Source organism: Perca fluviatilis, chromosome 5 (assembly GCF_010015445.1).
Source record: "Perca fluviatilis chromosome 5, GENO_Pfluv_1.0, whole genome shotgun sequence".
Classification (NCBI taxonomy): domain Eukaryota; kingdom Metazoa; phylum Chordata; class Actinopteri; order Perciformes; family Percidae; genus Perca; species Perca fluviatilis.
In genome coordinates this window covers 31,109,373-31,253,551 of record NC_053116.1, presented here as the reverse complement: position 1 = coordinate 31,253,551, position 144,179 = coordinate 31,109,373, and the positions used below count along the sequence as shown (strand labels likewise).

The following is a 144,179-nucleotide window of genomic DNA, read 5'->3' as shown; positions in this document are numbered from 1 at the left end:
CTCATTTCAGCTCTTCAGGAAGCTTTTAATGTGAAGTGGCTGGGCAGGAAAAAGGATACACACCCAGCACCGACACTTCCAGCAAGACAGAATGCAGCTCACCGCACAAAACTACGCAGTCATTTATCAGCCCTATCATAACCCGCCACCTGTGTATAGCAAGTGTTGGCAAAAATAGCTTTGTGTGCTATAGTGTCCCTAACACTGAAAAGAAGAAAAAAAGAAAAAGAAATGGAAGAACATATATTAACTTTTTAAGCAATATTTGTGTTCCCTCATTGTGGAAAACACTAGCAGAAAACAGTACTACACAGGGACCTTTACTAAGTAAAAGTAATAATATAACAATATAAAAATGCTCCATTCACAAGTACAAGTCCTTCATTAAACATCCCACTTAAAAATCCCATATTATGCTCATATTTGTATTTTTGGGTTTCTATTAGAACAGGTTTACATACTCTAATGTTAAAAAAAGACATTATTTTTCTGTCTGAATATACCTCCTGAAAAAGCCTAGTTAGCTCTGATTGGTCAGCGTTTCCAGGTCTTTCGCAGCTGCGCTCTCTGTGTCTCAGCACCGTCGTTGCAGCCGGGGAATGACTGTTACCGCACTGCAGCTGCACTTTCTACCTAGATATAGTATAGTTGTGACATCACAACCGTACAGAAGTCCTCATGGATCGTTTAAAGTCACAGTTTCTGAATAAAAACTCTGTGTATTTCTCTGTGGATTGAGCATTTTGATACGTTCACAGTATTAATATAGCACCCTGACCTGCTTTATAGTAAAAAAAAAGACATGGGATCTTTAAGTACAGAAGTATTTTCAGCAAAATGTACCTAAAGTATCGAAAGTGAAATTACTGGCTCAGCAGAAATACGTCCCCTGTGTCATTTATTATTATTATTATTATTATTATTATTATTATTATTATTATATCTGACATTATTAGATATGTACTGCAGTGATACCTTTTCTTTAATCGTTTTTGTGAAATATTGGCCATTTGACCTCTTTGTGCCTCAAATACAACTAAGCCATGTGAGGAGTTTAGAGGGTTGTATATGCTAACAAATGATGGATTTATGAAACATGTGACAAGAGGCCCAAAGCAGACAAAACTATTTTGTAAAGTGTCTCAAGCCAAACAGATTGGGAACCCCTGGTTTGATGTATGAAAATGAAATCAAATTGCTGCTAATATAAATCTTTTTCCTCTGTAGCAGCCATAGTTTCCAGTTTGTATTTGTGTATCTGAAATATGTAGACAAATGGAAAAGAAAAGTTTCTGGGAGAGGCTGTACACTGCAACCAAATGAGACAACAGACTGCTGCGTCATCATTCGACAACCCTGATCAATGTCAAGCTGTTGCAAAACACCAAACCCCCTTTTGTCTTCCTTTCTCGTGTCATTTCTTGCTGCCCCGCGTGCTTTCTGTCTAACTCGTTCTGCCCAGTGCACACAGCTAAAGCAATTCTTGCTGCAGCGAAAAACAAAAAACAAAACATGACATCGATCATTTCATCACTATTCAAATAGTTTGTAATAATTTTATTTGACACAGTTTTTCCTCATTTGGGTCTGCCTTCTTTCCCTGCTTGCTGTTTTCATTCCACCCCTCCCTCTCCCTCTGGTCCCTCATGACCTCTGCCCTAGTGGGATTCGTCACTAGTGGCGAAGAGGAAGCCCAAATCCCAGCTCTGTCTGTGTTTGGAAACAGTGAAGATCACCTCCCACAGCAAACAGATAGGAGGTATTTGACTTCTGAAAACAGGTCATTCTCTTAAAAAAAAAAAGTCAAAAAAATCCCTTATCACTGGATTGATTCCATGTTTCATATTGGGTGTAATATAATGCTCCCTCAGCATTGCATCAGAACCCAAAATGGATCCTCACATGACAGCAGTGCCAGTGTTAGTTAGAAGCCCAGGTCCAAAGACGACACACTTTCTCTTGAGGATCCCCAGCCAGAACAAGCTTAACAACTGCTGCTATAATACAAACTTCATGTTTAAAAGATGAGGACTGCCTTTTTATAACACAAAGCATGCAGAGCTGCCCAGCAGGGTAAGGATTTTGTTTTCAGAGTGCATTTCTTGGCCCCTATTTTAGAATTTTTTTTTTTTTTTCGCTTGGCATTTTTGTTCTTTTTTGATTCAATTTCAGTGAACTATGAAATCATACACTTTGACTCAATACTGGCAATTTCCTACCACTAAGATTTCTGTTTTTATGTAGTTCGCCACACAGCCCACACTTGTTCCACACGGCTGGAAACTGTCAGCATGTATCAAAGAAGAGAACGGAGCCATTCTCGCTTTAACCAGTCCATCCTCAACCTACCATTGTTGGCTTTTGTGTTTGTTTGTTGGCATAGTGGTTTAGGTTGGTCGGTATTTCCTTCCACTGCAGGGTGTGTGGTGTCAACATTTTCTTTATTCGTCTTTATTCTGTGTACTTCTTGTTTTCTCGTCTATTTTCTTGCCTGGAATGCACTGAAAAGCACCAGCACCAGTCACTTTCACGTATCAATCACAGTTGTCACATTTAGGCATTTATCTCCCTTCATGTTAAATTTCCATTTAATTGTTTTGGCCATTTAGCGTTATTCCGAGGACTTTTTTTTTTTTTTTGTCAGACAACCCCAAAACACACACACATTATACCACAGATCCTATTACTTGCTAAGATCTAGTCCTCTTCAGAGCTATTTCTTGATGACTTTATTGATTAGAATTGTTAAATGCCTCCCAGTTTTAGATGACGACAGCCCACTTTTCAGAGTGTGCACACCTTAGTGCAGCCATATGGATGTCTCAATGCTTTTCTGTGTTTGCAATGCATAACTCCAGCATGAGCATTAGTCCTAATCATGAGCAGATGCATGTGACACAGATCACGGCATCCTGAAGCCCTTGCTAAGCTCTAGGGGAGAGCACAGAGCATGTGACTGCAGGATCATAAGGAGAAGAAAGCAAAGGTGATGAGATGGATTGTCACTGAATGTGTACGTATGATATATTAGGAATATGTATTGCTTGCTATAGCATCAGTTAATATTGAGAGGATTAATTTGGCTGTATTGCATAGACAACCTAGCTTTTGGTTCTATGCAATTAAGGTTGAGTTGAATTGAGCCAATCTGAATTTATCTGAACTGAATTGAGTTAAACTGGAATTAATTGAGTTTAGATTAGATCATATTAGATACACTTTTATTGAGTTTATTCAGTGCTACAGCAGCAAAATGTCAGACACACAGCACACACACAGAATATACAAGAAATAATAAATAATAAATAGGATAGAATACAAGATTAAATATTCAAAAAATAAAGATAAAAGTACAATGTAGAATGTACAAATGTGTATACAAGTTAGGAATAAAATGTACAACTACTTAAATAGTATTTATAAAGACATAAGTAAAACCTATGTTTTTGAAAGTTAGTGCAGAATGGTGATGTATATGAGTCTTATCTAACACTGAGTTTGATTGCCCGTGGTAGGAATGATTTCTTGTAGCGGCCTATGCGACATCGAAGCGAGTTCAAATGCAGTGAACCGAGCTGAGATTTCACTTATATTAAATATGACTAAATATGTAACATAATAATAATATTAAACAAATAAACAAACTGTATCCGTCAAGTTGTGCACGCAAGTGACTTTAAAATGCTTTAAGGCAGTTTTGGTCAGTAAGTAGAGTCAGTAATAAAGGTACTTACGTAATCTGGAATTTTTATTCTTATAGCTGAAATGACGAAGAATAGAAAGAAGAAACATTTTGATAACAAGTATTGATTGTTAGTGTTTTTTATTATTATTATTATTTATTATTATTATTAATGCTGGGTTATTTGCCAAAACTGAAATATTAATATTTGGACCCAGTATTAGACACATCAAGCTCAAATTTTAACTTTAACCATAGGCATAATTTACAGAGGGGATGGGGGGGTTACAACCCCCCCTATAATAAAAACTGGCCAGTGCAACCCCCCACATTTTTTAATAACTTCCTTTTACATGAATAAAGACATAAATTGATCCAGAAAAGGCACAAATTGTTGCAGAAAAATAGTTTGACGCTTAAAATTTCAATTTTGCTCAAAAGTGGAGATGTCAACCCCACCCAATGTTTAACCCAAAGTAAAACTCTTGCCTTTAACCTGTCACACATGTATTGCTAGTTGTACAAAACGATATACAGTATATATATATATACATACAAAATTTAAAACTTCAGAGGATACACTTATCATTAAAAATCTGAACAAATAGTGACGTATGAGTCAAAAAAAGAGCTAGATGGGATGATAGGCTGCAACCATACCATTGAGTTTGGGTAAATAACACAACAATCATTTGACAATCATTTCACTAGCACTGGGTCAGACGAACCTCTTTTCTCAGTTGGTTCTCTATCCATGGTAATTAACCCATGGCTGGTGCTGTGCTGTCATTTTTAGCGCGGAATTGTTTAAGTAATTTGTGAAGCAAAAATACCAAACATCTTTTCTAATGTGAGGATTAGCTGCTCTTGTCTGTTTTGCATTATTGTAAATGTATTATCTTTGCGTTTTGGACTGTTGGGCGGACAAAAATTTCAAAAAGTTACCTTGGTCTCTGGGGAAATTATAATTGGTATTTTTCAATATTTTCTGTTGTTTTATTTATGTACACAATTATTCAGATAATCATGAAGAAATAATCCATAGATGAAACGAAATAATCGCTAGATGCAGCTATACTAATAGTACCTTATGACTTGTTTTGGACTTTTGACCTCTTTTGACGTGCAAACAGATGGCAACTACATGTCTATAAGTACACTGGGATGGGTGGATGCATGAGTGCATGTTTGCACAGTTTGCATGTGTTTGGTTATGTATGTCTTAAGGGTGTCTGTGTGTTGCTGCACATTACAGGTTATTTCCTTTCTCCTTTTGCTCCTACAACTGTAAATTACAAACTGTCATATATGTGTTGTTCTCCTTCCACAACAACAGGTGCACATCTATATAAGCTCAACTGCTTTCGACATTATCCTGTATAATTTCCCCAGAGGGGGAAGAGAGCGAGAGGATTAAGAGAGGTAGTGACTTGAAAAAAGTGTGGTTTATTTCTCCAGCTGTATAGCCAAATGACAAAAAAACTATGTTCCCTGAAGTCATGTGAGCATTTATGTTTGCATCCATATGTTGACAGTTTGCAAGAATTTCTGTATTTTTGCTGTGTGTGTGGTGTGTGAGTTTAGATCTCATTTTCAAAGAAAAAGAGAAGAAAAACATATTCTGGCAACCCTGACCGTAATGCCTCAGAGCCAGAGTTATACATAGAAAATTACACACTGGTGTGCCAACCCCTCCTGACTCAAGCCTGCAACACCGGGATACAAAGAGACACACACAAACATAGAAATAGTCTATACAGATGCATATATTAGATAAAATCAAATGGTACACACACACACAAACACACACACACACACACATCCTGGCTTCATATTTACACCGCAGATGAAGCACTGCTGCTGCTGCTACATAACCATCCAACTGTTATGCAATGCAAGCCGACTCACTTTTAATTTTTTAAACGTTGAGTTTTAAAAAGCTGCGGAGTAAAAGAGGAAAAGCAGTATTGTTGGAGCTCCAGGGGCAAAGCAATAAGCTCCCTGACATGCCCAAGTTACATCTTTCATGCGAGAGGGGAAAAGGGAGTTGTATGTTTGTGTGTGTGTGAGTGTGTGTGTGTAGGCCTGAGTGCATGAGTGACAGATGAAGCTCGGCCAGTCTGTGTATAAATGTTTAGGGTGATCTCTAAATCGTCAAGTTTAGGAAAAAGCAATGAAAATTGAGAAGAAATAAAACTATAAGCGTGTAAATGTTTGATGTCGATTCATTTAGCTTACATTTGAAATGTCTGGTCGGGCATTTTGATTCGGAAGAGAGAATAGAAACAGGGCCTGTGAGGGCTCCACAGCGCTCTAAGATCCCTGACCTGCCTTGGGTAAATGTTTGACATAGAGTCTCCCTGCTTGTTGTATTTGTTGCACGCTAGTGTGCAGAGGAGGCCTAAGAGGGAGGAGGAGACACTGTTGTCACCAAAAAATCAGACACTGGGATAAGCACGCACAGAATTAACCTAAACTGAACTTTCCCATGTAAGTAGCCGCTTTCAGACCGGAGGGATTTTTGCAGTTCCTAGAACATAACGTTCATAGAACCCTTTTTTTTTTCTCCTGTTCCAACTGGACCAATTTGGGGATTATTAAGTTCCTCTGGCCACAGTTCCTGTAACTCTTTCAGCTCTTACTTCAGGGCAGGGTCTTTTCCCTTTTCCCCTTTCCGCATAGTGGTGGTTAGATGGCTGTGATTATAATAACAAAAGGTCAGTTCCTATGGCCACTTGGCCAGTGTGAATGCAAATGTCAAAACCGGTTTTGGGGGAGAGTAGTTAGTAGAACTGTTTAGAAGTGGACTGTTCCTATAACTACGTTCCTGTAACTACTTCGGTCGGAAAGAGGCTATTATTTCATCTATAGCTGCTCTCACTGTGCATGCACTCCTATTTACTGGGGTTATATGTAGTTATGCGGTTTCTTATTTACTCAATCACTCCTGTATGTACTTACCCGCCGCCTCACTACACACTTACTCTTTTATGTATTTATTTAAAGCCACAGACATTAAACACAGACACATACAGTAAATATATGCATACAGTAATTAATCATAATTCTGAGGAAAAAAACATTTTCTGTTTTGCGGAAGTTGTGGAATCTCAGGTCGTCTACATAAAACAGTGTTTTCTCTTTTCCTTATTCTTTGCTTTTTTATGGGTGATAAAAAAAACAGCTCACATGAAACAATCCTTCGATTGCACTGAATACAACACATAGACATTCAACCTGTGACTAAGGGCCACTATACACTGTAAAAAGTGCTTAGTTGCATCAACTAAAGAGTATCGAGTGAAATAGTTGCATGAATTATTTTCAGTTTTAGCAACTCTTTCTGGATTCTGCTGCCAACTTAACAATAATAGTTGACGGTACAAAAATAATTTGTAATATCAACTGGCATCTTGCAATTATAGGAGTCAGAACAATGCAATGTTTCAAGTCCCTTGGACAAAAATATTGTTTTTGTTGACACAACATGAAATAACAGGTATTGCTGACAAAAAAATGAAACACCTTTTTTTACAGTGTACTTGTGTGTACACTACAGTATACACGTGTGTTTCATTTGGCAGCCACCAATGGTGATTTTAATTATAAATGGTGAAACAAGACTGAGGATCTAGTCAGAAATTAAGTTACTAATCTAATATCCCTTCCTTTGAATGGTTGCAGGGGGTCACCCACGCTGTCTTAAGAAGCTGCCAACCTCAAAGGAACCTCATTAGTCTGGAGTTCAGTGGAAAGTTAATGTCTCATGATGCCGCTCCAAAAGCTTTTCCACCCTGGCAGGAAACACTGACTTCTTGTAATTTGGAGGCATAAAAATAGAAAATCTTTAATCTTGGTTAAAATTCTGACATTACTCAGGGGCTTTCAGTCACCACAGACCTCTTACAAATAAAGAGCATGAAGTCCAGTGTGTGGTCACACAACTCTTAAAGTGCTAAAATGAGACCATTAACACTGTTCCTCTGTTAGAACACCACTTAACCTACCCTTACCTGGAATGGATTACAGGCCAAGACTTTCTAAGCCAATCGGACAAGAGGAATCCCAGGAAGAACTGTTCATCCAGGGTAGAAACCCTGAGAAACTGTTTTGAGATGCTGTGATGCAAATTGCCACGACTTGAACTAATAAATTAGAAATCATTTAAACTTTGGGAAAGAGTAAGACAAAATATTATTTTCTCAAAGGTAATGATGTAACTTACTGTATACTATTCAACTGCAAAGTCAGGAATAAACTTTCACACTTTGGGAAATAACTTTCTTAGCGGAAGAAATAGCATAATTAGCTTTTCTGTTGGCCAAAAATAATTATGTTCTGGTGAAACTGTGTTACTGTAATGACCACAGGTCAAAGGACTACTTTGCCTTTTGGGAAACATGCTTTTTTGCTTTCTTGGATGAGAATATCGATACCACACTAATGTCGCTACGCTAAATATGAAGCTAGCAGCCAAGCATATGGACTTGTCGAGAGAAAAGTTGGCCTTGCTCTGTCCAAAAGTAAAACAAAAACAAAAAAAACGACTAGTAGCATTTCTTAAACTCACTAATATGCAGTACACACACATTAAATCTCATGTGTTTAGTAAAAAACTGAAATGTGTTTTGCATGTGATAGCACGAAAAGCACAAGTGTAATTGAAGCTATAGTGCGTAGTTGCTGTCGCCCCCATGAGGAATTCTAAGTAATGACAACAACACTGTCGGCGCGTCCACATGATACAAGCCTTCCGCTCTTGCTCCTCGTCCACACAGTTGCTAGTAGCCAAGGAGGACACGGAGAATTAAAAAAACATGATGGACTCTTCAGAAGAGGTAATTATCTTCACTCAAGCTTCTGTGCGGGAATGTCACCGGACGCCACAATCTCCTGAACATGGCCATACTGAGAAATACAGAGAGAGTTGTGTGGAGCTGATAGTCTTAATTAGCTTTGTAGCAACTCATTTTGGCAATGGCTTGAATGTAACGGACGTTCATTAATATCAAAAAGTTACACACTAAAGCTTTAAGCAATATTATACGAGAGGGTGGGATTTAATGTTATTATTGGCCTAATAGTGATATGGCCAAGACTGAGGCGTTTGCGCCAAGGTCCGTAAGCATCACTGAACTACCAATATTATGACGATAAATCACACCCTCTAGTGTAATATTGCAATTATACATACAACGGTTACCAACAAAATAAAAGATACTGTATAATCAAATTGTATTCATATTGTGGGGCAATTCGGTTGATTTCTAGTCCCTCCCTGTTTAGTCAGCCAACTTAAGCTTAACGTTAGCTATGTAGAGATCGTGGAATTTCCCAGACTGAATAAATACTGCACATACAGTATAAACACAAAACTGCTTTGCTATCTCCATCTTGTTGTATCTAAGATATCTGCTGAATTCTTTTTTCTATCGACAGATTCAGCTACCATAAGTCCACAAACTTCACATGTAGCAGTCTATTTTTAACATTAAAACTTAACTCCAGAGCGTTGTTAAATTGTTTAATCCAATGAATCCCTTTATGTAAATATGCTGGAGAGCTTCTGTGTGTCCCAGTGTGGTTTGTGATTTATTACAGCCAAGGAGCGAGGAACGAGGAGCGAGGAGCGAGGAGCGAGGAGCGAGTCGCTATCAAATAAGGGACATGGGATGTACCCTGATTGTGCTTTCATGCTGATTTGTGCACGTTCTAAATGTCTTGTTGACCAATCAGATAACCTGGTAACTGACAAATGAGAATTTGACACACGTAATGGAACTGAGCCATCGTTAATGCAATTTCACCTGTGCCTTTCCTCGTACAAGACAAGTCAAAATCACCTTCAGCGGGACTGTAGCCAGATTGTTGTTTTATTTCAAACCTCCTTGAAATGCTATGGATGTTTTTCTTTACTTTAGACATTTTTATTTTACCAGATAAGTCAGTTGAGAACCAAATCTCATTTACAATGACGACCTGGCCAAGAGGCAGCTACAGGAGGCGAGACGATACAAGACATTGAAACATAGATACAGCTAGTGCAGTAAAACAACATTAGACAAAAGGTAATATACACCGTAAATACAACCACAGAGATCTATGTTATACTAAAAAGACTAACTCACCACAACCCTCACTGTTGCAATTAGCGCACTGTAGATCACGCTGATGATGATGTGGTTACAAGATAGAGAAGGGCAACATTGATTAGCATTCCTTTTCCAGAAAACCAGAGGTCATGAAGGCTTCCTGAGTTAACATCTGTTTGTGAGACCATCTCTGTGACCTCTGTCACTAATCTCATCAACACTCTCCCCTGTGACCAAACCCTGCACAGTCTGCTGTTTTACAACAATGGAAATGGTAAATCTACATTATTATGACCCGTGCATCCATTTTCTGTTGGTGTGAGAATTTTCGTGAAACAACTGAAAGCATAAATACAGCAAATCCCTTCATCTCTACCAACACATATCTTACAAATTGTCTTTGTCCTACAAATTTATTTGGTAATACATATTTATTCTGTTATATGTCATTAAAGTCAAGAATGTAACACACATACAGGTATTTTTTTTGCCTTAGATGCTTTTCATTATGTCTCAGTTTTATTTCTCTGACAGTCTCTCTACACACACACACACACACACACACACACACACACACACACACACACACACACACACACACACACACACACACACACACACACACACATACACACACACACACACACAGTCTTCACTTACAGTATAAGCCTGTCTGTGGGAGTTCTCCTCGGGACAGTATGCAGTCTGTGGGTTTGATCAGAGGTGTCCCACCTGGAGGGAGTCTGGGAGTAAAAACACAGCTTCAGACAGATTTAGAGCTCTTTCTGCTCCACAGGAATGAATGAGCAGTGTTTGTGTTGCATGGTGTTTGAATAGAGCTCTTTTTTCGAGTGAGTCTCCCATTGGTAAGTGGCTCCTGGAGTGTGAGGATGCATAATGATGCTGTTGGGTAAAAGTCTTGCATCTGTAAAATGTCAACACACAGAATTGGCTTAAGAAAATAGCAGGATGGACACTGATTTGTGCGTATTCTTTTAATTATGTTCAATCAAAAGTTTCTATTTACAAAATAATTATTATTAAAGCCCCAATGAACGTATTTTAGCAAAAAACAAGGATGTTTTTGGCCTGTTGGTCATCATTACTCTCCCTACAAGCTCTTTTTTTTATAACTCTTGTTTCCTGGGTTTTTAGCACCTCATTTAATGCTGGGAAAATAGGGCACTTGTCAGGCTAAGTGTCGAGAAAAAAAAAAAAAGATATATATATATATTAATATGGATGGACCAGCCATGTGTTCAGCAGCTGTCTGTTAGAACTGTGTGTTTTCTTAAAATATAGTTTAGGACCCAGAATAAATCACAGGCCTGTTTCTGGGCCTAGTGCCGTGTATGACTCAGATTAAATTAAGTCAGGATGACTAAAATCGAAACCAAATTTGAAGCAGGTAGCTCATAAAAACTTATTTATTTTATTTTTTATTTTTACATATGGTTAGAATTGAATATGCTTATGGATACGTGTATTATGCTTTTTAAATGATTTGATAATAATACATGATCTAACGTGTGTAAGTTTGACATATTTGATTGAGTTCAAAGATTTAATAAATAAAAAGGGTTACAACAAAAAGAGTCCTGAAGTAAGCAGGCAAAAATTGTTCCAAAAGATGTTGAGGAAGCCAAAAGACCAGGAATCAAAATAAACTGGAACACCGAGACAACCGGGGTAGAAACACACACACACACACACACACACACACACACACACACACACACACACACACACACACACACACACACACACACACACACACACACACACACACACACACACACACACACACACACACACACACACACACACACACACAATACAATGATCTGACAACAGACAAAGACAACACAGAGACTAAATACACAAGGTAACGAGGGTGAACCAAGGGACAGGTGACACGAGGGCTCAGGAACACATCAGGGTGGGGCAGACAGTCACAAAGGCAGGAAAATACAAGGTAGTAAGTAAAATAAGACATGACATGGGAGAAAACAGACTACAAAATAAAACAGGAAACTGAAGCATAAAACATACACAACCATGACAGTTATCAAAACTATCACATTGTAAGTGATCTGTGGCATAATGTATACCATCAACAACTATGATCTCTATCTTTGTCGCATAGCATTCCAAACATCAGTTTAGTTTGACTGAAAGGATCTTCATTGCATTGCACGTTGCAACATATTAATTAAAATAATGAATATACGTGTTCTAACATGTTCAGTTTAACATTCAGCCATATCATTATTGATGTATGGATGGATTTTGATTGAATGTGATATTGGTGAGTGAGTCAGGATACCAGTTATTGTGATTAGTGACATGTCCATAGTTTTATTATGGAGGGAAACAAAATCCAATCTGCAAGAAAGCCAAGCTGAAAGTGGAAGGTTCAAGCACATAATATAACTTTATCTTCAGTATTTTATGAAGACACTTGCAACTAATGTTAACATTTTAGGATAAGGAATCTGAAAAGAATATGATTTAATGCTAACAAAAAACTTTAAGAGACAGTTCTCCCAAAAATCAAAACATATGTTTCCTCTTACCTGTAGTTTTTTTTCATCAATCTAGATCGTTTTGGTGTGAGTTGCCCGGTGTTGTAGTTATTGGCCGAAGACATGTCTGCCTTCTCTCTAACACAATGGAACTAGATGGAACTTGGCTTGTGGTGCTCAAAGCCTGAACCTAATCCTGAAAAATAATACCATATTTGCTGTTTTTAATTTAATTTGTAAGTTCTCATGTATACTTAATTAATTAATAATTAATGTCAGTAATTGCAGATATGATTACGTCTTTAAAGGGTAACTACCGTTTTTTTTTCAACCTGGAACCCTTTTTTCCTATGTTTTTGTGTCTAAGCGACTGATGGGAACAACCATCTTTGACATCGGTCCAGTATTAAGTCAAATCGCTGCAGTTGGCAGCGGCGAAACAAGCTACAATGTAAGTTAATAGGGCAATTGTCCAGCTTGTATTTAAGATCACAAAAGTGCTCGTTTTGCCACTGACAGGCTCAGATTAATATTCTAAGTGTCAACATTAAGGAAAGGATTTCTAGGGAGGCCGACCTTTCTGTTAAAGAGTAAGATCCTTTTTTTTAACATAAAAACATCAGAGAAATTGCGTTCGCTAAAGCCACTGGACTCCATGTAAATAAACATTTAGCATCGTAAAATACACTTCGACAGAAACCAAATAAAACTATGAAAAGTCATCTTGGGTTGTCTTTCCCATTTTCCAACCATCACAACTCTAGTTGTGGTTGAAATAAACACATAGTTTACCAATTTACATGTGAAAATATGTTGGCTCTATACACGCTAAAAGTGTTTTCATTTTTTGGGCGGGGACATTGCTGCCTTTATTGGATAGAAAAGCTGAGAGAGAGGGGGGAAAGACATGCAGGAAAACCATCACAGGTCTGATTTGAACCGTGGACCTTTTGCATTGAGGAATAAACTTCTGCACGTGTGCTCCCACTCTACCAACTGAGCTAACCAGCCACATGTTTTCATTGTTTCAATGGAGTCTGGTGGCTAGCGATCTCAGAGCTGTTTCTGGTTAAACAGAAAGGTCTTAAAGAGGTTTTAAGAAGGCCTGCCTCTGTAGGGATTATTTCTATAATGTTGTCCGACACTAATCTAAGCCTTTCAGTGGCAAAATAAAGCACTTTTAGTGGACCAAATTGACGATGCACATTGTGTCTCTGCCGGTTACAGCATTCACGCTTAATGTTAGTTAGTTAGTTAGTTATGTTTTATTTCTGTGTCATGCCAAACATTTTGGCCTATCCCACATGGGATTACAAGACACCACAAATTTAATTATTTAACAAACATCTTCCTGTCGCATATAAAAATCATTCGGAGAAATACATGAATACAAATATATTCATATATACACATATACACATACACATATGTATATACACATATCATAATACTGGACCAGTTTCAAAGATTGTTGCTTCTATCAGTCACTTACACACAAAAACATAGGAAAATAGGGTCCAGGTTGAAAAAAACGGTACTTACCCTTTAAGTTCACCAATATGTTATTATCACCACAACATTATAAATGCGTGTTACAATTTGATTCAGAACACGTTACATTTGCTGGTAACTCCTGATTTTTAAAATTATTTTTATTATTATTATTTTTTTTATATTTCTTACTGTCCTTTCTGTTTTTATTCGTATATGTTAAGTGAGTGTTGTACTTTGAGAGCAAAGATTAACCAGAGTCAAATTCCTCGTTTGTTTGCGCAAACCTGGCCAATAAGGCTGATTCTGATTCTGATTCTGATGTTATTTGGTGGGTTGGCAGATGTTAATTTCAGGCCCTGAGTGTCAGGGTAGGTTAAAAATAATAATGATCCTTTTAAGTACCACTGCAACGCATTGGTTACGGCACAGAGAGTAAATATATAAGACAGTTAAAACAAAAGAGAGCAGAGATGCAGGACAGCTGTGTGACAGCAAGCATTCAGCAACCAAGGACAGTCCTGGGACAGATTCAACACAGTGGAGTTTTTGTTGTGGAAGTGTGTGAATTGTTGTGTTTCCAATATTGTGTTTTTATTAGATTATTAGATTAAAAACAGCTATGTGATCCGCTCAGCAAAATTGCAGTAGTGTAGAGAGAGGGAAAATAGAGGTGATATAACAATAAACACTCTCAATTGACAGTAAAAAAAATCTCCAAGTGTCTTTACACGAATCACAACATAAAGTATACTAGTACACTAAAGAGAAATTAAAGTAATTAAAGTCTTAGAATTCTCATTTTATTTATTTCTGATCAGTTTCAGGATAACAATATCCATATATTGCATACTATTTTCTAGTGATCATAAATATGTCATTATCTCAAGATAAAATGCATGTAAAAAATGCCGTTTTTTTTCTGGCTATTTTCTTCTCAATTGTGACATTTTTATATGTTGTTGACACAGTGCCTGGGTCTGACTGTGACTAAAGTTCAGTCAGTTGAGTTAGACTAAACTAGGATAAACTCTTGAGCAACGATGCAGCGAAAAAAGCCCAAAATGTTTGACATCTCAAGATAACAGCAATTAAATTATCTCAGTAAAAGGGGCTTAAACTGACTGTGACCAAACACAAAATCTGAAGTCATGATTTCCTTTGGGGTAGCCTTGATTTCCCTAACAGAGTGTTGTTGGAGTGACTTCCACCCTAGTCTATATCCACGATGTTCCACTTCCGGGATTGCTCTCGTTCTGCCAGATGGAATTCTTTTCGGGCCGGATGTCCGTCACCTTCCTCTTTCTTTGTGTTGTAATTTTAAACTCCGGTGGATTTATGAGGACTAACGGCCTCCTCAGATCTTTGCAGGTTGAATCCAGACAGCTAGCTAGACTATCTGTCCAATCTGAGTTTTCTGTTGCACGACTAAAACAACCTTTGAACGTACACGTTACACCAAAACAAGTTCCTTCCCGAGGCTATTTTGCAGAGGCACCGTGGCTCCGTCCGGCGCTTAGCACCGCCCAAGACGATTGTGATTGGTTTAAAGAAATGCCAATAAACCAGAGCACGTTTTTCTTTCATCACAGAATTCTGTGTGGACAAGCAGCGCTGCGGAGGAAGGTCTGGCAATGCGAGACTACTTCCACCCCACCTCAGCCTACCAGAGCTGAGGATGACAGTTGCCCCGCTTTTGTTTGCTTTATATTACTACTGTCTCCTCTGTGGAGGTCGGACAGGGTGACTGAGCCAGGCAGGCGTGAAGTGAGGACACTGAGTGACAAGATCACATGTGGCAGAACTGCGGTGAAGGAGCTTTGCGTGCCAAACAATGTGGAAGGAGAGGGAGGCAGAAGAGCGAGATGATGGAGGGAACAAAGAATGAGGAGGAGGAGGAGGAGGAGGAGGAGGAGGAGAGGAGGAGGAGGAGGAGGAGGAGGAGGAGGAGGAGAGAATGTGGAGACTCTGAGGAAAAAGGCCAGTCACTGCCCAGGGGAACTGAGGGGGTGCTAATATTAAGACGCACATACAGGATGTTTGTCAAGAAGAAAGCATGACAATAAGACAAAATAAGAAAACTGGAGTGACCAGCAGGGGGTGTGTCAAAATGGATAAAAATCCTTAGATGTGGGTTTCGATGAGACCACATCCTGCACACTAGAATAAGAGAGATTGAGAGAGGTGCCAAAATGAGATCAAGGGAGATTAAAAGAGCGAGGCTGAGAAGGAGGCAGGGTGAAAGGAGTTAATCTGAGGCTGTGTGTGTTACATCTGAACGCTATCCCTGCTTTCCTGCCAGGTTGAAGGGAGGTTGCATGATCCAATCAGAGCTTGTGTGGTCACAGTGACGGTAGTCTCGCATTGCCAGACCCTCCTCCACAGCCCTGCGAAGGAGGGTCTACATGCTCTGGTTTATTGGCATTTCTTTAAACCAATTACAATCGTCTTGGGCGGTGCTAAGCGCCGGACGGAGCCACGGTGCCTCTGCAAAATAGCCTCCAGTTTTGGTGGAACATGTACGTTCAAAGGTTGTTGTAGTTGTGCAACAGAAGACTCAGATTGGATAGCTAGCTGTCTCAATTTACTCTGCTGAGATCTGAGGAGGCAGTTAACCATAATCCTCATAAATCCACCAGAGTTTAAAATTACAACACAAAGAAAGAGGAAGGTGACGGACATACGGCCGGAAATAGTGAAATCCGGCGAAATCTTTTGCGGAACCGGAGAAATCCTGGAAGTGGAACGTCGTGGATATAGACTCCAGTGACAGCCACAGCCAGGCCACTATGTGCAGGTAAAAAGAGCCACAGCGGGAGGAGACACCAATAACATTACATTACACTAATAACAAGGGTGCACCATACGGCCAGGAAATGACTCTTTAGGCTCGTTGCCTCATAGCAGAACCCCTTTGTGGTGCAGTGTTCACATAGATTGCACAGAGTTTCTTCACAAGCTTTTGGCCATGGCAAATAAACTGTCCACATGTCCACGTGATAGTTGTTTCAATCTGGATCAAAGTGGCGAGCCGGCCGACCGACCGACATTGCCATCCCTAGGGCGTGGCTAAAAACAAACAACAAACTCTAAATCATAAACTGACAACAAACTCTAAATCATAAACTAACAAAAAAAGACAAGACAAAAGTTGATGTTGACTGACCCATAAAAACATGTGCACACAGTCTTGTTCATGTGTTTCTCATTGTCATTGGACACTGCCTGCATTTCTCTTCCCTTAACACCAGCAGAAGCTTCAGTGCTGGAGCTACACACCATCCATTTTCTGAGCTTGGCTGACATCTGAGAGTGGCATGATGATGGCTCGGAGGGCTGATATTTGGACACACTTCGCCTGTAATGCCAGAGAGGTAAGTGTGCTGTCATGTTGGATAAGAGACCGCATGGTTCTAAAAATAGTTTAAAGACAATTTTAAGCACACCTGGACACATAAATGGGGGTTGTTTGAAGTTCTTTCCAGGATATTTTATGTTCAGATGAGGGCTACATTTGTAATGCCTTCTGCCTCACTTCTGTTTGGTTTTCATCACACATGTAGGATATCATTTTGTTCAGCTCTGCCTCTGACCTTTTTGTTCTAAGTGACATTTTTTAAACCTTTAACCTAGAATAAGCATCCTAATGGGATACGTCCATTCTCCATGCCCGCCTAGTGTGACATTTGAGAGAACCACATAAGTTGTTCTGTATACTACAAGTGTTACTGAAGTTTGACCTTTCTAGACTCCTTTTGCCTCTCCATGCACCTTGTTAGTTGGTAAAGTTGTGCCAAAACCCCCCACTATTCTTCTCCAGGTGCTCCTGAGTTCAGCTGAAGTGCCACCCAGTTGTGGCTTTAGCACAAATTGAAAGCTTCATCTAAACCTGAACCTAATCCTGTGTGTGCAGTGGTGGACACACACTGGTGGACACACTCCAGAGTGATGAACGAGAAGAGAGACAACAAGAGAATGAGATGCAGCACACCAGTGTTGTTGTCAAGACTACCTAAATCAAGACCAAGTCATCACCAAGCTCAGAGTGTATCGAGACCGAGACAAGAAATGTCTAAAATGTGAGAAATACTAACCATAGGCACTCCTGAAATTGATCTGAAAGATCCACATTTCTATAAAAAACATCCACAGAAAACAAATTAGGATTCTTCTTCATTCACTTCTTTTATTGACATAGCATACAAAATATACACAACTAAATAATAACTAATGTATAGCTAATATCAGTTTTCTTTTAGATGTTGTTTGGGAAATAAACTACTTATGGTTTAGGTAGCCAAATTGTATTACCAAGGATTTGACTGATACCTCCCAGACAATTTATTAAATCCCTGCAGTCTGTCTTGACCGGTCTTGAAATAAAATCCTGAGTCCTCTTTATCCGAGACCGAGACAATACCGAGCTAAAATTAGGGCTGTGCAATATGAGGAAAATATCTAATTGCGATTATTTTGACTGATATTGCGATTGCGATATGATTCACGATATTGGAGGGAATGATCGTTTTTGCATCATTATTCTCATTTTCATTGAAAATGATTAACATTGAAAGAAACTAAAATGATTATAGGTTGATTTTTTTGCAAGGATCTGTACCAAACAAAGATTTTTTTCTTTAGTCTGTAGGATACGATTTGTAGACTCTGCAGCAACACAATACTTCATTCAGAATGGTTTGACACATATTTTGCCTTTAAAAAATATTGTGCTCCCCTGCAATTTGGATATTGCACTAGTCCATATTGCAATTTCGATACAATTGCGATTAATTGTGCAGCCCTAGTTAAAATGCGGTCAATTGCGAGACGAGACCAACGCAGTGCATTCAAGGATGCTTTTTCAGTGTAGAGAATGTGATGCAGTGCCATAAAGGCCGCCCTACATGCAGCTGGTGTCCTTTTTTGTTTTTATTGCCCCTGCTCTTCTGACAGCCTCAGTCCACCACTGCAGAAGTGACATGAGGTGTCCCATTTTTTTTTTTTATATAGTCTGTGCACAGCACTGATGCTAATAACCTGGCAGCAAACACTCACTAAAAAGCTTCATTTACTGGTTCAAATTGAAGAAATCTTTTGGGAACACTGTAAGCTGAGAAAAGACTGGAGGGGTAAATAAAACAAGCTTAAGCTAAACTTTCCGATACACTCTGTGTCCAATTTCATCTCCAAAATAAATCTTTCAACCAATAACAAACATTCTCAGCGGTTAACTCTGGGAACCACCTCCTGTCAATCTCATCCCATTAAAAACAAACCAGGCAAACCACAGCAAGACGCTTCTGTCAAGTACATAGCCTGTAAAGTTAAACAGAAAGTTCTCTTGTTAACTGTTAACTTTCATTCGACTCTTAAGACAAATTAGCACACATCTATATCTCTATACATCTCTTGAAATAATGTAAAAATAAATAAGGAAAATTATGACATACATGATCACAGGCCACAGGCAGGTTTCAAGTGCCCAGGGTCCGATATGGGATGGGACGCTGAAATCAAAGCCTAAATACCAGGAACATTTATCCTTTACTTTCACTCTCAATAGACATTGTTAAAGATGTTGTATCTAACTGGAACATCATGGTAGACACAATGGGCGTAGACCAAACAAAATGGGGTGAAAGGAAGAGAATAAGAGAGAAAAAACATGTTATTTTATGCTAATTCTGATGTATGAGTAGCTGTGTGTCAGTATATTCCTACTGACATTGAAACAAAGCTTTTAACATTGAATTCATCGTAACGCTGGTATAAATCAACCTCGATTTAGACACCCGAGTAGCTGAAAAAATCTCAAGGTGCCTTACATATAAATAGGCTCATCATTTCAGCCAAATTGACCTCAGGAATCCAAAAGTTTTTTGTTTGTATTTTAAAGATCATTTTTTGGGGGGGCTTTTCCCTTTAATATATAGTGACAGTGGATAGACTGGAAAAGGGGGAGAGAGATGGGGGACGGCACGCAGCAAAGGGCGCCGCTACAGGACTCTGCCAACATGGGGCGAATGCTCTTAACGGGTGAGCTAGAGGCCACCCCAGCAATCCAAACGTTTTAAGAAGGAAATGTCATGAAATTTCACATAATTCTTTTAACAAGCCTTTAAAACCATTAATAACTGACACGTCTTTTATGTCTATAATAGCTAAAATCTCAGTTCTTTTGTTGCCTTTCTCGGCTTCTTCTTTCACTGTAAATGTCCTGAGCATATGATTAAAAGGATGTGAAAAATGACTGGCAGGTGTTTTTAAAGCATGCACTTGATGACTTTCTTGTACTGAATTTCTAGCTTTAGAATTCATACATATTTCTAATTGCTGATGTTTAAGGCTTTACTTATTATTTCTTAACGCAAAGAAATAAAATACATGTAGGCTACATACACAAACGTCTCTGGCTTGCAATTTTGTTTTTATTGTATTTATATTAGAATGTGTATAAAATGTGAAGAATATCAATTGAATTGTGTACCTAATATCTATATAGGTTAATGTTGCAATCAACCTTGTTTATATTTAACATTTACATCCCTTTTTTTCACTTATATATAATTGACTTTCTATTTACAGTTTTTAAAACCACATCTAAACTACATTAATCTAGTGGTCAGATGTACACATGTCAATAAAGTTATTTTGAAGGGGAAAAAATAAATAAAAAAACAATGATAATCTAGCTCTGGAACTGATTTGGGTTTCCTCAGGGGGAGAGGAGCTATTTTTTGTATCTTACACTTGTCCTTTGAATTGATTTAAGTCAACAAAATCTAAAACTGGACTAAAGGGAAATCTGCTGACTCGCAGTGACCCACTGACCAGTGGTTTGTTTGGACTGCTCCCAGGTCAGGTTTTAGAAACCCTTTGTGGCATGTGACCCTGAGCCAATATGGAAATGGCTGACCACCACCTTACCTTTCGGGGCTCAGTCCGCGGGGACGTGTATCTGGCTTGGGAACAGGACGTTTGCTGGTTCAAGTCCTCACAAAGCATGCCTTGTTCTTCTTCTTCTTCTTCTTATTCTTCTTCTTCTTCTTCTTCTTCTTCTTCTTCTTCTTCTTCTTCTTCTTCTTCTTCTTCTTCTTCTTCTTCTTCTTCTTCTTCTTCTTCACTTGATCGAGCAAGTGATAATATAAGATCAACTTTATTAACCTTCCTGTTGTCCTCGGGTCCAATTTGACCTGTTTTCAAACTTTCTACATCAGACATTTGGGTTTCTTTCAACCAAATTGCCCCAAAATAACATGGATGGTTCCATACAACGCTCTTCACAAGTGAAATGAAGGATCAAATCTTTCCTTTCGTGGAATACTGGGTGTTTTATTTATTTTATAGCATTATCCTGACTAACCTTTGACATATCTGTCATTATCCATTACCTTCATTCATCTCATCTTAACTTCAAATCACGTCAAAATCATTCATAATTTCTGCTTTTTTCTTACACAAAAATGTGATCATTTCATATACATGAGGTTCATTGACCAGGAATTCCACAAATGAGTGTAAAACGAGTGTTAATAAGTTGGTTCTAGTGGTGAATATACTGGTGGTAATAGGGGGGAAAAAAGTGCCAAAAACATTGAAATAAAACGTAGAAAAAAGCAAAATGTGGAAAGAAGCGTAAAACATTTAAAAACAGGACCTGAAAATTTGTTATTTTTTACCCGGGAGGATAACACAAGTGTTAATCTCACACAGAGAAATTGAAGTGTCACAGCAGTATAGATGCATCATAGATAAATGACTTTGTCTAATTAAAACTAGATTATACATATTATAAAGATCTACTATAAACAAAATCATGTATTTAAAAATAAAAGAAGAAAAGACAAGTACTGTAGCATAGCACACAATCCGTCTTATCTCACTGGGGTCAGAATGTTGACCAACTCTAGGCAAAAATTTAGATTATCTCTAAAATAGGATTTAGCCCAAATTAGACAGCCTGGGATTACACGGGGGGGAGAGGAAAACAGAGACTCGTCTATTTACGTGTGTGCCTACAGTATGTGTGAGTATGCCTGTACAGCATGTTCTGTGTGTGCTATCTATGTGGTATATTTACACCTGTGCTTACGTTTCTTCCCTCTTGGACACTTCACGCCATCTGTCAAGGAAATAGAGCAAACTGGAATTCCATTATGAGAAAACATTTCATTTTCATTCATTATTCTGTCTGGACCACTTTCACAATATAGAATTGTAGTGATTTGATTTTTTGTGATCCCATGGGTAAAATGATTTGCTCTTGACATGTTCTTATACAGGATTGATTGTTTAGGATAATTGTATGCCATTGTAAATCACATAGCAGGGAGGATTTAAAACAAATAGCCATACAGTATTATTGTCTTTCTGTATGGTTTACTTCCAGCATATAGGTTGAGCCAGTGATGACATTCTGTTTAATCAGGCAGCCTGACATATACTGGATTCATTTCAGTCACATTCCTGCATCCATAGTCCAGCACCACATTGATTTACCACCCATCCATTTTAGCTGGTTAAACGTGTTTGTGTATCCGTCTGTGTGTATGCAGATGCCTAATCATCTCGGTCTGTATATGTGTGTATATGTACGGGTGTTTAATGGTGCTAAACAATCAGCAGCTCAAGTGGGAGTTGTCTGCTCACGTGTTAGGGATTGTGATGTAGAGCTGAGTCTGTGTGTGCATTAAGCTGTTAGTATAGACTAAGCCCTGGGACATCAGGTTAACGTGTCCTTGCAGCACCTACCAGTGGATGGAGCTGTAGGCTATGGGCCAGAGACAGAGAGAGAGAGAGAAAGAGAGAGAGAGAGGGAAGCAGAGAGCAGCAAAACAATCACACTTCTTTGACTGTAATGCAGAAGTTCAGTGACCGTGGTAATCTGAATTTATTTTAGAATATATTAAAGGTCCCATGACATGGTGCTCTTTGGATGCTTTTATATAGACCTTAGTGTAGTGGTCCCCTAATACTATATCTGAAGTCTCTTTCCCGAAATTCAGCCTTGGTGCAGAATTACAGCCACTAGAGCCAGTCCCACAATGAGTTTTCCTTTGGATGTGCCATTTTTGTGTCTCTAGCTATTGAGGAAGAGAGAGGGGGGCAAGGTGGATGGTGGGGGTGTGGCCATGACCAACTGCCACTTTTCTCGTTTGAAAGCCATGATGTCTCTCTCTCATGGTTTGGCCAAATTCTCTGGGCGGGCAAAGCAGAGAAAGGGGAGGTAACCTTGCTTGTTATGACCTCATAACAAGCAAGATTCCAGAACGGCTCATCTGAGCTTTCATTTTCTCAAAGGCAGAGCAGGATACCCAGGGCTCGGTTTACACCTATCACCATTTCAAGCCAATTGGGGACCATAGGCAGGCTGGGGGAATGCATATTAATGTTAAAAAACCTCATAAAGTGAAATTTTCATGCCATGGGACCTTTAAACTTTAAACCTATACTGCGCAACTATTTTATATTAAAGTGCTCATATTATGCTTTTTGGCATTTTCCCTTTCCTTTATTGTGTTATATATCTTTTTTGTGCACGTTATAGGTTTACAAAGTAAAAAAAAGTCCACCCCAAAGGGACTTCATCTCCCAGAGAAAACACTTTTCACAAACTGCTCCAAACAGCTCTACTGTAGTCCAGCCTTTACTTCCGTGACAAACGTGCGTCACTTTGTCATTTATTTAAATTTATTTAAACCGTCTGTTTGACGGTTTGTGGTGAAAGTTTTTGGTTGTGCAAACCAACTGTTGCATCAGCTGTCCAGGTGGCTATAGTCTTGCAAGTGAAGACGCTAGATGTGGAGGTCCTGGGTAGGGATGCACCGATCCAACTTTTTCAGTCCCGATACCGATGCCTGGGCTTTGTGTATCTGTCGATACCCGATACCGATCCGATAGCGTTGTTGAATTAATAATACAGTGTATACCTTTCACCTTATACCTTCCTTCCACCATGTGGAAGAGATTATAGGCACCAGACTTTCATAACTAAACATCACTTTCCTATATAAGACAAAATAACATAGATGTAATGTATTGAATTCATATTTATTTGTACAGTCAACTCTTCCAGCATGTGATACATGTGCGACAGAGGGAAAAAAAACTAACAAAACCGAATCGGCCCGTGGATCTGTTAATTTTTCCAATACCCGATCCAGCTATTTTGTCAATATCGGGACCGATATCCGATCTAAATATAATTTTTTGTCAGGGATATTTTGTCAATATCGGGACCGATATCCGATCTAAATATTGCACCCCTAGTCTTGGGTTGGAGGGGTTGCGGTTACGTTGCCTGCGGTAGTGACTGGTTAGATGTACTGTACTGCCAAATTCTTGAAAACGACATTGGAGATGGCTTATAGTAGTGAAATGAACATTCACTTCACCAGCATGGTGACATTTCCACAGTCAGCATGCCAATTTCACGCTAACTTCAAAACTGGTATAAAACTTCAACCCAACTACTGACATATTTAAGCTAAGAAGGAGTGACATATCTCCGGTTCAATCTGAGGATCCAATGAGCGTATTAAAAAAAAAAATTGTGAAAAGGTAGCACATCTCAAATTTCCAAGTCGAGGAGGTGAGCCTAACAAAGAAGTGAAATGTGAGTAGGACAACTTCAGGTAGGTCTCAATGAGCTTCAGCTTTGAAAAGCTCCTCTCTGCTGCCGCCACAGTCACAGGGAGAGAGAAGGCAATTTGCAGGGCAATCCACAGACTGGGGTAAAGTTTTGTCAGCTACTTTTTGTGGATGAAAGAGAAAAGCTCCAGTGAAGTCATGTGATCCCAAGGCAGGCTTGGCAAGTTTCGGATTGCAAGCGCCGGTTCCTTTCCATCAATGTCATCTTCATCTCTAGTGCTTAATGTGCTGCAGAGCTTGTCGCACTGGTTGGACAATGCCTCACCGTCTAGCTTTTTGAAGTTAAGGAGCACTCCAAATCTTGCTCTCACTTCACCCAGTGTGTCAAACCATTCCTTTCATGACTCAATGGTGTTGTCCACAACCACATTAAAGAATGCAGTTTCCAGCCTCTTTATGGCATCGCCGATAGGCTTGTCTGTGTTCTTCATTGGCAAAGTGTTTCCTTATGCTCCTAAGCCTCTTTTCTTTAAGTACAGCCTTCACATTCATCTCCTAACATATGTCTTGAGCAGAGGCCTGAGAGGCTGCAGCAATTCCTGCGTCTCTGTATCTCATCAGTGAGGAGGTCAACTGCCACATAAAGCTGTATTGTGGCAGACTTCAGGATCAGGGGACCATCATGCCATCCACCTTGTGTTTTTCTAAATCTTTGTTTGATAGTGGCCCCCCATGATGTTCAATGTCAAGCATTCCTTGTTGGTGGCAAAGTATCAACATTGGCTTTTAGTTTCGTAAACACGGCACAGCAAACTACATGGATTGAGTTGCTGCTTGATTTTGCATACACACTGTTTTGCAAAGATAGAGTAGCTGGACTTGGTGCTAGCTGGACTTGTTACTTCATCCTCACATCCAGCGATAGCATGAAGTGCCAACAGACCATCAAGCATCTCATTTGGCATTTTGATATCATGAACTTTGATGGCTTCTTGGCTGTTCCTTCTTTCATCAAAATTTCTTGGCTCGGTTTGTGTGGAAACGCAAAAAAGTAACACCAGCACATCTGTGCCCCGGGCCTATGTTCCCGGCATTGAATGATGAGCCTCTGATACCTTTGGTTGTTGCATCAGCTGCATGTCAGAGTATGCGGGTATCAGCTTCAGGTGTAGCCTGTAGGTGAGAAACATCATGCCCAGCTGCTGATGCCACCTTTTCAGGATCATCCAACCTTCCACTAACAAATTCCTGACCATGGGTGTGCACATGCTTCTCAAACTCATTTGATAGAACTAGGTCTGTTTTCATCAAAATGTTTTCATCCATTTCAATGAAGCTATTCCAGTTAGCAGGTAGCTTTACATCCCTGCTACTGCTCTTATAATACATCCATGCCCTGCAACTGACAAAGGTGCAAACCTTACTGTAGCCTAGAACGGACAAACCAAGCACTGGCAAAGAGAGACCCATTTGTGTTTTTTGCGAGTTTTGCGTCCACAGTAGGTTCAGTTTTACCAGGGATCTTTAACAGAGGGTCCAGGACCCCTAAGGGGTCCTCAGAGTCAATTCAGGGGGGCCTCCAACTTATTGTTGTAACAGCCTTCTTCAGGGTGGAGCCCCTCAGCACACAGTTTCACCTTTAACAAAATACAAAATAAAATAAGACCATATAATTTGTTACAGCGACCATTCAACAATTCATAAATAGGGAGGAGGGTTACACCAGGACACCAAAAAGCTCTCACACTAAACTGCGAAATTCACTACACACACAAATAACAGAGGGCGCTTTAAGGCACACCACTCCAACGGCACGCTATCACCCTCTACTGGAGGCAAGGCAACGTAAGCTGTCAAGCACAGCACAAACACTGCAATATATACGCCACGCCACGCCACGAATTGAAAGTGAGAACTGTTTGATTATCCTGTAAATAGTATGCCATGTGCCCGTGAAAAGCGTCAATTTCAACGTCAATGGTTTTCCAGACGCTCCTATTATGAATAAGAACGGAACGAGCAGTGCGGACGGTACCGTTAGGTCTCATGGTGTAATGGTTAGCACTCTGGACTTTGAATCCAGCGATCCGAGTTCAAATCTCGGTGAGACCTCAACTTTTTTCTTCAATGTATGACACGATAGTAATTTACTGCACAATTGTGCATTTGGACCACGATTTGGACCCAAGATGATGTGAACCATGATGTGAACCATTGACATATATGATGTGAACAGCAAAAACTAATACACGGGTTTCCTGTTTACAAACATTACTGGGTGCGTGCGCATACCGGAGGCAGAAAGCACTTTACTTACACTATGCTACTACTACTAGCTACATGAAACACGTCTTTTTAAATTTTTTTATTGTTCATTCTTTCAGAATACAGATATACAAACAAACAAGGCACAATCACAAATCCACCTCAAAAAAACTGAGCTTTTTCCTCGGGTCGAGCATATAAACAAAACCTAGGAGCTTACACCTTACAAATCAACATAAAGAATAACATAAAAGAAAATAAAGAAAGAAACACGTCTTCATTCTGCCCCCCCGGTCGCGTGCGCAAGCAGTGATGACGTTGCCGAGAAATCCATGCAACATCCATCCATCCATCAATCAATCAATCGATCCATCAATCAATCCATCCAACAGCAGCAGCTAAATCTGTAACTACCAATAACAACAAAACAGCATTGTGGAGATAATAGTTGACTGCCCACCTTGCCTGACTAGTTCCCTAACATGTTGCTTAGATGAATTCTGTTTGAAGAGGGGATTCCATAAAAGAAATATTGTCCTCACATAACCTCTCTACCATGGGCCCGGCCCCGCCCTTTCTGGCTACACACCCTGCCTACTGTAGTGCTCAGATCCTTTACTTAATTAGAGCAATATAAAATCTCATTTACTAGAAGGTCAAGGTGGAGCTCATTTTAACTATTTAATATGCTGTCAGTTTAAATCTATATCAAACCATCACATTTTTTTTATTATTTTGTATGAAAATCAATCTGCAAATGTACTAGCAAAATATAAAAAAGACAATATTGTCCACTGTAATTGTGAAGTAGACTAAAGGAGTAAAGGAGCAGTGGAAATACCTATTAAGTGCAGTACAGTACTGTAACATCAATTATACTGTGGCACAGATGAAATATTTTCACTCAGAAATAACATTCACCCAGAATACCACAGGTTTATGTACAAACAACTTTATTTCCACACATTAATGGCAGTGTTGAAAAAAAAAAAAAAATAATAATAATAATAATATATATATATATATATATATATATATATATATATATATATATATATATATATATATATATATATATATATATAATATAATATGTTTAAACTGATTTCTTTTGACATTTTATTGGAATGTTTTTCAATTTTCTTTACAAATATGTCCATGACAGCTGTTTCTCTACTGGGCAGCATTGGCAAAAGTGTACAGGGTGGGATCCCTGTGCAGAATGAGTGAGAGAACCACCGCTCTTTCACAGAGCTTTCTCATACTGCTGTTTTCTTACCACAATTGTGTTTGATTCCCTATGCATCAGTGTAGCCTGCTGTATTCACACTAGTACTTAGTATTCCCAGTATGTTGTGTCTGGATGCATCCTGGAAGAACACCAAAATACATTTACTACCAGCTCCCTTTATAAGACTTGCTCAGTATTCCAGTGGAAACTGAAAAGGTGCTGGTACTGTACCCTGCCAGTGTACATACAGCACGGTACACATGCAATGGAAAAGCTATTACATTATCTCTCATTGAAGTGGCAGTGAATTGTATTTGCAAAAAAAGCATATAACAATTATACAATAGAAATAGTGAAACAGACCATTTTAACAGCAATAATAACACAGAACATTCCAAAATTACAAAGCAAAAGGGACATTAAAATAATAAACATTTATAATAAACAGACAAATAATGCGGGGTGAAGTGGAGTTAATAAGAGATGGAAAAAAAGATTTATTCCTAACAATGTATACATTAATTTGGCACAGTCTTGTTCTGTCAAAGACTATATTTGAGACAGAATCATTTAAAAATGGAATTCCAAATGCGTAACTCTGCCTCATATTTATTTTTGTCCTAAACTTTCAGTGTAATAAAGGTTCATATCACATTACGATTTCCCACTGTATTACAATAAATAATACAAAGTGAAGATTGTGGGATTGTGAAAACCTTTTTTCCCACCAATTGTAACAAAGTTGGAGGGACTATTTGTAAAAAACACGTGCACATCCTCAAATAAATTATTTCACACACACCACAGTGACTGTATGTTTATTGCATGTGTGCTACTTTTTTTGCCAAAATCCCCCCAAACCCAGTGTTTCTAATGGAGTGAGTGAAGAGAATGACTGAGATTCAGTAGGAGTGGAATTATTGCAGCACTCCACAGCTTTATCTCTGCACCAGTAATCCTGCTGCACTCAAAGCTCTGCTCCCAGTTTAAATTAGGAGAGTTGTAACCCATAATGTTCAGCACATCATTTCATTCCAGGTAGTAAATAAGTTCTAATCAGTTGCTACACTATTGCTACAAATTAGCTACACTATTTAACATAATGTTTAGCTGTCATGCAGCCAGGAGATTGCCACGGTTTTATCTTTAGCTCAACTACATGATCTGTGCATATGAAACATGAAAGTCAGAAGCCCTTTCAACATAATACATTCCACATTCAAAAGGTCTTACTTGCCAGAAAAGTAAATTCATTATTTTGGCAACCTGAAGATTTGTGTAAGCATGCAGAGTGAACAAACTCATTTTACAGCAATAATGTTGGGATATAGCATTTCTTTTGTCATATCTGCCAAGTTAGCATGACTTTAGCTACGTTAGCGTTAATGTTTTTCTCCATCATCATTGACTTTTACAACTGTCTCATTTAGTTATGTGGAATAACAAACTGAATTATCAGATTCATCAAAATGGATATTTTTCAGTTACAGATAACAGCTTGGAAAAATCAGTTAATACTTTTAGTTTTATTTTTAGCATAAGCTAAGGCTAGCTGTGGCTTTTTCATCAGCTAGCTTGCACTTGAAGTACATCGCTTGCTTTAGCTGTTGTGTTGGCTGTCTATCTGTGACAGAGAGTGCAGTAGGCCTAAGTGTGACGGTGGCTTCTAGACAAGAGCCAACACATTAGCAAACCAGAGTCTAATTACTGCAGTTTCGGTTTTAGCTTAGTTTTTATGTTACAACCATGTTTTAGCAGCAATTATACACCTAGCTAAAGTATATAGTATTATACCTGTTTATATGGTAAAACAGATGTCACAAAGTCAGATTCTGGTCTTTACTGCATTTTGCCTTTCAAGGGCTGATTAGTCTAACATGATCTACAAAATTAAGTTTGTAAGTGTTTATTAAAAACTTTAGCCCTTCCTGCCATCGTAGACTTCCTCTGACTGAGAGTAAATCCTATTTCTGTTGTCATAGGGAAATCAAAATGTAAACCATGATTGTGTTGCTTTTATTAACACATTCTCTCAGTGTGGTGTGGTGTGGTTTTGATTTTCTGAAAGGGGGATCCTGGCTTTTTTTTTCTTCCCGCAGCCCAGTGATGATTTTATTATCTTCCCTATATAAAAGCATGTAAAAGAACATATAGATCACATCAGTGGGCTATGACATTCATTTGTGAAAGTGGTGCACGGATAAAGCACTCAGGCTTCATAAGGCAACAGATTATACAAACAGCTCTGCATTTGTGACATCACAATGGCAGGTTTGGGATCTGCAACTCTCTAAATACATTATAAAAACTAGAAAAAAAAACAATGTGACAGTGACAGAACATGTTCACAGAAACCATTACTATACTAGGATTACAGGATGACACCATGATATAAATATTTTTTTGTCATCAGTTCATACCACAGACTGTAAAAACAGTCTATGGTCCAAAAGCTGGAGCTGTAAAAAAACGTGTATGTGTGATTTTCAGATATTTTGTACAGACTGTACATACACTGCCCAACCTTTGTTAAAAAAAATCACCTGCAACCTCTCTGTTTTTTACTCTTCTGCCTTTCTGTGTCTGCATATAAGGGATTGTGTGTGTGTGTGTGTGTGTGTGTGTGTTTTAGCACCGCAACCATCACCTTTCTCCAGTCAGATGTCGGTGGTCTCCAACTGGTTGAGCATGTCCACCTCCCCGTTGCTGCATGTCTTCTGCTGCCCGTTGGCTTTTTGCGGCACCTGGAACAGGAAGTGGCTATTTTCTTTATGTTCAGTAGGCGACGCAGCAGGCTGCTCCAAGCTGATGGTGGCGCGGCTGGTTTCGGTAATGGAGGAGTTATTGTGGGAGTTAAAGTGGTAGTTGGTGGTTGTTTTTCCCCAGCCGGTTTTACCCCAGGCAGACTTCCACTGTGCCCACTTCCTCCGCAGCGCTGTCTGGGCCTGGATGTCAAAAAAGTTTATTATTTATATTTAGTGCTGTCAAACGATTAAAATATTAAATCGCGATTAATCGCATTCTCATAGTTAACTCACAATTAATCGCACATTTTTATCTATTCTAAATGTCCCTTGATTTCTTTTTGTCCCATTATTTTTTTCTCATTTTAATGCTCTTATCAACATGGAAAAGTGGATCGGCTTGCTTTATGCTTCTGTCGCCTGGCTTTGACGATCGGGCGGAGAATTCGCATCAGCTGTGTGCTTGGCCATCAAGTGGTATTTCAGCTGCGATCATCGCTCAGTTCACAACGACAAAACACACAGATCACTTTGGTCTTTCAGTGGAACCATTTGGCAACTTTTTTAAAGTAAATTTTCCATTCAGAATCTTATTGGCATCCATTTCGGCGTTTCGCACTCGCCATCCCCTCAAAACGTAACATAAGCCTACTACTCGTTGGCCGGCTCGCAAGCCCAAACAAGTGTGTGCGGTGTACCTGTTGTTTTGTTTCCGGTCTAGCTAGATCCGGTGTGGTGTTGTAGTTTTTCAAACGTTACTAGTTGTTGCAACAGCATGTGAAAAAAACTAGAAGAACGTTGATCTCGCAATAAAAAATTGACGCCTTTAAAATGGGTTTGCGTTAACGCCGTTAATAACGTGTTTAACTGACAGCACTATTTATATTATATTTAGTCTAGTTTTAACCAGTTTAACGTGACATGCAGTATATTGTATATGACACAACAGTTTACATTATCTGGGTCATAACAACTGAGTCCTAGCAGTTTAAAGTATCTTTGAAACATTAACTATGATAGTTTTAATGTACCTCAGCATTGCAGAAACAGAAGATAATTGCCACCAGAAGTCCCTGTAAAGCAATTGGACATTGATTAAATATGCATACAGGAACAGATGTCAGTCAAATAATCCTGTAAATCATAAATGTAAATGAATCATTATGTTTTATTTGAAAACCCAAATAGACCAAATTTACCAAAGAGGTAAATTGTCTTTTTCTCGAGTTGTGTGAATTTGAGACTGGCAATCACTAGAAACTTGTTTTACTAATATTAATACACAGAGCAACTGAAGGTCCAATTTCCAAAAGCAAGAGGCCAAATATAGCTTGTTTATTCAAATTCTGCCATGCTTTGCATTGTAGTGGAAATTGTTGAAAGTGCTCTTTAGATTGATGTTGTTGCTTAATGAAAATGGAAGGATGTGTTGGTGTTTGATGCCAAACACCAAATGTGTTTAGAACAGCAAATGTAAAGTCTTGTGAATTGTGATGTTTTCATGCGAAATAAAACATGCAGATTATTAGTGTAAAATTGGTAATAGTAAACTTCACCATAGGAGTTTGTTTAATACAGCCATGATCTGAATGAGTCTCTGTGGGCGAGTAGCAGCATCAGCCTTTTGTTCAAACTCTATTGTGCAGTTTATTGTTGACAATACCTGGAAGTGGCTGAAGATATTTACAAAGAAATCAAAGATGGCCCGGCTGATTCGTCCCTCTGGCCTCCAGGGGAAAAGGATGAACTGGACTCCCAGCAGAGGAATCAGGATGAGGGTGGCTCTCACTGCCTTCATGTAGGCTGTGGACTCAGCACAGTGGGTCTCTTTCAACTTGGTGATTAGAACGCGCACGATGTTCAGGAGAAAGAAAAGGTTCACCTAGATAGATTGATAGTAGATTAAATGAAAGTAGAGGAGAAGGGAGAGACATATATAGAAATCTGTTATGATATTACTTACCACAAGTTAAAGTCAATATTTTTAACTGCTCTCCCATCTCAGTGGCATTTTAACCCTCATGTTGTCCTCGCGTCAAATTTGACCCATTTTCAAAAAGTTTCTATATGAGAAATTTTGGGTTTCTTCCAACCATTGCATTTGAAAATAAATTCATTAAAGAATGAAAAAGCTGACAAAAATGTCAGAAAAAGCTTCAAAAACGTGGGGAAAAAACTACAAAAAACAAAACAAAAATCGGAAAAAGTGACAAAAACATAGGAAAAAGTGACAAAAACATCGGAAAAGGTGACAAAAACATTGGGAAAAGCGACAACAGTGTCGAAAAGTCGACCAAAACGTTAAAAATAAGTTTAGATTTTAAATTTTGACCCAGAAAAACAAAACGTTGCATGGTCGACGGGAAGACAGCACAACGGTTAATATCAGTACTGTTTGGCAATTTTGTTTCTGATGAACAGTACGGCCAATAAAGGCAGTCAATTAAACACTGACTGATAACTGCCAGTAGTTTATTTAAAATTGACTGTGTATTTGCATCTGTCACTTAGTATTTGAAAAGCAGTTTTTAGAGTCAATTTCGAGCGAGCAAGATAAAATCTGTTAATAATAATCTTATAACAATTATATTTTTTTTATTTATTTACTTTTATTAATGACTCACAAGTAGTGCAGCTTGAATGGGCCCCTGAATGATGTAGTGAAGGTGTGTGTGTGAGCTGATCCAACACCTGAAACCAACAGAGAGCACAAAAAAACCTGAAACTATTCCAGCGAGCTTTCACATACTGTACACAGTGATATAATAAATAAGCCTGAGGGTATTCAAAGCCCAAGTCATTCATCATTAGTGCTGGACTCAGCAAACAAAGGGCTCACGCAAATACCACTAGAGGGAAATCAATATCGTACAAATCCTCTCAGCCTGATCAAAGAGAGTAGTAGAAGGTCAGGGGAAGGCGAGAGAGGGAGAAATCCCGGCCTGTTGTTATGTTACAGTAGACTACATACTGCGACATTCCTGGCCTTGATCTGGACTTGGGCTTCACGGTTGTGACAATAGAAGAAGCAAACACACTACATACTTACTTATCGTCAAAGAAGAGCCCGCGTGCTACAGCATACGTGATGGCAGGAACAATGGGAAAACCTTTGGACATAGAGAGAAACACAGACAGAAATATCAGACTCTTGTAACATCCTGAGTCTCTACAGAGGCTTCTGAAGTTGCATCACAATATAAAAAACATAATGTGAAAAAGTAATGCAGCACCTTAAAGCGTTACTTTAAGTGTGTTACGTTTTGATATTAATGAACGTCCGTTACATTCAAGCCGTTGCCAAAATGAGTTGATACAAAGCTAATTCAGACTATCAGCTCCACACAACTCTCTCTGTATATCTCAGTATGGCTATGTTCACCAGATTGTGTCGTCCAGCGACTTTCATGCGCAGAAACTGGAGGAGGAGGAGGGGCGGTGGCTGTGCGCGATCACGGAAGGCTTATATCATGTGGACGCGCTGACAGTGTTGTTGTCATTACTTGGAATTCCTCATGGGGGCGACAGAAACGACGCACTATAGCTTTCATATGTTGATGAGTCATAAAAGTGTTTTATATAAACAAAATACAGTATTTTTTAACTAACCTTAAAGGAATAGTTTGACATTTTGGGAAATATGCTTATTCACTTTCTTGCCGGGGCTTAGATGACGAGACTGGTAGGTATCTGTCTACTCAATGTGAAACTAGAATTAGGAGTCTGATAACTTAGCTTAGCATAAAGTTTGGAAACGGGGAAACAGCTAACCTGGCTTGTGCGAAGGTAACATCATTTGAAATCCAAGCACCTCGATCCGAAGCTGGAACCAGGAAACTGAACAGGGGCAAAAATCTAGCCTGGCTCTGTCAATTTTTGGTTTTACTGGGGTTATGTATTGTTGATTTTACACTTCAGTTTTTGTGCAAGATATAATGTTTTCAGTGCTAAGCTAAGCTATGTGGCTGCTGGCTGTAGCTCCCTATTGGTCGCACAGACATGACAGTGGTATCGATCTTCTCATGTAATGTAAGAAAAGAAATAAGCATATTTCCTGAAAAACTATTCCTTGACCAAACTTACTGCTACTACATACATACTTCATTAAAAAAAGAAGAGCCACAAAAGAGAGGGAAAAAGTACAGATAGCGCATTGCTTACAGGCTACGCTTATGACCGCGCATTACAGCTCTAAAATGCTATGAACCTTAGAGAGACATAAAAGAATCCATTATTAATACATAAGAGCTGGGTGCCTGGATAATCGCTGAAATGAAGCCCACTTATCTAAGCACAGGTACTGTACATCCAGGCTTCAAGGTTACATTTATGCAATGAATTAGGGTGGAAATGTGATGTTCTCAGCGCAACACAGGAATTAAGGACCACAATATAGTCAAACATTGCAGATGCTCTCATATATAATTAGGTATATTTATGAATAAATGTATGCTTTGGCACTTGAATTTGGAAGCCTTAACGATACTGTTAACCTTGAAAACAGTGTCTGTTGAGGATAATGCAGTGCTCTTCACTTGGAGTGTTGCTCATGAGGTAGCATTATTAGCATCTTGTGAGTGAATGACAGCCATAAACACCCACAGAATGCAACTGTGATGTACTGTATTAATGTAATTCTTTTATATTTGTCTTGCAATCTGCTGGTAGCATATTGTGACGGCCCCTGCTAGCTGTGTGTGACTGCTTGTTCTAACTATGCATAACTGTGTTTAAGGTATCAGCTGATGCAGCCGGATTTGCAGCACCTGGGCCCAGTGCTCCACAGGAAATAAAGGGCCCAGCTTCCTGGACTTCTCTCTCGCTCTACTCTGCCGACACCAGAAGCCCTGTTTGTTCTGTTGTCCATTTTTGCATTACAACACCCTACATCCATTTTACACACATCCACATGAACACTACTTATGTTACTGACTTTCACACCTCATACTTGTATTTAGTTTAAATGTATATATTTTTTTATTTTGGTAATAATTACCCAAAATTATTGGCATTTTGTGTCTCTTCCCGGTTTTTGTTATGACCTAGAATCAGCTTTATGACATTAAGCACTATGATTCTTAAACGCTCTCTCTGTAGACATTGTTTGAATATTCTGACTAATTTCCCCAGTGTAAATATACTGTTGTCATTTGATATGGACACGGCCACAAGAAAGAAGCAGCTCGCACTGAAACGCAAAAGGAAATAGTTTGGAAATGGCAGTGAAATATCAGATCCTCCTGACTCACCCCATCCCAGGACGTAGTACCAGAAGAGCTGCTGCTCCCCGACAAAGACGGCCACAATGATGAGCGTGTGGAGATAGATGCCTTCACACAGCATCCAGAAGTAGTTGGAAGTAGATGTGTACTGAGTCAGCACAGCCAGGACCTTGCAGCTCACCTGACGGACAGGAACATTTTACTTCAAAAGGAAACTAATTACAAACAGACAGCCACCCACACTTAGATATGGAGAATGATTTCTAGTAAGCACACCATTAAGTTAAGTGTTGGAATTTTTTTAACATGGGGAAATTAGATAAGTGAAATGAAATGCATTTGTAATGGGATGAAATACAGATGAAAGATAAATTCACTGGCTCACAGGGTTGCTGGTGCTTATGGCTTGGTTATTGGCCCCAGTGAGCGAGAGCCACATGATTGTAACAATGGAGTTCAAGATGAAGGAGAGAAACATGTTCTTGTGGAGGGAGATTCTCTGGCAGCTAAGACTCCTGAATGAGAGAAACAGACAGAGAGAGGGAAGGTATATTAGTTAAGGTTTCTTTATATTTTTTATAGGCTTTTACAAACATTTTAGACTGAAATTGCAATAGCTTTTTATATTTGACATACCATTTTTTTTTTTTTTGCCGTAAAGATACCCACAATTTAAACTATATACTTTTTCTTAACAGTTACATTCATTAGATCTTTCACAGGATAAAAAAAAGCCTTTGAAACAACTGCATTATGTGACCGAGCGGCATCCGCCAGGTCTGAAAAGTGAAGCCATTGCGGTGCCAGTGCCTTAAACCTGCATTATTTCTAATGGCCAGGAGGGAGCGACTCCACTGGTTTAAAAAACAAGTCTGATTGTACAGAAGTCTATGAGAAAATGACCCTACTTCTCACTTGATTTATTACCTCATTCGACCGGCTCAACAGAAGTACAGTGCTGGGATAAAGCCTGACATTCAGTGTGCAGAATACATACACGCAGCTTATACCAGTTTCTAAGCCATCACACACAAACTGACACTGAAGTAGGAAAGCAAAAGTAAGAAAGGTATATGAAGACTGTTGAGGTTAGAGCCCGACCAATATATCGGCGAGCCGATATTATCGGCTGATATTAGGCATTTTCCAAACTATCAGTATCGGCATTTCTAATGGCCGATAAATGAATATTTAAAAAATAAAATAAAAACGGACGAAACACCCTTCAGTCATGTTATGCATGTTGGCGTTGCATAGTTTGGCCACCAGAGGACGCTCTACAACGTCCCTGTTGGCAACACTAGTGTTTAACCCTTTAAGTTTCATATCTTAAGTTTGTATTTTTATACATTGTCTTTATCAGAACTTTAATATATTTTGATATTCCTTTGTTCTGTTGTGACAATAAAACAAAAAGTTTCATACCCCCTCGTACCACACTGACCTCCTCTCCCCCTACCAACCCTCACGGTCCCTCAGATCCACCTCAGCTGGTCTCCTCTCTATCCACAAGTCCAACCATATGGGGACAGAACATTCTCCAGGGCAGCTCCCAGGCTCTGGAACCCCCTCCCCCAAGAGATCCGCACCTCTGAGTCCCTCACCATCTTCCAGTCCCGCCTCAAGATATCGGCCTTAAAAATCTTTTATCGATCGGGCTCTAGTTGAGGTGTTGAGTCAGATCATAGATGAGAAAAGTCATGACTCACTTGAAGTAGGAGAAGATGATCAGACAGATGATCAGGGAGACAATAGACAGGCCATGACCCACCATGGCCAGGTAGTAGAGACTGAACGCAAACTGCATGGACAAAAAATGGTTTATTCATGATAAATATAAATAAATTCACCACTTATTAAAAATTGTTATATTTTAAGTTCAAGAGTGAAGCCAGCAAAGTAAAGCAGCAACAGGGTTATTTCTAGGTGTCTATTAACAGTGCATAGTCTGCATCTATACAGTATGTAATCAAAAACAAAGGAAAGAAGAGAATATAAGCCTTTTGGGGAAATTCAGAAAAGAACATGTGAATGTAGATGCACCAGAGAACATAATCATACTGTTGGCCAAATGTCATGTAAAATAAATAAGCTTCATGGAAGACAATCTTTAAAAAAAAGCGCTCCTACAGTAATATCTGTGTGCAGGCCTGTGAGCTTTGCCATCCTCCAAGTGGAACAAATCCTAAATGACTTGCATGTTTAAGTCAGTTTAATAGACTGTACTTGTAGACATGAGGTGAATTAAAAATAATGAATCCTACATGCAAAAATAGAGGAATAGGATTCACAGTACATTTGCATTTAAATCAGAACTCCACAGAGACACAACTCTATGTGTTAGATGTTTGAATTCCAATGAAGTGGGGGAAAGAAATTAAGATGTGCAATAATCTCACTATCTGCTAAATTCAAAGAGTGTTTGGGGAGTTTTCCTGTTACACTAACAGAAATATTGCATCTCCAAATTTGATCATATATAACCGTATAAAAGAAATAAACCAGCAATGTCACACAAACAATAAGAACATGCAAATAGCGGCAGTATTTTGAATATTACACTTTTTGCCCACTTTACACTGATTAGCACCCTGTAGGGCTTGAGGTATTTATCACCCCTCGTTTCATAAAGATATACTGACACCACCCAGCTGCAGGAGCATCAGAGCGTGTGAATTAAAGTCACATGCTAACCTTTGATCCTATAGAGATTTTGACAGAAACACAAATAACTTCTGACTATCAGACTATCATCTATCGTAAACCCTTCTGGTGTTGTTTCCTGTAGTCGGTTCAGATTACAAAGGGGCAACGTTGCACTTTGCATTTTGTCCTTTCACACACCGTAGGGTTTAGTGCAAAACAACCAATTTTGTAAAAGTAGTCATTAAATGATGCTGCACTTAACTGCACTTATTTTTCTTACTATTTTATTATTCTACCAACACAGGGACTAAAACATGGTATATAACTCTATCTGTCCTTGTTTTAAACAAGGTTAAAGCTATAATGCGTAGTTTCTGTCGCCCCCCATGAGGAATTCTAAGTAATGACAGCTACGCTGTTGTTGCATCCACATGACACGAGCCTTCAATAATCATGCATCGAATCGTTGTACAGACATTCTGAAGTATTCAAAGTGCTTCTCGTCGTCTATCATCCTCATTCGTTTCACGTGGATATTGAACTCACCATATTTATGCCTGGCGTTATTCAACGGACGAACATTCCACCTTCGTATTCTTCATTTCTTTGCAAGCAGGCTCAAAAGCAGCTGTTCTTCCTCATCCATTGACTCCAATATCATCTTAGCCACTTGATTGACTCCCTGACGAAGGCTTGTATGCCGAAACGCGTCGGAGCACTTTAAGATTAATGATGACTTAGCCATAAATAAAGGCTTTGTATTTTTCTAAAAGAGAGTGCCTTGGACTTTCCTTTTTGGTTTCTACATTATGATTATCCCATCCAAAGAGCACCTCTAGCTAATTTTTTGAGTCCTGGAAGCGCTCCGCTACAGACATTTGATAAATCACCTTAGCCACTGTTGACATTGACCTCAATGCTGCTGCCAGTTCTGCCATTGTTTACTTTTTTCTTCTTCTTCTAGTCCGTAGAAATAGCGAAGTCGGTAGCCTTTCCTCAGTTGCGACACCTCTGTTCAGGAGAAGACTGCAAATAGTGTCGCAACCACCACAAGTATAAATAGTTACGACGCTCCCATGACGTCATACTTTCGCGCAAAACAGGTTGTGAATGGCGAGCATACTCAACACTTTAATGTTCTTTATGCATTGTACCTGTTCAAATAAAGAAACTATGCATCTGTCCACTTGAAAGAGGGCTACAAGCCTTGTTTTTTGGTGACATTATTCTAATTTGGTCAAAGGAATTAAATGTGTTTTTAACTGTTCCTAACAGTTTCACTGCATTGTGTTTTACCTTGAGTTTATCTTTGGTGTAGGCCTGACACTGGGTGTAGTTAGACCAGACTCGGTTGCTCTCCGGGTGGTGGAACCACTGGCCATCAGGATTACACACTTTGGATACCTTCTCTGTTGAAGACAACATTATAATTTACACAAACATTGTTGAAGGGTTTGATGTAGGCGCCTCAGGTGCCAAATAGACGATGAAAAACTTTTCCGCCGGGGCCCCTTAATTCAATGTGACGAGCAGTCAAGACACTGTAGGCTTATAAAGTGGACAACCCCCCCAAATCACGAATAAAAAAAAATGTAAAATGTAAATGTCTTGTGAAGTAAAAGTACATATCAATACTGTTGTGAAGCTGTTACATTCCATTATGGAAAAACTCTGCACCAAGCCTTTCTCATGGGACTTAATTGGTATCATAAATTGTTACATGGTTTTCCTCCCTGAAGATTTATCTGCGTGAACCAACCTTGAACCAATTCTCCTTTCATCTGGTGGCCCTTTCTTATCTACTACCTTCCCCTTTCTTATCTACCTTTAGCATTGTGAACTGAATCCTGCTTCGTGTCACTTTGTTCTCCGAGTGCTCATTACTGCCTTTAGAGTCTAACCATAAAACAATCATGATTGGATTGTTTCATAACATGCAAATACTAAAAAAGGAAAATATAAGACATACAAAACAGACAAGTGTGTGTGTGTGTGTGTGTGTGTGTGTGTGTGTGTGTGTGTGTGTGTGTGTGTGTGTGTGTGTGTGTGTGTGTGTGTGTGTGTGTGTGTGTGTGTGTGTGTGTCTGCCTCACCCGCAGGGTCAAAGTCCAAAAAGTATTCAGGACACATCTGCATGACAGTCCCTGGAGCTGAATCCCCCCAGCACAGCCAGCCGTCCCACGTACGGTTACAGTAATTCCCTGCAGAGGGCAGTACGGACATAACATTGAACTTGCACAGCTTGAAAGACACCGAGATTCCAGATGTGCGTGTATGTATTAGCTTTTAATGTAACACTGCTTGCCACAAGTGCAGCCTTTAGATATCAATCAGTCTCTTGCAATCCCAAACAGGTTGATGGCTAGAAATAAAGAGATGAAAATGAATGTATATGATATACAGTCTTGCATTTTTTGTTGAAGTTTGAGTTTCTGCAGCTGGAGCTGTTTGTCTCCTTGGAGGATTCCTCCAAGGAAAGATGTTTCAGCCACTGCATGTTTACAACAGCAAAAGTAAAAGTTGGTGTCCTTTTTTTAATATAAAATATGAAACATTCCTCAATAATAATGTCTTAGACATAGGCTACATGGCTATATTACTTCACACTACTTTAAAGTATTAAAATTAATTAAATAATTAGGGGCCGCATTTTACATTTATTGAGAAATTGTGAAGGTTACTGTGTTGTCTGTATGTGAAATAGCCAGGAATTACAGATTCATATTCTTTTACTATTCAATTTCTTCTCTCTCTGTGCTCTTTTATTATAAACAGGCTTAAGGGTATTATGGATTCAATTATTTTGAGCAACATATCCAGACTAACTTTCAGCTTGTCTGACTTAACCTATAAGAACACTAAGTATATGATTATACCATAGTATTTGAGAAATAATAGGTTCGGAATATCTTTTTCAATGAACATTTGAGAAACAACCTAGCAAAAACTGAAGTGTACTATAATGTTTTATCAGTCAAATATAACAGCTGTGTAATGTGTCTGTGCTGCCAGTGGCTCACATGCCAACAGAGAATCAGAAAAGTAGGGAACCTACATTTTTAATAAGATCCGTGGCAGGATGAATCATATAAATTATCTTTTCTTATATCAACAATGGGTCTTACTGCAGCGGGCCCGCACAAAGCTTGTCAACAATAGACGGAAACCTGACGGTACCAGGTTGTACTATGGCATGCTGGGAAACGGAGCACAAAATAACATTTCAAAGGCAGTGAAGCACTGAGCAGGAGTAAGGGGCACTGGGAAAGAGACAAAAGGCAAGTTTCCTTTCTTTTTTCTCTCTCTCTCTCTCTCTCTCTCTCTCTCTCAACTCTCTCAGTGTGCACACTGGAAACTGTTAATTTGTAGGACAACCGTAAGTAATGCATCTATGTAAATATTCATCATTGTTTGAAATTTAACTCACTAAAAAGTATGCTGAGTAGAAGAGAAATGCAAGAAATGCTCAGGTGGTAGAGTGGTCGTCTAGCAATTGGAAGGTAGGTGGTTCAATCCCTGGCCCTGCAGTCCCATGTCAAAGTGTCCTTGGGCAAGACACTGAACCCAGAATTGCTTTCGATCACTGTTTGAAGTCGGTTAGACTAGAAAAGTGCTATATAAATTCAGTCCATATACACTTACACACACATCTGCACTACACTTTGAACCTAACAGTGACAGATGGAAGTAAGCTGAAGGAACAGGCTGTGTCTGCTTTATACTGGCCCCCCAGGAAGTGTGCTGGGCTTTGAAGCAAATTGAACATACAGTGGAATTACATCACATGATGTCCCCTGGCCCCAAAAGACTTTCCCCCCATAGACTTACATGGTGAAAGAAATGTCTGCAAATCAGTGGATACATTTTTTGTTTTGTTTTACGTCAAAACCGAACAATAGGTACAGCCTTATCACCTTCTTCTGTATGTGGTGGATCATGGATTATCTTCAGGTAGCACTCAAATTGAGCAGCCAGGATCTGGTGTTGAGACTTTCCTAGGACGTTGGAGATGTCGCTGAAGTTCTCCTGCTGCTTCTCTACCGCCTTCTCACCAGCCACCATGGGCCCGACATCCTCAGACTGGGACACCTGGGTAAAATTCACCTACTGTATATTAGAGATGTCAGAAAGATGAATGTCTCTTTATTAAATTATCTTTCTTGTTAGACTAAAATCTTACTTTCTGTTAGGCTACATTAGAAACTACTACCAACAGTGCACAGGGGGAAATTGTGCCATTAATATGGCAAGTGATGGGTAAATAACAAAAAAAAAAAGGAATGAGGTATATCTAAGAACAGAGCAAACGGTTTAAATAAAAAGGTTTTCATGAACACGGCAATCAGTGTGTCAACAGTAATTAGCCATTATTTGCATAACATGAAAAGGAGATGGCTATGCCACCACACACACACACACACACACACACACACACACACACACACACACACACACACACACACACACACACACACACACAATCACACTCACCTCTGTGCCCAATGTCAGTGCAACTATCAGTGAAAGCGTCAGAGTCCTCCACATGTTTCTAAAAGGGAAACAAGAACGAGGACAATGCAATTATTAGACATTTTCCTACCAGTTTACCAAGTAACCATTTATTACTACTATGTGATGAACTGTTATTTATTCCAAAACTGTGCTTCTTACAATAAACAATATACAGTATTACACATACAAGACTAATGATACTAATAGTCTACAGCCATGCTAGCAGCTCTCTAAGACTGTATTTCAGCACATGTGCTTTGAGCTTAATGCTAATGTCAGCATGCTAACATGCTCACCAAAACAATGCTAACATGTTGATGTTAAGCAGATCAAGGACCAAGTCCATGACCCTAATGTATCTGTTTGAGAGTCCTCGAAATGAAGAAACTTGAAAACACCTGTTGTGATTTAAATTCAAATAGTTTGCGTGAGTTTATGGTCTCACAAGTGTGCTTACTGTATGCATGTTTATTTACAGTATATTTTCTCATCTATCAGACAGGAAGTCCATGCTTTCCACTGTCCACTCAGGGTCAGAGAAACCTGTGTGTTATTATTTTTGAGTGAAGCAAGTTCCCCTCAGTGTTTTCTCTTTTATGAGCCATAGGGTGATATACATACTCAGCATAAGGACTCATAAATTAGAGAGAGGGATGACAGAGCTTCTGAAAACTAACACATGATGCACACAGTGTCTCTTTGGTGGGAAAACATATTGGGCTTTGTTTATCTATGATGGAGGAAACTGGCTACATTGTGTTTGGACCTCCTTGTAATTGCAATAGAAAGTGGTCTTTGTGTTGTTGCTCTGTGCTGCATGTGCTGGCCTTGGAAATTAAGGCAAAGGAGTCGATCAGCTTCACATGGGCAGTAGTAAACCCGGCCTTCTCTTTGGAATTGATTCAAAATGATGAGAAAAGCTGAATTTGTCTCCACAGCAGTATTTATGTGAACCTCTGTCATCCCCATGCATTATTTTCCATGATTTAAAAGTAATGTTGTGCAGATGACATGTTCAATATTCAGATAAAAAACAAATAATCGAAAAAATAAAATAAAAAGTTTAATTTTTAAAGAGAGAACTGTAAAATCTATTTACATCAAGATACATGTAAACATCTCAACTGAATTACAAGCAAAATGTATTAAATGTTTGCACATTGAGAATTTTAAAGTTAAACTTAAAGTGCACATGTAAAAAAAAATGGTTTGTGATTTGACACTGTCAAAATGTTTTATCTCAAAAACTGTGAGAGAAATTTAAATTTAATATTGGAAACATTAGGGTTCAAGAGCTTAAAGCAAAGTTCCAATGAGACAACCTGTAGGGGGACGGTCCCCTACAGCTTGTCTCATTGGTCGGGTAGCGTGAGTTGTAGTTCCAATGAGACAACCTGTAGGGCTAAAAGTTACATAGTGTTGCTTTGAAGCCCAGTTTAAACATTAAAAGTAGATACAGTTCAAATTCATGCCAGAAAGCTCTTTTTTGATGCCAGAGTAACAAAAACATTTTGACAGTTGAGTACAGGGAATACAGATGGAATAGTACGAAAAATCTAATTCTTCACTCTTTATTTGGACTTTCTTTCTATCTACTTGCTCAAATAGAGCAAGAGATGCGAGTGCCAAACATCCCATGATTGTTGACGAGCACGTAGAGGGAAAACCAAGACATAGCCCAGGTTTAACTGAAACAGAGCATTTTAATAAATGATGTTTGTGTGCAAAGGTTGTCTTGAAGAGAGCTCTTGACTAACCCCTAGACACAAAGGTAATTATTAAATCATTTGCAGTAAATAACTTTAAGAATTTAGTATTTAGCTAACCTTTCAGTAATTGTTGGCAGTGACTCATGTTTTGATGCTGGAATGGTACACAATGTTGCACAAATTACAGAGAAAATACTGTAGGTCTGAAGCAGAGACTGAATATAAAGATGGAGGACGCGTCTCCACTTCCTCCCACTGTACAAAAGTGAAGCCAAAATATCCTCTAACTAGCTTGGTTTGAGGCGTGCCACACTAGCAGCTAGGCGAGCATTATAACATGTGTTACAAAGCGTTTGTCAAGGAAGTAAAGGCTGGACTACAATAGAGCTGTTTTGAGCAGTTTGTGAACAATGTTTTCTGTGGGAGATTGTAACACCCTTTGGGGTGGATTGGCTTTTTCACTTCGTAAACCTATTACATGCACAAAAAAGATATATAACACAATAAAGGGAAAAATCCCAAAAAGCATAACATGAGCACTTTAATTTGTGAGCTTAAAGTGATGGTTCGGAGTAATTTCACCCTAGGCTGCTTTGCACCTTGACCTCGAGCCAAACAACCCTGCATAAGCTTTTTTCCCTTGTTATGGTTAGCCTAGTGCAGGCGCTAATGGATCCACGTTTGTCGCTCATAAAGTACCCCACTAATAATGCCCGGAATGATACCAAACGTCTACAGTAGTACAAATAGTTTGTGTACTTATGAAACGAGGCATTAGAAAGTTTGTAACTAAACCATAAGTATATTTAAATAACACTTGCCCGCGAGATCACGCACAGAGCACATCTATTGCCGGAAAAGACTACTGGAGAAGAAGATTCAAGAAGCGAGTGAACAGCAGAAGCAGCTACTGCAGCGTGAGACGATAGGACAAGATGCCACACAGTTGTATATATCCCGGCTGCGGTTTAAAAGCAATAGATGTTGGGCTCTGTGCAGGATCTCATGCGATAGCGTGGTAGCAGCCAAGAGGAGTATCCATCAGGCAAGATAGACTGTGCGCTATGCTTGTTGGTGAGAAAGGCATACAGCAAGCACTGCCAAGGTATTATAATGTGTGAGTGTCCTTGGATTTACAATGTCCTGATGGAGCACAAGTTATTTAAATATACTTCTGGTGTAGTTACAAACTTTCTAATGCCTCATTTTAAGTACAGAAACTATTTGTAATACTGTAGACGTTTGGTATCATTCCGGGTATTATTAGTGGGGTACTTTACAAGATACAAACGTGGATCCATTAGCGCCTGCACTAAGCTAACCAGCTGATAACGCTAACTCGACCAACGTTATAACCAGGGAAAAAAGCTTATGGGGGGTTGTTTGGCTTGAGGTCAAGGTGCAAAGCAGCCTAGGGTGAAATTACTCTGAACCATCACTTTAAGAGGAGCTGTTAGGTTGGTTTTGTTATCTTTGGACAGAACAGCCGTTTCCTCCTATTTCCAGTCTTTGTGTGCAAAGCTAAGCTAACCGTCTGCTTGTAAATGTGTTCCAATCCTTGTTGCTGGCCACTTATTGCGCATTTCACACAATACTGTGACATCTTTTCCCTTGGCCTGCAGTTTGAGTTTTTGTTGGCTACGACAACCATACACAGACTCACAAACACCTAGAAACAGACATTTATTTATAATCACAATTCCATTCAATGAGAACTAAACAATGATTGCCTTTCTATCTATTGTGTACACAGTTGCCTCTAGCAATGTATTGTGCTCCATCAGGACATTGTAAATCCAAGGACACTCAGACATTATAATACCTTGGCAGTGCTCGCTGTATGCCTTTCTCACCAACGAGCATAGCGCACAGTCTATCTATGTGAACTGCAGCCAAGTAGTTTGGTTTGTCTTTGTTTTCTGGGAACAATACAAATGGAAAAGTTGCTACATTTGTCACTTCCTTTGTCCCTTATTTTGTTCAGGGTCATCCCCTCTAATCAGTAATCGAGGTGACCGAGAGCATTAGATTGAATGAAATACTAAGTAATATTAAAAAAACAAAGCAAGTAAAGTGACAATAGCAACTGAGGAAGGTGCAGAGACACAAAAATCCCAGCAAAATCAAAACATGTCTTGCAAACAGTTCGAATTAGGTTAATATTTAGGCTTTGAATGTCAATGATACAAAGCCCACTTTACACAGACTAAATCTGTGCACATATTTGCGCGTGTTGATTTGTACGGGTCTGTGTGTACATGACAAAGTGTGTGTTTGATTTGTGTCTAAAATCTTCTCCATGTTCAGATGCATGTCTGTTTTCATCGTCTGGATAAATTACTTTTTTGTGCTGAGACATTCTTTCCCCGTAGGGGGACACGAGGAAAACAGGAATACCAGCTTCTATCTGCTCAGAGAGCGATGGTTATACAACAGACGTTGCAACGTTTACATAAATGTCTGCAGTAATATCCTACATATTCGTTAATATGGGTAGGCAAAATTTTATGAACCTAAAAATTTCCATTTCTAAATCAATATTCTAGACATTTTACTTTTTTATTATAAATAGTTGACATTTACATATGAATTAAATGTAGTAATACAGCATATAGCCAACTTTGTGTGCCTGGTTGTCCGGAATGGCCATTTAGGGCAACAGTGGTCTATATCTACGACGTTCCACTTCCGGGATTGCTCAGATGCAGCCGACAATTCCGCTGAATGTCCCTCATTTAGGCCAAATTTATGAGGACTATGGTTAACTGCTCCTCAGATCTCTGCAGGGTAAATCCAGACAGCTAGCTAGACTATCTGTCCAATCTGAGTTTTCTGTTGCACGACTAAAACAACCTTTGAACGTACACACGTTCCACCAAAACAAGTTCCTTCCCGAGGCTATTTTGCAGCGGCACCGTGGCTCTGTCCAGCACTTAGCACCGCCCAAGACGATTGTAATTGGTTTAAAGAAATTCCAATAAACCAGAGCACATTTTTCTCCCATCCCAGAATGCTGTGTGGACTTGCCAGATCACCACAGAGACTCTGCAGTGACATAGGGCCCTGGCGATAATGTTTTTTATTGATTTGTTTGATTGTTTATTGCCATGTGTGGTCCCATGCTCCTATTGAAGGCCCGGGGTGCAGGGCCACGGTTCGTCACTGCACTCTTGTTTTCCTCTCTTTGCTATTCTTTGACGGCCTTTCCACTCAACCTCTGTTTTTTCTCTCCTATACTGTCGTCTGTCAACATTTATCTCACTCTACCTCACGTTGAGTCTGTGTGTGTGTCCCTAACGCTGCCCAGCCCCTCTGGTTTTCATTTAAATTTTATGTCCTGTTGGTTAGCTCAATTCTGTAAAGTAATAAGGACATAAACACCAAAATCACCCACACATGCCAATGACCATTAAAAGGGAACCCGATTTTACACATCAAAGTCTGTCTTGGGGAGTACTACTGCATATATATGACAATAGTTGTATAAAGCCTTTTGTGGCTCCAGAGGGAGCTGTGTGAAGTCAGACTCTGCTGCAGCGATTTAGATACAACTTTTATACCCTCTGTCGTGAGTCCAACAATGTTTTAGGAATGCTAAATGGGTGGAGTACACTTTTACGCATGCTGTTTCTGTCTTTCTCCTGTAGCCTACAGAAAGCTACATTTAAAAGGTGAAATATCAGCTGATGTAATTTACTTTAAAGGGTTAAGTCTAGGGTTATTCGATATTTTTCAATATCACTATCAACAAATCCTATGAAAAGCAAAACGATTATTGCCTGGGTATGCAAAACCTGATATAGCTTATTCATCTGTGTTACGACTCAAAACTTAAAAAAAACAAAAACAAAAAAAAACACATCACTGAGCCACAATGGATGACATTCTACTTCACAACAATGCACATTGAACATGTAGTTTATTTTGAGTCAATCCCACATACACCGTTCTGCCGCCGTAAACACTCAGAAATGCACCAAATCTGGATCTGAAGGGGCGCCGTTGTAGCTAACCTGGTACGCATACGCCCCAATGTACTAAGTCTCAGTCCTAACCGCAGCAGCCAGAGTTCGAATCCGACCTGCAGCCCTTTGCTGCATGTCTACCCCCTCTCTGTCCCTCCCTTCACATCTACAACTGTCATGTATCAATTGAAGGCCCAATTGCCCATCTTAAAAAATAAATAGTTCCTAACAAATACACTATGTCCTCCTGTTTGAACGTTTACAAGTATGGTAATAGTTAGTACTAGGTTAGTAGTTAGTTAGCCTTAGTATTTTTCTCTTGTATTTTCAGTTTATTATTTTTCAAACAGCCATATTGAGTTGCATATCTTGCAAACCTCCTCTGACTTTCTAACTATAAGTTAATCGGGTCTGCTTAGGTATGAACAGCACCACAGCCAATGATCTACAAGTAAATCACGAGTAATTGTTGGTGTCTCTGTTAGTTGATTAATCTCCCGATTATATCTCAGCGCATTCCTTTAAGTCCTGATTTCTTTCTCCAGTGTGATGTTTAGATGGTCTGAAAGCAGTCATTGTCAAACAGGAATGCTTGTCTGCTAACAGCTGTAGAAACAACACTGAGCCACGAGTACACCATGCCTAGGAAACTTAATAATGCATAATAAAACATCAGAATACAGAAGAAAGTCATACACTATTGGCAGCTTTAATTATAAAAATATTAACACGAGTGTCAGCCTTAAAAAATCCACATCAGACTCTATAACCTGTCATCTGTGTAATTCAATCTGCTGTCAAATCTACTGCCAGGTGCTGAAACCAACTGCTGAGGAATGAGGAGGGCTGAAAGAGCTGCAGCAGTGGTAAGTGATGTTTCTTATGAATGTGTGCTCGATGGTGTTTTTTGCCCCCAACTGCTCCTTCCAGGCAGCGCTGTGACCGCTGCCTTCAAGGCCTGGAAGGCACCGTTGGGGGCAAAAAACACAGATAAACTGAATGTGTCTTTTGTATGCAGAAATCACCAGTCATATTGGTTTTGAAAGCAAACTGAATGAACTAAAAAAATGCTGCCAAGATGTGTACAACATTCAAACAGCTTCCTGTGATTGGGGTAAACTGCTATTTCACAAGGGTTTAAGGCAAAGACGTGGACATTCTGACAAAATTAACAAACGTCTGTCTATTTAATGGAAAGAGGGAGGCTTAATATCCTTTGCACAGTACATCAGTGCATCTTGACTGGTTTTGATTAGAACGAGAGATCCGTGTTTGAGCCTCAGGGTCCTTCACTTTATATTTAGAAGCATTCCAAAGGAGACAAACCTCAGCTGAGGAAATTAAACACAGATCTCCTGAGTCAAAAATTCACATGATGCCTCACGATCATAGGACAAGTCAATGTCAGCGGTATTATGGCATTCCCCTGCTAAAACAAATATGTTTCTAAGGATTTGTTGATAAGCCAGATGTTCAAAATAAAGAAAGAGTGGCTCCAATAATTTCCCCGATCCTTTGTACAATGTGTTCCTGCTGCAAGGTAGAACATAAATATACAATAAGTGTATTTGTGACCATAACATATACATATAAACATATGTTTCATCTAATAAAATATGAACATCACTTCTCAATGACTCATTCTGAGGCTAACAAAGACGTACAGTAGTCTTGCCACTCCTGGCAACAGACAACAAAGATAATATAATAATTTAGAAAAAGCTTTCCTGGCTTTGAGATATCTCATTAAAACAACAAGTGTTGTTTTGGCCAGTGTTCTACTCTTTCATACTTACTATACTAATGTTTAAATATCGCCACTTTATCCATTCTTGAATTTATTTACTAATGAACAGCTGTCATTTTATGTACGGCCACAGTACTCTGAATTTCAGATTTTGCCCTCTGGCCCTAGGTTCAGATTCCCTGTGATTAAGAGTAACAGGGACAATCACTCCTTCATTCCCACAGCCATAGTGAACTCATGCCGGGGGAGGAGGTACAGTTAGTTAGTTAGTTAGTTAGTTAGTTAGTTAGTTAGTTAGTTATATTTCATTTCTGTATCATGCCAAACATTTTGGCCCATCCCACATGGGATTACAAGACACCACAAACTTACTTATTTAGCAAACGTCTTCCTGTCGCATTTACAAATCATTCGGAGAAATACATTAATACAAATATATACATATATACATATATATATATATATATATATATATATATATATATATATATATATATATATATAAATACACACGTACATATACATGTTTGTATACAAATAGTAACTCCCAACTCACTTGGCAAAGTGTGTAGTTTAGTAAGCGATATGATGTGGTTTGTGGTGATGCGGATGATGATGATGATGATGATGATGATTAGGATAATGATGATGTCTATGCTGCTGATGTGGAAAATTTGTGTTATGATGGAAGAGATGCCTGGTCACTTTTCACTTTATTGTGAGTATTTGTAGCTTTTTCGTCATTCTACTGCTTTTTTAGATGTTATTGATGCTGTGCTTTGTACACTTGGAAATGTCGTAGTCGGTCACCATTGACTATTGTTGGTCTTCTAGCCCACTGGAATCCCCCCCCATCTCCTTCTGTATTGTATGACTATGTTTTTTTTTCATGTATTGTATACTAGAGTGTGGATCGGGCCGCATTTTTCTGTCTGAGCCTGGCCCGCGTCCGACAGAGCATGAACCGAACCCGACCCGAGCCCGACAGGCATTAAGATATTTATGTCCGAGCCCGACACAGTTAAAAATCTCGTTTTTTCTCATACTAATGACACATGTACGTTTGTTTGTGTGGAAAGTCCACTTTTATTAAGCAACTTTAGGAAGGTATTCGTAAATGTCAACAGGTGAGCGCATCAGCGCACACGGGGCAACAAGCATACGTCACAGCTACATAAACAAACAGGCCCATTGGCTACCTACATAAATAAGCTGTTTTAAATTAAAAAAATTCAGTGCCTTATCGCGCTGATGTGACCGAGCCTGACCCAAACATCATTGCTAAATATCTGTCCGAACCCAGTACATCAGTAATCTTTGAATCCTGTTCTTCTTGATCCCAATTCTTTTAGAGAAAGTCCTAAAGCACATATTTTACAGGATCTGGGACTCCTTCCTTCATTTCTTAGAACAGAATGGAATGACTCTTGAGTAATACTAATAATGTGATCTTGGGTTTTTATTTTAATTTTTTTATTTATTGATTTATATATATATTTTTTACAAAGGGTGCGAATATACCTGTATGGCTCTCCTGTTGGGGCAGGGAGGGTGTGTTTTCTCTCTTTTTATGGAAATCCTGTATTGTACATGTACTATTAAAATAAAAAATAAAAAAGAAAGGCCAGTCCTCCACATCCTTATACCTCACTGTGAGAGTCACAATGACCTCATGGGGTCATGGGTCTTCACATGGAATGATGGGAAATCCAAACATTGCTGTTTTGTTACACCAGATTTAGCTTTAATGGCCATTGCACCCAGTCAAATGGACTGCAGATGCTGCTGTGACGTCAAACAGGATTTTGGCCCGACCCATAGGTCATAATTCCCTAAGGTACAGTATAAGTATCAGTGATTTAAAAGATAAGGCATGTGTTGCATCCATAAAATTCTCACCATTTCCATGCTTGCATTTTTTATTTTTTTGCTGGGTGGAAAGACTTTGATATTAGCTGCAGGGACATGTACATTTGCCTTACAAATGCTGTAATTGGATGAAGTTGACTTTGGGAAGTATTGAACTTAATTTGAGAAAATCCAGACACACAGATATAACATATGCTTAAGAAAGAACAGAGCAAAAGCATGGAGAAAACACTCTTTGGCCTAAAATAACAAGAGAGTGCTGCTGGCAACAACAAAAGAGAACATAACGTGTTTGGCAGAAAGAGTATAAAATGCCAGAAAACAACACTAGGGAGAACCAAAGGGAACAACACATCCATCACTTTAGATCTGACCAAGAATGAGAAACAATGAGCTTCACCTTACATTTCAACCCTCTACAGACTAGTGTTGGGTACCAAGACCCGGGACTAATACGGCACCGGTGCCTTAACGAACGGTATCTACCGGACCGAATAGCAACGCAGATTTCGGTGCCTCATTCCGGTGCCACTGATATGCCTGCGCTGCTCTCTGATGCTCCGAAAACGGACGTTAGAGGCAACAGTTCTGCATCGCTGCACGTGACGCTAGTTAACACTATACTCTACAGCAGCTAACGTTAGCCTACCGTTAGCTAGCAGCTGGATTAAAAACGGTTAAAATGCTGACAGCTAAACAGTGGAACTGAATTTCACTGGAGAGGATTCCAACAGCTGGACGTAACAGTCTGCAGCTGCCGAAAAACAACACACTTGAAACTGGTAGCCTCGTGGTGCATTCAAAGTTATTGTAACACCTTTTCCCATCTGGTGGTTGTTTTTGTCATTCAGCAATTTACTAGTGAAATACATTATTGTTATAAGTTATAGTTATTACTATATTATTAAATCATTTAATTTTGACCATATGGCCTTAGCAATAAACAAGCCGTTCTTTAATGCCGCTGACTGTTGTTTAGTACCCTTCTTTTTTTTCCTCTTTTTTTTTCCAGGCACCGGCACCGTTTTAAAAGTATCGCTTTAGCACCGGTAATGGAAAAAACCCAAACAATACCCAACCCTACTACAGACCCAATAGCACAAACTAGGGCTGCAACTAACTATTATTTTCACTATCAATTAATTTGCTAATATTCTTCAAATTAACCCCGCAAATATTCACATTTGGGACGCTAGAACCAGAATTGTTAAAGCTTTAGTACTTTTTTATAATAATGAACATCCGTTTCAAGCCATTGCCAAAGCTAATTAAGACTATCAGCTCCACAAAACTCTTTCTGTATTTCTCAGCATGGCTGTGTTTAGAAAATGGTGTAGTCTGGCGCGTGTCTGGTGGTGAATGTCACACATTATTCCTATTTATTGGTATTCCAGTGGGAGATCCAGAGAACCACAAACCTCAAGAGTGTGTATGTCTGTATAGGGAAGGCGGAGGAAGGATGACGGTTGAGGAGGATGCTATTATCTTCCTCTGTTATCCTGCAACTACTTCCTCCCTTCTCTCCCCTCTACACTTTTTAACAGCCCAACAGGTTAAAAATAAGCCATTGTTAAACATACACAAAGGGACATGGAAGGGACTTTCATAGTGAGGGGACACAGCTAACATCTCTATAACCTTTGAATATGAAAACACAAAGTCTCTGTTAGACATTGAAAGAAGACGCTCATTATTACGGAATTAAGATAAAAATCTTACATCTGAAATAGGGCTGCAATTAATGATTATTTTCATTATTGATTATTTTCTCAATTGATCAATTGACATCTTCAGATTTGTTTTTTTTGTATGACCAACAGCCCCAAACCCAAAGATATTCAGTTTACTATCATAGAAGAGTAATACAACAAGAACACTTTCACATTAAAAGAGCAGGAACCAGTTCATTTTTACCATGTAAAATATGCATAGACAAAAAGCAATGAAAAATACTATTTTTAATTTTCTGACAATCAACATATCGATGCATTGCGATGCGGACCTGGACAATTCTGCATCGATGCAGTGACAGACCATAATCGATTATTGCCTACTGATGGTACTTGTTGATTTTCCGGTCGATGCTTTTTTTGTTTTTGCCTTTTGTCTGTTGTCCGTTGTCCATTGTGTTCAGACTCTGCTATATTCAGGAAGTGTATTTTTTTTAAGAGCAGCTACAATAAAAGGGGAGTTTTTATCTATGTATAGTTTATATATATCTGACTGCTTGAATTTGTCGATGGAAAACCATGTGTAGCAATATATAATATGGAGGAGGTAACGCGTGATACATCGTGATATTGAATCAATTTGAATCGTTGACAGGATAATCGTAATCGAATTGAATCGTGAGACCTTTGAAGATTCACACCCCTAATATCGATTAATGGACTAATCATTGCAGCTCTATTCTGAAGATGGTGCTGCTGAAAACGTATAGCTTTCACTAGTCTCACTTTGCCAGACCCTCCTCCAAAGCACACTGAAGGAGAGTCTGGCTACTCCACACAGCATTCGGGGATGGGAGTAAGACGTGCGCTGGTTTATTGGCATTTCTTTAAACCAATTACAATCGTCTTGGGCGGTGCTAAGCAACGGAGAAAAGCTGCGGTGCTGCTGAAAAATATTTATTATAATTTTGGTGAACGTTTAAAAGTTGTTTTAGTCATGCAACAGAAAACTCAGATTGGACAGATAGACTAGCTAGCTGTCTGGATTTACCCTGCAGAGATCTGAGGAGTAGTTAACCATAGTCCTCATAAATCCACCGGAGTTTAAAATGCCAACACAAAGGAAGCCCAAGACAGCGGATATCTGGCCTAAGTGAGTGAAATCCTGCGGATTTTCCAGTGGCAACGGAGCAATCCCGGAAGTGGAACATCAAGGCTATAGACTAAGCTTTCACTGAAAAAAAAATATTTAATAAAAATCTACACAAAAACAGTTTTGGGGGCTTTCTAAAATTGGCAAGAGCGATTTTTCTAAACAATTAAATGAAACTGACATTGGCTTTGTTATATTTAGGTATCCCAGTAAGCCAGACATCCAGCATGCACAATACCAGGACCCTGGAACAATTAAATGGAATTCAGCCATCTTTATATTATTGGTTACCATGGTATTTGACAAATTAAAAAAAGTCTGCTGTGAGAAAGTTAACAATCATTCAGCTGTGTGAACATGAAATTTTCATGGAAATTAGCTGTGAGCCATGAGACTCACACATTAGTTAAACGTGCAGCAAAACCAAAACAATTCGCTAAAAGAGGTTAAACAGTACTGACCTTTAGAGTTGGATACTAATTCTCCGTAGGTTCTTCAGGTCAAAACATTTCACAGTATACACATTCGTAACTGATTCAATGTTCATAATAAAACATTTAATAATGCATCTTTAAGGGCAGCTACTTAAAATGCAATACACATTAAAAAAAAATTGTGCTAACCAAGTATGTAGCACAATGAGAGTCAAAAATCAGTCAACACACAAAATCTTGTGATGCAACCAATGACCACAAGGATGTTCAATTACAGGTCAAACAGGGTACTTGAATACAACCGGATGCACTGTGCCTTCAAGGAACAAATGTTTTGGATGCAGCAGTCTCTCCCAGTTGAACATTAAAGAGATGTACTTGAGTAGATATGCACAGGATATAGTGTTATGTTTTGGTTCTGGGGCTCTTTATCCATTTTCCATAATGAATGAGCGCACATCTAATGTCCCCAGTGTTAAAGTCCAGTGTTACTGACCTTTAGTTCTGTGGAAAGTGGGCTCTTTACACTGTCTGATCCTGTAAAACACTTACAAGAGCCGGCACACCAGCAGCACCGGGATTCACAGAAACTGAGCTGTAGATGTATAAGTGATTACAGACTTGGTTATTTTCCCATAGCTGGATCCAAAAATAGCCCCTCCAGCTTGGAGCTATGCCATGCGGTGTATTTTTGTATTTTTTGTCCCTGGGGTTATAAAAGCAAAACAGAGTGCAGAACAGAGAATAGAGGCATTGCTCCCAAGACACGTTGGTCAAACCATGATATGATCCCAACCACATCTCCTTAACTCCACATCGCTGAGGGAGCTCTTCCACCAGACAGCAGAAGATCTGCACCAATACAACAGTCTCTCCCACCTATCAATCAGTGTGGGAGCCAGCACATCCTGACACAGTTCTCTGATATGGTCAGCCTGACACCACGTTCATCACCAAAGCATCTACCCTCGTTCTTTTTTTCATCCCATTTCTCATTTCATCTCACTGAGGTCTTTCCTTAGTTTCCCTGGGAACAAGCAAACCTTGTCCTGCTCCGACTTCCCCTCACACATTTCCTCTTTTAAAAATTAGGATGCAATTACAATTTTTAATCAACAAGATGGTTCTTGAATCCTTTAAAGGAGCAACAAGTATTTTCTATAGCTTTATAGCATAAAATAAACACAATAGAGTAATCAAGCATGTGATGAGTCATTTTTATTTCCTATTGTGCAAAATGATAGGACATTTTTGCCACTCTAACTACAACCCCTGCCACTATTAGTATGCAACCCTGACATGTCAGTTATCTTCCCTGAGCCTAAAATAAACACATGTTATTTCAGGTACTTGGAGGGGGGGAGAGGGAGAGGGGGGTTCTGGCTTGTTTGTATAAGTGAGGGGGGACTGGAGAGTGAATTGGGGGTTGGGACCAAAGTAGCTGCCAAACATTTATTAATAAACTCATAGCTGCCTGGCAAGAGCAGGCTGTTCCAGTCAAAGACACACATGGGCCCGTGTGGGGAGAAAGTTTCCCACGGACAGACGCGCGGTCAGACTGTAGAGTTAAGGAATCATTCGGAGACATTCAAAAGTCAATTTAGGATCTAGGTCCAAGATCGACGTTTTGGGTTTGAGGATTACAAACTTGGTGTCAAATTTGGTGTCACTATGCAGAGGGGGTAAAGTGCATTCCTGAAGACACTGCACTGAAATGGAGCCAATTGTAGATAGAAACGCACAAAGCAACTAAGGAAATAGCCTCTGCTGGTGAGATAAAAGCTGCCTTGTTTATTTTGCAGAGGCAAGTACGAGGCTGACGATGGTATTTAAATAATATGAGTGAGTGTCACACTTGCAGAGAGTGACAAGTAAGGAAAACTTATGTCCGGGGAGCTTATTCCCCAGAGTCCTTATGTTTTCTCACCTCGCAGTTTTCCTTGGATTGTGGTTGCACTTAAATCATGGTGGCAGCTGCCATGGTCTCACTCGACGCCCTGCTGTGCCCTACTATGCTCCGCAACGCCCCGCTATGCCCTACTATGCCTCGCCAATGTTGCACCAAATGCTTGCTCGTGGGACATTGTTGGGTCTTTGTAAATTAAAGAGTAGGGTATATTCTATCTAAGTGTCTTGAGATGACTTGTTATGAAGTCATTTATATTATAAATAAAACTGAATTGAATTGAATTAAACAAGACTATACATTTATGAAGTACACAGGTCTCCTTTTCTATGTGGGTCAGGCACAGCAAGCGACATGAAATGTCTACGAAGAGAGCAACCCTAGCAAGTCTGTTGGGTTTACTTGTGAATGCCAATGCATGTAAAAGTAAATGAAAATCAGCCAGGAGAAATGCAAATTCTGAGAGAAAAAAACAAGGTAGCCTTGTGTATCTACATCGCCATGTGACCTACATTGTTATACTCTACGTTGCTGATCTGGAAGTGGGCTAAATGTTAAACGGAAAAGATACTCAGTCACTGGAATCCTGCTCCAATGTTTAATTTACACTGTTCTTTTTAGTTTATCAAACTGCGCTGCAAGTCTGTAAGATATGTTTTAGCTTCATTTTCATTGTGCATCATTTTTAATGGTATCAATGAAAGCTGAAACGCTCAGTCATTAAACTTTAGGTTTCACTTATTTTGTATTTACAACACCACTGCACCCCAAGTTACACAAAAGCTCAAAGACTCTGACTTTTGCTTTTAAAAGCTGCTGTATATAGCTTGATTGAGTCTCAGAGCTCTGCTAATGACAGAAAACTCTACCAGCTTCCAGTAAATAACCAAATCACTGCAATATTGCCCATCTTTACTGTCGCATAATTCCCTTTTAACGGTGTTGACTCACTGTATGTTGATCAAGGACGTATATGCAGGGTACACAATTAGCTAAATGTACCAGTGGCTGGTAGATTTGCCAAAAAACAATAGTAATATATTGAGTGGCTGGTAAAATTTGAACATTCAATAGCCATTTGGTTGATGGACGAAAAAGTTAGTTTTGAACCCTGCTCATAGGCCATATGTTGTGTTTCATATTAGATAATCACAGCAACACTCTATTCAACTCTATTCTATTTCTATTCATATGGTACTTAGAATTGCAACTGTAGAAGCAGGCAACAAGCCAACTCAGGGTGCGACCTTCCTTCAACCTGCATTCATCCTCAATGAGATACATTATGACCCTGTACAGAAAACACAGTTACATTCCTTTAATATTACTGTAACTTCTAGTGTCTGTGGCAGTCAATGAGACTTTTATTACACTTTTGCCCATACGTGTTTATATTCCTTTCTTAAACTTTTATGCTGCTATTGTTTATTTGTACATAGAGTACTGCTCTATTTTGACTTCCATTTATATTGTTTTTAATATTTTGTATTGTTTTTTATATCAGGGAGTGCCATGGCAATTTCATTTTGTTGTCTTGCACAACAGCATAATGACAATAAAAGTTTCTTATCCTATCTTATTGGGTCTTTGATAATAAACACATTCATATAATATTCCTATAAGTTCCTTATGGGAACTAACATTCTAACTATTATTCTAAATTCCGAATGTATAGATATCTTAATGTACATTTGTTGTATTGCACTTTTTTCTATACTTACACTTTACAATCCCCACAATGTTCCTAACGTCACTTAACTTTGCTTGTATTATAAAAGTCAAGTTGTTTAATATTAGTATTCATTTATTGAGAATCATTATTATAAATGACTATTGCAAAGCCATAGTTCTTTTTCAAGAGGGTAAAACATCACATCCTGACTTGTATGACACATTTTACACGACCACATTCTAGTGAAGCCTCATAAAACCACTGCAATAAGTGACGCCTGGACTGTTTCTTTATGTGGCAGCCTGGCATTTGAGTGAAAAGGAGAGACTTGATGCTTACCTTTTCTTTGAGTGAGCTGTCAAACTGTCTTTGCCTTGAAATATTCCAATGCTTGCATGGTCTGAGCAAAGTAGGGTCTCATGCTGCCTTTCTGACAACACGGACCAACCTCGACCACCCAGCTACAGCAGTCAAGCTAGACACAGTAGCAAATACATCAAATCCTGTTATTACTTTCAAAATACAACACTAACTGGGAAACGTCAAAAGAAAAAGAACCAAAGTGAAGTTCAGGCACTAGTTTACAATTACATTCCATGACTTTAAAGTACTGTTCCTAAAGTCATTATTGAGCACACAAATTCAGCTTTAGTAACATAGTTAGAGTGACCAGTAGAAAAGTATTTTCTACTTTAGTCAGATCATACCTATCACACTGCAGATGCATTTTTCATAAATATATATTCACGCCAATAGTCTAATTCAAAGTATTTACAATAGCCAGAAGCCTTTTCAGACACTAAGGAAGCCAGAAAAACAGGAACTGTAGTAAACTTGATGGCTACCGATGATTTTCACATCATTCTGATGCAGGCCTACATCAAGTCAATTCAAGCCAACTTCATTGTCAATTTCTGCAATATGTGCCAGACATACAGAGTAATCGAAAATAAGTTTCTTTCACAGGATGCAAAAAGCACAGGTAGCCTACAACAGGTATAAGGATAAAAGAAAATGTATATATATAGGCTACAATAAACAAGATAAAAAAAGATACAATACAATAAACAAATTCCAAATAGTGCAAAAGTAAGGCAAAACCAAACAGCATAGAAAACTGAAGAAATTGAACATGTGCAATATAAAAGAAAAATATAAAATAAAAGTGAAAAGTGAAAAAGTGTTCCTGAGAGTTTTTTTTATTTTATAAAGTGGCCGGTGCTGTTTCTGATGGGGGGGTTCCTGGGAAACTGTCTGGTGGAACAGGCCCGGAGGCTCCGGTACCTTCTCCTAGATGGCAGGAGGCCGTGTGAGTGGGGGCTGGGGTCACCCACAATGCTGGTTGCATTGTGGGTGAGGCGGGTTTCGTAGATGTCCAGGGGGGGAGTGGGACATGAACAGCAGCATGGATTGGATTTACGATCATTTGTTGGAGGCAAGAGAGAACGTAATAGGTGATGTGGGCTAATGAAATGATGATATGATAAGTCTATCTATCTCGAGCGACAAATTCGAAGCCTTTATTTTGAAGGTAAAGAACAACTTCCGGTATCATCGTGCTCTCCTCCGTTTAATATTTTGACACTTGAGCGCAGTCGTTTACAAAACCAGCTGGTACAGACAACATATCAGAGGTTAGACAGATATGTGCTGAATTTGTTTTAATCAACTCCATAACGGAAAAATATCTTAATCAAGACATGTTGAAAGATCTTAGCTGTGTCACACAATATCCATAAACTATAGGACGTAAATATTATGATGATAATAATAATAGACTAATAATAATAATAATAATAATAATAATAATAATAGGCTAGTAATAATAAAACATGAAAAAACAGCCACTATGTTACGATCCAACAAAAAGCTAAACAAAATGATATCCCTTCTTTCATCACAGCAAAACACTTCTTTTTTCAGTTAATTGTAGTGTGATATAATATTTTATAAATTATAAAACAAAATGTATAATCATTATATTAAATAGTAAGCTTTCATGTCCCGATTGAAGAGGAAAAAAATGATTGATTTACACTATGGTCTGCAGCAGCAGTTGCTGTGAAGTACAACAATGCCATCTGCTGTTATTAGTTGGACCGCTAGTGTCTAACGACACAGTAAATCTGGACAAATCTAAAAACAGGAGAACATATCGGGAATGTAGAATTCAATTAACAGCATGTAATAGTACGTTCAATACGATTCATGTCAATTGAGGAGTCTGATATTACTAAATGATAGGCTACTACAGGATCAATGTGCTGCCGGGAAACGTTACCTGTGGGCAGCAGGAATGTATCAGATAACACAGATGTAACCCGGGAGGAAAAGTATTGACTTTTGTGTTACTTTGTAAATCGGTAAGATGCATTTGCACTTCAAAAGACCATGGGCTGTGCATACTCTACAATTAACAAGAGTGCATCGATGCAGTGCACATTTTAAGATCGTTGTGAATAATGTTACATTCCATTTTGTGAAAAGTCTGAGGAAAGTTGTTCTCATCCATTTTATGTATCCTAGAGTGCAACACTGTTTTCCTATCTGTGTGAGGAGACCTTGAGACAACCCTCCCTCCCATCCTCACTCTCTTATCTCAACTTAATGAATGAAGCGATTGTTAGAATCACTCTATATTAACAGTCTATGGTTAGAATATGCATATCCTTGTGTGTCTCATTAAACCAATGTTTGAATCTATCCATACATTATTTATTTAGATTGTTGTCGCTTTAGACCACCAAACATGCTCCCGCTAATGCTGCATTTTATTTCGTTCACTTTAACACTACAACGAAAAATACTTCAGTGGCACTTGAAAAATAAATTAGATGCATAATCCATTCCGTTTACTGGTTCTTGGTTGCAACAAACGAAAAAAATAATAATTGTTTCAACCGTAGACCGAGAAAAAAAAATGTTGCAACAACTAGTTGCATTTAAGGTCCTTGTTGCCAACAAGGACCCTAAATGCATCAGCATGTTTACTGACCGCCCATTGGTCCATCCGACTCCAACTCTGGTCCAATCCCAGCGCAAAGGGGAGAAGCGTGCGCCCCACCCCACCTTGTTTCGATCACGTGACGTGATCTTACGAAGATGGTGGAAGTTTCCTCTTCCTTGAAGTGAAGCCCCGACTGAAACCTCAACATCCTGCACACCTAGGGTAGGGGGTTCACTGCAGCGTTAACAGTTTGGTTTTACAGCCCCCCTTCCGATCTGGGTAAGTGATTACAAATTACTAGATCTCTCAACGGTCGTATCTGGTTGTTGTTTTTTTCTAGCCGTTGGACTTTGGGATTACCAGCCAGCCATGATGGTGACACGAGCTAGTAGGCTAGCAGTTAGCCAGGCTGACATGGCAGCGGGCTGTCAGAACTGGTGACCAGTTGACATTCAACATGTAGCTAGCTAGCTACTCAGCAACTCCTGTGACCACACCGCCATTGTAAATATTCACACGGTTTAGCGTCAGTGCAGTCTAATAGCTAACCAGGACACACTGTTCTTCACTGTACGGCTAACGTTAACTGAGTTAGCTTTAGCTCGTTATCTAACGTTATTCCTAGTTGGATTAACTAATTATGTCATTTCTACCAGCATAGTTTAGCGTACCAAAAAGGCAATGTGGAGGGATAATGATTACAAATAAGTGGCCGTTGTCAGTTATTGACATACATGCTGGTTACTAGTAGCTACAGTTTGAATTAAAGGAATGATTTGGAGTTGTTTTCCCTTTTTGCTAAATTACGTGTCTTCACATGGCGAGAACAGTACACCGAACTCAATTTAATATCTGGCAACGTTAACGTAAGTATGGTCTGGCTGCGCTCTTCAGTAAAATGACATGCTTTGTACACAAAATCCGAGACTTTAAGAAAATGTTAGGAGCCACTCATCAGTACGACATATGTGACACTCTGTACATCAAGCTGCTAAGCAAAACTGAACTGAAATTAGAGCTGTTAAAGCTGCCAAAATTCTTTATTATTGAAGTTAAACCTTGAAGTTCAACTTCATGATTGAAGTTTAACAGTGTCTCCCAACCTCATCACTTCTGACTGCAGAGTTTGGTATCCTTGGATAATTCTAGTTATGTCGTGGAAAACGGATAAAGCAAATAAGGAAAGAGACAATGATTTTATTGTCACGGTTATTAGGTGTCAGCAACTTGGCAAGGTTGGTTGTGTTGATTTGTGTCCTCCTCTGCCATTGTGTGTGTGTTTTTTTTTTTTATGTAGAAGTAGTATGGAATGTTTAGTCATCTGGTGACCAAACAGGAAGGCTGGCTGCTGTGTTCCTGTCTTGTTTTCTTGGGCTGGGGCTCTGGTGTTATGGGAAATGTTTTCACTATAAATAATCAGCACAATATTTCCAACATCTCCTGACCTGAATGACATAAGTCATGTTTGATTTCCATCTGAGACCTTGTTTGTGATCACGTCAGGTTTCTATATGCTATCGTGGTGTACTTCAGAACAAAACAAACAAGCCATGAATTACCTCGGTTGAAAAATCAAAGATGATAATCTGTTACCGGTCTAAGTATGGGCGGTGAAGAATATCAATTAGACCCGAAACTCCTGAGTGCTGTTTCCTTGTAGCATTATAACAGAAGAACCTGTTTGTCTCTTTATCATATGATAAAGTGGGTCATCATGAAGGCATGTTTTGGAAATATGCACCACTGTTTTGTGTGCTTAGTCATGGTGTAACAGTTTGTGTTAACCAGTCCGAGGAGAATTGTAGCCTAGAGACGTTTTAGAGATGTTTCTGATCTTTAGAGGAGTTCAGGTGATATTATTCAAAGTGGGCTGTTCAAGTGCACAACACCCTATACGAGAACCTACTTGGAGCTTTATAACCAAGGAAATGGTGCAATTTGAGCTCAAATTCAATTTATAATGCCTCACAGACTCCCCTAACATAATTAACTGGCCTGTGGATGATGCTATTTAGCTGGTTAAAAAAATCCAAGTCAAGGCAAGCCATGTAGAGTTTAATATTCAGCGAATTGTTTCCCTCATCTACCACACACAGTCTACCTGCTCACGAGGCTGCAAAGTCAGCAATTGCAATGAATTATTAACAGAGCCTAAAGCAGCAGGCAAAGTGAAAGTTTACCCAGGAGCTCCTGACTTTCTTCTGCTCGGCCATGTGCATACTGGACGAGACAGACTGAGGAACATGCATTATTCAGTGATGCACAGACCAGGATCTAGGAAAGATTACGGGACCTAATTTCTGTGCCATTGTATCCCTTTTCTTTCTCTTTCTCTTTTAAATTGACCCTTTTGTCAGTGGTGCAGCTTATTTTTAAAGGCACTATTATCCCCAAAACCAAGCAACCTTGTTGTTTGTGTGTCTTGTAATAATAGTTCCATTACAGCTACAGTGGATTTTGTGAAGAAAAACAAACAAAAGTGATCTAAAACTGAAAGCATAAACATTAGGCATTTGTGTCAGTTCCTTAAGGCTTCTTTCTAGAGCTGTTTACAAGAATGTTTTGTTTATAAAAAGTTACCGGCACAATCCATCCCAGAAGAGGCCAACATACACATTTCTCCCTAAGTTTCACCTTCAGGATTGAGCAGTGAATAAGTGAAGCAGTTTTTCTCACTAAAAGGCTGGGAAATGCAGGAAATCAGTAACTGAAGTAGAAGTACATGACAGGGTTTGAGGGGAAATGGTAGCCCGCTGTGGTAACCTGGTATACCTAGATAACCGTGGATTGATGTGTAGAAATTCAAGTTGCAGTATAAAGTAAATCTTTGTTCAGAACGGCATCTAGGTCATCGTCATGCATTCAGTTGTACAGTTTTGTGGCTCAGGTTGCAGTCAGGATGTATTTGGCCCTCAAAAGCATAGACAGAGCAGGAGGCAGGAGCATAGGCACAGGCGGTATTTTGGTCTGGTTGAGTCTGGTTAATGCAGGCAGTATTTCATGGACTGCAGGCTTGACCTTTGTCTCCTTTTATTACTTTCCGTGATGGTGCAACAATTTGACTCCAAGAGAGTGGCAGGCTTGTTTCACTAGACATTACTTATATATTTTGAGTTCACAGTCAGTCTGTTGTTATTACTGTATTGAATGCAAATGTCAACAACACTGTTTGAGTGTTGAGGATGGATTCCAGGAAGACAATTTATAAATGTTGCCTCCCCATCTATTAAGTTTGATGCTCCAGATGAGCGTTATTACATGACATTATATTACATTTCTTCCGCAGACGCTTCTGTCCAAAAGGGACTTAGAGTTAGTGCATTTGACCTCCCAAGGGAAAGTCAGATGTCATCACAAATACAATATTAGTAGTATTTCAAGTAGCTGAGGGCTACATGGGGTACTATGGAGGCTCGGTGAGCTACGTTTGACTTTATGGCTCAATATTGGTTCATGGTTTAGGGCTGCACGATATGAGGAAAATATCTAATTGCGATTATTTTTACTGATATTGCGATATGATTCACAATATGGAGGCAATGGTCATGTTTGTATCATTATTCTCATTTTCATTGACTAATATTAAATCTTAAAAAATTAAAATGATTATAGTATGATTTTATGTGAGGATCTGTACCAAACAAAGATGTTTTCTTTAGTCTGTAGGATACGATTTGTAGGCCGGGATGTCTCTGCACCACAATGCTTCATTCAGAATAGTTTGACACATATTTTGCCTTTTAACAAATATTGCGCACATCTGGGATTTGGATATTGCACTAGTCCATATTGCGATATGGATAAAATTGCGATAAATTGTGCAGCCCTATTCATGGTTCAAGCAGAAAACTGATGAAAATGACATGAATACAGGCAAAAACAAGTGCACATGTGGGATGTGCACATGAGGTAATTTAGAGGTCTCAAGAAGACCATAATTGTGTGTTATTCATATTGGCAACAGTAATCTGCTGTATGCCTCTTACATTGTCAGTCTCTTATGGTGAGTGACTGATTGTTATGCAGTCAGTATAATGTGTCTGAATGTTAAACCATACTTGATACTAATATCTTATGATTTTTTTCTCGTTGAGTTTAAAACAAAACAGAGGAAATAATTCCCAACATTCTTTTATGGAACAAATACAAAATTAAATAGAATATAAATGGCACAACTATGAATTAACACAAAAAAATCTCGGAGTGTCTTTCGTGATATGTCGCAGCATTTCGCGATGTGTTTAATGCCCCAGTTTATATTATATATTTTATTATATAAAAAAAAGCGATATATTTTGCTGCCCTAGTAAGTGTTTCACATTTTTGTCTTAATATACTTGATCTAAATGATCTCATCTGTACGCTGCAAATTTGCAGCCGTGTGGAAGTGATTTGTCACCACCCTAATGATGTGCTGTCTATGCTGCAGGCCTTCACCCCAGCCCTATGTCATGGCAAGTGGAGTCACCAAGTCGAGCACTTCCAACGGTTTACCTATGAAGGCACAGCTACAAATCATTGGTAAGTCTTTGTCAAAAAGAACAGAGGTCCAGGTCAAAAACATGTTTTCAAATTTCTCTGACGTATTCTTCAAGGAAAAGCACACGTGTAAATAAAACAATAGATGATGGCTGAATTCTATTTAGCTGCTTCACTTCCAGGGTCCTGCTATTGTGCATGCTGGCTCACTTTCACACTGTCATGGCTTACTGGGACCCCTAATTATGACGGAGCCATCGTTAACGTTATCAGTCACACCTGTGCTTTTCCTACGACAAGTCAAAATGTCTGCTGTGACTACGGCCTATTGTGAGAACCTAAACTTTGCCTTTCTGCCTTGTGTGTTTTAAATTGTGTGGTGATGTTTGTCCATCATTGCATTGCCTGAGTGACCTCTTGGTATAGTCACTGACGCTGCCTCACCAGCTAAACCATGTTGCACTGGTAAAATCCAGATTTCATTGCAGTGTTGATCCCCTGTTCTGCTTTTTTTATTTAAAAGTGTGCACTGTTCCTGAATTATTGTTTTCCCTTTTTCTCTTTCTTTCTGCACCAACACTGCTGTCTGACTGTCTGCCCACTGCATGGTTCCTTCTCCCTGTCTCCCTGTTTCAGTGCTATCAGCAAAACTAAAAGAGAACAAGAAAAACTGGTTTGGTCCCAGTCCTTATGTGGAAGTGACAGTCGACGGCCAGTCCAAGAAAACAGAGAAATGCAACAACACCCACAGCCCCAAATGGAAGCAGCCGCTCACTGTGTGAGTCAAAGTCTTGCCGGCATTACCAGCCCCATATGACATGTGATCCCATATTTCTGATGATCAGAATGTTATTGTTCTGTTGCTACTCGTAAGTAGGGTTGGGTACCGAAACCCGGTTCCACTATGGAACCGGTTCCTACGCAAATGGTAGTATTCGGACCGGATCGGACTGAAATATTTTCCCTCTGTCGCTCCGGACAATGGCAGACTCTTTATTTTATTTTTTTTCTTTCTTTCTGCCGAGTGGCGCACGTGCCCGCTCGCGTTGTGAAGCGCGTGTCCGCGCTATTCTCCGACCTGCACTCTACAATCACAGCTGATAGGCGGCTTTTTGTACACGCTCCAAAACGGACGTAAAATATCCCACTTTCTCTGTAGTCTACCGTTAGCTAGCTACCGTAAATGTAGACTACTTTAAAAATGCCATATTTTCCCTCTGGGCTCACCAAAACGGACATAAAAGGATATTAACCATTCACTTCATGTGATCGCTAGTAAACCTATTCCATTTGCTCTGTTAGTCAATCATTCAGGACAAGAGCCTGTAGCCTGGTGGTGTCTGCCCTTTCAAACTCATACCTGTGTGTGTACAGGCCTCTTGGACACCGTCTGAGAGAGTTTTCTCCTGTGCAGGAGAGGTGGCGTATCTTGCCAGAGAAGACAAATATGGTAATTTTTCTCCAAAAGACTCACCAACTTAACATTTATTTTGTTGTTACTTGTTAATAGTGTAACTTTAACAAGTTATTTGTTAAATTATTGTAGTTATGTGTTAGGTGACTTAGGTTTACTTATATATTTAAGTACTTTAAAACGTTAATATATTGTTCAATTTAAATAATTTTCAATTTAAAAAAAAAACAACCTTTCTTTTATGTATTTTTCAAGAATTGATTTAGGAATCGGAATCGTTTTAAAAGTACCGGTTCGGCATCGAAATCGTAAAAATCCAAACGGTACCCAACCCTACTCGTAAGAGAGTTTTTACTCCAGCCAGACCTGTGTTCAAATAGTATTTAAAATGCAAATGTTCAGTCTGTTGCTGTGTTGGAATTTAACACACAGACATAGGACACAGAGTGAATGTTTGATTGTTCACAGAAAACATCCTGGAGGCAATTTATTTATCTTTTGGTAGACATCTTACCCTTATTATTATTCACCCTCATGTGTTAAATATTACCAGTCTGGAATTTCAGGCTGCTCAAAAACAACCCTATTATTTACAAAAGCGTTTTTTTTTTATGCAGGTTTGTCTCCAGCACAGTCTTTATGTGAGCACACATTGAAGTTAAGTGTTTCAAATGAACAAGCAGCACTTGGCACTTTTTTTGTTTTTGTTAATAACTACTATCCTTTGATGACTATCTATTATTGATACAGTATAAGAAATATTGGAGGTTTTTGAGGACAAGTAGTTACAGTATTATCAATAGCAGAATGTTGTAGTACTTCAAATTTGTTGAGAAGCTTGTAAAGGAAACGCATACTGTACCAAACAACATCCGTGTAGCTGGGGGAGGTACAGTTCAGCCGAAATGTACAAACACTTGAACAAGTCTGTTAATGGTCTTGGCGTAATAAACCATGGTGTCTGTTCATGAGATTGCTAATATTCCACAGAGTTTGATTTAAGGGCTTAAGGAAACCAGTGTAGTTAGCTGGGGTTTGGCTTTACGGAAGGAACCCATCTTGAAAAATGACTGCTGACTGTAGTATGTGTCATTGCACATCATCATTTCCTAAGAAAACTGTGCAGACTTTGAGAAGTTTCTCCAAAGCATACAAAATAGACTTCCTTAGAATTGTATAAAATTGCTGGTGTAACGATCTTGAACCAGATGTTTTGCCTGCAGCTTAAATGAGGTGTGTGTGTGTGTGTGTGTGTGTGTGTGTGTGTGTGTGTGTGTGTGTGTGTGTGTGTGTGTGTGTGTGTGTGTGTGTGTGTGTGTGTGTGTGTGTGTGTGTGTGTGTGTGTGTTTTTTTTTTGTGTGTGTGTGTGTGTGTGTGTGTGTGTGTGTGTGTGTGTGTGTGTGTGTGTACTATCTCCAAGTGATTGGCACTTAAAAGGAAAACGACACACAGCGGTGAGAGAGTATGTCCGGGTCATTTACAGGAATCCTGTTTCTAAATGTATACTGTACAGTCAGTGCACTGGCACAACGTGACTTCCTGCAGTCGGACATATTAACACATCAGACGTCCTCTTCACTTTAGGATATACAGGATTGTGTGCTGTGCACAGTGACCTTCTTAATACAGAGTTCTCCTACAGTTTCTCTTGAACCCATGGGGGCCTAGTTATTTACATAACAAGTGTTTACTATGGGATATAATCGGACCTGAGCCCATGTGTCCACAAATGTTTTAATGTTAGCTAAACAACAGCCATAGTGATGTTTAAAGACACTTGTTGTCCCTGAATAGCTTCTGAACTTTATTGTCTGTGGGTTGCTTTCACGACAGGACAAAGACTTTTGCTGCTCACACAGCCACAGTGGCTGATGGATTACAAACTACCAGCTGCATTCACTTTTTCACCTGCAAAAAGAACCTGTGGTGTGTCACCCACTAAAATGATGAAGTTCATTGTTTATCCTTGTTGCTATCAGTAGTACCGCTTTGTTTCACAATATCATTTAATCAAAAATGCTTATACATTTCGATGGTGGTGGGAGTCATGATATCGAGCGAATACCCTTTTTTGTTTACGTTTTGTAAATTGATATGAAGAGAACGCCAGATAAAAAAAGTTTCCTGCTGAAAAAGAGGACATTGCGCTCACTGAAAGCCCACTGAGCTTGAAACTGTGATTCTGAAAGTAAGACCCTGGAGGGCTTTCTCTTATCAGATCCTTAGTGGACATCTGTCTTTCAAAAGCATCAATGTGTTGCACGTATCAACTGAATTGTTTGTATCAACAGGATTGTGACTCCATTCAGCAAACTGGTGTTTCGCGTCTGGAGCCACCAGACCCTGAAGTCAGACGTGTTGCTAGGCATGGCCACGCTGGACGTCAGTGACACGCTCAAGTCTAATGACATGACAAGTGAGTGTATGACACACATATGTTAGTTTTTTTTTGTTTTTTTTCTGGCCCACTCCATACTATTGTCTTCACTGTTTTCCTTTCACAACAATATGAGCAAAGTGTGTGTGTGTGTGTGTGTGTGTATAAACACTCACATTTCATTAACATACACACTCTGTGTTACTGTATGTTTAGATATGTGTAATAAGGCACACATTAGTCCCAGATGAAATTCATTCAAAAACTATTTCCGAAATATTTGGTTACCTGCAGTCTGCGATGTGGGTAGACGATTCATTTCCAGTGTACAATTGTGTACACTTTTCATGAATAAACGGCACCACAAACATTCCTCTCTTGTTTATGCTCTTAAGATACATTTTCAAGTTTTCAACCTCATTATACAAGCATCGTTTCAGAAATGCATTTTTATTTTAAATCCTCCCTGGATGAGTGTGGGCCAGTATCAACTAACAATCTTTGTCCGGAGGACGTGTACAGTTGTTAAGACTAACCGAATCCATGCTGACTCTTCTCCACTTCAAACTAAGCTAAGATTAATGGTACAAGGCCAACCTCTGTTTGATCTCAGAGGCCTGCAGTGTGTACAAAGACATTATGTGTCATGAAATGGTCTAGGTAGATTAGTACTCAGATCTGGAGTACCATGTGAGACTAATTCAAACATTGTTTGTGGAAAATCTTTGTCCAATATGATCGTTATTTTGTTTTGGTTTCTCTCATAGTGTAAGGGGGTTTCCTTGGTTTTCCTCCTTGAAAGCTTTTTTTCTGTTCACTATTACAACCAGCTACCCACTTCTTTTTTCATTTATTTCAAACTGCCGTCGCAACTGCCAGATGAAAAAGATTTATTATAATAAAACAGTTTTGGGCTGTCGAGGCCTCTTTTGAAAATCGGGCAAACCTAAAATACAGTATTTCAAACCTGAAAACCTGCAAACCTAAAAATAAGTATTTCAAATCATTTACATATGTGGTTTATTTTATTAAATGAATCAATAAGGCACTCCACTTAACATTCCTGAAAGAGGCTGCTGTTTTTTGTCATCCCCTTTTTGCCCTGTTGCGATTTTTGGGCTGTTTGTCTTTGGTGTGTTTCTCATAAAGACTCCATTCAGTCCTCTGCCTGATCATTATTTATGCATGGACCTTGTTCTGCAGTGCTAATGACCGAGGACTCGGAGTACAAATCACTTGTCAAACAGCTGATTGATGTTCCATGTCACAGCAGGAAAATACACACTGATCGCCATAACTGTAATCTTGAACTACTTTTAGATCTGAAATGTTTTTGTTACAAATGAGCCCTTGATTATCCCAGCAAGAACAACATTCAGCCTGAACAGAAACCGCAGATCTTACAATGTTGTGGTCTCAACACTGAGCCAAGTAAAATACTACTGGTATTGTTGTACAGTGGTGACACGGAAAATATACAATTTATTTTTTATTTTCTTTGATCCTTAAAGGAACACGCCGACTTATTGGGACTTTAGCTTATTCACCGTATCCCCCAGAGTTAGATACTGTAAGTCCATACATACCCTTCTCATCTCCGTGCGTGTCGTAACTCTGTCTGGCGCACCCACCGCTAGCCTAGCTTAGCACAGATCCTGGACGTAACCGGGTTCAACTAGCCTACTGCTCCCAATAAGTGACAAAATAATGCCAGCATGTTCGTATTTACATGTTGTGATTTGTAGAGTCACAGTGTGTACAAATAACAAGGTCACATGAGACACAGCCATCTTCTAACCGTATACAGTGCCTTGCGAAACTATTCGGCCCCCTTGAACTTTTCGACCTTTTGCCACATTTCAGGCCTCAAACATAAAGATATAAAACTGTAATTTTTTGTGAAGAATCAACAACAAGTGGGACACAATCATGAAGTGGAACGAAATTTATTGGATATTTCAAACCTTTTAAACAAATAAAAAACTGAAATATTGGGCGTGCAAAATTATTCAGCCCCCTTAAGTTAATACGTTGTAGCGCCACCTTTTGCTTGCGCGTAGCGGCAAGCTTTAAGCCCGGGTATGTCTCTATCAGTTTTGCACATCGAAGACTGACATTTTTGCCCATTCCTCCTTGCAAAACAGCTCGAGCTCAGTGAGGTTGGATGGAGAGCGTTTGTGAACAGCAGTTTTCAGTTCTTTCCACAGATTCCCGATTGGATTCAGGTCTGGACTTTGACTTGGCCATTCTAACACCTGGATATGTTTATTTGTGAACCATTCCATTGTAGATTTTGCTTTATGTTTTGGATCATTGTCTTGTTGGAAGACAAATCTCCGTCCCAGTCTCAGGTCTTTTGCAGACTCCATCAGGTTTTCTTCCAGAATGGTCCTGTATTTGGCTCCATCCATCTTCCCATCAATTTTAACCATCTTCCCTGTCCCTGCTGAAGAAAAGCAGGCCCAAACCACATGCTATCCGCACCATGTTGTTTGACAGTGGGGATGGTGTGTTCAGGGTGATGAGCTGTGTTGCTTCTACACACACATAACGCTTTTGCATTGTTGCCAAAAAGTTAGATTTTGGTTTCATCTGACCACAGCACCTTCTTCCACATGTTTGGTGTGTCTCCCAGGTGGCTTTTGGCAAACTTTAAACCGACACTTTTATGGATATCTTTAAGAAATGGCTTTCTTCTTGCCACTCTTCCATAAAGGCCAGATTTGTGCAGTATACTACTGATTGTTGTCCTATGGACAGAGTCTCCCACCTCAGCTGTAGATCTCTGCAGTTCATCCAGAGTGATCATGGGCCTCTTGGCTGCATCTCTGATCAGTCTTCTCCTTGTATGAGCTGAAAGTTTAGAGGGCCGCCGGGTCTTCGTAGATTTGTAGTGGTCTGATACTCCTTCCATTTCAATATTATCGCTTGCACAGTGCTCCTTGGGATGTTTAAAGCTTGGGAAATCTTTTTGTATCCAAATCCGGCTATAAACTTCTCCACAACAGTATCTCGAGCCCTGCCTGGTGTGTTCCTTGTTCTTCATGATGCTCTCTGGCTTTACACGGACCTCTGAGACTATCACAGAGCAGGTGCATTTATACGGAGACTTGATTACACACAGCTGGATTCTATTTATCATCATTAGTCATTTAGGTCAACATTGGATCATTCAGAGATCCTCACTGAACTTCTGGAGAGAGTTTGCTGCACTGAAAGTAAAGGGAGCTGAATAATTTTACTGCGCCCACTTTTTCAGTTTTTTATTTGTTAAAAAAGTTTGAAATAGCCAATGAATTTCGTTCCACTTCATAATTGGGACCCACTTGTTGTTGATTCTTCACAAAAAATTACAGTTTTATATCTTTATGTTTGAGGCCTGAAATGTGGCAAAAGGTCGAAACGTTCAAGGGGGCCGAATACTTTCGCAAGGCACTGTACATTCCAGCAACTATATTCTCAGAAAGGCGAAGCACTGCATCTTCTGCTACTTGGGCGGAGTGATTTGCTCGCAGCACACAGGAAGCCCCATGGTTAGGGGCAGAGAGTAACAACGGTGCTTTTCTGGTGCTTTGCACTTCGGTAGACGGCGCTACAGAGCACACATTCTGACGGGTCTCAGATAGAGAAGCCTGTGTTAGTGAGTATGTAAAAGTAGTAATTGTATTTGAATTTTATTTTGGAAGTTATCTGCTGTAGTTATGGCTGATACTGGGGCAGGGCCTTCACAGAAAAGAAGGAAATTGAATGAAGAACAACTACAAGCTAAAAGGGAAAGTGAAAGACAACGGGCGAAATCCGAGTCGCACTCGGTCGGGCTTTCAACAGATAGAGACAGTTACGGGATTGTAAGCGATTCAAAAACGTCCCTGAGTTGGCCCTTGGCTATGTATTTCATTCATAAAAAAAAACTTTAGATTGTGCGATGTGGTTGTACGTCAGTAGCTGACATGAAATTACGTTGATGATTTTCAAAACATTCATGGCGACTATATGACCTCCCAACTAACTCAGTAATCTACAGTTGGCAATAAAGCCAACTGGTTTTGGGTCTGTCAGCAGAATTATGTAAAAACTACTAGCCCAAATTAAAGAAACTTGGTGGAAGGGTGGAGCATTGGCCAAGGAACAAGCCTTTTACATTTGGAGCAGATCGGAATCACGTGGCAGATACACACAGTGTTTTTCATTTGTTAACATTGTGAGATAGGGCATGGCCTTGGCGGAGGCCCCATTTAGTTTCCTAAAGGAATCAACTATTTTTGAACTGCCGCTGTATTTTGCTGGTTTGACTTTGTTGAAGTTTAAATGCATCTTGTCACTGATTGGCTCACGCTATGCCTGCGTCATTATTGGCAGACGTCGATTTCAGTTGTCATGGACTTACTCGGGCCATCTTATATTTTTGTCGTCTCAATGTAGTCTCGGAGGTGGTGCAGACCTTACAGCTGTGTGCAGACCGAGACCTGTCAGATGTGGTTGGAGACCTGTCGGTCTGCCTGGACGGCATGACGGTCGACGCCGAGATGTTCGCCGCCGCCGAGGCCGACCATCACAGTGAGTCTCAGAAGAGCCGCAAGCTGAACTGAGTTTTTGAGTATTTTCAAGTTGTGGTTTATTTGTCATTTCAACTGTAAGAAATACAGTTATTCCCTGTGCACTTGTCTAGTTGAAAAGTCCTCGAAAAACATGAAATGAGCACATTTATAAATTACTTTCATTCGGTCAGCATCATGGCTTAGTTGCTTGAAGTTCAAGGATGGGGAATAATCAAGCAAAATCTTTTTGTATTTATATGAGCCGGGTTTAATGCCGTCACATTAAAAATATGTTTTGTTTGTTTGACTGGTTTTGTTATGTGTGTAAACAGGAACTCCTATTTCTTCTTCATTTATGTTGTGTGTTTTTACTTTAGGTACATCAAATGGGGAATCATCGCAAACCAATGGGGATCATGTCATAAGGTACAGTAGATTAGTTTTCCTCTTTTTTTTTTTTTTTTTTAATTGAGTTTTCACGAGTGTCCCGTTTCTAGTTTCTGATTTTTGTTGTGCTTTATCTCTGTCGACCCTTCCTCCTCACAGGCGGAGTCGGGACAGCTCCCCAGCTGTGGACGCTGTAGAGCACAGGTCTTCTCCCAGTGGCCGGAGGTCAGCCAACAGCACAGGGTCTCCTTCAGTGTCATCAGGGGGCTCGAGGCCTCTCCGACCACCCAGGCCCTCCAGACCTCCTCCTCCAACCCCACGCAGACCAACCTCTTCACCAGGTCAGACATTTACTGCAGGAATGTTCCTTTTAGATCTGTTCTAGAGACTAGTTCTCCTTCGACATGAACTGCGCCTCACCTGTAAAGTGGACGAGAGCAGGCGGCGTTAGCTGGGGGCGGTGACAAAAGGCGCGGTCAGGTCGGACAGTTTCCAGCCGTTTCATCAGCCTTCAGTCTGAACAGGAAGTCACAGAAACACTTGCATCCTGTAAGGTCCGATTTTATTAAAATGTTATCAAACCCATATATCAGCTTGTACACAGTCCCCAGTTGTTTTTATTATGAGTAGCTGTTAAAATGCTCTGCAGGCGATTTGTTGCTGATGTTAATAAACAACAGACTTTAGATGATTCGTAATCTGAACAAATTTAGTCTCTCTGACTTCTAAATGTCACCATCAGCCACTCAACGTGTTCTGTACAGGATTAGCCTTCAAATCAGACAAGTAGTCATTAAAATCTCTCCAATTCATAAAGAATAAAAAGTTGATACAAAACGTCATAATGTTGAGTCGATTCTGAACCAATCAGCTGAGAGCCAGGCGTTTCCCATCATGCCCTGTGTCTTGCAGTCGGTGGAAAGCAGCTGCGTCGGCTGGCTCTAAAACCTGCGGCGGCTTTGATCTCGTGAGGTTATCGTTGCCCACGTGTGCACGACGTCAGAGCAAGTCTGACACAAATCTAACCAGCATGCATTGGGCGGCGATCGCCAGTGATTGATTATGTGCAGGCCTGGCTCATCTCGAACAAGCTTAATGGGTGTTTTTTTTTACGACCAGTTTTATATGAGCCACATTCCCACAGGGCTAAGCTTAAGGAACAGCACCAATTCGGCCGAAATGTGTCAGTGGTTACATCTGTGAAGGGAAAAATAAGGATAAACAATAATGTTTTGGCATGTCCTACTCGGTTTGTTTTTCTGTAATTGCTGAAGATCTACGATTTAACTCTGTGATGTCTTATTTCCTCAGCACCGTCCAGTAATGGCTCTGCGCCAGCTGATGGCAGCGATGGTCAGTCTGGTTCTGATACACCAGTGCGTACACCGGCCTCAGGACCCTCACCAGCCCCAGAATCAAGTCCATCGACAGGCTCAGACACAAACTCCACACCGGCCTCCAGCTCTGGAGCTGCTGCAACCAGACAGCCGGCCAGCAGCATCACCCCTGCTGTCATCCCAAGAGTCCCCGCTGTCAACGCTGTGCCATTGCCCCCTGGGTTAGCTCTCTTTTTGCATTATTTGCAGAAGAACTGAGGGGATTGTTTTAGATAAAGAATACTCAAAACGTTTGACACAAATGTCCCATATGCAAGATTATTGTCATTAACATGAATGAATGACCAGTATTATCTGCTCTCCCAATGTCCCACTGAGCAATAGTAGTATTACAGTGCCCAAGCCAAACAATTGATTATATGTTTTGCTGCCTTGTAGAGACCAAGAAATGCAGGAGAAAGACAGGAGTGCAAGCTCCAAAAACACAAACTTCATCAACAGAAAGTTCAAGAAGAGAAAAAATGTATTAATCTCTCAGGAGGATTAGTGTGTTGCAAAGAAATGAGTCATCTTTGAGCAAAAAATATTGAAAAATAGAAACCATGAATGGATAAATGGAAGTGTGTGCACTTTAGGAGCATTATTATTAATAGATAAAGGCGGCATGTTACCTTTTTGTCTGTATAAAACAACACCGATGTGTTTGAACATTATTGTGGCTGTGACTAATTCACTCCATTCCCATCGCTGTCTTTTCTTGTTGTCTCTCTTTGCTTTCATTAAGGCTATTATTCCTTAAATACCGCTTTTGAGCTGTTTTATGGACGTCATTGTGACAACATCATGACCTTCCCTGGCTATTCAATAGCTCTTGTAGTGGCATGACTCATTTTGTGACAGCTGTTTTTAAATCCATACATCTTCTAAATGGCTGGGGCCGAGCACCATTACCTAATGCCCTCACTTTTTATTGCCGTTGTTTTATCTAGGTGGGAGCAGAGGGTGGATCAGAACGGCAGGTTGTATTTTGTCGATCACGTGGAAAAGAGAACAACGTGGGAACGCCCTGAACCACTGCCCCCGGGGTAAAAAGTGCTTCCCTTTTGATCTTTTTTTTTTTTTTTCATAAGACACAGATACAATAGTACTTTAGTTTAAAGCAGGGGTCTTCAACCTTTTTTAGGCCTTGAACCCCTTTAGCTGTAAGAGAGAGAGGGGACCCCCTACTACATATATTGTATATTTATGATGTATATTATTTATAAATCAGGTTTTAATGTTAAACATGCGTACATGTGGAAGGCACAGTGAATCCTTAAGCTTAACTGTATATGTGGGTGGCTACCTTACCTATAGCCTATCATCAATGTTGTGTCAATTAAATGTTTTTTTCCACGAATAGGCCGTTTTTATCTTTAGTTAATAGTGATATGTAGGATTCATATCAATGGATGAGGACCCGCTGTTGAAGATCTCTGGTTTGAAGTTTTTTGGATTCTGTTTATAGGATATAATCTATTTTTAGATCAAATAAGAGGCTATCTCCATCCAATTACATGTATTTATGAATTACAGTAACTGCTGTCCACTGTTCCTGTATCCACCAACTTGGATATTTTTCCTCACACAAATCATCTAACTAGCAGTTTTGCTCGCCACACCTCATCATCTGAATGAATTGGCGAAGATGCTGGCAGAAAGACAGCGTTGCATTTGATCAGTAACTACCTGTGGAGTCTTGTTTGCATCTTGTGCTCTACTTGCCCGAGCACAAGGATGCACATGTCACGAGGGTGACTGGTTCATGCTGCAGTTGGTGGCAGTAACATGCCAATAAACATTAAATGCAAACATAAGTGGTTTGTATACAAGAAAGCGCCACAAGGTACCTTTTTTAACTGCTTTAAAAATATAATTTTACAGGCAGTTTGTACTGTTGGGACAAACCCTGCTGATATTAAAATGCTGCAAAAGTCCCATCACTAGGGCCTCTGTATTTTTCTCTCTGTGGCTGGACTGTCTTGTGTAATTTGCTGAGAGCAGCATACGGCTTGATCATGTGCCCTGTTCATCTACCACGTTAATAATTTACTATGTTTTATTCTCCATTTGAACCAGTTGGGTAATGTGGATCGTGTTTATCATAGCACCATATTTTAACCCTACTTTTCTTTAACATGTCTTTCTTGACATGACTGATTATCAAATATATTAGTTGTACTGTATGTATTGTACAAGTTGTATACAAAATTTAGATTCTTAAACTCCAGTAACAATTTATATTTTAAATCACTGAGCTAGAATTATTGGTTTAAATATTCCATAATGGTTTTGAGATTCTTAATGTTTTTAGCCAGTCTACCCTTACTCACTCTCTCCTTTCTCCCGCCGTTTCCTCTCCTCTTGTCGTTTGTTTTTAGCTGGGAACGTCGTGTCGACCAGATGGGGCGGGTCTACTTTGTCGATCACATGACGCGAACCACCACCTGGCAGCGTCCCACAATGGAGACGGTGCGTAACTACGAGCAGTGGCAGCACCAGCGCAGCCAGCTACAGGGCGCCATGCAGCAGTTCAACCAGAGGTTCATATTCGGGGTGAGACTTCCTCTTTGTTATGAGATAATGTGTGTTTATGTGGGCGTTTAATGAACTGGAATATGGCGACACAGCCTTCAGGATGTCCTGTGATTAAACAGTAGTGCGTCCGCTCCATCACTTCATGAGATAAAGTGTTTTGAAAAGGTTTTAGCTGAGAATGAGCTTTTGCAGGCTATGTTCACCTTGGGCTGATACTTTAATACATTTACTGGTATCAATGCACACTGTAACCCAGTTACTGTCAATAGGCAGAACAAGGTTATAGTTAAGGTAAAGTATTAATTTTTTTCATTTCATTTTTATTTGAATAGGGACAGATGCTACGACTTGTGCTACACATCTTCAATGTACAGCATCACAGCATTTATAGCTATTGCTAATTTCCAATTCCCGTCCCCAGAAGGGCGTTTAAACAGTCATAAAAACAAACATTAAACATTGCCACATTAAAATACATAAATCACATAAACATACAAGACACATCCATCTGTACCCCTCCCCCATACGCCACCCCACGTCGTTCCACCACACCCCCATGCCATTCTACCCATATATGTATATATATACGTAGTCTGCAGTAATGTGTTTGTTTGTGTGTGACATTACTGTTAATGACAAATTCTACTGATTGTCAAATGATTAGCTTAAAGGTGTTACTTTGGTTCAATTAAATCAGACTTCTCCCTCATATGTTCCTATAACCAAAGTAACTCCATTTTATTTGTTTGTGCATCAACTCTCAAAACATTGTAGTTGTCCTTTTTAAGTACTTTTTGTATTAATATGAATGATTCTGATTTTCTGCTGTGCAGCTACAAGACCAGGGCTCAGCCACTCAGAATAAGGATTTTGATCCTCTCGGGCCTCTGCCACATGGATGGGGTAAGACACAGGCATCATTTAACCTGCTACAGTAAACATTCACCATTTATTTCATTGCTGAGACTTCACTGAGATTTTATTCCAATGTACTAATGTGTCAAATTACACCATATTACTTTTCCTTTAAGAAAAGAGTTTGTTGTTTGTTAAAGATAAGTAGCTTTCAACAATGAGTTCCAGCACCCGTGTAACTCAGAATTGCAGCTAAATTCCTTTTTAAGACAAGGTGGCCCACTTCATAAAATTTCTGCAATGGTGAAAACAAACCCAGGATCCTACACATTTTCACGTAAATGCCATATACAGGATGATTAAATATAATACTTTAATACTGTTGTGAAATTGCATGTCTGTGTTCTCAACAGGAAAGCTATGTGTTGCAGTTCTTCCTGTTCACCAAAAACAAGCAAATAAACACAACACTCAACTGTTTGTCGCTTTTCTCAACCAACAATTCTGAAGATTTACTGCATTTATTGCTTGATCTGTGGACTAATCTGACTATTACATGATTGAATTGTCCTCTTCTGGGGCCTTTTGGCTGAGACCTTGATCTACCTCATGGCTTGCTCGCCAGCCTTCTAGCCATTTGCTTCTGAGCTGGCTCCTTCTCTTAGAGCCCTGTTAATACACGATGATACCTCCAGATGTTTGCCATGGGACTCATTTGAATCATTGAATATCATTCTGTTAAACTGTAGGTGTATGTATGAGTCCTTATCTTTGGTTATGACGGACACATTTATTTGACTATTTATTTGAATGTTCATAACAACACGCAACGCAGGAGAATGTACCTTGTTTTACAAATCAAGTAATTGGTGTCCCATCTCACTTCAAATGGTAAAATATAACAAACGTACAACAGGAACTATTGCATTTCAATACACAATGGGGATGAGGCTTAAGTACATAAATTAAGGCTACTACAGGTGGCGTGGGGGAAATTATAGAATCCCTCCAATGTCTCAAAAATTAAGTTAAATGACTTGGTGGGCACCCTAAATTTACACTTTTTTTCTAAGTGCATACAAGTTGAATAATGGACTAATTGTTCTGTTTTTTTGTTCTGTCTTTTCAGAGAAGAGAACAGACACAAATGGCAGAGTTTATTTTGTACATCATTCTACGCGGACAACACAGTGGGAGGACCCACGAACACAGGGGTTAGTTTGCATGTTCCACTGCTGTCCTTTTCAGATAACCTGCATATCAGATGAAAATGGGAGTGCATTTAGCACTACACTTGCATATGGCAGTCATTTGTTTTCTTGTATGATTTTAGGTTCTCCTGAAACACTAAATGCTAATCTTATCTATTTTTTTAGTGTGCTGAATGAGAAGCCACTTCCAGAGGGCTGGGAGATGAGGTTCACTGTAGATGGCATTCCCTACTTCGTAGACCACAACAGGAGAACAACCACCTACATCGACCCTCGCACTGGAAAATCCTCACTGTATGTCCTCGTACACCGTTTAGTTTTCTACCTCCCTTAAAATGTGGAGACTTGAGAGTCACACAGCAGTATTACTTTGTAACTTAAAGGAGCATCAAGTAAGCTTTGCTGACCATTTGTCAAATACCAGCCTCTATTAGAAAACAAATGAACCACATTTTAGCACAGCTTCCAACCACTGGTTTTGGAATAATCAGACAAAAGAAAGTAAGCTTTTATAAACACATTTCCTGCTTTCCAAAGACATTCTGTGAAATTAGGAAATCACTGACCGGTTTGAAACAAAAAAGGTTTAGAGGAAGTGGGTACATAAACAAAAAGTTTTCTGGAGTTTTCTTTTTAGGTGATAAAAAAAAAAAAATCATAAAACCCGCATACTACTAGCTCCTTACTATGTAACTATAAGAACTTGAAAACATCTTGTCGGGGCAGTGTCACATTCTGGCTTTAGTCTTTCCAGCACTTCTGCATGCCAGAGATGCATGAGTGATGTGTGTTTCCAACCAGAGAAAACCACAGAGTGCTTGAGCCATTATGTTATGAATGAACTTTTAAAAATGAACTGAAAGCTGGTGTTAAGACAAAATGTGTACATGATGCAAATAGGGATGTAGTTCTCTTTTCAGATTCTTTTAATCAACAAAAAGTGTTTTGCTTGTGTTAGCTTCTATTTGACACTAACCTTATTGAACAGACAGCACCAGCTAGCTCTATTCTCCCAGGTAGTTCTATTTATGCAGAATGAGTCACTGTCTCTGAAATCCCTCTCTATGTTTAGAACTTGTGACGCAGTATCCTAATATGACTAATGGGCCACCTAGTCTCTTGTACTTTAGCTCGTCATTCCCACAGGTGTAACACCCTTAGTTGAGTCATGATAATATTGTGTGTTTGTGTGTGTGTGCGTGCGTGTCACACTAAGAGTCTGTGCTTCTTTCCCTTCGTAGTGAAAACGGACCTCAGATCACCTACGTTCGAGACTTTAAAGCCAAAGTACAGTACTTCAGATTCTGGTGCCAGGTAAGAGTTGTGGCACACAAATCCAGTCCAATCATGGTGCCTTAACAGTATGTGTTTTCATGTCACAGCTGAAAGCACATTTGACCACTAAATGTTTCTGACATTTCCCCTTTTCTCCAGCAACTGTCATTGCCTCAACACATCAAGATCACCGTAACCAGAAAAACCCTGTTTGAGGACTCCTTCCAGCAGGTAAAGTGGCCAGCGCACTCACACAGAGCTCACTGAACTCTGGGAAAATTTGCTTTACCACTCATACACATTCCTTGTCTGGTATTTAGAGGATGTGCCTACTATTCCTCTAGCTAAAGTGGTGTTGTCTTTGTCGTTATATTTTCATAGTGGAATTTATAATCTGTGGAATTGCCTCCAAAAACATTACATTATGTCAGTGTTTTAAAATCCGTTAATAACACTGCATTTTAGAATGGTACATTTTTAATGCCACAGGGATGGGGGTGCAGTTGTAAAATATTTTCAAAGTCAGTTAGATTTTCTGAACTTGAACGTAACTAATAGAGGACTACATCTGTCAATGTCACAATGACACAGGATAAGTGCAGGGAGTGAATTAAGAAGCAGATAGATTTTTTCTTTTTTTTATCACTGTAATGAACCATTTTACACTTTACAGTTTTTCTCAGTTGCTTTGGCACAAACGTTGAATGAAAATCATGATTCCCAATCAGCCTGGATGGCTGTGCGCGGAGGGTCCGTGCCGTGCACCTCCAAAACTTTGTAACGACACGGACCCTGCGTTGCGATGATTGGCTAAAGAAGAGCGGAACTCCGTTCTTGGAGCCGCTCTGACCGCTGCTCTGACCTCTGCTCTGACCAGACGATTCGCAGCAACCATGCGCGCCTGTCGCACCGGGCTGACCGCATAAAACCCGTTTTACAGGTTGTGTATTACAGTGCCTGCCCCACCAATTCATCAAATCATTGTCTCCATTTTAGATAATGAGCTTCAACGCTCAGGATCTGCGGAGGAGACTATGGATAATCTTCCCAGGAGAAGAAGGCCTCGACTACGGAGGCGTGGCCAGGTAGTTAAAAAGTGGCTCAGCATACATGGTTGTAAACGTGTACGTGCATGTAGTAAATAAAGTGTTATGGTGTTTCATAAATTGCATGTTTATTGTAGTTGCTGTGGTCCTCTTCATCAATTATTTGGATACTTTGTAACTTATTTTGTAACCAGTGATTTTGAGTTTTTTGCTACTAAATTCTTAGGCAATGTTTGTCTTTACCACAACCTCTACAAACCGAAGTCTCCATTAGATATTTTTTTGAGAGGATGATTTTTCTTAGATTTTGTAACATGTTTTTTTTTCTGAAATTTGTTCCTACTTTTGGCTCATTAGAGGACTTTTGTTGTAAATGTTCCTGATGTCTGTTGATATTGGCAGTTTACCTGATCCATTTGCAGTATTTCTTGTATAAGTTCACACTGCTTATGTATATCTACACTAAATGAAATGGTCCCTACTTTTTAATATGTATGTATGTATGTAGCAATGGTTAGCTATGTGACTCTTGTCTCATTTCTGTGGTTTCCTCTTTTACAGGGAGTGGTTCTTCCTGTTGTCCCATGAAGTTCTGAACCCCATGTACTGCCTGTTTGAATATGCCGGTAAAGATAACTACTGTCTGCAGATCAACCCTGCCTCTTACATCAACCCGGACCACCTCAAGTATTTTAAGTTCATAGGACGCTTCATTGCTATGGTTAGTTGTTTGTTTAATCTAATCTAATTATCAATTAGTATGGCCAGAAAGATAATTGTAAGAGTAGTTTTAGGGTTTTGTACTGTACAGAGTACAACAAGTAATCAGCGTTTGTTTCGGTCCCTCAGGCTCTTTTCCATGGCAAGTTCATCGACACCGGTTTCTCACTGCCATTTTACAAGCGCATCCTAAACAAGCCATTGGCCCTCAAAGATCTGGAGTCAATAGACGAGGAGTTCTACAACTCCCTCATGTGGATCAAGTGAGTACACAGAGCCATGTGGACAGCAGTTTGAGAGAGGTGGTAGTCTACTTTAAGAGCAAGTTACATTATATTAGTCTAAAATCTGCCGGATTTCACTCTTTTAGGCCAGATATCCGTTGCTTTGGGCTTCCTTTGTGTTGGCATTTTAAACTCCGGTGTATTTATGAGGACTATGGTTAACTGCTCCTCAGATCTCTGCAGAGTACAGAGACAGCTAGCTAGACTATCTGTCCAATCTGAGGTTTCTGTTGCATGACTAAAACAACTTTTAAACGTATACGTTCCACCAAAACAAGTTCCTTCTGAGCCTATTTTGCAGCGGCACCGCTGCTTTTCTCCGGTGCTCCAAAGACGATTGTGATTGGTTGAAAGAAATTCCAATAAACCAGAGCACGTTTACTTCCCATCCCCAAATGCTGTGTTGAGTAGCCAGACTCCTCCAGTGCGCTTTGGAGGAGGGTCTGACAAAGTGAGACTTTATTATATAGAAGTTTTATTTTTATTTTTTTTTATCCAAGTTTATTTATTTCAATTGTATAACGCAGGGTTGCACAATGAAAAAACAGTAGTGCATTCCTGTAGTGCAGTTTTTGAATTTGCATCAGGAGGAATGTACACAGCAGCAACAAAAACACAGGTGAATTCACTGGGCAGATCATGAAAGGTGTTTTTGAAGTTTGATATCCTCATCTGGACACAACTTCTACCCAATATGATCTGCATTGAGTTGAAGTCCGTCGACTGACCTTGATTTTTAATGTTAGTAGGCCCTAAATTAATTGCATCAGTGACACTTAAAGAAAAGCTTACAGTTATTTTAAAGAAGAGCACTGAGCTACAGCTCTGCCTCTCTCTGCCCCTCCAAAACATCCTGTGGAAGCCCAACATCCACCATATGTCGCTCATCCAGAATACAGGGACTGGTCATATAAATCTGAAACTACCAGAAAACCAGAAAAGTAACTTTGTTTCCTGTCTAATATCACCAATCATATAATTAGATGGTGCTATTAGAACTTAGCATCTCTGCTAACCAATTTCCTGGGAAAACCATAAGAAGCTGTTTAAACAGGATGTCTAGTAGTAGCTGTAGCGCCTCCATGAAGCCAGCTGTTGGAATGAATGAGAGGCTCGGTCAGAGGAGTCAGCAGTGATGACAGCACACATAATAGATCACTTTAATGCGTTAGAGGATTAGAGCTTTAAAAATGTTTTAAAATGCTCTAAAATTGTTAGATTTTGCTTTGTGGGTGAATTATTTTTAATTCACCCAATAATTATTTTAATTTTAAGTCATTGTCAGTAAATCCAATCTGAACTCAGTATAATTGGTTAAAATTGTTAAAGTATTATTTAAGACCAATCTCTTCTATAGCAGGTCCTGTTACAGAAGTATGTAGAGCACCACTAAACACTAGCAATGTCCTCAGTTTGGTTGACCCCTCTGCTACAGTTCTTCACATTTCTGCAACTTGTTTAATTTTGACCGACATGCTGTGAGTCTGCCATGTCTTTTCAAACCATTTTTTAGTGTTGGACGTATGAATGGATGACATTCAGTGTTGGAACAGTTGTGCTGTAAATGTATGTGCTACTCTAGGGATAACAACATCGAGGAGTGTGGGCTAGAGATGTACTTCTCTGTTGACAAAGAGATCCTGGGGGAAATCTCCACCCACGAGCTGAAACCAGACGGAGGAGACCTCCCAGTCACTGAGGAGAACAAGGAGGAGTACATCAGGTGGATTATTGTCATTTTCATTCAGCCTTTTCAATTTGGTATATAATAATTTAAATGTCAGGTTGGTTTCAATTCTTTCCTCACGTTCATAGGCTCGAATGCAGTTTTTTTTTTTTCTTCCTGAAAATTAAGCACATTGTGAACATCAGTGTTAAAGCTATAGTGTGCGACTATTTTATATGAATAGACATCCGTTACATTCAAGCCATTGCCATATGAGTTGATACAAAGCTAATTAAGCCTATCAGCCCAACAAAACTCTCTTTACAAAAAGTTGTAGTCTGGCGACTTCGTGTGCAGAAGCTTGAGTGAAGAGAGAATTATTGGGACTAAGCTTCCTTCCATGGACACTATATACACACAGTGATGCCAGAAAAGAGCAGAGAACATCCTCACTGCTTCAGTGATCCCCCATAGTTGTCACTGGCCCATTAACCTTAGGATAGTGTTTTATATATTATAACCTGTATATATTTATTACTTCTACTCCAACAGTTTCTTTTTAGTATAGTATGTCTACAAGCTACTGGGTTTACAGTAGTACTCGCACTCCAGTTGCAGTATTCATAATTTATTATATTTTTCGCACTCTTGTATAGTATCTAAGTTGCTTTTTGTCTTATTTTATTTACCTTGTATGATCTTTTGCTATTTTAGTGTGTGTGCTTTTCTCTGCCCTTAACTCTGTTTACTTGACTTAAAGAGCCTGCACAAGAATTCCTATGTGCCTGGACTGTGTATTGAATCTTGAAGATCATTACCTTTTTTCTGAAGAGTCCATCATGTTTTCTTAATCTTCCGTGTTCTCCTTGTCTACTAGCAACATCGTGGAGGAGGGGGTGGGGGTGGGGGTGGGGGTGGTGCGTGACCACCGAAGGCTTGCGTTAGGTGGATGCAACAACAGTGTTGTTGTCATTACTTAGAGTTCTTCATGGGGGGGAAACAGAAACTACGCACTATAGCTTTAATGTAGTGTGTGTGTTGTGTGTGTGTGTGTGTGTGTGCTGTGTGTGTGCTGTGTCTCGCCCCGCAGACTGGTAGCAGAGTGGAGGATGTCCAGAGGAGTGGAAGAGCAGACACAGGCTTTCTTTGAAGGCTTCAACGAAGTTCTCCCTCAGCAGTACCTGCAGTACTTTGATGCTAAAGAGCTTGAGGTATGGATGAGCTGGAAACTCATCATTTACGTGATACCCAGTGTGCTACAGGATGCACAGAAGAGCTTGACATCTGGAATGCACCTACTGCTCTGTAAATTGAATTTGTGTTGTCGAACTTTTTAAGGTTAATAATCTCTGTGTCCAGGTGATGCTGTGTGGTATGCAGGAGATCGACCTTGCAGACTGGCAGAGAAACACTATCTACAGACACTACGCTCGAAGCAGCAAACAGATCGTCTGGTTCTGGCAGGTCGGTGTGATTTAACTTATTTTACTGTAATGTACAGTAAGGATATGATAAATACAAGTCCAAATGAATCTAATGTGTTGTGAGCCTTAATATTTTCCAATTTAAATGTGTGAATTGCGTAATGCAGCACTTTCAAATAGAGAAGCTAAGATGCTTTGTGGTTCCTCTGACAAATTCAAGAAAATATGGCAACATTTTTTGGACTGTGTTAAAAATAGACATTTGTGGGCGCCTGGGTAGCTCAGCTGGTAGAGCAGGCGCCCATATATAGAGATTTACACCTCAACGCAGCGGTCGCAGGTTCGACTTCGCCCTGCGGCCCTTTGCTGCATGTTATTCCCCCTTTCTCTCCCCTTTCATATCTTCAGCTGTCCTATAAATAAGGCCTTAAATGCCAAAAAAAATAGACATTTGTGTATACGTTTAATATGTCTGTTTATTATAGGTATACTAGTGCAGTGCCCTTTTGGAGCGCGTGCCTGTTCGGAACGGGCTGATTGCTTGGTTCCCAGTATGTTTTTTTTTTTCACTGCTAAAATCATGATTTCCTAACCGTGACATCATCTGACAAAATCACCAAACACAGAAGTTAATGACAACAGCAGTGCTGTGAGTTGGGCTTTGTTTACTTGTAAAATGATCACACAGAGAAAGACCTCCCTCTCTCCGGACAATACGGACGTGTTTATCTTCTACAGAGAGTTGCTACTGTACATAAGTCGCTTGTTACACACACACACACACACACACACACACACACACACACACACACACACACACACACACACACACACACACACACACACACACACACACACCTTGATTTATAGTTAGATGAAAAAAGAAAAGAAAGCAAATAATTCCCTTAAGCCATCTTTCCCTGCTCAGTCCTTTTTATTTATGATTTTGTTTATATTATGCATAATTTGTGTATGTATAATGCATATTTGTATCATTTGTCTGGTACATTTCAGTGTTTTAAACAGCATGCCACTCTGTCCTGCAGTTTATAAAGGAGATGGACAATGAGAAGAGGATGAGGCTGCTGCAGTTTGTCACCGGTACCTGTCGCCTGCCTGTAGGAGGCTTTGCCGACCTAATGGGTAATAATTACATCATACGTCATTTGCCTGTCTTCTGTTTAATTACTACCATGACTGTGAAATAGATACCATTTGTTTTGATACTCAGGACAGTAAAAATGGTCAGTTTTAAAAACGGAAAAGACTGAGCTGGAAGCAGCCGTTTCTAACTTGGATTTTAAGGCTGTGTATCTGTGGGATCTGACTATGTTTGTCCCAGTTTCTTCTGTCATACTGGTGATGGTGTGTTAAATTAACCATGATCATTCAAGCTCCTACTGACCCGTGCTTCTCTTTACAGGAAGCAATGGTCCCCAGAAGTTCTGCCTTGAGAAGGTGGGGAAAGAAAACTGGCTTCCCAGAAGCCACACGTGGTGAGTTGATGCAAACTAGAGCAGATTGACTCAGTGGATCAACTGCCTGAAGTTGACATTGTTACTTAACTAAGCTTTGATCCGACTAAGCCCGTTTGTAGCAGTTCATTGTAGGAAGCGGTAGTGTTTCCTAGTTTGGTTTGTTTTCTTGGTTAGTTGTGGGGACATAATCCCATGCAGGTACAAGAGAAGCCCTCCTAGCAGCAAGGATGTATGGATATAAGGAGAATGTAGTTCTTCATGGGTCTTGTATGATGCTCATTCAGCTCATTCTAAAAGAGGTCTTGCCTTGAATAAACACCAGAGAAGAATGAGTCCAATGCTAAGTTTAAAATCCAGTATTTATTTGTTTATTTTTTACTTTCCCAGCTTCAACAGACTGGACTTGCCACCCTACAAGAGCTACGAGCAACTGAAGGAGAAGCTGATGTTTGCTATCGAGGAGACAGAAGGCTTCGGACAGGAGTGATAGAAACCAGGAGAAGTTTGAATAGTGGGTGCAGGAGTCTGAAGGAGTATAGACTACCAGAGTTCAAATCAGGGAGCCCCTTCAGAAAAAAAAGCGGGTGTTTTATGTGTTTCTGCTCATGCATGCATGCACACACCTGTATGGTACTTCTATGGGTGTGTGTGTGAGACTGTTGCCTGCATGTTATTGCAAAGGAGCTGGGATTTGCATCTACGCCATGCTCGCAGCAGGCCTCTCAATGCTTGATTGGTACGTGGAAATTTTTTATTCTTTGAAACCAAAACACAGAAGGTGCTCCGAATCTCTCAGAATGTGTGGCAAATTATGCATGGGATCCTGAAAACTCACCCTCCGTGACATCTGTTTTAAAGGGGCTGCAGTAGTTTTTCCTCCCCGCACATGATCATCATGCAGTGACAGGCAACAGGGTGGCCTTGGGGCTACAGTCGAAATCTCATAACCAGAAGGGTCCCAGGTTCTAACAGTAGCGTCTCCTCAAAGTGTCTTTGACTAGCTGATTTATTCTTATTTAGTTGCTCTGCATTAAAGCATCTGGTAAATGTCAGGGTTTATTTTAAGGCAAGATTAAGAGGGTGTGCTTTTTTTTTTTTTTCTCAAAGGCTTAAGTTTCACCAAAAAGCTAACTTTGTTGCTCTAAGATTGTTTGTTGCATCCACTTTTAGCATCATCCACATTGTCATTCCCCATCACATCCTCAAATCTCTCACACTTTCATCTGCATATCTACTCATGACTAAAGTGGATGTTGTTTTTTTTCTTCTTTTTTTTAAAGTAACGTGTGAAAATATAAAATGATAGCTACGTCATAGTGAATTTATAAAGAGTGCCCCAAAATAATGCTTAACTAACAAGACAATCTTGGTGCTGCAAAGAGATTTGGGCATCATGCCTAATATAAAACACAAGAAAGAAAGTGTTATGTGTTCCCAGTTCTATAGTATGTGATCTACGAATCACTTAATAATTGTGAAAAGTGTTGTAGCCTCCATTATTTATAGTGGTGGCAAATGTGGAAGACTGACCCTAGTTTTATAGGGCTGTAGTTTTTACGCTGTGATGGGGTATGGGACATCTTGGATTAGAGTATTCTGGGAGTATTTCATAAGTTATTCATCTTAATATCGGCTTCAGAAAAATTTTACACCTTCCTTAATTTGAATTCATTGGGCGATCTGAAGAAATCCATTTGGGATGAAATAAGCATTTTAAGATATTTATGTATTTAGTACTCAAGATGTACTTGACTTAATGTATCAGAACTTGAAAAAATGACAAAACGCAAAAGACAAGTGAAAAACACCACATGCAAGTCAAACTAAATCTTTTAAGTTTAGGTAAAATCTTTTAATAATATTTTGAATGCATACTTTGCAAAAAGAAAATTGCTTGTAGCTCCTAATACGCATGTAGCATTTAAAGGTGAGTTATGGTAATTACCTTATTTTAACTCTTCTTGCCCACAGCCATCCACAAAGTGAATAACATTCTTAGGAATTTAAAAATCGCTTTCAAAAAGATGCAGTGTGGTATTTTAAAAGTTGTGTCTTCCCTTTTACACTTAAAGGAACATTTTACTTTGGAGTATTTTCACTTTGTAGCAGTCCAAATTCCTCTTGTGTCATTTTGTTTTACAAAGAAACTGCTTCCAAATTTAAGGTCTAAAACGCAGTGAAACGGTGTTTGGATAGGTGTTAAATGTTAAGGATTTTTTAAAGATATGATTTCCGGTTATGTTTATTATGGATCTCAAGAACAGCCAATTTTGGTAGATTACTGTTCATTGATTACAGATGTGTGTGCACAAAGAAACCTCCAGATGCTTTAACAACGTGGAATCCAACATTGAGCGTATTATTGTATTATAACTGCAAACACATTTTTGGTTTGGTTGATGTCACACAATATCTGATCAGTAACAGAGTTTTAAAAGATGTTTAATCTCATTTTATGGAGAACCCCCAACCACATAGTGCAGTTGCTCATGTTCGAGTGTCCTACACGCTGAAAAGACAGGTGTGGTTACTGAGGAACATTGGATTCGGGGATTGCTCAGTTGCTGTCGGAAATTCCGCCAGATTGTCCATTACCTTCCGCTTTTTTGTGTTGTAATTTTAAACTCCGGTTGATTTCTGAGGACTATGGTTAACTGCATGGATTTCTGCAGGGTAAATCCAGACAGCTAGCTAGACTATCTGTCCAATCTGAGTTTTCTGTTGCACGACTAAAACAACTTTTGAACGTACACACGATCCACCAAAACAAGTTCCTTCCCGAGGCTGTTTGGCAGAGGCACCGGGGCTTTTCTCCGGTGCTTAGCGCCGCCCAAGACAATTGTATTTGGTTTAAAGAAATGCCAATAAACCAGAGCACATTTTCCTTCCATCCTGGAATGCTGTGTGGACTAGCCAGACCCTCCTCCGCGCCGCTGTGGAGGAAGGTCTGGCAATGCGAGACTGACTTTTAAAGCACCTTGATGCCAGCAGAAATGATTGACCACATAGGCTTCATGGTCAAATCCATAGTCTGGACTCTGGCGCTGATCAGTCCTTCTCGACCCTGCTTGGAGAATTAACCAGACCAAGAGGAGTTTGAGAAGTTCTTTTTCAAGAAAATGCACTAGTTTGGAAAAGCTATAAGACTTTAGCTGGTGACACATGCCCTGTTTCGGTGGCTAATTGTGACTTCAGATGGGATAACAACTACTGAGACAAAGTCAGTGTAATATTACGAATGTATCATAATGAAAACGTTGATTGACTAAGTTGCCTATTTACATCTTTGACTCAGATTGTTATCCCGAATGCAGAGTGTTTTAATCTTGTTCTGGGTCAACCACATATTAAAATCCCAGGGACATAGCAGTTAAGCAAATATGTGAATATCATAATTCACCGCTTCTTTTTATTTTTGTTCTTCAGAATCCTCCATGTACAACTAAACCACTGTCACTCTCCTGTATATGAAAACAAGTTGTAAATGGTGTCAATAACAAATTTTCTTTTGTAAAAGAGAGGTTTTAATAAGAGGTTTATGGTAACACTATATTTTCTTTTCCGTTAAATTGCTGATGTACATGAAAGATGTGTAATATAGAAATTGTCACCTTAATAAATTAAATAAAAAAATAAAAGTGTTTGTGCCTTGATGAATGGCATGAAAGCATTTGATTATTTTACCATGTGTTTATTATTTCTAAATTTGGGTTATTCCAGCAGCAGGAATACATCTGTTAATGTCTGCAAGAGCCCCTCTGTGGACTTGATAGATGGTAGAATTGGGCAGCCCAAACCACTTTGCACCTGTTGATGTCTACATTACTATATCTACATTTGAAGAAAGCCCTTTGTGCTCCCACTAGGTAGTCTCAGAAATCTTAAATCTCCAACTGAAGTAGAAGTACACAAGGAAATTTGAGGGACGAATGATGGCAAACAGAGAAAAAGAGTATCGGAGGGTGGCATTTTACTCAAAATGTTATAACATTTGGTTACACTTTACTTGAAGGTATCTACATAAGAGTGACATGACACTTGTCATAAACCAGTCATAAATGTTTATGACAACGCTTCAGTCAGCGAGTGTCATTTGGATTTTGTCATAACAAGATATGGTCCTAGACAGTTAAAGAAATGGACAAAGCGACGCCGTAGACTTGCAGGAGACTAGTGAAGGCTATTAGAAGCACTTTTCCGGTGAGGGCTGAGCGTTCCTGCGCAGCCTCAAACTGAGCTTGACGACGTAGATGTGACGTGAGCAACCAGTCTTTAAGTTGTAAGTCTTCTGGTAGCTGTGCCAAGAGAAATCTCAATCATTCCCAATCTTGCAGAGACGGAGAGCGTAGGTATATGTTAGGAAATTACATAGGCACAGGCTAATTATTGCTAACTAAAATGCTAGTTAACATTAGTAATTAAACTAAAACAGCTAATGTACAGCTAAGTAAAAACTGCCTGCGAGCTTCTCCTGTACTGTACGGTAATTTGTCTATTATGCGACAGAAAGTCACGTGGTAATGACACAATCGTTACCCTATTTTTACAAAAACGCCTGCTACGGAGCCATAACGCTTCAGATGCAAAGTTATTTGCTGTCAAAGTGACGCCAGAATGAATGGCAGTCAATGGGATGCTAACAGCGGGTGATGGCTAGGTAGCATCAAAATGGCTCCAGAGTAGGCATGCTTTGCGGAGGCTGGCTTACCCCCTTGGTTATGGTTAGAGTTAGGGTTCATGTGTCATGACAGTGTTCATGACAGTGTCATGTCACTCTTTTGTAGATACCTTCAAGTAAACTGTTACCGAATATTTATATGGACACAAATGTACTTTGAGACATGGTTTAACTTAAAATAATTCAGTTTTTGCTACATAAAAGTAAATGTAAAGACAATGTCGGCATTGCTTTTGACATAACATTTTTAATGAACCACTGTGGCTTAACTTGCACAAAATGTGTAAACAAGAACATAGAAATGGTCCCTTGGTTATTTTGGCAAAATATATACTACTTGGTAACCTACTGTTCTTACTTTACAGTAAAAGCAGTGTGTAACGTTTTAATTTAAAACAAATAATGAAATCATTTTCCCAGACTTGGAAAAAAAATAATGGATAGTTTTGTTTGGTCCATGTCCAGGAAACGTTCCTACAAAGATGATGCTTAAAACTACAAACATGGCTGCTGCAAACAGTTTTGGTCATTGCTCTGAATCTGCTCCAGTGCTACGCCACCATGTTCTATCCCGTCCTCTTCTCTGTCCGTCTGCCCTTCAATGGTGCTGATAGTCCTTGCAGCCTGACAACCCTCGTCATTCCTCCCATCTCCCTCCTCCTCCTCCTCCTCATCCTCCTCCTCCTCCTCCTCTTCTCCCATCTCCTCCTCCTCCTCCTCTTCCTCCTCCCCATGTGTTTCCACCTGCTCTTGGCTGTCCTTTGAGCTGTCATCATTCTCTTCGTCATCTCCCCCTGGCCTTTTTTCTTTACTCAGGAACCTTCTTCTTCTTCTTCTTCTTCTCCCGTCCTCCCCTCCATCCTTCTCCACTGCCATGGGCACTCCCGCCACCTGGTCTCCCTCTGCCTCTCCAGTCCCTCCTTCACTTCCTGTCCCGTTCCCTGCCGCGGGACATTTGTGATCTCTGTAATAGCTCTGTCTGGTGAATCCCTTGTTGCAGGCGGAGCATCTGAAGCGGTAGTTATCCGTGTGAGACTGCTGATGCTCGAGCATGTGGGCCCTGCGGCTGAACGCCTTCTGGCAAAGAAGACACTTGTACGGTTTGATACCTGGAGGAAAGAGAAGTTCATGAGAATCAATGTAACAATGCCATTTGTCGTTTTAGATACCAATGAAGGGTTTACCCACTTTCAGTTCATGTCTTTTGTTAAATGTACTGTATGAAGTTTTAGTGATACAAGCAATTCTGAACAACAAGAAACTGGCTTATAGGGGTGGGGGAAAAAAATCGAAAATCATATATGTATAATCATATCATATGTATCGTGACTTTTTTTTGCGACGATTTTTAAAATCGATTCGTTTCCCTAGAATTGATCATTTTTTTATTATTATTAATGAATCGCCTAAATATTTTTTGTTTATACAATACCCCTGACGGCGGTTATGTACTTCTTTACAAATGAAATCAATATCAGACTGACTGACATGTGATGAACATTCTTTTAACAAAACGATTAGTTTTTAGAAATGTCTCATGATATATTGTCTCTAGAAGTGTATTATTCAACTTTAGTTTTTGTTAAAGAAGGAAAAGAAAATCATAATACTCAATACTATCGAATCGCAATACAAATCGAATCGGCACCCATGTATCGTGAAAGAAGCCCTACTGGCTTATGGTTTTTGGATAATTTTATTTAATCACTTGGCCCTGCAAACATATCCTTAAGACTGGCAGTCAAGTCTCAGGTATGTTTTAGAAAACAGCCATTCATAGATCACGTGGGAAAGGATGTTTCATTATTGCTACAACAGAACATTACAAACAATATTCCGTCATCTTTGTTTAAATGAAAAGTGTTATTGCTATCATTCACTCACCAGAATGTGACAGAATGTGGGCCTTGAGTTTGTCTGGTCTGTTGAATTCTTTGGTGCAGCCTACATGTGTCCTGATGACAAAAACAGAAAGCATTACAGATAGCATTGCATTAAACAACTCGTGAGGAAAGTAAGACAGTCTGAAAGGAAAGAATCAAAAGACAAGAAAGGGACAGAAAAGCACAAGTGAGGAGGAAAAGGAAAATAAAGCTAGTAGTAAGACAAGTTGAAAAAGGCTTGAATGATCAAGTAAAATAAAAAGAATCAAGTAGGGAAGGAAGGAAGAATGATTTAAATAGGCTAATATGGCTTTTCCATTTGAGAGCCTCACCTAAAGGGACACTTGTATTTCTTGAAGGGTTCATGGATGAGCATGTGTCGCTTCACTTTGTCCTTCCTGTTGAACGTCGCTTCACAGAGGGAACATTTGTACGGCTTTTCACCTGGAAAATGGAATCAGCATCAAACTCACACCTTTGTCATTAATGTGCAGTTCTCACTTTGATTATGTGACAGACAAGTAGGGGTGAACGTAACTGTGTAAGTATAACTAAATCTTTGCCCTGGCAAAATTCTTCCAATTGCATAGCCTACCAATAGCCTGACAAGCCAGACCCACATCAAGATGTTGGGTCTGGGAACTCACCATTGACAGGGCTCAATCCGAGGGGCGGGATAAATGGTTGTCTTTCAAATTCTCTCTGCATGCAATGGGATAGCGCTACAACCAGGCAGAGCAACGAAGAAGGTAGCAGAGCTAGTTGATAGATTAAACTTTTGCCGTATCCGGTCAGCAAAACTCCGAACACATCTTCCTTTTTTAAGAATGATTTCAGTGCAGTTCTTTTCTCAAAGAAAAGCTTAACTCCGCAAGTCTTCCAGAAGACCGCTGTTCCCAGCAGCAGCAGCCATAAGCCCACCCACCGACTCTATACACGATGTGATTGGCCTGACCAGTTTGGTTTTTCCAGCTCGCAAGTCAACAGAGTGCCTAGACCCCCTGGCTGCAAATTAAGGATCTAGATTTCTAGGCTAGCCATTTTAGCCAGAGATACATCAACATCAACTTGTTCAATCAGTAGTTTACCCAGACATGGTTAAGGATTTATTCTAACAATAGGTTCTGTCGCTTTCTGGTGTGATAGGAATAAAGACTAATAAACTGGATTGTTAACCTGAGAAGTGACAGCCAACAAAGTGGCTAAGCAGACATTAAAAATAGTGCTACCTAAAGAAACTCAAACATCATAGAGCATTCCCAGCAATGAGACAGGAAAAATATCAACACATCAGCCCTTGACTTAGTTAGGCAACACAATGCACAATTGTCTAGTGCACCGGATCTCAACAGCCACACACACCCTCGAACAGTGTAAACAGCTGTTTCACGCCTCCCCCCATGCTGATTTTGAGTGAGTTTTGTGAATAATCTGATTAATACATGTAAACAAATAATGCTTTGCTTTAATGGCAGTTTAGTTTTAGCACCTAGTACCTAGCCTTGTCCAATGTGCTTCAGGCTCTGTGGACTTGTGATGCGTTTGTGACTTTTTCTCTCGACCTCTGTGTTCAAGGGCCTCCGGATTTACAAGTGAAGCTCTGAATATAACACATGAAATGTACCAAACTCACACAGTAATGTAAAAAATAAAATTCCCCAGTCTAGAATATGCGATTTCATTATTTTCTCCCCAACCATCTGGCGACCCCCAGGTTGAGAACCACTGGTCGAGTGGCTTGGCTTAAAGTCTTCTTACTATAAAAATAAATAAAAATAGTAAATGTCAGACGGACAAGAAGACTGCTTTGTGGAAGTCTTTCAGACCTGAGTGAATACGTGTGTGCAGTTTGAGGTAGTGCTCTGTCTTGAAGGCTTTCTTGCAGATCTGACACTTGAACCTCCCTCCAACGCCATGAGTGGGGAGGTGGCGTCTGAAGTACCTTTCACACGGGAAAACCTGATGGCCAGCAAGAGAACAGATCAGACACTCAGGCACCGAGGTCTTAAAAATGTGACATGAAAAACAAAAGCCCTGAACGTCTCAAACCTCAACTAGTGAACTGTGCATTTTAAGGCAAAGATATAATGCATGGTAGACTTATCAAAATCAGAATCAGAATCGGAAAAGGTTGTACTGCCACAATAAGTACAATTGTGTTTTGTGGAATTTGCCTTGGTGAAAGGTGCATACATAAACAAACAAACATACTAAACATGAATATGAAATAAACAATAAATACAGAAACTGTCGCATAAGAAAAAAAATAGGCTGAATGGTGCACAATTTGCAAAGAATATATAGTATGTGCAATGGGCAGATCTAAAGTCAAGGAGGAAGGTTAATGCTAATTGTAGTGACTTTGTATGGGGGGGGGGTTACATGCACACCAATATCATACTATTATTCCGAATATGACAATAATCCAAATTTGATACAGGTCATGTAAACAGCATATTCCGGTTGGATATTTATAATAGGGCCTTTTTCCAAACATAGCATTTTCCGAGACGTGGGATATTCTGGTATTATTCAGGTTTTAGAGGCATTCTTTGGACATGTATACAGCACATTCGGAATATGCGTCTCAATCGTGGTTTTTACCGCAGTTTACACCCAGTTTACGGCGTCTTGCCCTTTTTACGGCTTATGGTCAGCTTTGTGCGTTGCTATGGTTGCTGTACACAAACCAACCAGCCAACGGTTTGCAAGGCTGCAGACCCGATAAGAAGGAGAAACACAGCAACTTTTAAACATTACCAAAGACTCGGATATCAACAGGTTTTTGGATATGCGCACACATAGCTACGCCAACCTTTTCAAGAAGCTGGTTAAGGGAATGAAAGAGGGACGCTGTGTTGTGTTCGCACGGTCCAACAAGTCCGCCACCGGTGGAAAACTGTGAAAGAATCGTATTTTGCACAGCTACATATATTATTGGAATATTAGTGGAATATTCACTTTCATTAGCCATGTAAACAACTTAGTCGGAATATAGTCTTTTTCGGAATAAGTGCCAAAACCTGGGATATTATGTGCATGTAAACATAGTCAGTGTCAGTGGGGGTCCGGGGCTGTGTTGGTGAGGCTGACTGAGGGCAGAGGGACTACTGTATGACTACTGTAACTTCTAGAGTCCAAATATCATTACAATAATAGCTAACCATGCTGGCTCTTCACATGAGGACAGCCTAACAGATTCCAAAGGTGTATAGTTTGAATGTGTACACAGCAGTGTGTACAGTATGCTACCTTTTGACAGTGTGGGCAGGGAAAGTTGTGCGTGGCAGTCAGCAGATGTTGTTCCAATGCCTCTTGGGTAGAATATCGGCTTTGACACTTCACACACCTGAGGTGAAACACAAGAACAAAAAAAGTCACGTTTTTGTTAAAATAACGTACCACCCAACTACAGTAACATACCACTTGTCTCCTCTTCTTCAAGAGCTTCATCTATGAGAGAGACTTTCTCTCACCTGCCCCAACTCAAAGACGCTGAGGCCATTTCAGCTGACTTTGGGATGCCAGCGTTCTGCTATAATTATGATGCAATCAATGCAGAAGTAAGAGTGACTGAGCTGACCTGTAGATGGTGGTTTCCTTGTGTGTGCTCTGCTGTGGGCAGAAGCAGTGGGAGTACTGGTGGACTCCCAGTTCAAACAGTGATGGGAACACCTTGTTGCAGAGGTGGCAGCGGTAGGTCAGCTGCTCCTGATGCGTCCTGATATGCTCCAGGAACTGATCCAACTTCTGGAAGGTCTGGGAGCAGGACTTCAACACACACTTGTAAACCTGGGAAGTAAACATGGTTAATTAATCTTGTCATGTAAGAAATAAATAAAAAAATAAAAAAAACATCCAGTGTTTTTTTGGTAACACTTTACTTGAAGGTATCTACATAAGAGTGACATGACACTGTCATGACACATGAACTCCCCAACCCTAAATTGTTATGACGAAAACCGAATGACACTTAATGACAGAAGCGTTATGTAATGTTTATGACACGTTCATGACAGTGTCATGTCACTCTTATGTAGATACCTTCAAGTGAAGTGTAACCGTTTTTTCAATGTTTTATCCATTTAATCCAAACCACGTATACATTATTACTGCCCACCATTTTCTAATGCATACCCTTACTTATGTATTTTTGCATGAGTGCTTCCCACCTTCTAGGTAGTACAGCTTTTACTTTTATTACAAATAGGAATGAATAAAAACATGCAGAGACTGAAAACGTCTTTGAAAGGTAATACATGTTTAGGGGGTGTTGAAATGAATCACTGCATCGATGCAACGCAATGCGGACCTGGATGATTGTGCGTCGATGCAGTGACAGACCATAATCGATTATTGCCTACTGATGTTACTTGTTGATTTCACAGTGGCTGCGTTTTTTGTTATTGCCTTTTGCCTGTTGTCTGCTGTGTTCGGACTCCGCTACATTCAGGAAGTGTCTTTTTTAAGAGCAGATACAATAAAAAGGGGAGTTCGTATATATATATCTGACGGTTTGAATTTGTTGATGAAAACCATGTGTAGCAATATATAATAATATTGAGGAGGTGACGCATCGTGATGCATTGTGATATCGAAACGATTCGAATCGTTGACAGGATAATCGAAAACCCGAATCCAAACGTGAGACCAGTGAAGATTCACACCACTGTACTGTACACGATCATACTTGATATTTCTTGTCAAAACTACTTTAAAAGGTCCCATGGCATGAAAATTTCACTTTATGAGGTTTTTTAACGTTAATATGCGTTCCCCCCAGCCTGCCTATGGTCCCCCAGTGGCTAGAAATGGCGATAGGTGTAAACCGAGCCCTGGGTATCCTGCTCTGCCTTTGAGAAAATGAAAGCTCAGATAGGCCGATCTGGAATCTTGCCTTTATGACATCATAAGGAGCAAGGTTACCTCCTTTTTCTCTGCTTTGCCCGCCCAGAGAATTTGGCCAACCCATGAGAGAGAGACATCATGGCTTTCAAACGAGCAAAATGGCAGTTGGTCAAGGCCACACCCCCACCCTCCACCTTGCCCCCCCCCCCCCTCTCTCCTCCTCAATATCTACAGACACAGAAATGGCACATACTAAGGAAAGCTCATTGTGGGACTGGCTCTAGTGGCTGTAATTTTGCACCATGGCTGAATTTTGGGAAAGAGACTTCAGATACAGTATTAGGGGACCACTAAGGTCTATATAAAAGCATCCAAAGAGCACCATGTCATGGGACCTTTAAAATGTCTGCTAATGTTGGGAGAGGCCAGGAGCTCTTCTGTCAGATAATCAATTCCATGAGACAAAAAGTAAGCAAACATGGACTCTGTACTCACCTGCTCCCCTTTGTGCTGGGTCATGTGAGACTTGAGCTGGAAGTAGGTCTTAAACTTGCTGGCGCAGAACTGGCACTGGTAGGAGCTGTCTATTACAACTATCTGTTGGCTCGGAGCTTGGCACTGTTGGTCCTGGTTGGACTGTAGCTGAGGGAGCCCATTCTGCTCGGCTTCCCCTCGGCTGCCCTCCGGATCAGCCTCAGGCGCGCTCTCCTCCAATTCTCCTGGAGCTTCTGGAATCAAGCATTGGATTCACAAACAACTTTAAAGCAAATGTGTATTTCAGTATGTGTGTCAAACTGTGCCATTCATCGGATAATGATTTTGAGGGAAATCAATGAATATCATTCAGTTCAAGAAAATGTATAAGACAAAAAAAATTAGACAATTAAAGTTGCCAGATACATTTATTTTCTTTATTGTTATCATTATTATTATTTTCTTTTTTTCTTTTCGTTTTTGGTCTTCTCTCTCTCTCTCTCTTTCCTATGTCAAATTAACTGTTAACTGCCCGACAGTCTATCTATTTCTGTTTGTTGTATTATCTGAGGAAGGGCCTGGGAAAATAAGATTACGATCATGGATATGTGATGTTAAATAGCAAATAATTTTTGCGGTTCAATTATAAAATGTGTCTGTGTCCATGAGCGAATCTGTGAAGTGAAGTATTTACTGTAAAGGCTGGAGATGTAAATCTGATGAAGGATCAGTAGCGCTTATTACTATGTAGGACAAAAGTGAAAGTAACCTGCAACTCAATAAAATACAGATGTTTTTTTCAGCATAGGTGTTAGTCTCACATTGCCAGACCTTCTTCCACAGCGGTCTGGCTAGTCCACACATCATTCCGGGATGGGAGAAAAACATGCTCTGGTTTATTGCCATTTCTTTAAAACCAATCACACTTGTAACTGGTGCACTTGGACACAATAACGGGGCTGCAGCAAAATAGCCTCGGGAAGGAACTTGTTTTGGTGGAACATGTGTACGTTTAAAGGTTGTTTTAGTCGTGTAACAGAAAACTCAGATTGGACAGATAGTCTAGCTAGCTGTCTCAATTTACCCTGCAGAGATCTGAGGAGCAGTTAACCATAGTCCTCATAAATAGAGCGCAACAGCACAAAGAAGGTAAGGTAACCGACATCCATCTCAAAATTAGGGACATCTAGCAGAATGGGAGCAATCCCGGAAGTGGAATGTCGTGGATATAGACTAAGGTGTACCTAATGAACAGGCAACCAAGTCTATGTGTTCATTAATCTAATTTACATACAATGCACGATTATTGGAATGTATCAGTAGGATGTAAACAGATATTACCTGTTTGAACTCCATCTTCTGTTTGTGTTTGACAGTTCTGCTGCTGTGACCCCTCCTCCTCTGGTTCACCCTGCTGCTGCTGTTGCTGCTGCTCCCCGCCTCCCTCCACCTCATTGGATGACAGTGGTACCACCTTTACTGTGATTGGTAATCTGGACACTGTGCTGGCCACGCCCATAGGCCACACCTTTAAGATAAAGAAAGTTATTATTTTGACTGTGTTGTTGGCACTGTGCTGCATTCACATCTTATTGGAATAATCAAAGGATGTGCTTTACGATACATTTTACCGGCATTGGTTAATTTACTATTATTACGCTACACCCTTCCCCCAAACAGTCATTGTCATTGTCCAATCATAGCTAAGCAACTGTAACTAGACAGAGCAGGTCTGTCAACCTTTTGGATTTTACCATGTGTACATACAGTTTACGGAGAGTTTGGAGCGTGGTCTTTACAAGAGCAAAATACCATTGCAAAAGTTAAACGTTGTGTTTCTGTGCCTTTAAAGCCTCTGAACACCCACAGGTGTTTGGAGTTATTCTGGCTGATTAGACCTCTGCTCAGATTGGAATTTATTATGTTTCATCTACCAATAAGAATGATAAAGGTGTTATTTGTTCTGTCCTAACAGGTGTAACAAAGCTAACAGGAGCCTCAGGAAGATGGCAATCAGTCTATACACACCCATACAGTCCTGGGAAGAGGGCTAATCAGCCAGAATAACTGAAAACAACTGTGTGGGTGTCCAGGGCCTTTAGTTAATGTAAGCTTAAAACGATAGCATGTTTGGCTAACTGGCTTACTACCTACAGTAGTAACCCAGTACTACTTTTAAAGCCATGGAGCATGTCATACTCTGTGGGGTTAAAGACATTTTGACTTGTCATAGTAGGAAAAGCACAGCTGAAATTGATAACCTTAATGATGGCTCAATTCCATTAAGTGTCCCAGTAAGCTATTTCAGTGAGTCAGCATGTACAATAGCAGGGCCTCTCCTAAGTGGAATGCAGCCATCATTAATGGTTTTGAATACACCTGTGCTTTTCCTACCTTGACATGTCAACATGTCTGCCGTGAAAAAGGTCTATTCTCGAAAGCATTTTCACTCTAGTATTTTCCCCCTGTGAGGTCCAAGATGCCACTGTATCAGAGTTTAGACTAATGTAGCTGCTCTGTCCTCCTCATTGTCTGATTTGGAGTTTACACTCCAGCATCCCCCATGCAAAATGTTACGTTCACCAAACACATTGGCTAGTCCTCATCCTGAATACCTTTTCTCTTGAAAAGTAAAACAAACAGTAGCTTCCAAGCATCCAAACAGGGTTTATCTGATCTTACATGTTTTCCTTATCATACAATAGTAGGACTAATTAGTTCTAAACTGCAATACAAGACCAATGCTGTTTCTTTATTTACATGACTTCTACATGGATGCTTACTTTTTGCCTTGGACATGCAGCTTTAACCACAGTTTTCTTTAGCATGATAGCATGTATCAATTGCATCAATTGCATATTGGTGACCCTTTTACACGGCTCTCCTTTTAAATGAGTCAGCTTGAAACATACAGTGGGTCAGTGGGAAACTGGGTTTTACATTAACTCATGGAGCTAACGCTAACGTCAGCTTAATTAGTGAACAATAGCTACATCGGATAAATTCTGCTGGTGACTGTTGTCATTTCAGTCTGCAAAATAAAGGGCCACTGGCTAGAAATGAGAAGCCTGCTTTTGTCCACCTCTGCCTGAAATCAAGCACTTGTTTCAAAAATGGTTAGGAATTCCGCAAGGTAAATCTGTCACTTATTGTAAACTGCATATGTGCTGTGACAAGAGCGAAAAGCTTGACAGGCGTAGCATCAGATATTAAGGGGGGCAGGGCTTAGCGAACGGTCAATTAGAAAATATTTGGGCTAGCGTTTTTTGTAAGAATTTGGATGCTTAATTTTTCCAGACTTTTATGCATATGATATCAACCCCATTGTGGTGACTAGTGAGGATGTTTTTCTGTGGGGAGTAAACACTTTTGAAAAGAAGTATGGATTTATCACAAACTATTCAGAACCTTGTGTGTCTGCATGTGTTTCTTCACGTTGGACTTTTGGGCAAAAGCTCGACCACAGACGATGCACTGAAATGGTTTCTCTCCTGTGTGACTGTAGAAAGAAAAAGGTTAGAGGCCATTACTAGAAAGTTGAAGTTGAGTCAATTTCTTCTGGGTTAAAGTATATTTTTAGATGGGGGACAGTCTACCATGCTGGCCAGTAACTCACCTTCGAATGTGCTGCTGAAGATCAAAGTTTTTCGAGAAGATTTTGTCACAGAAATTACACTTCAGCTTTGGAACTTTCCCCTTCAGCTGCTCTGCTAAGGAGTAGAAATTAAGTGCATGAATATTTATCCTACGGTCATCATCGTACATTTCATATCCTTGGTCATTATGTGCTGTTTCATTAAAGGAGAAATGAAAAAAAATTGACCTAGGGGTTAATAACACATGTGTACCCAGTCGACCGTTCTCTGGGATATGTTTTCATACAAAAAGATAGTTTATAAAGACCGTGCAACCAGTAACCAGTAACAGCTCAAGCACGGCGTTTGTCGTTCGACTGATCGTGACTGTTTTCCCAAGATGGCGCCTGTCTGTATACGTGAACGGTACTGTCTTTATAAACTATCTTTTTGATAAACTGTCTGTACACTTACAAAGTTCTCAATGCTTCGGTTTACATGTAGGGACCCTCATTATGCTACCGTGGAAGTGTGGTGCTATTTTGAGCCTTGTTAGTGGTTTAGAAATAGCGATTTCTTTTTACTTTACCCGTGCCCCGACGAATAGCGTTATAAGCTAATTAGCGGTTTGTGCTAAAACTGGTCACATTCGATTAGCATGAAAACATATCCCAGAGAACGGTCGACTCGGTACAAATGTGTTATTAACCCCTATGTTCGTTTTTTTTCTTTAATTATTAACTGCAGCCTATACGTTTTATAACTGACTTTGAATGGATTTAACAGTAGTAGTATGTAGGAATAACATTTTTTTCCAGTGGTGGAAGCTGTTACAGTGGCAGTAGTAGTATTAGAACTTTAAATTGAGATGTGTAGTGTCTTTAATCTAAATGTTGGTCCAGAGAACTTTCCTTCATGTGGTTGTTTTTTCATTCGGTATAAAGTTAGTCAAATTTGTGAAACAGCGCAGAATATCACCTATGAATGGTGCGAAAAAAGTAAAACTTGCAATGTCCCTTGATGTTTTTCCCTCACATACCTGCGGCTCCATCAGAGCTTTTTTTGCTACTCCTTGATCGTTTGGGAATGATAACCTTTTCAAAGTCGCCCAGCTCTGTCAGGTTGGTGGTGATGCTGCAGGTCTTTGTTTTGGTGCACTGCTTCCCGGGGCTGTAGACAGGAGGGGTGTTGAATGACTGGCTCTCCACACACTGACTGGGCACCTGAGGGAGACACACGGGCTCAGTGCTTTGTCTTAGACTGCTTTTCAGTTTCGGACTTCTGTGCGTACAAGTACACGCCTTATCTGATCAAGATATATATATATATTTTTTTAAATCATTTAATTTGAAGTTTTCTTTAAAGCCATATTGCGTAGTTTCTGTCTCCCCCAATGAGGTATTCTAAGTAATGACAACAACACTGTCGCTGCATCCACGTGCTGCAAGCCTTCGGTGATCGAAAACATGATGGACTCTTCAGAAGAGGTAATTACCTTCCCTCATGCTTCTGCACGTGAAAGTCGCCGGACGCCACCATTTTCTAAACATAGCCATGCTGAGATATACAGAGAGAGTTTGGTTGAGCTGATAGGCTTTATTATCTTTTGTATTAGTCTATATCCACAACGTAAATTCTGCCGGATGTCACTCTTTTCGACCAGATGTCCGTTACCTTCCGCTTTCTTTGTGTTGGCATTTTAAACTCTGGTGGATTTCTGAGGACTATGGTTAACTGCTCCTCAGATCTCTGCAGGGTAAATCCAGACAGCTAGCTAGACTATCTGAGTTTTCTGTTGCACGACTAAAACAACCTTTTGAACGTACACGTTCCACCAAAACAAGTGGCTATTTTGCAGCGGCACCGTGGCTCCGTCCGGCGCTTAGCACCGCCCAAGACGATTGTGATTGGTTTAAAGAAATGCCAATGAACCAGAGCACGTTTTTCTCCCATATCGGAATGTTGTGTTGACTAGCCAGACCCTCCTCCGCAGCGGAGACTAGTATTGCATCAACTCATTTGGCAATGGCTTGAATGTAACGGATGTCCATTAATATCAAATAGTGGCGCACTATAGCTTTAATATTTTTACTTCAGCCATTACGGACAGAAATTGTTTCAGTGTTTTTTTACGTGCAATACCTGTCTATATTTAAATGGTGCATAGCATATGTAATACTGAGACGGTAACCAAACAGGCAGCTTTACTCACTTGTACAGAATGGAAAGGGTGCAGACCCAACATGTGGATCTCTGCACCACCACCCCCAGCCATATGGGGCAGTGTGCTGTACACCTGGACTACTGAGTTGCTGTGGCTCACTGGGACCTGTGAGGAGAGCGGCTGCTGGGTGGGCTGTCCAGCTGGCAGAGGGTGGGCCGGTGTCTGGTCAGAGGGCAGTGGGTGGGAGGACTGCTGATGCTGCTGATGCTGATGCTGGTGCTGGTGCTGGTGCTGGTGTTGCTGTTGCTGTTGGTGCTGCTGTTGGTGCTGCTGCTGCTGTTGCTGTTGCTGTTGCTGTTGCTGTTGCTGTTGCTGTTGCTGTTGCTGCTGTTGCTGCTGTTGCTGCTGCTGCTGCTGCTGCTGCTGTTGGTGATGGTGATGATGATGATGGTGGTGGTGGTGATGATGCTGCAGGTAAGATACACCAGCTGTGTGCATGCTCAGGTTACTCTGCAAAAGGTAGCAGATTGATTCGTTAGCAAAAAATGTTTTTGCTGCCTCACAGTAAGAAGGTTCTGGTTCGTCCCAGCCCTTTCTGTGTGGAGTTTGCATGTTCTCCTCGTGCTTGCGTGGGTTTCCTCCGGGTGCCCGGTTTCTTTCCACCATGCAACTAGGACTACAGTTGAAAATTAGCCAACTGGCTAACACTGGTGCAATTACAGAAATGTTGATTAATGTGCATTGTCCTAATCAAATCTAATAATATATATATATATAATATATATATATATATTGTACGCTCAGAATGACTCAAAATTAGGGCTGCACAATATATCTTTTTTTTATCGTCATTGCGATATCACCTGGCACAATAATCACACTGTGAAAGGCTGCAACATATCGCAAAAGACACTCTTATGTGTTAGTCGAAAGAAAATATCACTAGAAAACTGCACTTTAAAATGTAACGGTCAGTCTTTTTTTGGTGGTGTCTTTTATATTCAATTTAAGTTTCAATTTGTTCAATAAAAGAATGTTGGAAGAAAACATTTGTTTTAAATTCAACAAGCAATTATTTGTATTTTAGCAGAATACTGAAAGCAGCAGAAAGGCAGAACTGTTCTGTTTATTTCTTGTTTTAAAGCAATATTCAACAACGTTATTGGATATTTTTTCTCATATTGTGCAGCCCTACTCAAAACAGAAATTTTTTAGATCTCCGAATCATCTCACACTTTTGGTGGCTTTAAATAGAAAGCACGATACACAGTGACTGGCAAGGATGTGATGCTTCGTACACAAGGCACACAAAAGTGACAGGAGGCCAAACATTCAGCTGTGTTACCTGTATAGGCGTCTGCATCGTGGCCATAGGCTGGTCGATGGAGCTGAAGGCTGAGATAGCCGACATGAGGACATCGTCACTGACCAGCACGTTGCCTTGGACCAGAGTGTGTGTCAAAGGGGAGGGAGGGACTGTGATGTAAGTGGATACCTTATGTATAAGTGGGGAGTAATACACAATACATAATATGAGTAATATAAACAAACACAAGTGAGAAAGCATGCACAATTGTGTAAAAATGTATCACTTTTAACTCCTTTGCTTAATACCGTCATCACAATGGGAAATAATAAACATTTGTCTAAGTATCAGAAGACAAAATGAATGTTAGTGCATGTTTTCATCTTTATATGTAGAAATTCTAGTATTTTCTTTTTCTCTCTTCGTAGTCCCACTCTCACTGTTCCTCTTTTACAAAAATTCAAATAACATTCTATTCTAAAAACATCTTTATTCTGTTTGTTATATTTACAGTTTCCCTTTTTGTATTCTACTGCTCCTTTGTCCTCACATACACATTCATGGACTTATTATTTGAACATCAGTCACTTCCTTCTTTCTGCCATCTAGATTTACAAGCCTCCATGGTATATTTGTAGTCTTTTTTACAACCGTTATATACTGGTTGTTACAGATGAAAACAACTAAATATGGAACAAACACTTTATCATTCACCCCATAAAAACACCCTAACTAACTTCACCTGTCTGTTGGCAGGAGTCTGTGGTGAAGAGCTTATCGAGGGGACCGGTGTGTAGCCATTGGTGGAGGCCAAGGACACTGTGGACAGGGAGGGGACGCTAGATGCGCACTGCTCCCTCTTGTGTGTCATGAAGGCTGGAAGAGAATTGAACTGTTTCTTACACTTCCCACACAGGAACACATCCTCGTCGTCTGTAGGAAGGACAAACATAAGAGGTTTCAAGCACCTACAGGGCTGTATACTGCAGTAAATGTTCATTTATTAATAAAACTAATAAAAAGAGCACTTTGTCCATACAGGATGTGCTTATGGCGCATTTTACATTTCAATCAGTAGCAAACAAGGTCATTATCGTGAGCAGGGGGGGAAAAAAAAGCCTCCATGACTGAATCATCAAAGAAGGGCAGTACGGACACAAAACAGCAAGTCCAGAGAACACAAGCGCACAGTCACAGGCTACTGGCAACACTTGATGTTCAGCACTTGCTGTTGCCCTGGCCTCATGTTGCAAAAATTATCAATCATGAAAATGATTAAATCTTTCATAGCCAGGGTTCAACACAACTTAACATTTAGCCCAAGTGGAACACTGCATCAGACCCCCACTACACTGAAACTTTCCAACAGTGAGCCCACATGGCGACTGGCCAGTGTTACTCTCAGACTGGGCCTGACCAGACCTGACGGTTCCAGGCCCTGCAACCAGGCTCTCGCCTGTTACCTCCCTCTTACTGACATGGCTCCTGGAGGGGACCTTGATCTTCACAGAGGTCTTTGAATCACCCGCTAATCTTGCAACTCAGTTTGCCTTGTGAGATCCTACATGGACCTGATACACAGCTCCAACGGTCGCATGGAGACACAAACCCTTTCACCACAAGAGGTGGCAATTACAAAGGGATTGTCCTAATTTTGTGTAGTAAAACAGCTATGCATTTTTTTATATGGCACAAGCACAAGTTGCAATGCCGTAACATCAGGGAGATACAAGTAAATACTGCTAATTTCACAAACCAAATGTCACATATTTAATGAGTGGGGCTATTGTTGAAGCCATATTGAAGTTATATTTTTGAATTAAGCTGATATTGTGTTATATATATATATATAAAGACACTATTCCTATATCTATGTATAAATAAGCCAATTACAAATAACAGAGGGTCACTGGCTTCATAATGGTGGCTTTCTGTTTTTGTGGTACTCTTCTGACCGTAGGCTTTTTATTATTTCTGTTTGTTTGGATATCACTCAGCTGGTATTTACTGTATTTGTTGTATATACCCATAGACTGGATAGCGGACGTCCCAGAGACATTCTGGTTGTTTGGGTCAGGAACTCCACCTTGGCCATCCAGCAGAGACTGGACCGCCAACACTGTCTGGTTGTCCATGCCTTAAGAGGAAGAAGAGAAGGGTGGAAAAACATGTAATAAGTCACATTCTGTAAAGCTTTATTGTATTTCGGGCACTCAATGGCTGTATGTTTCACTAAGATCTGAAAGTATGAATGTTAAAGGATCTAGGTAGTAAGCTGAAAGGGAAGTGTGTCTGGCCCTGAAGATGGAAGGGAAACTGTGTTTTCTTCAAATACATTTTAAAAGAAACACTCACAGTCTGGTAAACCTTCAGATGAAAAATTAAAAAAATGGTGCATGCTTTAAGGCAAGGCATCAGCAGCTTTATATCGTGGTATATTCAGCTCTTCAGCTCTACTTGCCCTATATTGATCTTATAATTTTTTGGGGGGGGAAGAATGAACACAAATCAAATGATTGATACCTCAGGAAACTAATATACACAAGGGTCGCTGTAAATTGACTACCGACTAAGACAGACACAGTATTCGCACTTAGAGTACTATAGCAACAATTCAGTCTGCTGCAAAAATGTCAAATGCAGTCTGAACAGGAAAATGGAAGCACATAATGTCATTGCCTGACTGCAATATGATGAGAAAGACTGACAGTCGTAAGCTGTCTATAAGGTCTGAACAATAATCCATCTGTTTGTTTACAGTCATAGTCACTCTTCCCTGTATGGGATATTATAAGAAAAATAGCCGAATTTCCATCGTTTTAGAGTTTTCTGCACATCAAATGGTCCTAGTATATTGACATTGTTTAAAATACACATTCACGTTTTATTCTATTTGCAATTACGTGGTTATTAACACATAATTCCTACCTTCAAGCACTTCAAATATTGCTTGCGCCATCTTGTAGCTCCTCTGTTGCGCAATAGGCGCTCGACTCGCCGGGGCTGCCTGTTGAGGTACGCTCCCCTCAACTCAGGAAGGTACAAGAAAAACCTTAAAACCTAGAATTTGGAGACAAACATTACCTTATTAATGTTCACAATAAGACTGACGGGGGGGGTGTAAACATTTTACATGGACTGGAAGTACAGTTTGTTTGTTTGTCTGAAGCCATCAAAGCATTACGGTTGAGGTTTTTCGTTGCTCCAAACATAATTTTCCCACTTGACACAAAATGAAACATAGGACGTGACGCACTTGAGTTTCGAGTAAAGCAATGTCACGCCCAGTAGTTTTCATGGGGAACAATTTGATATGAAGTGTAAGCAATTGTAGCCTACGTTAATTTCATAGACTGTAAATATTAGGTTAATTTCGTGTAACGTTAAGATAACAAAACGAACGTGATGCTGGTACGTTTTATTTGTGGAACCTGAACGCACCTTCAGGTCGATGAATCTGCACTCGATAAAATGACAGACGATGGTTTACACCAATCAGAGACCGTCCGGACCCGCCCTCCGGAAAGTGCAGCTTTTCGACCAATGGTAACAGTCGATTTGAAGCACGTGCCGGTTTCGCGGCAAAAAAGATTTCGCGCGAAAACCGTCCGAGCCTTGTTTAGATGTAGATCAGCTGGGACAATAACAACAATAATAGCCGATAACGGGGTCGGACGGGGTCGCAGGAGGCTTTTATAAATGGACCGCGCCCGGTGTGAGCAACTGACGGACCAGCAACTGCTGTTTTAAAGGATTCGCGTGATTTCATCGGTTTATTTCCTTATATTTCCAGTTTTGTCAGAGTGCTTCCTGCGTGCCCCAACAAAACGAGGGGGTTGAAGAATTGCGGCTAATAACTCAGCTAGCATGCTAATCTGTCCTATATTTTTAAATTTAACAATATCGCTTTATACTCCGCTGAACTAACTGTCGCTTTATTACACGTACTCTCAAAAATGCTTTTAAGTTATGGTAATGTATTTTGCATTGTGGATATTTTATTTCGATAGCTCACTCCTGGAAATGCTGCTATAAAGTTTTGATAGCCATTTAACTGAGCCCCGTCTTAGGTGTAAATAGAAATAATATTGTTTTATACACTTAAATAGCTAGTTTCTCGGCTGCACCGGGTTGTTTGTTAACTTGTGTCCGTCTTTGTTGTCAGGACATAAGCTAGCTCGTTAGCAGTGTTGGTAGTTGTGTTAAGGGCAGTGTAGCCAGGCCTCGCGGCTGTACTGTACTACCAGGAGAGATGAAAACAAAAGATTAGCTTGCTAGCTCGCTAACCAACAGCGTTTATTTCTGCCACGGCCAATTTGCGACTCTTCTTTGATAATATATCAGCGGCTGAGCCTCAAGGCGCAGAGTTGGTATGCGTTTAGCAATATTGTTTTCTCTGCCAAATTAGCTTTTTGGCAGAAAAGCCTGTCTTGCTGTTTCTCCACCAGCCTAAAATAATGTTTCACCAGTTAGCTAACAATAAGTTATCATATATGTTTAAGTAATGTTGTTAGTCAGAATTCATTTGTAGTAGATTGTTTATAAGCAATAAGATGGACAATAGAGAAAGGGGAACTTTTTAAAGAAATGTTCAAGCTGCCTATGAACACCTTCAGGCAAACTTTTAGAAGGTTTCATTATTGTTCCTTAAATTACAGTACAGAAAATCCTAGTGGGTGTTGATACATCTTAGTTTGCAACCCCTAAAGTCCAGTTGAAGGGGTGCTCAGTGACACACTGCAATGTCAGAGACTCTGATAACAGGGCAGACATCGGAGGATCTGTTGGCTGACTTTGAGACTTTGCTGAACTCTGGGACTATTGACCTGGGTGGGGACCATCAGATAGTGATCATCACCAGCCCCAGCAATGAGGGACTCCACCCGGCCGCGGCCCCCACCAGCACAGGGGAAATCCTGCTGTTTGCCACGCCACAGGGCCCTGTTGATGTGGGGGTCCAGGACAGGAGACGACCGGCTCTGGGAAGACCTCCGGTGAGGAAGGGGGGGGGGGGTGATAAGAAGTGGTTAGCAAAAGAGTTCACCTTCAGCATATTATGTTGAAATGTTTACATAAACATGCTTCTGCCCGCGTGACAAAACTGTATAAGCCCATCCACCTGTTGCTTTACGATGTTTTGCTTTTCATTCAGTAGCCTTTACTTTCCTCTTCTTAATACATAATTGGTACACAATTGTAACAACGTGTAGTGTATAATTATGGTAGTTTTGACAATGTGTGTGTTTTTCTGCGACCATTTCTTCAGGTAAAGAGAAAGTTGGACCTGGATAGTGACCATCAGTATGTCAGCACTACTCGACCGTCCATAGGCCCAGCACCACCCTCCACACCTGCCCCTCCCAGAGGTACACACGCACGCACGCACACACACACACACACACACACACACACACACACACACACATTTTAACCACTTATTTATGTCCACATAAAGAAAAATAGTACAGGGACACAAATACTACAGATGCAATACAATACAAGACACAAACTCATGGACCAGTGACACGCAGCATATCTTCACATTATCACTTACAAGCGCAAAACTCACTTCTCGAGAGTATAAGTAGCACAATACTCAGTTCTTAACACACACACACACACACACACAAACACAAACACAGCTCATTCTGCTGATTTTTCTTTCATTGTTACCTAAAATTCACAGCAGAAGCAACACGTCAGCTGCACATGGCCACTACATCCATCCAGTCCATACAAACTCTGACTTTTGCTATAGCCTTCATTGTCCTAAAAACAGCTGTCCTTTTATAAGCACAGACAACAGCCTGCCAACCTGTCTTTGTCTTTACCAGGCGGGCTAGTATCAGAAAAAATTAAAACTATTTTCCTGCTAAAATGACAAAAACATTCTTACGGAAAGACAATGGCTGTTGTTATTTATTGATTGATTTATGTTGTGTTCTCACTCCTATTGTACTTGATCAATAGCTTTGAATGGTTATTGAAGTTACGTTCACTACACGCGCAACAAACAGAAAATAAAATGTATTTGGAGTGTTAAAGACGGACAGGGTCACTTTTTTTATTTATTTTTTATTTACACTCTTATTGTAGTCATTGTACTTTCGCTGCGTAACAAACTACAAATGGCATGTCTTACATGACACTCCAGTCTGAAGTTATATGTCCATTATGCTTTGGCGGAAGACAAAAATAACATGTTTAATTAAGCCATAAACTGGCATCAGAGCTCACATAATTTGTCCCATAATACCATTTAAAAAAGTCAAAATTACATTACAGCGACACCCCAACACAAAACTAGGGCATTTGGTTTAAGTCATGGGTAAATGAGCATCATGCTTGAGTAATTCAAAACAGGATGTTACAGGACATTACTGTTGTGACATATTGGTTTGAGAGAGAAAGGGAATTTTTTTTGTTGGGTGGATAGGATTGTTAAATTATATTGGAATAAACTGATTTGAAGTATTAAAGCAATATAATTGGGTAAAGAATACAAATCAATAATCCTTCAGTTAGGGGAGATGTGATGCTCTTTTTCACTGCTGCCTCAGTCTTTGCTGTAGGCCAACAAGGGCGTAGTTTTACAAGGAAATGAACTATCCAGTGTGGTTAAAAGCAGAATATTTAAACCCATGTGTTCCCTTTCCCTTTCTCTCCAGTTCCTCGAACCACGACGGAGAAGTCACGCTATGACACTTCCTTGAACCTGACCACCAAGCGCTTCCTGGACCTGTTGTCCCAGTCGGCTGACGGTGTGGTGGATCTGAACTGGGCTTCGCAGGTCCTGGATGTCCAGAAGAGACGCATCTACGACATAACCAACGTCCTGGAGGGAATCCAGCTCATCTCCAAGAAGTCCAAGAACAACATCCAATGGCTGTGTGTATAAGAAAACCTAGAGTGTGTTACCAGACTGAATGATACTGTTGTGAGGAAACCGGTGAATGGTTGCAGCAGCAAAGCAGAAGAGTATAGATAAAGAATAAATTTGACAACATAAACAGTAGCAACACTAAAACATAATAAGCACAATATAATACTGTAAATAGAAAAAATCTGAAAACCTGAATTACAGTCCATATGCAGGATGTGTCTTATTACAGCAGTCAAATATAAAAAGTGGCTGGAATGTTGTGTTTGGAGTCCACAAACCTCAATTTATGAAATTTTTCCGTGCTGTCTTCCCCCTGCAGTGGTAACCGAGTTGATGCGGCATTGGTTGCCCGCCATAAGGAGTTGCAGAGGGAGGTGTGTGACCTCACAGAGGCGGAGGAGCAGCTCGACGAGCTCATTTCCAAATGCAACCTACAGCTCAGACTGCTCACAGAGGACCCACAGAACAAGAAATATCCTTTTGACCCATTTTAGTAACTTGTTAAATTTTGCCAGCTGGCATAGACGGCAAAGCTTTTGTAAGACAGTGTTGCATTCCTGGAGTCTGCCAGTCTTAGAATGACACCACTTGCTGCTATATTGAATTCCTTAATGGTTGCGTCCATCACATTGGGCTACGTGCGCTGCCAGGACTTAAGAAATTCATTTGATTCCCCGGACCAGCTGGTCATGGTTATCCGAGCTCCACCAGAGACCCAGATGCAAGTTTCAGAACCCAGCCAGGTACGGGCCTTGAATTTCATCAGTGTTTTGAAACGTGTTTATTGCGACGTTGCAAGGTTTTCACCTGACGGTTTGTATTTGTCTGCATCTCCCAGGGTTACCAGGTGTCGTTGAAGAGCACACGGGGTCCAATTGACGTCTTCCTCTGTCCAGAGGACAGCTCCGGCGTCTGCAGCCCCGTGACAGGAAGTAGTCCCTCTAAACCCAATGCTGACCCCTCCCTGGTGCCGCCTCCCACAAAACCCACAGACCAATCACAAGCCAGAACGTCCACAACAGCCCTGGAAGAGGGTTTATCATCACCAGCGTCCACGTCATCCACAGTGACAGCAACCTCCCAGCAGGACCCCTCATCACTGGTGTTAGGTGGGGACACAGGTGAGTGCTCATATTAGTCAGTAATCGTATTGAAATTCCTCAATTAAAAATGTTTTTAAGTCAACATGAATTCATGTCTGTTACAATGAATTCATGATGTAAAAAAGTATCAATAGAGACTTCTTAAGCCACTCCTGCTGCATAATCCACTTCAAACATTCATAGTTTTACCAGAATGCAGCTAAATACACTTAAAAACATGAAAGAGTTGTCTTCTGCAGTAATGGGAGCAATGCAGCCCTGAGTGAAATCCCATAATACTAAAAGCTAAAAGGAGGTAGATAGTGTGCACATTGAACTAGGTCTGCAGCTATCGATTCTTTTTGTAATCAATTAATCTAGCACTTTATCGATCGATTAATTGGATAATATTTTTTTTTGCGTTTTTAAACTAGGGAAAAAAAATCCACATTTTTGAAAAAAGCTACATTTGTATTGCCTACATTGCTTACAATATCATCTCTCAAAAAACTATACATATTAAGTGCATTTAAGTGCCATATTACATTGTTTTTAAAGATTTTTTTTTTCAAATGATATCAACCTCAAACTAAGGCATACATTAAACCTACATAAACAAGTTTCAACCTGAGACTGATCTGTATATACAGTAGGCCTATATGTAAATATTAGTTACACTCAACCTATTTTCATTTATATATTTGATTATAATGTTACACAGCTCTGTTACACTTATGCTATTAGATCGTTGATCAGCTGTTTCTCCGTGGAGAGAGAGAGAGAGAGAGAGATGCGCAACAATCAGCTGTTTTTCCGAAGAGATAGTCAACGCGTCACCTTTTTAGATCAAATTGTGGTCACCACTACGTATTTTCTTGTCTTTGTTTTTGGTAGTTGTTGTTTTTGGTGTAGTTTCATTGTCCATACGACTGTTATTTACTTTTGTCGGGTCCGCTTCATGGAATGGATGATTAAGTTAGACTCCATGTTTTGAGATGCTGAAGCACTGACATCGTGCTATTATTGTTAGGGCTGTAGCGATACACTAATCTCACGATACGATACAATACACAATAATCACCTCACGATACGATATATATCACGATATTCAGCCAACGATACGATTCGATATGATTCGATATAATTCGATATACTTACATCATTTTCTGAAAGATTTAAAGGGGACAGAGTGATTTTGGTGACATCTTGTGAGTGTTCCATTTACTTGGATTTAATTAATTGAACTGAAAACATCAATTACACAATATATGTCTCTGACTGGACGGAGAGTCTACAGCAGGGATCATCAACTACATTTATTTCAGAATTTTTCTAAGCACTCTGGCGGCCGGACTTTCAAATAAAGAAAATAAAATGAATTTATACCTAATATGCCTATTCCCAGAAGACAACTGCAGAAGACAACTCTTTCATGTTTTTAAGTGTATTTAGCTGCATTCTGGTAAAACTATGAAGTGAAACTATGAAAGGAAAAAAATATCGATTTATATCGCAGAATCGATAAAATTGCTCAGCCTTAATTATTGTGGTAAGCTAGTTTGATTTTGCAGTAGACACACTGTACAGAGTTTTAGTTTTAATTACATTCGATATGATTCCAAACTTTGGACACTTTCTGTCGTTTTTTCCAGCCTGTCTCTAGCCCCTCGCTATTTACGCTCTGGCATGTGTCGCCAGCAGCAGACTGAGCTGCGTCTGGTATGCGACAGTAATATTGCTCCGTGCGGAAACACCGTCCGTCAGCGATACGACGTTGGTAACATTGATTTAACGAAGCTTCGAGGCAAGTCATTTTGCATCGAGGATTTTTTGTAATCAAATTATTAGAGTTGTTCGAGGAATCGTTTCAGCCCTATATTGAACCCCAGTTTGGTACAGGCCAAAAACGTTTTTTGTTTCGTGGGTCTAGTTTTGTGGTGACGCCAAATGACCCGATGGCCAAAACTCACATCAGAAATAGGTTGTCCTGTAACCTCAGCACTTTGTACGTTACTCAGTGATTCACAACACAGTTTCCCAGTAAGCCACACCAGTGAGTGTGCTTGCACAATACAATACAGGAGCGGATTAAGGTGGTCAGGGGCCCCTACGCTGCTCTTTGTGTGAGCCCCCTTAATCATTGTGCTTTACTGGAAAAATGTATTTCGTGACATACATGGTCCACACGCAAATAAGGTGAACTGGCATACACACACATTGAGACAGCCAACACTACAGTGTTCTTTACATTCCTTCTCTGTACCACCACACCACATAGGTAAAATGAAAAATTGGAACATTACAGACAAAACACAAATACAAACAAGCATAAGGCCCAGTGCTTACAATCAGCCCTTTAATTATTTAATTACGGGCGCACATGTGCGGGGGTTTGTTCCTCGGCGCAGAAGGTCCGGGGTTCGGGTCCAACCTGTGGCGGTTTTCCTGCATGTCTTCCCCCGTCTTTCTCCCCGTTCATATCTCGGCTTTCCCATCTAGTAAAGTGCCCAATAAATAAAGAAACACTTGCATTACAACCAAAACTAACCTCAACAGAGATGTAAGTGGAAAGAATACCAGATATTACCCTCTGCCTCCACAGCCCCAAAACAATTACACTGGAAATGTAACTATGAACAGCAAAGCAACAGAATACCGTGCATTCACAGTTCAGCTGAAAGCTGGTAATCGCTTTTAGCTTTATTAACCAACAGGTAAGGTACAGCATCTGCATCAGTGCAGAACACCATGTTTTGCTGAGGCAAAATCACAACATCAGTGGTGGAAGAAGTATTGAGATCCTTAAATGTACTAATACCATGCTGTGAACGTCCTATGTTACCAGTCATGCGTTGAAAATGTTACTTAAATAAAAGTCTGTAAATATCGTCAGGAAAATGTACTTAAAGTGTTAAAGTAAAAGTAATGTATGCGGAAAAATCCTCACATTTCAGAAATGATCCAAAGAGTTCTGTCAATCAACTAAGTGTTTAACCGGCTAATCATTTCAGCTGGACTTTTAGGCCTATGTATCGTTGGCTAGTTTCATTTATAATAAAACTTGAATTGTTTAAACTAGACCTAAATGTGTTTTGTGTGCAGAAATCTTAATGTGTAAAGTAACTAAAGCTGTCAGATTAATGTAGTGGAGTAAAAAGTACAATATTTCTCTCTGAAATGTAGCGGAGTAGAAGTAGAGTGGCATGAAAAGAAGTACAGTACAAGTAACTCAACATTACATTACTGAGACACAAACCATCCAATACACTAAACTGTATATAAAACAAAAGCCATAATAAAAACAGCAGCACATCAGCATATAATAACACTGTTATTATAACGGCAATAATGAATCAGCAGCACAATGATTAATATGTACATATTATTGCATAATCCTACCTTTTTCTGGCAGAGAAGTCCTTAATGAGGCCGGTAAAATCCAATTTGCGCAGAACCTAATTTTCAATGGACATCAGAGACGGGTGATTGAGTTGGTTTTGGCCCATCGTGGATCTGAGTCTATTTTTAATTAGTCCCAGTTTAGAAAAACAGCGCTCCCCGCTGCCGTTGGTTACAAGCAAAGTCATAAATAGCTGGAGTGCTATATCAACATTTGGAAACACTGATTGTAGTATACTTGCTCTTATAAGTTGCACTAGTGACCTTCCTGAGGTGTCCTCATTTTCTTTGACGAATTTTTCCAATTTCGTCCACAAAATCCTCCTCTAGATAGATCTTGTAGGGAGGTGGATGGGATCTCGTTCAAAAACCCAAATGTCTGCTGAATTCCTTTTTGTAGGAGTGATACCTCCTATCCAGCTCTGCAACGAGACGATCTATGACGGCGATAAAAACAGTTGTTTTGAATTTGTCACAGCCTGACCGCTCATAGTCCGGGTCACTGGATTCATCCGCTTGTTTTTTTCTTCCTTTTCCTGTGTCTCTGCGTGTCCACTTTGTAGACTTGGGACAAAGATGGAGACATGTTTTTTGCATCACTCTCAAACTTCTCGCTACATATTCCCTCAACGAGCTGACCAAACTAACAGCATTACATAAATCCAGGTCAACTCCCTGTAAAGCAGTACCAGTCTTGTGGAAACCCTGCAGTGTGTTGTTCCACTTATTACACAAAATGGTGTTCTGTAGTTTGTCCATCTTCACATACAGTCTCCTGGCTTCATCCCGTGTAGTAAGACATTGGTTTGTGTCTTTACTGATCTTTTGCAGCGACTCCTGGATTCTGGCATAATTATGTTGCAGTGCTTTTGTCACTTATGCGTGAGCTTGACCATCTAGTGTTTATGAAAGGCTTTTCATCCAACGGGATGTGGTTTTGGAGGAAAAATGTAAGTGTCTGCACTAAATAAAAAAAATCCTCCATCTCGAGGCAGCAGTTAACACTATTAACACCCACTAAATTGTGTGTGTGCGTGTGTGCGTGTGTGCGTGTGTGCGTGTGTGCGTGTGTGTGTGTGTGTGTGTGTGTGTGTGTGTGTGTGTGTGTGTGTGTGTGTGTGTGTGTGTGTGCAGAGCACGGTACCCACTCAATTAATGGGTTTACCTGTTTATTACGGGCTCGTAGGCTACTGTAAACACCATACATGTTGGCTGCATTGTCGTAACTTTGGCCTCTGCAGTTACTGATATCAATTCCCATGTCCTGTAAAACACCAAGCACAGACTGGCAAAGCGACTCTCCTGTATGACTTTGGATTGGCAGAAACTTGATCAAACGCTCTGTGATGCAGCCATCATGTGCCACGTATCGAATGATGAATGTGAGCTGGTCGGTGTGCTTAACGTCAGGAGTGGAATCAACACTGATCGAAAAGTGCTTTCGACTTTTTTAATTTGACTGATTATCTCTGCGAGGACCTGTTCCCCCATCAGTTCGATAAATCCTAGGCATGTTGTCGATGAGAGGTATGATGGCGTTCCCTTTCCAGCATTGACATAAAAGGGATCAAACTCCCTGATAACTTCCAGCACACCCATATGGTTCCCATTATCCGGTTGCCCAAAAACTTCACAATGTCCCCTAAGCGGTAGTCCTCGCTCTGCTAAAAACTTCACCACCGCAATCACCCTCTTTAAAACCTCGGTCCAATATTTGCATTCATTGTCAAATTGTTTTTTTTAGTTCGGAATCTATCCGCCCACCATTTGCACAGCGCTTAACATACGCGAGCATTGCCTTTCTGTGGCTCTCTGATCCAAAAAAAGAATCTTAAATTATTTTTTTTTAAATAACGTGTTGCTGTGGTACTGTCCCAAACACAAAATGGATGATGCACAATCTGTTGATATTTGTGTGTTTTAATTTGCTGATCAAAATCCAGCAACAACAAATGGTACTGTGGTCCACTAATTTTACTTTCTAAAACAGAATCGCTCCTGGGAGGCGACCCCTTCTCCAACCTCGGAGACATGCCCGATTTTGACCTCTCACCCCTCTCCTCGGCGGACTTCCTGAGTGGAGATGGCCTTCCTCTCCCACTGGACGGTTTTATCAATCTGTCCCCCCCACACAGTCACGACTACCACTTTGGACTGGAGGACCATGAAGGCATCAGTGAATTGTTTGATTGTGACTTTGGTGACCTATCACATGTTTTGGGGGACAGTTAGATGAAGAAGACGAGGGGGAGACGAGAAGCATGTGTGGGCGTCTAGATTTCGGACTTTTCCTCTGTTCTCTGGGGCTTCTAAAAGAGGCCTTGAAATCAAAATGTTATGGGCAAAAAAAAAAACAATTTTAATTTTTTACTTGTGCAGTTTGGGAAAAATGTTTTGTGTAGTAATTGCCTGTGATGCTCAAAATGCCACCCTAACTACAACATCTCAGTCCCCAAAATTGTACAGCACATTATTAGCACTTCTCTTTGGCCATTTAAGTTTTAGATCCAGACTTCAGCTTTAGTATAGCTATTTAAATTATTTATATGAATGTTATTTTGATATTTTGTACGAAGTGCGTTTTTTTTGTTGCTATTGATAATGTTTTATCCAAGTGGATTGTGCAGGTGTTTGTGTGTAGAGTATGGACTCATGGGGCTGGTTTCCTTAACACTGATTACCTTCATGCTACTAATTCATAATGCTGGTTTTTAGACGCCTCAGTCTCCAAAGGGGAAAGGTTTGCATCCCACTGCTGTGCTGCGTCAATAAAACCGGCATTATGAGGAGTGCAGATTCAGTGCTGAGCTGTCAAAAAGCGTCTCGGAGCTGCAGCGCAGTTTCACACTTTCAGTAGTTTTCCCCACAATGACAGAGGTCATTATAAGCACAAAAGTAAAGGCTTCTCCATTAATAATTTGTTTTATCTAAAACACTGGAATCCTAACAGAATGGTTTCTCTAATGTCACTGTGTATGACAGTGACACTCAAGGTATCATTGCCCCCAACTTTTAATGACTAGATTTGTAGATTTGCACGTTTTACTGTCTCCGACAGTGGATTAACAAGGATTTGTAATAAATAACTAATTAGCAATTTTTAATTGCCCTCGAAACCCACTGACCAACAGATGGGCTGTCTTTACAAGGATGTAAATATTTATGTGGAAAATGAACACAAACAAGAACTTAGATGCTTTTGGGGAGCTTGACTCTCATCTTTCTTCAAATAAATGGTAGCGTAAAGGGTTACCATGACATTTAGAATTTTCATAACTGTTCTTCGAAAGACATTTCCAAAGGTAGAGACTCCACGGTGTGACCAATAATGTAGGTTTGAAGGAAAAAGAAGCAATTCCAACCTTAAAGGTCCAGATGTATTTTGTCGGTGTGCAGGAAACCAGGTGATGATAGTCTGCTACAGGTTTGCTAGTGATGAAAAACTAATACTGAATATGTTCTCTATTAGTTAGCTAGGCGTTTAGCCATAGTCTCAGGTGTTTGGAGCAGAGTAAAGTCTTAAATCAATGTTTTTGATGCAAACATGTATGAGAGTGGAAATGTTTTGGATGCATTTCGTGGGTCTTGTGTAGGTCGGTAATAGGTATTTACAGGTTTAGAAAATTCTGGAAGAAGGTGCATGCTTTTTGTTTTTAGCCAAGGGTTCAAGTGAGAAAAGTTCACCAGATGCCCGTAGACTAATGCTCCCAAAACCACCCGACTGTTGTTGTCATGCGGAGAAGCTCCAAGCAGGTCCGAAGCCCAGACACACAGTTAAAGAAGTTCAATAGATCCTCACGGACCATACACTCTTCATTGCATGTTTTAAAAAGCATTCAGTGTGTGTGTGCGTGTGTTTTTTTTAAAAGCTGCATCTTTTCTTTTAGCAGTCTAAGTGGTGTAGAGCAGTGATGACTTTAGAAAAGGGTTAAGTGGAAGCGATGGACTTTTTGATAGGAATTCAAAACAGGGACATGCTGTTGTTCATAATTTGCACTTCAGATCAGTTGAGAAAGTTAATGTTCATGCCTTAAATCAATGACCTCTACCAGGTAAAGGGAGGTACCTGGGATATCTTATCTCAGCCCCAAAAGGATCAATTCCTTCTTGTTTTTCTACGATAGTCACATCAGGCTCCGTCTTCACGTACTACAAACGTACATGCCTTGGTCCTTTGGGAAGCACATTGATTTTCAGTTTAAATAAGCAGCAATAACAAAGACATTTTTACATCATGCACTCAGAGTATGAGATGAAAAACTGTCCTGCTACGTGTCATGTATTGTCTTAGTTAGCAATGTCTGCGTCAAATCTTTTTTTCTTGTTCTAAGTTATGTAAGCTAAAGTATTGGGTTTTAATGTGTCTGTGTGTGTGTGGGGGTGCATGTGTGTTGAAAATACAAATTGTTTTGTTGAATTTCATATTTATTTAAGAAAAAAAGGGGTCAATAGAAAAAATGGTACACTTGGTACATTCATTTTCTGGCAGTGACTTAACACCTATTCCATCACCAAAGAGGTTGTGATAATAATAATAATAATAATAAGAGGCAACGCTCACGTTACTGGAGTGTCACCTCTTACTATTATAACCTCTTTGCTTTAACTTGTTAAATCCAAGCAAATCATTCGTTGATAAATGTGTCCTTCAGTGGTGAAAAGAAGTGTTTTATTTGTAAATGAGCTTCTCGTCAGTAGCACATTTATATTTAGAGATTTTTTTAAATTTCCCTTATAGAGAATATATTTCCCCGTCTTACCTGTTGTGCTTCTGCAACCTTTGCGTTGGCTTATGATGCAACAACAAAAAATTCAGGAATACATTTATTTGTCATTTTGACTGAACCGACTAATGTGTGTAATTCTTCATACCTTCTTTAGTCACGGCCTTCTCTCCCAAATCAGTTTAGATGATGGATATTTCCATGTTGCAAGCAACCTAGCTAATCGAAGGTTGTACACGTATCGTAGTGTAGCCTTCGGGTGCCTCAAACTGTCATGTGAGTGTGTGAAAACTTTATAACTACAGCCATCTTTTATTTCCTTTATCTTCAGGTCTGTGGAAACCATAACATAATGCATAATTTCAACAGCTTCTGAACATGTTTCAACTGACAGCGGTGGTACAAGCCACTAAAATTTTAGGCTCCTTTAGTCACCCTTAGAATGTATATGGCATTTTTTTCGTCTTTCTCTGTGTTTAACTTCCAAACTGAGCGACATTGTTGTTGAATGTCAGCAGTTCATGTTGTCAACCTGTCATATGTTGCATCGTGTTTCTGTTCTCTGCAGGACAAATGCAGTGCCTTGTTAAGGTAGAATCTTAATTGTTAATTAAATGTCAAATCAGGATTTTGTTTCGTGTGCAGCCGTGGTGAAAGAATGCAGTGTTTTCAGGTGTTTTGTGTGAAAACGTTTTAAGTGAAGATAAGCACCAGGGTTGAAATCAAATCACCTTCAGTTAATTTTTTTATTTTATTTTTAAACTCGTTATAAGAAAACTATATAAGATTGAGAATTGTAGGAATAAAAAAAGCACGAATGAATTCAGTTTTATACAAAGGTGACTTCATGTGTTGAAGTCACTGCGGGGTACAAAAAAGGTTTACAAGTGCAATCTGCTACATAATTGTGGTTTAACAGACCTAAAGTGAATTGACTTCAATCCTGATTCAGTCGCTATTCAAAGTGCTTTTAAGAGAAACCGTAGCTTATCCAGCAACTTAACAATCAATAAATTTTTTTGTGTCTTTTCTACAAAAAAAAATTGTCTCTACATACTGGGTAAAACAAATACAGATTTGTACTTGTGAATTATTAATGAGCCCCAATATGCCCTTTTGTATCAAATTTTCTTTGACAAAAATAAAAAAATTAACTATTTTGATTTGACCCATTTGCACCACATCTGGTCTTTCTGTTTTACAAAAGTGAATCTAACACCAAAAATGTAGTATCCCATATATTCATTTGCATTAATTTGTCATAACGTAGGAATGATGCTTGTAATGAAATACTGTAGGGGCTACTGGCATTTTCACAGCAGTGTACTACAATTGTAAGAAAGGTTTGCCGTGTAAACGCACGCACAAAAGGGATTTTTACAGTTCATGTTCAAGTTAATTGTTGTCTGCAAAGAAACCACCAGGAACCGTTAGCATCAGGCTGCAATTGGTTGTCCAGCAGTCAGTAATGATTTCTTTTGTCTTACTGACTTTGAACATTATTGCACCACCTCACTCAGTTAAAAAAATTTTTTTTGAGGAACTATACTATACACTATCTTAAAATTATCATTATTTTAAAAAAAAGAAGGGCTGAGACTGAGATTATAATTCAAAGAAATAACCAGAACAAGAATGCATTTAGAGGTCAGAAAATCCATTTCCTGTGGTGTTCATCATATACTAGTTAGTACAATCTCACCTGTGCAGCTAGAGGGAGCCCTTCATCCAAGACTGCACAGAGAGGCCAGAAAACAAGTGGAGCAAACCAGTCAGTTGTTCATAATATGTAGTAGTATACACAGTCTCTCTAAAATATGATTTTAGAGCTTAACCTTATTTGGTGTAAAAGCTTGGAAAAATATGACTTTACTCATTACTGATTGGATTGATTTACTCTACGTTGTACAAATGTTTCTATTTTTCCAGTCACTCAGTGTATTTTTTGGCTAATAAATCAATTCAAATGTCGTTCTGTTGAGTTTTGGTGGGTAGAAAGAGCTAACACAGTAGACTGTTGTACTTAAGTCACCTTAAAGTCCTTGAAAACTCTTTAATTGTCAATATGTTGCAGCGTTTGTTTAAGCAATACAAAACCCATAAGGTAAAAACAAGTTGTAACATCACTCTTTTCAGTGCGTCATTGGATCCTGGTTGTCATTCTCTTAGTCACTTGCCACATCTTTCTCTAGAAAGATGTCCACACCCAGCGGCATCTTTCTTGAAGAAAGGGCACTGGTTGATGTGGACTGGGTGTGCATGGGGTGTTGTTTCCTAATAAAAGTGCCAGACTGCCATTCATTATGTTATCTACATGCCTTGGTCCTTTGGGAACCACATTGATTTTTAGTTTAAATAAGCAGCAATAACAAAGACATTTTTACATCATGCACTCAGAGTATGAGATGAAAAACTGTCCTGCTACGTGTCATGTATTGTCTTAGTTAGCAATGTCTGCATCAAATCTTTTTTTCTTTTTCTAAGTTATGTAAGCTAAAGTATTGGGTTTTAATGTGTCTGTGTGTGTGGTGTTGTTGTTGTTGGGGGCATGTGTGTTGAAAATACAAATTGTTTTGTTGAATTTTATATTTATTTAAGAAAAAAAGGGGTCAATAGAAAAAATTGTACACTTGGTACATTCATTTTCTGGCAGTGACTTAACACCTATTCCATCACCAAAGAGGTTGTGATAATAATAATAATAATAATAAGAGGCAACGCTCACGTTATTGGAGTGTCACCTCTTACTATTATAACCTCTTTGCTTTTACTTGGTAAATCCAAGCAAATCATTCGTTGATAAATGTGTCCTTCAGTGGTGAAAAGAAGTGTTTTATTTGTAAATGAGCTTCTCGTCAGTAGCACATTTATATTTAGAGATTTTTTTAAATTTCCCTTATAGAGAATATATTTCCCCGTCTTACCTGTTGTGCTTCTGCAACCTTTGCGTTGGCTTATGATGCAACAACAAAAAATTCAGGAATACATTTATTTGTCATTTTGACTGAACCGACTAATGTGTGTAATTCTTCATACCTTCTTTAGTCACGGCCTTCTCTCCCAAATCAGTTTAGATGATGGATATTTCCATGTTGCAAGCAACCTAGCTAATCGAAGGTTGTACACGTATCGTAGTGTAGCCTTCGGGTGCCTCAAACTGTCATGTGAGTGTGTGAAAACTTTAAAACTACAGCCATCTTTTATTTCCTTTATCTTCAGGTCTGTGGAAACCATAACATAATGTATAATTTCAACAGCTTCTGAACATGTTTCAACTGACAGCGGTGGTACAAGCCACAAAAATGTTAGGCTCCTTTAGTCACCCTTAGAATGTATATGGCATTTTTTTCATCTTTCTCTGCGTTTAACTTCCAAACTGAGCGACATTGTTGTTGAATGTCAGCAGTTCATGTTGTCAACCTGTCATATGTTGCATCTTGTTTCTGTTCTCTGCAGGACAAATGCAGTGCCTTGTTAAGGTAGAATCTTAATCAAAGAAAATTTGATATGCATTTGCATTTGCATTTGTCATAACGTAGGAATGATGCTTGTAATGAAATACTGTAGGGGCTACTGGCATTTTCACAGCAGTGTACTACAATTGTAAGAAAGGTTTGCCGTGTAAACGCACGCACAAAAGGGATTTTTACAGTTCATGTTCAAGTTAATTGTTGTCTGCAAAGAAACCACCAGGAACCGTTAGCATCAGGCTGCAATTGGTTGTCCAGCAGTCAGTAATGATTTTTTTGTCTTACTGACTTTGAACATTATTGCACCACCTCACTCAGTTAAAGAAAAATGTATTTGAGGAACTATACTATACACTATCTTATAATTATCATTATTTGAAAAAAAAGAAGGGCTGAGACTGAGATTATAATTCAAAGAAATAACCAGAACAAGAATGCATTTAGAGGTCAGAAAATCCATTTCCTGTGGTGTTCATCATATACTAGTTAGTACAATCTCACCTGTGCAGCTAGAGGGAGCCCTTCATCCAAGACTGCACAGAGAGGCCAGAAAACAAGTGGAGCAAACCAGTCAGTTGTTCATAATATGTAGTAGTATACACAGTCTCTCTAAAATATGAGTATGAGATGAAAAACTGTCCTGCTACGTGTCATGTATTGTCTTAGTTAGCAATGTCTGCATCAAATCTTTTTTTCTTTTTCTAAGTTATGTAAGCTAAAGTATTGGGTTTTAGTGTGTGTGTGTGTGTGTGTGTGTGTGTGGGGGTGTATGTGTGGGGTATGTTATATATAAAAAGTAATCCAATGGTAGATGGCCACAACAAAAGAGAGAAAGAAAGAGTGAGATACTTATCAGTGGCAAGGTGGAGCCTGCTTATCATTCCTTCACTTGCTTCAGTCACCTGTTGTCACACCTTGGACATCATGCAACAGACGACGTACACCATCTGGGGTGAGTCCACTCTGCAAATCATGCTTTTAATTAACTTTTAATGAAAGTGGCTAAATGTAACTTTCATTTTGTGTAGATTTCAGCAAAACTAATTACCATTACCATTATAGATATCCACAATTGTATTTTCCAAGTCAAAAAAAAACATATTGATAAAAAAATATGTGCACACATAGACATCAAAAGGGGCTTGAGCACCTGCCCTTTTTCTTTCTCCAGAGAAAGGGCCCTTTTTTCTGGATGCATGTTCTTTAAAAACAAATGTATTAATAAATATAGCCTATATATTCCTGTCAAACAAATATACTGTATAGTGTATTTGTGTTTCTTACATACTCTCTCTCTCTCTCTCTCTCTCTCTCCCCGCGGTGCATCTCCTCACGACACACACACACACACACACACAGCAGGGTGTCTATGTTGTGCTGGAGATGTAACACACAGATATTATAGTTAACTTCTGTCTTTCTAACATGCATGAGCTACTAGCTTATGTAATAAGTTAGGTAATGTTTAGATGAGGCATCATGGCCCTACAGGCTAATGTACTGTACTGAATAGCGTGGCTGTTTATGTAGTTCTGGTAAGTCAGAGCGTTTGAGCGTGCGAGTGCAATGCAATGGTGAGACCACTTTGGAAGATTACTGTGGATCTTGAGAGCTCGATTGTATAGTCGTACTATTGGCACTGCAGGTGAACAGGATAAACAAAATAACTAAAACCTATCACCACAGAACTTCCCCAGTTAATGAATTAAGAGTATATATATATATATATATTAATTTAAAATAAATCTACAGATGCAGCCTAAAACAAATACCATCTAAATGTGTATTTTGGAAGTTTTATTTCTATTTTATAAAAGAAGACATGGAAGCAAAATAGACCAAAATCTCTAAATTGACCACAACATGTAAAAAGTGTCCTGCATTAAACAGTAACTTCATCATTTTGATCGTAGGCTCCTCATCTAATAATAACAGTGTTTTTTCATTATTGGTGCAGTGTTTTTTCCTGTAAAATTAACAAAATTGCAACAGTAGCCTTTTTCAGTTTAGTGTGAAGATTGTTGTTCAGATTTTTCAAAAAGAGTTTTTGAAGTTTTATTTATTCCAATAACACTAAAAGATCTAAAATGATTTATTGCCATTTGCAAAATAAACAAAACAATTTCCCTCTCCTTGGTGCGGTCACTTATTCTAAATATATACTTGAAACTAGTAGCATAGAAAACATGCACATTGTGGCAGAGTTTCCTTTGCTTATTGTGATTAACCTGATGAATACTAAAACGTGTCTAGATTATTTATTAAATCTATTAAACAATTGCGCAAGGGAAATAAGATAAATTTGGTAAGGTAGTCCGAGTTGTGTTAATATATGTAATGTTTTGTTTAAATTTAAAAAAAATAATTATTGGGGCGCTTGGGTAGCTCACTTGGTAGAGCGTGCGCCCCATGTACAGAGATTTGGTCCTTGCCGCAGCGGTCACGGGTTCAATTCTGACCTGCAGCCCTTTGCTGCATGTCATTCCCCCTCTCTCTCCCCTTTCATGTCTGGGATGTCCTGTCAAATAAAGGCCTTAAAAAGCCCCCCCCCCCACCCCCCCAAAAAAAAAGCTCTGCCGCCCAAAATGTCTGTGCATGTCCCTGGCTGCAGCTAATGCTAGAATCTAGCTGCTAGTTTATCAAATGAAACAGAGCTTGCAGTTTAACTTCTTAAAAAAACATTGATGATCAGCTGGACACAAGGCCTAGCCTAGTAGTAGTCAGTAGACAAACCTGCTTGCCAGCCCACATTACGTGTTTTCCCAGTCACCCAAACAGTCAGTGGAAAGAATGTTAACAAAAGTTTGAGTACAGCAAACTGAACGCTGTATTTTGGCAAACCTCCCTGGGGAGACTGGGGGCATTTTTTGCAACAGGGACTATGACATCCTAAAAACTTCCTCTAAATATCTTTTCATGTTGTGTTATGGCTATGTTGTAGGCAAGCCAATAAGGAGAGTAATGGCTGGATACATTTTATGGAGGTGCTAGCCTACTCTGTGTTGTAGTAGTGATAATTACTGTAAATGTGGCACATCCAGTTTTTCTGAGGCACACCCACAGTTTATTTGTCTGTGATTGAAGTCATTGTTGTTTCTACACTCTTCAGATTAATGTGTTTTTTATAACACATCGTCTGTTTTTCCAGGCACTCACGATAGCCACTGCCGACTGAAGTTAGTCGACTTTTGGGCTAATGAAAACCACATTTCCCATGAGACACAGGGGCTCAGCAAACAGCACCTGGTGGTGCGACGGGGGAAACCTTTCAAACTGACTCTGCTGTTTTTCAGCCGGTCATTGAACCCTCGCACAGAGAGGCTGGTGCTGGATGTTTCGCTAGGTATCAAAGATTTTTTTTTTGTCTTTATCTTACAAATGAGCAATTCATAAGCAATAAAAAGCATGTCTGCTCAATCCAATACACACAGGGATGTTGTTGCTACAGTCTTACTTGGTCTGGTATGACCAGTAGCTAAGTGGCAAAACTTTACCTGACATGCCATCAGGCTTAAAGTGAAACTATGTAATTTTTGCTTAAACTCACCGGCCACTGTGGCCAAAATTGACTATTGACTATATGCTATAAAGGTAAATGCTAAAACAGTGTAGCAGTAGTAGTTAGTCGTTCATCAAGTCAGCTGTCTCTGTAATGTCTATTACATTAGCCACCATAAGCTGCTGGTCATACCCAGTGACTGTAAAAACAAAAACAAAAAAAGGTCATATCACACCAAGTTAAGGCTGTATGGCAATGTATTGAATTTGGAATTGTTTCTTATGAATTCAACTTTTATTATGTTATTACTTCATTCAAAAGTTACCATCTAACTTTAAGTAAACTGCAAGTGTTTTCTTTCACCAAACAGGCCATCTGTCAGAGAGCTTCCCAGTCCAGTTCTCTGACGAGCAATCCGACCCACAAAGCTGGTCAGCCAAAGTCTACCCAGGCAACATACAGCCTCAGTCAGTCACCATCCACATCTGCTCCCCTGTTCAATCCGCAGTGGCTCTGTATAACCTTGTGGTCCACATAGAGACCATACAGAACAGAAGGAGCTATGCAGTGGGAACATTTGTGCTGCTCTGCAACCCTTGGCTAAAAGGTGGGTCCATGTAGTAATACTCCTTCCTGTTGTTGTCTACAGTTTTTGCTCTCAACTTGTTGTAGTCATTCCACACCACTGCTTTTGCCTTTCAGATGATCCAGTGTACATGCCACTGGATGCCCAAATAAAAGAGTATGTCAAGAGTGATTACGGGGTGGTTTTTATCGGCACCCATCTAAATGTTAGACAGCGGCCCTGGTCCTTTGGTCAGGTATGTGACGCTCAGCTGTCATGAATGGATCAAGTGTAATCACAGCATTATGTGGAGGTAGGAATACAGCGAAGCTACATTTGTTGTTTCCATCTGTGCAGTATGAGCCTGGGGTCTTAGAGGCATGTCTGAAGCTTCTACAGGTCAGCCCACAGCACCTCAGGAACAAAGACAAGGACTTCAGTCTACGGGCAGACCCTGTTTACCTCAGCAGGGTGATCTGTGCTATGGTGAGATACAACACTCACAAATACTGTGCGTGTGATGAATATATAAAAACATGCACATGCATTCCCACTCATGCCACATCCTTCCAGATCTTGTATATTTAAAAACTTTGGAAATACTTTTTCGAGTTGTGAACAATGACCTTCCTGTCTGTATTCATTTTATTTTTTTTTTATTTTTTAAGAGAAGGTCATTATTATTACATCTTTGAAACTGGTAAAGTGAGGACTAACGTAAAATTTGGATTTTTTTCAGTTTTGGGGGTTACATTATTGAATGAACTTAATGAGTTTCAAAAAGCTTTAAAATCTAAAATAATTAAGGGTTATGAAGTCATTTGATTAAAATGTAAAACTACTTATAAATCATTATTGTACTCAAGTATTTAGTTTCATTTAGTTTTGTTGGATTTCTGGGTGATTCTATGGGAATTATAGGATAGGCAAAAAGCCTATTCCTTTTTCGGTTAGCTACGGTAGCAAATTGTGGGAAATAATTGTTTCTTTCATGTATGTTAACCGAAATAAAATGATTCATCATCATCATCCTTTACTAATATTACCAATTACATGGCTGGGATTTATTGAAGGACAATTTTCTGTGCAGTTTCACAATGACGAAAAAAAAGCTCAGTAATGTGTCTCCCGCTGTCCAAGGTAAACTGTAATGATGACCTGGGTATCTTGGCGGGGAAGTGGCAGGGCAGCTACAAAGATGGTATCAATCCTACAGAGTGGAGCGGCAGCGCCGACATCCTTCACCGGTGGGTCTCGTCCAACTACAGCCCCGTGCGCTATGGACAGTGCTGGGTCTTTGCATCTGTCCTCTGCACAGGTACTTTGAATAATTAGGACCCACGAGTGTATTTATGCTAAAACCATGACATTCAAGTGTTACTGAGCAACCTCCAACCCCGAGCAGTTGTACTACATCTCACTGAATTGGAACTGGAGTCAGAAAGTTGTCAAAGGTTTCTCACGATGTTTCTGATAAGATAAGCTAAACTTACCTAAACATGTTTTAAACTAGAAGATTGATACTTGCAATGGTCTGTTATTTATCCGTTTCATCTCATTTTTTAATAATTGCTCATTCTTCCAGAAATCAGTTTTTGTTCCACCACTTTATTGAAAAAATACATTCTAATATACAACATTTCAGACACATACCCAAAATAATGATCCAGAGAAACAATAATATGACTTTAAATTAATAAAAATAATAACAATAACAAAAACAAAGTATGGAGAGGAGGATGATTAAACAATACTATAAAATTACAATTTTCGACAAAACAAAATACATACATACAATATGTAACGAATGCAGATGATTCCATAGAGGGCATGAAGGGTCACTGAATGGTTTGATATGGAAAATATGTGAATCATCTGCTATGGTCCATCTAATTGAACACCTAAAGGAGACAAATGAGAATATGTAATATATTTTGGAAGATAGATTTTCACCTTCACCCCCGTAATAATTACAGTGGCAATTACCTGCTGATTTTCTGTGAACTGGCTGGTCATCCGGTTATTTAAAGGTCCCATGACATGGTGCTCTTTGGATGCTTTTATATAGGCCTTGGTGGTCCCCTAATACTGTATCTGAAGTCTCTTTCCCGAAATTCAGCCTTGGTGCAGAATTACAGCCCCTAGAGCCAGTCCCACAATGAGCTTTCCTTAGTATGTGCCATTTCTGTGTCTTATTGAGGAGGAGAGAGGGGGGGGCAAGGTGGAGGGTGGGGTTGTGGCCTTGACCAACTGCCACTTTGCTCATTTGAAAGCCATGATGTCTCTCTCTCATGGGTGGGCCAAATTCTCTGAATGGGCAAAGAAGAGAAAGGGGAGGTAACCTTGCTCCTTATGACCTCATAAGGAGCAAGATTCCAGATCGGTCCATCTGAGCTTTCATTTACTCAAAGGCAGAGCAGGATACCCAGGGCTCGGTTTACACCTATCACCATTTCTAGCCACTGTGGGACCATAGGCAGGCTGGGGGAATTCATATTAATGTTAAAAAACCTCATAAAGTGAAATTTGCATGCCATGGGACCTTTAAATCATGTTAACTCTTTCTCTTTCTCTTAACTCTTTCTTGTGGGATGCATAGTGATATTGCTTGCTCAATTTATACTGTGTTATTAAAGCATATCTTTTTTTTTCAATTAAAAACGGATGGTTTACTTCAATTACAGACAAATATATTTTTCTCACTCACCTCAGATAAACCTTGATGTTTTCATAGAGACTATGTCTGTGGTAAAATCTAGTAAACTAAAGACAGAAAATGTGTTTTTATTATTATTATTTTGGATGAACTGACCTTTATTATATCATCATCATCATCATCATCATCATCACTACTTCATTTGAATTTTTCTTTTTTTTTTGCTAAACATACCTAACATTTCAGGCCTTAATTTGTCAATACAAATGATTTCTGAATCTTGGTGTGTTTAGTGCTTAAGACTGTCTTTTTTCTCCCCAGTGATGAGAGTGCTGGGAATTCCCTCCAGGGTGGTGACAGTTTTTAATGCAGCCCATGATGGAGATGGCAACCTAAACATTGAAGAATGTTACTCCAGCACAGGAGAAAAGCTCAACCTCAACAATAACGACAGCATTTGGTTGGTGTTTCTTGCTGTCAAACCACAAAGCTAACAGTTGGTCTTTTACTTGTTTAGCCATCAGGACGATATGACAATTTACATTAAAACTGAATTTTTTTTAAGAGGCACTGTATTGAATTTTGTTAAAATTATAATTCAGTGTATTGTTTTAACATATACCTAATGACTTTTTTATATGAACATATGAATCCAGAGAAGTGTAGAGGCCTACATTATCGATATCAACACCTTAGTCACCTTAATGCATTTGCCTGTGATCATGTCTAATATTCCTCTGTGTATGCATGTCCATGTTTATTGGTGTATGCATGCTCGTTTGTTGAGAGTGTTTGTGCATCCATACAGTACCTGTGTGTCCTCTTGCAGGAACTTCCATGTGTGGGTGGAGTGCTGGATGAGGAGACCAGACCTCGGTGCAGGGTTTGATGGCTGGCAGGTAGTGGACCCGACCCCCCAGGAGAGAAGTGCAGGTGGGTCCCTGCCCCATGTGGGTTTTGTTTCCAAAGCTGTCATTTGGATTTAAATTTTTCATTTTAACGTTTTCAAATTTGGACAGGAATCTTGAGCCTGTTCAGAGCTTAATGTGAGAGCTTCCTTCTTGAGTAAATGTCACAGGAAGTGGAACATAATGGATCATGTGATTTATTTTTGAAGGATAACTAATTAGTATGCAACAATAAACACATCTTTCTCTGCAGGGATATTCTGCTGTGGCCCCTGCCCAGTAGCTGCCATCCAGCAACATTGCCTCCGCGCCCCTTATGACACCTCGTTCGTCTATGCCTCTATTGACGCTGACGTCATACGGATGATTGTGCGCAATGGACTGGTGGTGGAGAGGAAGGTGGACACTGAGTGCGTGGGACAGCTGATCTACACAAAGAGCATTGGCTCAGACAGTCCGGAGAATCTGACGCAGACTTACAAGAGCAAGAACAGTAAGAACAGACACAGTGTAGTGTATCTTCTTTAACAAGAAGCCAATTTGTGTAGTGAGTCAGCATTATGCAAATGCACAATGTAGAGACAGTAGAAGTAGGGTGTTTTCTGTCTTTGTTCTCCACATGTGTGATAACGTTTTTCTTTCCCTTTTTAGGGGGACAACCAATAGCCACTCTAAGACACTCAGCGAGCAGTGGTCATCAGCGGTCATGTAATAAAGCATCGTCACCCTTCTTTCCACATGCAAACATACATACATCTGTGCACACAAATACTTTAAAATAGAAGTTATTTTGAAACTTAAAGGTCCCCTGTGGAGTTTTTGACCTCTAGTGGTGCTATGGAGCCGTTTTTATACAAGTGGCCTTTTCTGTTTGTCTTGTGCAAACATGCCAAAATGCCAATGGCTTACACTATTCTACTGATCTACAGGTGGCGGTAATGCCCCAAGACTGGGAAGATAAAAACTAATGTCATTGTGGGAACATTCTGTTGCAAATTATCACTGGGGGTTTCTGTTAGCCAGAAAAGCCATCACTCAGTTTTCTGTTTGCTTCTTGTGGTCTGGTGAGAGCATACATTTAATACGGTTGCTTTTTTCATAACAAGATCTCTCTCACTTTTACAGCTGAGGTCACTCGTGCAGGTTCCTTTTTTGCTTTATCATTCAATGGAAAAGGTACACTTTTTAATACTACTCATACTATCACAGAACATACTGTATGTCACTCAGCTACATACGTTCCTATTTGGCCTTCATTTTCACTTTAGGTGTTTGACAAAATCCCTTTTTTACACTTTTTACAGACAGGTATACTGGATATGCTACTCCTCAGCCCAGACAAGTGGATTATGAAGCACGTAAGCTTTTCTTCTACTCATACTGTTGCAGGGTATATTTAGATGTTTGCTGCTGACAACACCCGTTCAGACCTGGTTTTAAAATCTGTCCTGTGATCAAAAAAAGCAATCTTTTCCTTTTCCAATGTTTTTCTTTTCTTTAACGGTTTACCCGGTAGATATTTGAAACAACTTGTACGCATCTCTCCCCTTAATCTCCACGCAGGAGGAAGTTCTTCCGGTTTGGATGTATCCCTAAGGATAGATGGGGTGCCATCAGTGGGGGAGAGCATCGTCATGTGTGTGACAGTCAAAAACCAGTCAAGCAGCCCCAGGGTCCTGATGGAACACCTCAACGCTCAGCTTAAGGAGTACAACAGCAACCCACAGGAGAGCTTCTGGAGAGCACGCAATGAAGTGCACATACAGCCGGGTGAAGGTGAGGAGAGGACAGTATAAATGCGTACAGTCTCTGGCATGATTGTTGGATTACCTTATTCAATAGTATTTCATTTTAGTACACACTGGCTTGGTCACAATCATATTACTGAAACCTCTACAAACACGAGAGATTGTTTGCAACTTCTCTGCAGTTGTGTTGCTCCACCACACCATCCTCCCCTCTGAGTACGAGTCGGTCCTGGCAGCGGATGACATTGTGAACATGGCAGTGGTGATAAAGGACGTGATGACTGAAGAAAGAGCCCTGGCGATGCAGGAGTTCAACTTAAGATCCCTAAAGATAACCATAGAGGTACAGCAGTATCCAGACTAGCTTTTCTTCAGCTCCCAAAAAAAACGATGTAGCGTTTTCTTCCTTTCTTTTTCTTCGTTATCGTCATTGTTCACTTTGATCTTCTGTCTCCTGTCAGTCGTACATGACAAGACAACGTTATTTTAACTTAACACTTAATCATATCATGATATTTATATGACTTCATTTAAGATGCACAGAATTTGTCATATACAACAATGTTTAGTCAATTGACTTACCCCACACACACTAATTCTTACAGTCGAGGAGGTCTCAATAACCATTGTACAGTAAAAAGTGTGTCCTAAAGAAGAAGATTGTGGTATTCAAAACATCAATGATCTCCATCAAATTCTAATCATAATAATTAGCTATGAAAATCATTTCTGCGTCTTATACACATTTGCATGGAATGAACAATAAAGCACTTATCTGGCTGCTCTGTTCGGTGCACTCAGAACTAGAGTTTCCTCTCATCCAGAACAATAGGTTTTCTATCATACCTACCTACATACATTTTAAACTCTACTGTAAACCAATCAACCCAACGTGGACTAAAGTGTTAGTGTTGAGCACCAGAGCTCCTAATTGACTAAATAGAGGATTTTGTTGTCCAGCGTCTCATCATGTAACTGTGGCTTTTCCACAGATCGAAGGAGGGGACAGCATCCAGATAAAGAGGGAGCACAAAGCCCAGGTGTCCTTCATCAACAAACTTTCCAAAACTCTGAATGGAGTTGTGCTGACTGTAGAGGGATCTGGCTTGTTACAGGGCAAACAGGAAGCCAGGTAAGCCTATTTCCAGTTGGACTTTAAGATATAATAATAATAATAATAATGATCATTCTCTATCGCTATTTTGGGATATTCATGGCTCCATAGGACAATGGAAGTGTTGTTGGTAAAAAACATTAACAACAAAAAGACACAATAGGTTTACCTGTGTAACCATTTCAGTTGACATGACATTCCAAGTTTCTGAGTAATGCGGTTTGGGAATGCTGTCAGGAATGCTTTTGTGGGTTGTGTAACTCCTTGGGGCAGAGAAACCCAGCCAGCAGAAAACGTTCTCACGACACTGGCTAACGTTTCCCACAAGTTCTAACAATGAATAAATTCAAGATTCAACTTTACTGGACCTGTATTGAAACATACGAGACTGCACCTCACTATGGGTGCATTTTTAATGTGAATGTTGATTTTTGCATTTTGTGTCTGTAGCCTATCAGACAAGAATCACCTCATGGTCAAAAAAAGGACAGCACAATGTGTTGTTTTGCAACGTAGCATCACTACATTTTTCATTGTATTCGACTTTCTTTATTATATATTTGCATTTTGCTGAGAATTAACAGGAGTCTTAACATCTCAAAGAAATACTTAGTGATGTTAAGACTTAATCTCCTGTTTCCTTCCTCCTCCATGGCTTTAACTGGACAAACTTTGTCAATGGAAGTTTACACATTTTTTATAATTATCTTTTCCTGGTTTGGTCTTATTTCTTTCTCATTTCTGTGCCATGGTGACATTTTATTGGCACAGACAATGAAGAACAAGTTTCACCCAAGAGAGGACTAAGCTTGCTAATTAGGAGAAAAGATTCAGCAGAAAAATCTAGTTACTGTAAGAGGTAGCCTAATACATCACCATGCTAAGTACTGGAACAATAAAACTGCTGCTTTTTGCCTTGAAAAGGGGCAGAACTTTATCAAATCTCTGTATTTGGCAAAGGATTCATAGAATAATTGGTGGTATTAATCATCACGCCCACACACACACACACACACACACACACACACACACACACACACACACACACACACACACACACACACACACACACACACACACACACAATATATTATGACAGTTTGTGCTGTGAAACATGAAATATCTTGCCAATTGTCCCTTTTATTCAGTTTTACCAACTCTTGTGCTATCAATGGAATTCCAGACTGTTTCAGGGCTGCCCTGGAAATATCCTGCGTGGGTCTTTGTGAGAGCTGAAATACGGAAAGTTGATGTGTTTTTCTTCTCTCTTTCCCAGAATGATTTCCCTGCAGCCAGACATGAAGATAGAGAAGACGGTGTTCATCATGGCAACTTCACCTGGCACTAAACTGCTGATGGCCACTTTATCACACAGCAACAGCGCCAACATGGTGTCCAGGAGCTTCCACAAAGTCTCTGTCATTACTGCATGACACTGAAGAGTCTGTCCTCCCAAGAAGCTTCAGCAACAAGAAATTAATTTCTTTCCACTGAGACATGCAGGAAGTATGCTTCAATATTGTGTTTTGATATTTGTTTTTAAGAACACATCTCCGGCAAAGATGACATATTTGTATTTTTTGGTAAAGTCTACAAAGGCAGTCTATATTCAGTAATCCATTTAAAAGAATGTACTGTATATACTTGGTAAAATCCTACAATATTCCTGTATTTTACCATACATGAGTATATCCTTTTTTTCTTCTTTTTTTAAACAGATTTAATATAATATTATACTTATACTTGCTGCATATTATACTATACACAAAACATATGATACATCTCTGTTAGATGAGGTTGAAAAGCGCTGGAAAAGATAGTGGTACGTTGTTTTTTTTTAAGCTACTATTTCCAAGGTCAAGAACTTTTACACCCAACTAAATGTCTCTTATCTGGTTGGTTGTAACCACAGCTATGGGCGGGACTAGAGAAGGTCGCCTGAAAAATAGCCAATTTTGGCTCATCCTAATGCAATTAAGAATATGTTTTAGGGAGCCGATGGCATGCATGTCTTCACACTAATTGTTCGTATTTAAGGAAACACACATGCATATTTTGCAGCAGATATGATTCTTTTTCAATGGCCTGATGTGACTTATGATTTAATATTACCACAGTGATCAGAGAACGTTATTTAGCCAGCCTTGTTTGTCAGGATTCTCACCCTCCAGTGATCCATATGGCAGGACATTTAGTTGCATTTGATATCCTGTCATATGGTCAGTGGGCTCAGTCAAAGCCAGAGAAGCTTCAGCACACAGAGGCCCAGCTATCCTGACTTTAAGTCCTTAGTAAGGGTCAAGCTCCTACTTTTCCCATAATGCAACTCAGTAGCATATTTAGAACAACAAGTATGTATATATAAATAATACACACTGTCAATTTGGCAGAAATCCAAATATAGCCTATAATAAAAAATTGTTGTGGCTTTATGTAACCTATTTTCAGAATACTATCAAACTGTTCACATATTCTTATCTTGCCGGTCTTGCTGGGTTTTGCCGGTGAAGATTCTCACGATCGACTTGCCCATACCAGATATGGAAAACATTTAATAATTAAGTTAGAAGCAACCGTTTCCTGTCAACGCCCTCCGACATGCCCAGGTTTTTTTGAATTCCTGCCAATGTGTTGACAGCTGTGACATTGAGTTACTATAGTCAAGCCAGAGTGCAAATTTAACGGGCACTCCCATGTCATATTTAGGGTTGGGTACCGTTTGGCTTTTTACGATGCTGATGCCAAACTCGTACTTTTAAAACGATTCCGATTCCTAAACCGATTCTTGAAAAACTGAAAAATGACATAAAATAATTTTATTGGAGTTTTTTTTTTAAATTGAAAATTATTTAAATTGAACAATATATTAATGTTTTAAAGTACTTAAATATATAATAAGTAAACCTAAGTCACCTAACACATAACTACAATAATTTAACAAATAACAGTTACACTATTAACAAGTAACAACAAAATAAATGTTGTTGAGTTGGTATGTCAACCAGCTTCAAACTTTAGCAGTTCTTTTGCAGAAAAATGACCATATTTGCCTTCTCTGGCAAGATACTACATCTCTCCTGACTTTTGGCATGTCCTGCACAGGAGAAAACTCTCTCAGACGGTGTCCAAGAGGCCTGTACACACACAGGTATGAGTTTGAAAGGGCAGACAATTTGGGGAGGCTGTCCCGCCTCCCCCACCACCAGGCTACAGGGTCTTGTCGATTGACTAGCAGAGCAAGTGGAATATGTTTACTAGCAATCACGTGCAATGAATGGTTAATATGCTTTTACATCCGTTTTGGTGAGCCCAGAGGGAAAATATGGCATTTTTAAAGTAGTCTACATTTATAGTAGCCAGCTAACGGTAGACTACAGAGAAAATGTGATATTTTACATTATTTTTTATTGTAGAAAAAGCCGTCTATCAGCAGTGTGCAGGTCGGAGAATAGCGGACACGCACTTCACACTGCGAGCGGGCACGTGCGCAACTCGGGGGGGAAAGGGAGAAATAAAAAAGTGTTGAGTCTGCCGCTGTCCGGAGCGACAGAGGGAAAATATTTCAGTCAGAACCGAAATGAGGAACCGAAATTTGTGGTCTAATCCGGTCCGAATACTACCATTTGTGTAGGAACCGGTTCCATAGTGGAACCGGGTTTCGGTACCCAACCCTAGTCATATTGCATTATGGCTTTACTTCCTGATATGAGTTGCTTCAAAAACCTTCGATCCTACATTTGACCATAATGTAACGCCATAGTATCTTTTGCTGGACCCTTCCTGCCTAGTAAATTACTGGTCTTTCAAACTCTGTGCCCCCAGTTTTCAGACTTTCTTTTCAAAATGTGTATTCTCCAAGTCATTGATGTAAATTGAGTATTTTTTTCTAAAAAACATTGTACAGGCATTGTTTCACAGGCTCCACAGAATTTGTAAATTGACTTTAACATGTACGATTTGTGAATCGCCCCTTTATAGCTCAGGCTGGGCTGTCATAGATTGCTGTAACTCAATTACACTACTAGGTGGCAGCATTGGAGTGTCTGTTTTCTCTCTAAAATTCCCTCTGGCTGTTACACTGCTGAGACCAAGAAAATTATTCTGTTTTAATATATCAATGTTTCTGCTGTGATTCTTTTCATCACTTTTTATTTGGCACTGCCTGGGTTCTGTGATTGTAATATGGATATAAGACTAGACTTGTTTAGTCTCAGGCTCGATTTAAACAAAAGTTAAGCATTTTCTCTCATGCAGTGCGAACTAAATGTACATATAGTCCCTTTGGCTCTTTTTTTTAAAACTCTGTAATTGATGTCAGAGAAGCGGGGACAAAGTGCAACCTCAAAAAGTTGCTTTATGCATTGTTGATGTCAAGACACCGGTCTTCTGTAATTTGTTAAATGAGCACAATGTTTACTTGATACTTAATGCAGGTTTTTCTGATTAAGGGCTGGGCACTCCTAAGGTGTAGAACAATAGGTAAGATTGTTCTGCAGTGAATGACATTTTTATAATATTTGGGGTGCCTGTTGTTGTGGGTGCACATATATGTATAAATAGTAATGTCAGCAGTAACTGATCCATCTAATTGTAATGGTATTTTCAGAAACAGAGTGTGAATGTTCAGTTCCTCTCTCAGGTTAGCTCACCCTATAATCCACTATGCAGGTGGTAGGCTCCAATTAGGTGAGGCTGAGTTCAAAGAGCTTCAGGAGAAGGGGAGAGGGATGAAGGAAGGCAGCTTGCTGAGAGGTTGCTTTTTTGTTTGTTTTCTGTTCTTTTGCCTCACTTTAATTTTGTATCTATCTGGATTCAGTTTGTGCCCGTTGTTTGAGTATATTTTTTGTTATTTTGTTAATAAACACTCTAGCTTTTCCACTTCAAAAGCTTCCTGTCCAGCTTCCTCGAAATGCCCCACCACCTCATCAGCCTTGACATCAGGTGAGAGAGAGAGAGAACCCGGGATGTTGCATTTATATGTCATGCGCTATAACCACTGGGCAGAAAATACTTTATCCTCAAACAGTTTTGTTATCACAGTTGCAATAATAATTGTGGTTAAAGCTCAAACTGAAAATGTATCTTTATAACAAGATCAGACCATATCTCACCTATACTGTCTTAGACACATATCTAAATGCAATCATTCATTCAACAATATCCTACTGTCTCCTAATTTGGTCCCTCACCACAGCGGAAACCATTAAACCAATAGCAAGATGATACAATAGAGCTTACCTTTGGACTCACCACTGCACATTCTCAATTCATACGCCCTGATTTGTCAGAACTCCATGTATAATCTAGCCATTCAAATTTACTTTCAGATCCAAAATGATAACTCCCCTCCGACACATAGTGTTCTATGTCCAAGACACAACACATGACAGGAACACATCATGAGCTCAATTTGGCATTGCATTTGTTTACCGCCTTACAAAAAACTTTATGGTCAGACATCATTTTTTCCACACATACACTAAAATCTGGAATGAGATCCCACATTGCATTAGAGCAATAACCTCAATTACCCATTTCAAACAGGCATATAAACACTATTTGATGGAAGGAGGGACCTGCAACCACTGATTTAAATGTCGTACACTGTCTTGCTCACTCCTTTTTCCTCATCTCCTTTGTAATGTCGGTGTAGCTGTTTATTTTATTGTTTCTTTTTTTTCATTTTGTATGGTAATGTGATTCTGTCTTTTATGTGCTGCAGCTGTAAAACACTAAGTCAGTTCAGTTTAAATGCAACCTATTTAATGTTACTTTCAATCTTTTCCTGTATAATAATGAAAATGAAACATGAAATGAAAGTTTAGGGTTGATGGTTCAGTTCATTAATAAAAGAAACCAGTCTATATCCACGACATTCCACTTCCGGGATTCCTCCGTTGCAGCCTGAAATTCCGCCAGATGTCACTCTTTTCTGCCCGAATGTCCGAAACCTTCCGCTTTGTGTTGGAATTTTAAACTCTGATGGATTTCTTAGGACTATGGATAACTACCTTTCAGATCTCTGCATTATAAATTGAGAGAGCTAGCTAGACTATCTGTCCA

General features: G+C 39.7%; 5 protein-coding genes and 1 non-coding gene across 11 annotated transcripts; 4 read left to right on the top strand and 2 right to left on the bottom strand.

The window, feature by feature from the left end:
* Positions 1-26,420: 26,420 nt before the first annotated feature.
* Positions 26,421-26,492, top strand: trnaq-uug. The gene has a single exon. It is a non-coding gene; the product is annotated as a tRNA-Gln (tRNA).
* Positions 26,493-28,036: 1,544 nt separating this feature from the next.
* calcrl2 (calcitonin receptor-like 2) lies at positions 28,037-59,598 on the bottom strand. 3 transcript variants are annotated; one of them, XM_039801007.1, is made up of 13 exons: positions 59,465-59,598; positions 42,980-43,037; positions 42,403-42,592; positions 40,582-40,689; positions 39,785-39,897; positions 37,552-37,643; positions 36,228-36,357; positions 35,870-36,023; positions 33,670-33,730; positions 33,245-33,311; positions 32,284-32,502; positions 31,652-31,693; positions 28,037-30,821 (listed from the first exon to the last, which is right to left on the bottom strand). In XM_039801007.1, the coding sequence occupies exons 2-13, from the start codon at positions 43,031-43,033 to the stop codon at positions 30,534-30,536; spliced, it is 1,518 nt and encodes a 505-aa protein (XP_039656941.1). In that variant the 5' UTR covers positions 43,034-43,037; positions 59,465-59,598; the 3' UTR covers positions 28,037-30,533. The 3 variants fall into 3 exon arrangements, with proteins under 3 accessions (XP_039656941.1, XP_039656944.1, XP_039656942.1); XM_039801010.1 differs by having other exon boundaries at positions 42,403-42,595; positions 59,465-59,594; XM_039801008.1 differs by lacking the exon at positions 59,465-59,598 and having other exon boundaries at positions 30,534-30,821; positions 42,403-42,577; positions 42,980-43,033.
* A 2,597-nt stretch (positions 59,599-62,195) lies between these two features.
* itchb (itchy E3 ubiquitin protein ligase b) lies at positions 62,196-91,033 on the top strand. 2 transcript variants are annotated; one of them, XM_039800310.1, is made up of 24 exons: positions 62,196-62,351; positions 66,502-66,593; positions 67,188-67,329; positions 70,257-70,381; positions 74,765-74,899; positions 75,258-75,306; positions 75,427-75,608; positions 76,579-76,825; positions 77,594-77,689; positions 79,025-79,199; positions 80,015-80,084; positions 81,166-81,250; positions 81,413-81,541; positions 82,489-82,561; positions 82,682-82,753; positions 83,519-83,607; positions 84,130-84,289; positions 84,418-84,551; positions 86,155-86,295; positions 87,329-87,449; positions 87,598-87,702; positions 88,709-88,805; positions 89,086-89,158; positions 89,528-91,033. In XM_039800310.1, exons 2-24 carry the CDS (start codon positions 66,524-66,526, stop codon positions 89,625-89,627), a joined length of 2,670 nt encoding a protein of 889 aa, XP_039656244.1. In that variant the 5' UTR covers positions 62,196-62,351; positions 66,502-66,523; the 3' UTR covers positions 89,628-91,033. The 2 variants fall into 2 exon arrangements, with proteins under 2 accessions (XP_039656244.1, XP_039656245.1); XM_039800311.1 differs by lacking the exon at positions 62,196-62,351 and adding an exon at positions 62,694-62,938.
* A 3,012-nt stretch (positions 91,034-94,045) lies between these two features.
* Positions 94,046-111,282, bottom strand: znf341 (zinc finger protein 341). 3 transcript variants are annotated; one of them, XM_039801827.1, is made up of 16 exons: positions 110,997-111,282; positions 110,077-110,205; positions 108,811-109,001; positions 108,108-108,257; positions 106,811-107,272; positions 105,638-105,821; positions 104,640-104,733; positions 104,432-104,522; positions 102,365-102,551; positions 101,045-101,277; positions 99,285-99,493; positions 98,954-99,050; positions 97,528-97,660; positions 96,034-96,145; positions 95,703-95,773; positions 94,046-94,927 (listed from the first exon to the last, which is right to left on the bottom strand). In XM_039801827.1, exons 1-16 carry the CDS (start codon positions 111,025-111,027, stop codon positions 94,314-94,316), a joined length of 2,988 nt encoding a protein of 995 aa, XP_039657761.1. In that variant the 5' UTR covers positions 111,028-111,282; the 3' UTR covers positions 94,046-94,313. The 3 variants fall into 3 exon arrangements, with proteins under 3 accessions (XP_039657761.1, XP_039657762.1, XP_039657763.1); XM_039801828.1 differs by having other exon boundaries at positions 104,640-104,730; XM_039801829.1 differs by having other exon boundaries at positions 110,095-110,205.
* A 395-nt stretch (positions 111,283-111,677) lies between these two features.
* Positions 111,678-125,324, top strand: e2f1 (E2F transcription factor 1). The gene is made up of 7 exons (XM_039801623.1): positions 111,678-113,062; positions 113,335-113,434; positions 114,737-114,956; positions 115,271-115,423; positions 115,580-115,694; positions 115,790-116,072; positions 121,423-125,324. Exons 1-7 carry the CDS (start codon positions 112,811-112,813, stop codon positions 121,662-121,664), a joined length of 1,365 nt encoding a protein of 454 aa, XP_039657557.1. The 5' UTR covers positions 111,678-112,810; the 3' UTR covers positions 121,665-125,324.
* A 3,136-nt stretch (positions 125,325-128,460) lies between these two features.
* Positions 128,461-139,792, top strand: LOC120558334 (protein-glutamine gamma-glutamyltransferase 5-like). The gene is made up of 16 exons (XM_039799270.1): positions 128,461-128,578; positions 130,775-130,969; positions 131,496-131,732; positions 131,828-131,946; positions 132,048-132,176; positions 132,831-133,008; positions 134,668-134,806; positions 135,176-135,279; positions 135,508-135,747; positions 135,906-135,962; positions 136,380-136,430; positions 136,559-136,612; positions 136,818-137,030; positions 137,185-137,345; positions 137,995-138,134; positions 139,393-139,792. The coding sequence occupies exons 1-16, from the start codon at positions 128,551-128,553 to the stop codon at positions 139,547-139,549; spliced, it is 2,202 nt and encodes a 733-aa protein (XP_039655204.1). The 5' UTR covers positions 128,461-128,550; the 3' UTR covers positions 139,550-139,792.
* The last annotated feature ends 4,387 nt before the right edge of the window (positions 139,793-144,179 follow it).

Bases quoted from the DNA above. Each gene is read 5' to 3' on its own strand.
- calcrl2 (XM_039801007.1), bottom strand. From the start codon at position 43,033: ATGTGGAGGACTCTGACGCTTTCACTGATAGTTGCACTGACATTGGGC. The intron at 42,593-42,979 runs GTGAGTGTGATT...AATATACAGTAG, and splicing joins CACTGACATTGGGCACAGAG to GTGAATTTTACCCAGGTGTC. The intron at 31,694-32,283 runs GTATTGTCAACA...ATTGCTTTACAG, and splicing joins ATATCTTCAGCCACTTCCAG to GGACTTCTGGTGGCAATTAT.
- znf341 (XM_039801827.1), bottom strand. From the start codon at position 111,027: ATGGCGCAAGCAATATTTGAAGTGCTTGAAG. The intron at 108,258-108,810 runs GTGAAGTTAGTT...CTTATACATAAG, and splicing joins AGACTCCTGCCAACAGACAG to GTATCCACTTACATCACAGT. The intron at 102,552-104,431 runs GTTCTGAATAGT...TTTATCTTAAAG, and splicing joins AACACATGCAGACACACAAG to GTGTGGCCTATGGGCGTGGC.
- itchb (XM_039800310.1), top strand. From the start codon at position 66,524: ATGGCAAGTGGAGTCACCAAGTCGAGCACTTCCAACGGTTTACCTATG. The intron at 79,200-80,014 runs GTGAGACTTCCT...TCTGCTGTGCAG, and splicing joins ACCAGAGGTTCATATTCGGG to CTACAAGACCAGGGCTCAGC. The intron at 87,450-87,597 runs GTATGGATGAGC...CTCTGTGTCCAG, and splicing joins TTGATGCTAAAGAGCTTGAG to GTGATGCTGTGTGGTATGCA.
- e2f1 (XM_039801623.1), top strand. From the start codon at position 112,811: ATGTCAGAGACTCTGATAACAGGGCAGACATCGGAGGATCTGTTGGCT. The intron at 113,435-114,736 runs GTACACACGCAC...CTTTCTCTCCAG, and splicing joins CACACCTGCCCCTCCCAGAG to TTCCTCGAACCACGACGGAG. The intron at 115,424-115,579 runs ATATCCTTTTGA...TGCGTCCATCAC, and splicing joins GAGGACCCACAGAACAAGAA to ATTGGGCTACGTGCGCTGCC.
- LOC120558334 (XM_039799270.1), top strand. From the start codon at position 128,551: ATGCAACAGACGACGTACACCATCTGGG. The intron at 131,947-132,047 runs GTATGTGACGCT...CCATCTGTGCAG, and splicing joins GGCCCTGGTCCTTTGGTCAG to TATGAGCCTGGGGTCTTAGA. The intron at 137,346-137,994 runs GTACAGCAGTAT...GCTTTTCCACAG, and splicing joins CCCTAAAGATAACCATAGAG to ATCGAAGGAGGGGACAGCAT.